At 46.8% G+C, this 142,773-nt stretch overlaps 3 protein-coding genes across 6 annotated transcripts; 2 read left to right on the top strand and 1 right to left on the bottom strand.

Annotated features, from left to right (window-relative positions):
• The first annotated feature begins 38,274 nt into the window (after positions 1–38,274).
• On the top strand, positions 38,275–66,173 carry uevld (UEV and lactate/malate dehyrogenase domains). 3 transcript variants are annotated; one of them, XR_007249016.2, is made up of 12 exons: positions 38,275–38,432; positions 38,565–38,649; positions 43,853–43,918; positions 46,266–46,429; positions 47,765–47,900; positions 51,199–51,317; positions 54,549–54,654; positions 55,248–55,418; positions 55,812–55,982; positions 57,125–57,218; positions 63,411–63,637; positions 65,255–65,364. XR_007249016.2 is itself a non-coding variant. In XM_048545826.2 (12 exons), the coding sequence occupies exons 1-12, from the start codon at positions 38,391–38,393 to the stop codon at positions 65,417–65,419; spliced, it is 1,443 nt and encodes a 480-aa protein (XP_048401783.1). In that variant the 5' UTR covers positions 38,275–38,390; the 3' UTR covers positions 65,420–66,173. The 3 variants fall into 3 exon arrangements, 2 of the variants coding, with proteins under 2 accessions (XP_048401783.1, XP_048401784.1); XM_048545826.2 differs by having other exon boundaries at positions 63,411–63,534; positions 65,255–66,173; XM_048545827.2 differs by lacking the exon at positions 43,853–43,918 and having other exon boundaries at positions 63,411–63,534; positions 65,255–66,173.
• A 1,887-nt stretch (positions 66,174–68,060) lies between these two features.
• tsg101a (tumor susceptibility 101a) lies at positions 68,061–130,496 on the top strand. 2 transcript variants are annotated; one of them, XM_059651991.1, is made up of 10 exons: positions 68,061–68,202; positions 94,113–94,197; positions 97,694–97,759; positions 99,302–99,465; positions 100,912–101,038; positions 111,615–111,678; positions 117,305–117,408; positions 121,373–121,575; positions 122,197–122,436; positions 127,348–130,496. In XM_059651991.1, exons 1-10 carry the CDS (start codon positions 68,161–68,163, stop codon positions 127,381–127,383), a joined length of 1,131 nt encoding a protein of 376 aa, XP_059507974.1. In that variant the 5' UTR covers positions 68,061–68,160; the 3' UTR covers positions 127,384–130,496. The 2 variants fall into 2 exon arrangements, with proteins under 2 accessions (XP_059507974.1, XP_048401785.1); XM_048545828.2 differs by lacking the exon at positions 127,348–130,496 and adding an exon at positions 125,453–125,740 and having other exon boundaries at positions 68,062–68,202.
• Positions 126,234–138,912, bottom strand: LOC125459408 (L-lactate dehydrogenase A chain). The gene is made up of 8 exons (XM_048545829.1): positions 138,791–138,912; positions 132,829–132,965; positions 131,059–131,176; positions 130,353–130,526; positions 128,377–128,550; positions 127,154–127,271; positions 126,796–126,919; positions 126,234–126,639 (listed from the first exon to the last, which is right to left on the bottom strand). The coding sequence occupies exons 2-8, from the start codon at positions 132,955–132,957 to the stop codon at positions 126,475–126,477; spliced, it is 1,002 nt and encodes a 333-aa protein (XP_048401786.1). The 5' UTR covers positions 132,958–132,965; positions 138,791–138,912; the 3' UTR covers positions 126,234–126,474.
• Between the last annotated feature and the right edge of the window lie 3,861 nt (positions 138,913–142,773).

The following is a 142,773-nucleotide window of genomic DNA, read 5'->3' as shown; positions in this document are numbered from 1 at the left end:
TCACCATTTCATTTAGGAAAAGTATGACGATGATACGAGCTTCTCCCAACATCAAGGTAGTCCTGATCATGTTTGATGCCCAATTCTGCCTCACATCTTGCCATAGCCCATCTTGCTCAGATGTCTGTAAGATTCTACCCAATGTGACTTAGTACCATAAGAAATGTAGGTGACAATAATTGGATTGTGTCACCAAATATCTTGGTGCTTCTCATCTTCCTTTCCCTGATACTCAGCAATTCTGAAAACAACTGACCTCATCCTTTGCAGTTATTCGTTATGAAATGGCTGGAATGGGATCTCCAGTTATCTCTCACTCTGTGGTGTTCTGTGGTATTTTCCCTGGATGAGGGAAAGATAAAACCTGAGAACTGAAAGTTAATGACACTTGTTGAACCAATGATGTTCATATGGTAATGGTGAGTATCTGTGAGAGAAATGAAATTGCATAACCATGATTGTGAAAAGCAGTGATAGGGCATTGGTGGATAGATAGATGGGGATATGAAGAACTTGATAGAGAGAGAAGGATGACTGCATCTGCAAGTTCAATGAGCAGGAGAAGTGATGTGAAGACATAGACTTGAAAAGGCAGAGTGAGGGGTTTGTGTGTTATACATGCGACATGTATGTAATTCTGTCACTGTTCCCACCTTGCCTGACTTGCTTAATGATTAAAACACTTAGTGTGCTGCATCCAGGATCATGGCACTGGGCTCTAGCTTATTGTCCTCGTGGGCAATCTTTCTGCTGCAAGTTTCCTTCTCTTATTGTTGAGGAATACCTGTTCCCTTCAGCTTTTTATAGCCCTTCAGAGCACATCAAAGGAAGCTGCCTTTGTCCATCGTGAATGCATTTTAAACCCCATCTATCCTTCCTAATTCCAACGGTTTTGAATTGCATCCTTGGATTGGTCATTTAAGTTATTGAATTTTTTCTTATCATACTTACTGCAACTTTTTGGATGGTATATCCTTAATAAAACGGCTATGATGTGGCTGCAGTGAAAAACTATTGACTAGAAGCACTGAACATAATTCTGGATTTCCCACAAGCTATAAGACCCTGTCCCTTACAGCATGTTTCTCAATTGTTATTGGTTTGTTGCTCATGCCCTTGAGAAAAGGAAAGCTGTTTGGACTCTGTGTGAGTCCAATCTCACTCCAATTGGTTGACACCTAGCTCACATTAGAAGTGGCCCAGCAAGGCACTCAGGCCCTCCTTCATTGATTACTTGAGCAGTGGAAACCTAAACTGCATAACTCAGCAAAGGATGGAAGTAACAGTTACCTGGGATACTGTAGCACATTAATTTCTGCAAGCACCATTTCAAAAAAAATTCAGTTATGAGCATCTTACAATATTCAGGGACAGGCTTTATTTCAGCCTCGCTAGCAATATGCACAGCCTAAGAATTAATTCCATAGGGTGAATTGTTGTGTGTTTGAAATTTAGTATTCTTGCAATTACCTTGATGACAGGTCTTGGCAACATATCTCCCTTTCGCAATATTTCAAGTGCTGTACTACCAAGAGACTGTTTTTAAGAATTAAGTCAATATCAAAAAGAAATGTTTGAAATCCAGTTTGATCCAGCTTTTTAAAAAATGCAAATTTCTCATTATAGTGAGAAATTAGATTGTTTCATGTGGTAAACATTACCAGTACATCTAAGATAGGAGTATTTCATTTTCTGTTGTGATCACCTATAATTAATTCTACTCTAATTTTATTTAACATACTGACATCGATTTATCTGACCATCTTTCAGTGCTCTTTTAAAGCAGGAGCAAGTGATACTGAAGCTACATGCATGATTTGGAAAATTGTGCTGTTCCAGGAAGATGAACATTTTGCTTCTATGAGGTGTCTGAATTGATATTTTAGGTAACTGATGTAGCATGTTGCTGTGTCATGAAACATTGGGCTTTGCACTTTTTGCCAAATTAGTTTTAACAGAGCATTCAGTCATCTCATGAATTTTCACAAGTTTTGCTTGTTCTTGGTTTAGAATGTTCTTACTGCCAAAAAATTATATGTAATATTGTCTTCCTGATGTTTGATAGCTGCATGGTGTCAAACCATCACTTGGAACCAGCAGTAAAGGCCTCGATATAGATGATGATGATGATGAATTGGCATCAGACAAAACCAGACCCTCCTTCACTGATTACAGGAGCAGTGGTGCGATTATTGGAGAACTAAATTGTCTAACTCAGCAAAGAATGGAAGTAACAGTTACCTGTGAAACTGTAGCACAGGTCAGGAACAAACTTCTTTCACTGTTAATGATAACATTTATAACATTAAATAGTTAAACTAACAAATGTTTTTAATTTGAGTGACGACACTGTTGAACCGAAAAGGCGTTGTTGGTAGTATTTTGTTCATACGCTTGCACAGCATTCTCTCGAGTACAATAATTTTGATGTTCACATCAATTAAAAGTGAATCTGTCAGAGAAATTGTACTGTAAAAGATGTTAAGTATCTTCATTTGAAAGTTAACAAAATTAGGCAAACTTGAAGTCAGTACCTTTACAGGAAATAAAACTGTTTCCTCTAGTCTTTACTGACATCTTAAATGCCAGCAAGATTTTCTGAATCAGTTGTTTTTAGAAACATAATAAATACATTCTTCTTTAATCTTCAGAAGAAATAGAGTCCTAGGAAGACTTCACAATGTTGATTATGGGTAAGATTTTCAGCTTCACCAGTTTGGTGCATGGCTTTAAGTGAATAAGTAAAAGCTTGCTGGTGGGCAAGTACAGAAGTGAGAAATCTTGCTCAGGTCTTTATATCTAATGATCAAAGGAAACTATTTTATTCATTACAATAGAACAATAGATTTAGAGTAATTTGTTTGACAACTATGGCCTCACAGAATTTCCAATACAGGAACATAAGTAACAGGAGCAGGATTAGACCACATGGCCCCTCAAACTTGCTCCATCTTTAATATGATCATGGCTGATCAACCTCAACCATACTTTCCCACGTTATCCCCAGATCCCTTGAGTCCCTTGGTATCCAAAAATCTATTTATGTTAGCCTTGAATGTACTCAATGATGGAGCACCACAGAGGTCTAGGGTAGAGAATTCTAAAAGATTCATAACTGTCTGAGTAAACAAATCTCTCTTAATCTTTGTCAAAATGATTGATCTCCTATATTGAGACCATGCCTCTATATTCTAGATTCCCACATTCAAAGAAACATGTTAGCATCTATGGACCCTTTGGAATCTTGCATGTTTCAATGAAATCACCTTTCTTTCCTCTAAATTCCAGGGTGTAGAAGCCCAATTTACCCAGCCTCATCACAAAGTAACCCTTTGAACACAGGAGCTAACTACTGAATTTTCCTTGCATTACCTCCAATACCATTTTTAAGATATGGAGAACAAACCTGTGCACAATGTACCTGTTGTTACCAAAGCTGTATACATTTGTAGCAAGCCTTTGGTATTGTTCCCATAAATATTTTATCTGCAATTGCAGGTCAGAGGCTAGGAATTCTGCAGCAAACATTCTGTCTCCTCAGAACATCTGTCCACCATCTACATGCATATCAAGAGCATGTTGGAATATTCTTTATTTACCTGGATGAGTGCAGCTCCAGCATCACTCCATGAATTTTGCACCATCAAGACAAAGCAGTTGGTTAAAGTATCATGGAACTTCTAACAACACTGAAGGAAGCTCAGCACTAACTTCACAAGGACAGTTATGGATAGGCAACAAAATGAACCCAGATAGGAACTGTTTTAGTACAAACAGATGACCAGACAAGTGGTGTTTTATCTTTCTCTGTTATGCATGTTTGGCTAAGCTCCAGGAATGACAAATAGATCAGCTAGGGGTTATGTTTGTATGAACTAAAGTGAAGTGTTTACTTTTCTTAACCATCTTTTTAAATAATTATTCTTTCTGCGATCAGTTTTGTCAATATCTGTATGTTTGTCTAGATCAGATAAAGAGGTGTCATGTGAGTAAAGCTACTTTTAGTGATTCTAATAGATCTCTCTGAATGAACCTTTTGAAGGGCTGTAGAGCAGTTTTTGTTCCAAGTAGAATTCTGAATGGGTGTTACTTTTACCATAATTTCAATGATTGCCATTGTTGTTATATTGCCTGTATGGCAGATTGGTTCTGTGCTTCCTGAGTAAATGGGCATGGAGCCCTTAAGGCATTGAGATGGGCAGGGGTAGAGAGAATGTGTGTGGGGGTGCAATAGGAACAAAATGCTTTTAATATAACCAGGATGAAGTCTGAAAGATCAAACGCAAGCTTTCTAACTTGCTCACCTTAGCGCTCACTCACCTTGCTACTGTCTAACATCTACTTTCAGGGACCGCCAATCTGACTGTCTCCCAAATCACCATGCTGCAGTCGTGATTGCTCATAACAAGACCCTTTAAACTAAGGCACATTTGTCCTGTCAAATCGAGCTGCCTGCCTCAATGGGAAAAGTCTGGACCTGTAACCGTATGCCTCAAAGGGGAGAAAATTACAATGCCGTCAGTATCTCTCGACATCTATGTCATCAAATCAGAACCTCCAAACAGCTGTTGATTATCCTGAGAGAGTAATTTAATTCAAATTTTAAAAACACCATACTTTGCCTACTTCTAAAATACCCTGTATTATCTGGTCAGCAGGCTCTGGGTGTTCGACATTTTAGCGATAGATTTTCACAGATACAACACATACAAATAAACTTAAAGCAGAAGTAAACTATTTGACTTCTCAAGCCTACTTTGCCATTCAATCAGATCATGACTTGATGTATTTGTGTTTCAATTTTTCATATACCTTTCTAGCCCTGATAGATTTTGATTGCATCACCTAACAGGAATCTGTCTCCTCCATAAATATTCAACATCCTGCCTCCATCTTTTTCTTAGGTAGAGAGTTCCAAAGTCACTCAACCCTGTGAGCAAAAAGAAATCATCTCTGCTTTAAGAAGGCAATTATATTGACACCACAGCCAAGTGCAGTACTCACAGCTTAAATTTTTGTATGTGCATTGAAGTTGCTTTGGTTTTAAATTTGGTATGGCTGTCAACAGAGTAGATCCCGGCTGTGAACGGGGTGAGGGACAGGAGTTGTAAGAGGGGGATTGTGAAGGGGGAGGACAGGGAGAAAGGGAAGTGAGAGGAGGAGGGGTCCTCCCTTTACACCCCCTCCCTCCATCCTCATTGTATCTTCACTGACCTCCCACTGTACTCACTCTTCCCCTCCCACCATCCTCATTCCCTCTATCATCTTCACATACAACCATTATCTTCACTCACCACTTCTGTCCTCACTTTCCTCGCCCATTTTTGTCATTCACCCACCATTCTCACTGCCACTCTCTCTCCCTCACTTCCCCTGCTGAACTCCATTTCAGTAGTGCATTGCTTTTCTGCGCATGTGCAGTTCCTTTATGTGTCACATCATCAGAATTTTGTGCATGCAAAGTTGCAAGCGATACCAAAGTATCAGCAAATGTTAGACTCACCTACAAGAGGAAATGTTGGTCAGAATATTGCCGGACACTGAACGATGCAAGCATGGGTGATAAAGTTGTCAGAATTGCATCAGATCGGCAATGAGGAGCTTCCTTCCATTGAGAGCAGGATGTCCTATTTTCCAACCAAATGTTGAGCAGCGACATGGGATTCTCACCAGTGAGCATGAGAAGCCTATTTGCATGTATTAACATTTTCATTGTAATATCATCTCCCCTCATTGTTACCATTCTCCCACTTGTTGGATATAACCTAGATGGCTATAGTTCCAAACATAAAAGTCAGAACAGTGACCTGGTGACTATAGTCACCACTTGCTCCTCCAACCTCTATTAGTCGCCAGCAAGAAATGCTCCATAAGCAGTGACCACAATGTGGTGCCCCTCTAGCAAAACTTCGAGTCCCCCTGTCAGCAAAGCAGGTTGCCAAGAACTTCCTGCGCTGCATGTCTGGGTCAACTAAAACAAACTGTGCAGGGCAATGACTGGATACATGGCTAGATTTTTTAAATGGTGTCAGCTCCAGGAATTTCTGAAGGTTCTGGCAGTGGCCAGTACTTCTGCCTGAAGTGAGTGGGAGAATATAACTAGTGGAGCATCATAAGGAATATGGTATTTAGGTAATGAAATGAATTTGGGAAGTGAGCATGAGAAAACTCACTAAGGCTTGTAGAGGGATACCGTGAATTCAACAGAATTGTCACTTAGCCAATTTCTGGTAAGATTCAGCCCAATATTTTATACTCACCTTGCCAAGACCATGAAAGCGCTTCTATACTCCAACCTATATGTATGATGCTTTCTTTAACTGACCACAGATGCTGAATTCTCCCCTCAGAATATTTCCTGTCAGTAGGAATATATTTATTCTGAAAAATCTCCTTAAATCTTACTGCTTTTTTGCTGACCAATCTCCTAGCCTGATATTATTACCATAGACAGAGTACAACAAAGGATTACCAAACTTGTTCCCAGGATGGCAGGATAGTCCTCTGAAGAAAGATTTGAGAAACTGGGCCTATATTTTCCAAAGGTTCGAAGAACGAGAGAATAAGAACAAGAACAAAGAGCCGTACAGCACAGGAACAGGCTCTTTGGCCCTCCAAGCCTGCACTGCCACATTTTGTCCTTCCACACTAAAACTGTCTTCACTCACAGGATCCGTATCCCTCTATTCCGTTCCGATTCATGTATTCGTTCAGGTGCTTCTTGAATGCTGCTGTTGTGTCTGCTTCTACTACCTCTTCTGACAACACATTACCACCCGTTATGTGAAAAACCTGCCTCACATGTCTCTTTTAACCTTCCCCCTTCACACCTTGAATCTGTATCTCCTAGTAATTAACCCCTCCACCCTGGGAGTGGGTTAACCCTTTCCTAGGCTACTGACTAGCTTTTTACGTATGTATAAAAAGTCTTGGAATTCTCCTTATTCCTGTTTACTGACAATTTTTCATGACTCCTTTTAGTCCTTCTAATGCCTCGCTTAAGTTATTTCCTACTTTCCTTATATACTTCCAAGGGCTTCTTCAGGTCCCTACTTCAACCTCATGCATTATAGTACTAGTCTTCCCCATTCTATTCCTACGTATGTCCTCATATTTCTGCAACAAGCCTTTCAGTTCATACCTGTTCCTGAGACAGATAGCTCACTATCTTATCCCATTCTCTAAGAACTTACTCATTATTTAACTTACTTTGAGGCACATAAAAATCAAATGATTTGAATTCTGATTCCTCAATCTGATCTGTTTCTCTGGTTCCCTGTCATAGTAGGGTTTCAATGTATTCACATGACACACCCGATAAAGCTTCTTTCTATCTGGCATCTTTACCAGATAATTCACCTGACGCAACTTCTTGTCAATCTGATAAGGACCACTATACCTTGATTTGAAGGGGTCTCCTACCATTGGTAACAGCACCAATACTTTATCCCCATGGGCAAACATCCAAATTTTAAATTTCTTACCTGCCTCTTGCTTCATTAGATGATGTTGATGCTTCAGATGTTGTCTATCTAATTCACCGACTGTTTAATCTTTCTCTCACCTCAGATACGTGATCCAGTTCTGAGATTTCTGACCTCAGACCTATCAACTTTTCCTTAATTAATTTTAAGGACCCTCTTACTTTGTGTCCAAGAATCGACTCACGTGGAATTAACTGAGTTGATTCATTTGGGGCATCTCTAATGACAAACAGTATAAATGGGATAACACAGTATGGAGCTGGAGGAACACAGCAGACCAAACGTCATCATATGAGCAGGGAAGTTAATGTTTTGGGTCGGGACCCTTCTCTAGAAATGGAGAAGGGGATGGGAGTTCTGAAATGAATAGAAAGGAGGGGTGGAGCTGGGTAAGGTAGGTGAGTTGCTGATCGGTGAGTGCAGGGAGGGAGTGGTGGTGATTGGAAAAGAAAAATATCTGCCTCTCCCATCCCACTGGCCAATTCCCAATTCAGAATGAATGCAAATACTTTGATCTCTTACTATTCAGACTGATTAGCTCCAGTATCTCTCAATGTTATAACTCCTTTGCCTTCTCCCCCTGTTCTTACTAAGTAATCCTTACCCACAGAGGTTAGATCTTTGTAGAGATTGGGCACCGTCTCACTATCCAGCCCGTCACTAGGCCGCACACAGTCCTGCAGCTCCTCAACTCCTTTTGGGATTTCCTTCACAACCTCAAACAATCCCACTGGTTTAGCGTCTTTTATCCCATCCTTCTTCCTAGTGCCTTTCTTAAGTCACTGGCACTTTGACTTTGTGTGTCCCATCTTATTACAGTTAAAACACCAGAGGCCTCTTGCCTCCTTTTCACACACTTGGGTTTCTTCTTTCTCCTGTGGTAATGTGTTCCCAATGTGGTCTACTTTTTGTTTTTCATTGAAGGATCTCCCTTTTTCCCAGTTTCTATTCCTCATGGAATGAAATTGCTATCAGAAGCTAAATTTTGATCATGGACTAATACATATTCATCCGCCATCTTCGCAGCTCTTCTTACTTTGGTAACTTTCTACTCTTCCATATGAGTTCTGATCATCTCTAGAAGTGAGTTTTTAAAGTCCTCCAGCAGAATAATCTCTCTATGATCCTCAAATGTGTTTTCTATCTGTAATGCTCTCACCCATGTTTCGAAGTTGCTAGTTTAATTCTTTCAAACTCAACATAACTCTGACCTGGGTCCTTCTGTATGTTTCTGAGCCTTTATGTATATGTTTCTGGTACTAATTCGTAGGCACTCAAAATAGCCTGTTTTATTTCTTCGTGTTGTTTTGACACCTCACCTGACCGCGCTGCTCTCTAGCCCTGCCTACCAACTTAGTCTGAATTAACAGTATCCACATATCCTCTGGCTAGTTCATCTGTTTAGCCAATTTCTCGAAGGAAATGAGAAAAGCTTCTACATATTTCTGATTGAATTTTGGTAATGTTGTGACATATTTGTATGTATTCCTACTAGGCTGTTGGCAACTGTGAGTTTGCTCGTCCTTGCTTCTATCTTGTACTTTTCCTTCTGTCAATTGAAGTCTTTTTGCTTCAAGTTCCAATTTCATCTTTTCCAACTCAAATATACTTTCCCTTTCTTCTGCTTGTAACCGTAATTTAAACTGTCGCCTTCCTTTCATTCTCCAACTTCAGTTGTTTCATTTGCAATCGAAGTTTTCCTAACTCCATTGCACTTGCCTGTTTCTCTGGTATACCTAAATACTTGACCAACTCTATCACAGTTTCAGTTTTCCTCTTGTCCCTGGTTAAACCCAATTCTAACGTATTTGCTAATTCTAAAAATATATCCTTCCTCTGTCTTTCTAAACTTTCTTGGCAAATTTGTGAAGCATCTTCAAATCCCAGAACCTTTTTAGCAATGTTAAGAGCACTTTCCCTGTAAGTTTCCAGTGCCTAAGAAATCAGAATACACTTCTCCCACACTAGTCATTGAGCCAAGCATTCATCTCTCTAATTTTATTAATTCTATGATAATGTGCATATGACTCAGGTAATAATCCAGAGGTTATTGTCTTTGAGGTCCAATATCTTAATTTAGCAATTTTCTTCTCATACACTATCAGAAAAGCCTCTCTCCTTGTTTTAAGTTGTTTGTACTGATGCGGACCTTGACAAATTTCCACCTCCTCACTTTGCAAGTTGCCCTCCAAACAAGAGCAGATATCTCGACCCTGGAACTGGGCAGCCAGCACTGGACTCACTCTTTATTGCAAAGAACAACATCAATCTTCTTCATTATATTGTCTCCTACTACTACCGCATTCCATTTTGCTTGCCCCGTTTGAATGGATTTTTGTAGCACAGTGCCACGTTGGTTAGTCCATCCATCCTGCATCTGTCACTCTCATCTAAACAGGTTGAGAAACCTCAAACCTATTCAACAGTTGCACAGGCTGAGACTTCTGCACTTGAGTTCTGTTACCCTACAGTGGAATGCCATAAAAAGTACAGCCAAAGGAAAAAATGTTTGGCTGACCCTGCTTCTGCCTACCTCATACTGTCTGTGGCCAGGTTCTACTGCAGTTTGCATTTCAGGTCTTCAAAATTAATATTAATATTGGATCTCATTCATAAGTACAAACATTCTAAATCAGACATTCGTAAATGAGGACCCCCAGTATTAACATCCACCAAACTAACAGCCCATCTCTAACAGCATTCCCGTTGTTGTCATGTAACCTCTGAAATTGGTGAACAGTAATATGTCATACAGATAATTTTACATAGTCCATTGTAAACATCTATTTAAAAAATGTTTTTTGATTTTACCATGGTCAGTGCAGAGTATTTCTTCTTGCAACTTTGCCGTATTCTTGAATAAAGTAGGTACTTTCAAAAAGGAAAAACAGATGGAAATAAAATTGGTACAGACTAGAATCCATGCAGTCTGTAGTACTCAAGTCTTAGAGTTAAAGATCTTGGTTTTCAGTGGTCTTGGACCCTTTGATTTATTATTCCACACAAAATTGAAAAGAAAACAATGAAGTTGACAATGAAGTATACCATTTAGAGATAATGGGAACTGCAGATGCTGGAGATTCCAAGATAATAAGATGTGAGGCTGGATGAACACAGCAGGCCAAGCAGCATCTCAGGAGCACAAAAGCTGACGTAGTATACCATTTACTTTGTTCTAACAGTAGACCTACTTCTCAGAAAAATAACAGATCATTTTTCTTCGTTCCACGATTTATGTCATTGTTTTTTCCCTTTTCAGACTTGTTACATCTCAATTGATGACCTCTTTGAAGCTTTTGACGTCTTTTCTGAATTTCCTTCTCTTGAGTATAAAATCTGGCTAGCACTAGGGATTCGCATTGCGATTACAATCATGATGGAAGATATATCATATCAGGTAATGATGTCCTTGTCACTTGTATTACAGAATAAATTTTCAGATCCTGCATCTTAGGCAAGGAACTTCTCTTAAAGGGAAAATGACAGCAATGGAACATTGATATTAGTATTAGTTCTCCAACCTGGCAGTCTTACGTGTATGACAGCCCACACAAAGTGCAGGATTACTAAATTGACTTTTATGAAAACTAAATTTCTGCTACGGTGGCTCAGTGGTTAACCAGGGACCTGTGTTCAATTCCACACTCAGGCAACTGTCTGTGTAGAGTTTGCACATTCTCCCCGTGTCTGCGTGGGATTCCTCCAGGTGTTCCGGTTTCCTCCCACAGTCCAAAAATGTGCATGATAGATGGATTGGCCATACTAAATGGTCCATAGTGTTCAGGGAAGTTTAGGTCAGGTGGGTTAGACGTGGGCAAATGCAGGGGTAGGGGGCTAGGTGGGATGCTCTTCGGAGGGGCGAATGGCCTGTTTCCACACTGTCATGATTCCGTGAAATTAGCTCTCCTGTTCTCATATGAATCAAGACCAAGACAGTAAACTTGGTTGAACAAGAAAAGGAATACGTCTATCTATAATGTTTCAAAGAAATTTATAAATGATTGAATTATACATATCAATTTTATGCACAGCAAGATCATAAGTATGTATGAGGTGAATAGGTAATCTATTTCTCTTTTGTTTGGGGGAAATTGCTGTCTAGGACATAAAAGGAACTTGCTACTCAATTTGAATCAACAAAATAAGATTACCTCAACTTTCCAATCAAAGGATAATGTGTCTACAAAACGTACAATCATGCAAAACTACAAACACAACTACAAAACATGCAATCAGTTTAACTTAAGTGCTCAAGTCGTGGAGATGAAATTGAACCCATGACCCACTGGCTTAAAGAATAATGTGCTATCAACTGAACCAAGCTGAAGTAAAGTATGATATGGAAATTTTCTAAAGTATTTGCAGTATTAGTCATTAGCTGTTTCAAAAGGAAAAGAAGAATGAAATTCACTTCTAACACATCTGGCATTCTAGAAGTCCAGAATTTTAAGCGTGAGAAATTACTTTACAATTTTACCACAGACTACAGGTCCATTACAAACAATTATAAATAGCATGCAAACTTCCAATCTGCCAGCCTAATCAGAAGCTGTTGGCTCTGAATCCTCAACAGGAGAAGTGGGTAGTGCCGAGGCAGGTCAATATCTCAAAATGGAGGTGTGCCCAAACAGTGGATATTTGAAATCTAAAATTTAAAGGGTTGAAGGTGTAAACACTGCAGAGCAAAGGTGAAACCTCTTTGGAGAGATTGTTGGAGCATCAGGGCAGCATTTTGTGCTTATAACTTCTTAATTGGGCCCTGGAGCCTTCTTAATTAACTTTGGAAATTTTCTACTGCCAATCTACATTGCAGCCAGCCTCCTGTACGCCTCTGGGCTACTTCCCCAGCAGCATGTTCAACAGGAAGCTATCATGATGCAATTCCCTGATAACAAAGTGTGGAGCTGGATGAACACAGCAGGCACACTTTGTTATCTTGGATTCTCCAGCATCTGCAGTTCCCATTATCAATGATACAATTCCCTGCTGTTTTCCTTCTACTTCTATACTCATCAACTGGGAACCAGTAAAGATTAACCCAAGACATCATTTACAAGAAACAGTTTCATTAAGAAATGAACAAGTTCTCATCAACTAACAAGACTCAAAATTATTAGTGATCAATAATGGGAATATTGTAGACTGGTGGAATACCTGCATTTGAAGGTCTATTCTTGCTGGAAATTATTGCAATGTTACTACACAACATAATAGCTCAAACCCTTTACAACAGCAGTCTAAATATTCAGGAGGATTGCAAAGAATAGGTCAATGCTTTCTGCCAGGAGAATCTTTACAACTGAACATACAAAATAGGAGCAGACATAGGTATTACAGCCCCTTAAATGGCTCTGCCATTCACTAGGACTATGGCTGATCTGTTGTGTTCCACAGTCTACCTGTCTATCTGTCCTTGAAAACCTTTGATTCCCTTGCCCAACAAAAGTCTATGTGCCTTAAAATATTCAATGACCCCATTTTCAATACTTTCTGAGGCAGAGTCCCAAAGTAGCACAACCTTCTGAGAGAAAAATATTCTCCTAATTTCTGTGCTAAGAGGGTGACTGCTAATTTTAAAACAATGCCTCCTAAATCTGGTCTTATCCATTAGAGGAAATATTGTTTCAACATCCACTTTATCAAGACCATTCAGCACTTCCACTTAATTAAATCACCACTTATTATTCTAAACTCAAATGGAAACCAGCTCAGGCTGTCAAATCTATCCTCATAAAACAACTTACTCACTTTAAAGTATCAATCAGTTCAGTCTCCTCTTGAAACATCTCATTAGCAACTTCTTTTCAGATTCTAGGATGAAGTCCATCTCGATCTGGAGTCTTGTAAGCCTCCAGCTCCACCAGTTTGCTTAGTAATTCTTCCATAATGATTGGAATCTCATTAAGTTCCTCTCTCGCTTCCACCTCCTGACTTACAGCTTTTACCATGGATATCTTGTTTATTAATTTCATCCACTATTTCATTATTGTCTATGATTACTGTCCATTATTACTGTATAAAGTTTGCTGTGTGTAACTCATGTCCTGAGTTGAATCCAAGACTGACTGCATGTACCAGAATTGGTGGCAGATTGTCCCAGTCACTCACCTATCCAAGGAGGTAATGGTGCTAAAAAGTGCAAAATAAACATTATGGGCATCCATAAGCAAGTAAAGGAATTAATGGTAAAAATTGTAAAATCTCATGATAATTATACTTTAAATAATGCATGACAAGTAAGCGCCAACGATACAGGATCCTATTTTGCCCATTATGTTAGAAAAATTGATTTTTTTCTTTGTGCCTGCAGCCACAGGTTTTAGATAATGTTGTTAATACTAACCTACAGAATTACTTCCTGTTGCATTCTTTTACAAACTGTCTCCTGAGAATTTTTCCCTCTTTAGTTTTTGTTAATTTGTATTTAAAAGTTATTTGCTGTTAGTATTAGGGAGAGAAGTCTTGATATTTACTCCCCTTTGTGTGAAAAGTGCTGCCTGATTTCTCACTTAAATAGCCTAGTCTCATTTTAAGATTGTGCTCCCTCATTCTGCATTCCCTAATTACGAATCTTCTATATTGCATAAGTAGAAAACATGTGCCATTTAATAACAAAACCATCAAACAATTTAGAGGGAAGGTTGAAGTATAACTTTTTTCACCTGGAACATGTTGAGGTCTGGTACAGGCAAAACCCCTAATTGTACTTTTTAAAAAAATTGGATATACATTTGAGATGTCATAATGTACAGGGCAACAGACCAAGAGATAAAACGTGGGGTTAAACTTTTTCTGCTGGCATGAGCTAAATGCTTTCCTTCTGTGCTATAAATCTTCCTATGTTTCAATATTTATTTTGCCATTTACCTATTGACAGCTTGAAATTCTCCACTGTTGGTTATTCTTTAAATGTAAGATGCTTTCATTTGAAAAGTGATCAAAACTGTACAAAATTATTAATGCATTTTTTCCTGAAACCAGTGGTTAATTTTTTTCTAGGGCTGGTCATATAATAGCATCTGTGCTTATCTGGCTCGGTCTTACGTGGTGGATATAGAAAAGAACAACAGATTTGATCTTTATGATGGGACAGTAGAGGATGCATTTCTTGTTTATGGAAGTGCTGAGGATGTACAGTCGCAGAGACAATATGATGCTCCCTGTTATATTTCAAAAACTACACACCAGGTATGAAATCCAACTTCAAATAGTTGATAAATGAGTTCTAAAAATACCAGTGCTTATATAATATATTTGGAAGTGCGTAAGAAGAATTAATTTTAGTGCTTCACTATCATATATGAATCACTGAGTGACAAGGAGTAGCACAATCTGGACACTTCAGATCATTCCAACTTTGTAACAATTACTATTACTGACTAAGACACTTTGGCTGCAAAATTCAGCCTCATAGTATCTATTGTTTAGCTGCCATTTATGGCTCTGCATTGTTGTCCACACTGAATGCAGACTCAAGTGTGACTCACTTAATAAGTTCAAGGTACAGGCAGTACATGTGTTTGTCGTTATTATACAAAGTATACAAGGAGTTTCCTTGTGGCACAGTGATAGGGTCCATACACGTGGAGTGGGAGCCTGGGTTCAAGTCTCCAGAGTTGTGTGATAATATCTTTGAACAGGTTGATTAGGAAAAATAGGCTAATAAAGAAAATTTACAAAGTACATAAGGGAGGCCTGTTATGGTGCAGTGGTAATATCCATACCTCTGGGCCAGAAGACACAGGTTCATGTCCCATTGGCTTCAGAGACCTATCATAACATCTCTGACCAGATTGATTACAAAGTATACAAGATCATGGTATCAGTCAGTGCATCAAATTGATTTGACAATAGTGCTAATTGTTTCAATCTCAAAAATTCATTTACTGCCCTTTCTTGAACATATACCTAAGTGTATGTTCGATGGTAGATGTAACCCATCAATGCTATTTAAAGGGATACTAATGCAGTCTCAGGTTAGTTATTAATTAAGTTCTGCTATCTCTCTCTGTTTCTGTAGTGGTGTTTGGTGGTTTCCAGTGTTGTTTTAAGTTGAGGAAATCAACTAGGAGTGACACCATAAGTGGACAAGGGCTTGATTAGAACATAGAAAAGTACAGCACAGTACAGGCCCTTCGGCCCACGATGTTGTGCCGTGTCCTAATCTAAAACTAAAATAACCTAACCTACATTCCCCTCAATTCACTGCTGTCCATGTGCACGTCCAGCAGTTGCTTAAATGTCACTAATGACTCTGCTTCCACGACTACCACTGGCAAAGTATTCCATGCGCTCACAACTCTCTGGGTGAAGAACTTCCCTCTGACGTCTCCTCTATACCTGCCTCCTAACACCTTAAAACTATGACCCCTTGTGGCAGTCAATCCTACCCTGAGGAAAAGTCTCTGGCTATTGACTCTATCCATGCCTCTCATTACCTAGTACACCTCGATCAGGTCACCTCTCTTCCTCCTTCTCTCCAGAGAGAAAAGTCCGAGCTCAGTCAACCTCTCCTCATAAGACAAGCCCTCCAGTCCAGGCAGCATCCTGGTAAACCTCCTTTGCACCCTCTCCAAAGCCTCCACATCTTTCCTATAATAGGGCGACCAGAACTGGACACAATATTCCAAGTGTGGTCTCACCAGGGCTTTGTAGAGCTGCAGCAAAACCTCGCTGCTCTTAAACTCAATCCCTCTGTTAATGAAAGCCAAAACACCATATGCTTTCTTAACAACCTTATCCACTTTGGTGGCAACTTTGAGGGAGCTATGCACTTGAACACCAAGATCCCGCTGTTCCCCCACACTGCCGAGAATCCTGCCTTTAATCCTATATTCAGCATTTAAGTTCGACCTTCCAAAATGCATCAGTTCGCATTTATCCAGGTTGAACTCCATCTGCCATTTCTCAGCCCAGCTCTGCATACTGTAAATGTCTCGCTGAAGCCTGCAATAGCTCTCGATACTATCAACAGCACCTCCAACCTTTGTGTCTTCAGCAAACATACTAAACCACCCCTCAACCTCCTCAGCCAAGTCATTTCTAAAAACTACAAAGAGCAGAGGCCCAAGAACAGAGCCCTGCGGGACACCACTCAGCACTGACCTCCAGTCAGAATACTTACCATCTACAACCACTCTGCCTCCTGTCAGCCAACCAATTCTGAATCCAGACAGCCAAATCTCCCTGTATCCCATACCTCCTGACTTTATGAATGAGCCTGCCATGGGGAACCTTATCAAATGCCTTGCTGAAGTCCATGTACACCACATCCACTGCTCGACCCTCGTCAACCTGTCTCGTGACCTCCTCAAAGAACTCAGTAAGATTTGTGAGGCATGACCTGCCCCTCACAAAGCCATGCTGACTCCCTTTAATCACGCTATGCTTTTCCAAATAGTCATAAATCCTATCCCTCAGAATTCTTTCCAAAACCTTGCTGACCACAGACGTAAGACTGACTGGTCTGTAATTTCCAGAGAATTCCCTATTCCCTTTCTTGAAAAGAGGAACAGCTGTTGCCTCCCTCCAATCTTCCAGTATGACTCCCATGGAGAGTGAGGAAGCAAAGATCTTCGCCAGCAGCTTAGCAACCTCCCTTCTCACTTCCCGGTGCAACCTAGGATAAATCTGGTCTGGCCCTGGGGACTTATCAATCTTAATGTTTGCCAAAATTTCCAGCACATCAACTTCCTCAATCTTGATCTGTTCCAGCCTGTTTTCCTGCTCCTCAAAGTTCTCATTCACAACAAGGTCCCTTTCCTTAGTGAAAGCCAAAGCAAAAAACTCATTTAGGGCTTCCCCTGTCTGCTCAGACTCCACGCACAAGTTCCCTACGCTATCCCTGATCGGCCCTACCTTCTCCATGATCATTCTCTTATTCTTCACGTATGAGTAAAATGCCTTCGGGTTCTCCCTAATCCTTCCTGCCAAGCCTTGCTCGTGCCCCCTCCTGGCCCTCCTCAGTCCACTTTTGAGCTCCTTCTGAGCAAGCCTGTAATCCTCTAAAGCTGTGCTAGACCCTTGCTTCCTCCGCCTTACTAAGCTGTCTTTTTCCTTTTGACGAGAAGCACCTCTGTTCCCGTCATCCAAGCCTCCTTAATCTTAACCCTTCTTACCTGTCTCAGAGGAACAAATTTATGCATCACTCGCAACAACTGCTCCTTAAACAGTCTCCACATGTCTGTTGTGCCCTTTCTGTGGAACAATTGCTCCCAATCTGTACTTCCCAACTCCTGCCTGATAGCGTCATAGTTTCCTTTTCCCCAGTTAAATATCTTCCCCTGGTAACTGCTCCTTCCCTTTTCCATGGCTATGGTAAATGTGACGCTGTTGTGGTCACTGTCACCAAAGTGTTCTCCCATCGCGAGATCTGACACCTGTCCTGGCTCATTGCCGAGCACCAAATCCAAAATGGCCTCTCCCCTCGTCGGCCTGTCCACATACTGAGTAAGGAAACCCTCCTGAACACACCTGACAAAAACAGCTCCATCCAAACCATCTGCACAAAGGAGGTTCCAATCAATATTGGGACAGGTGAAGTCACCCATAACAACAACCCTGCTACGTTTGCACTTTTCAACAATCTGCTGGCCTATGAGTTCTTTGATCTCCCTACTGCTATTTGGGGGTCTGTAGAAAACCTCCAATGAGGTGACTGCTCCCTCTCTGTTCCTAACTTCCACCTATACTGACTCAGTCGACAAACCTTCCTCTGCAACCTTCACTTCTTTTGCTGTGATGCACTCTCTGATTAGCAACGCTACACCTCCTCTTTTTCCCCCCTCCCTGTTCTTTTTAAATGTTCTAAACACTGGAACATTTAGCGACCATTCCTGCCCCGTGAAACCCACATCTCCGTTATGGCCACAACATCATAGTCCCAAGTACTGATCCATGCTCTAAGTTCATCACTCTTATTTCTGACACTCCTTGCATTAAAGCAGGCACATTTTAAGCGATCCCTTCGTTCCATCACATGAAAAACCTTCCCGGTAGATTCACTGCATCCTGCCACTGCCTCATCTACTACTACGCCCCCACCCCCTTCAGATGTGTAGCTCTGGTTCCCACCCCCCTGCCAAACTAGTTTAAACCCTCCCTGATTCTGGCCCAAGAGGTTTAAAAAAATAATATTTTGAATCAAACATACTGGTTGGACTAGAGCTATTTGAAATAAACAAGATGAGTAGGAGTAGTGATAATGGGAACTGCAGATGCTGGAGAATCCAAGATAATAAAATGTGAGGCTGGATGAACACAGCAGGCCCAGCAGCATTTCAGGAGCACAAAAGCTGACGTTTCGGGCCTAGACCCTTCATCAGAGAGGGGGATGGGGTGAGGGTTCTGGAATAAATAGGGAGAGAGGGGGAGGCGGACCGAAGATGGAGAGAAAACAAGATAGGTAGAGAGGAGAGTATAGGTGAGGAGGTAGGGAGGTGATAGGTCAGTCCAGGGAAGATGGACAGGTCAAGGACGCGGGATGAGGTGGTAGGTCGGAAATGGAGGTGCAGCTTGCGGTGGGAGGAGGGGATGGGTGAGACGAAGAACAGGTTAGGGAAGCAGAGACAGGCTGGGCTGGTTTTGGGATGCAGTGGTGGGAGGGGACGAGCTGGGCTGGTTTTGTGATGCAGTGGGGGGAGGAGGGGAAGAACTGGGCTGGTTTTGGGATGCAGTGGGGGAAGGGGAGATTTTGAAGCTTGTGAAGTCCACATTGATGCCATTGGGCTGCAGGGTTCCCAAGCGGAATATGAGTTGCTGTTCCTGCAACCTTCGGGAGGCATCATTGTGGCACTGCAGGAGGCCCATGATGGACATGTCGTCTGAGGAATGAGAGGGGGAGTTGAAATGGTTCGCAACTGGGAGATGCAGTTGTTTGTTGCGAACCGAGCAGAGTTGTTCTGCAAAGTGGTCCCCAAGCCTCCGCTTGGTTTCCCCAATGTAGAGGAAGCCACACTGGGTGCAATGGATACAATATACCACATTGGCAGATGTGCAGGTGAACATCTGCTTGATGTGGAAGGTCATCTTGGGGCCTGGGATGGGGGTGAGGGAGGAGGTGTGAGGGCAAGTGTAGCACTTCTTGCGGTTGCAGGGGAAGGTTGTAGGTGTTGGAGGGGAGTGTGGAGTGGACAAGGGAGTCGCGGAGAGAGTGGTCTCTCCGGAAAGCAGACAAGGGTGGGGATGGAAAAATAGCTTGGGTGGTGAGGTCGGATTGTAGATGGTGGAAGTGTCGGAGGATGATACATTGTATCTGGAGGTTGGTGGGGTGGTATGTGAGAACGAGGGGGATCCTCTGGGGGCGGTTGTGGCGGGGGCGGGGTGTGAGGGATGTGTTGCGGGAAATGCGGGAGACGTGGTCAAGGCCGTTCTCGACCACTGCGGGGGGAAAGTTGCGGTCCTTGAAGAACATGGACATCTGGGATGTGCGGGAGTGGAATGCCTCATTGTGGGTGCAGATGCGGCGGAGGCGGAGGAATTGGGAATAGGGGATGGAATTTTTGCAGGAGGGTGGGTGGGAGGTGGTGTATTCTAGGTAGCTGTGGGAGTCAGTGGGCTTGAAATGGACATCAGAAATGCTGTTGATTAGAACTGATACGCAGAACTGAGCCAGTCTACAGTATCAGAAAGAATGACTCACGGACCCTGGTATCTAATTTAAAACAAGTTCTTGCCATAAACAGAAATGTCAGAATACCAGATGTCATCTTGAGCATCTGTGACATCTGTCAGAAAAAAATGCACTTGGTCTTCATTAGCATCCATTTCCTGCACAGGGGAGTATGTTATTCTGATTTATTTTTACTGTTTGTCCCACAGCTTGGATGGTTTTGTTCTGTTACAGACAAATTACTCTTTATGTGACAGATTTGGCACACTGTTGTGCAGTTGTTGGGCAGTTTTCCTGCCGTTGAGGATATTTCTGGCCCCAGTATGAGCCCTTTTTCCATTGCTTTTGATTTCTAATTGGCCTCTGTGGCTTGCACTTTAACAAACTGGACAGTCTTAGCATGTGCTCTTAGGTAAGACCTCTGTCTCCCTAGACTAAGGATTTGTTCTGTTTATGAGTTTCAACAAGTTGAACAACCTTAGGCAATGTGAGGTCTTCTCTGGACTGTAAGAAATCAGTTGACCTACTACTACAGACCCATTTCTCATGAATATTCTTATGAATATTCAAGCAAATTAATCTTCTTCAATAATTCCATTGCTCTTTCTTGGAATGCACTTACCAGCTCCCTGGACACATTGCCATGAGGCAGCAGCATGGAAAGTGAGCTGATCTCATTCAGTGACTTCCTTCCCATCACACTATCAGTCTGCCAATGGCCCAGTAGTGTACAAATGAGTATGTGGTGCAGGATATCAGAACTCATTAAATAATTTTGTGAAACTCTCATGCATCTCAGTGGACCTCACATTCTTGGAGGTGATCTTGCACAGTGTTTTGTCAGCTGAAGTGGGGACAGGCTGCAGACTTTTCTGCTCCTGGCTTTTGTCCTGTTGTTGCCTGAGGCCATGACAGCACAGGCATACTGGGGTTCTTCAGCACAGGTGCAGTATGCATATCTACCATATTTTCTCCTGAGGCATTAGTATCACTATCAGGGGTACAGAGATCAACCATCCATGTCAGGATCCTGAGAGAAATCCCATATATATCAGGCAGCTGATTCTGTCCCCTATCAGGGCACACTAGTCCTTCTGTGTTCACTTGAGATGTTCAAGGGCTTGGTCTGAATCCAGGCATCTGTGTCATCTTTCACCCAGCCAAATTCATGGAGGGCTGAAGGCACACAAGTCCACATGCATTCCTGGCATTGGCTCGGTAGTTTGGAAGATGTAGCTCTCTGAAGAGGATCACCACCTTCTTGGATCAGAATTCCACACAGGTACTGGACACATAGCAGCACATGTGGCCTGGATGCACAATTGGATCATTCTCACATGGAATTCGATCAGATGTTCACATACCTTACAATACAGCAGTAACATCACAACCAATCCGCAAGAAACACATTTTCAGCCCAAAGCTGAGTATTGGTGTGGCGTCCACAGTTCTCTGTGTATGAATGACTTCAGGCACCATCGTCTCCATCAGCTGCTTTAGTAAAGATTATGATCCTATTACTATTTGCATGTAATTACACAACAATATGAGAGTATTTGTACTGGTGGAGGATGTGGCAAATAATGTGATATAGCATCCTCTGAGGTTTCCTCCTTCTCCTTACAAGTGGAAGGTTGTCCTATTGGCTCTGTAGCTAACTGCTCTTGTCCATAAGCTGCAAAAGAGAAAAGAGTGATGAAGGGCACATCCTTCTGATTACTCATTATCTGGACCTGTACATAACCAGTGCTAGACTATACTTAGTGCTCATTAGGGGATCGATGCTGCCTATCCAAAGGGCCACTCACTTTCTCAGACACCACATCTGTCTCATTGTAAGCAGTTGCCTGCTCACCATCCAGAACTTATTAACTCTAAAGCCTTTTCTTCCATTGACATGAGAATAAATGACCCCACCTCCAATTCTTGATCTTTTTCTCTGATTGTGTGTTCTATCCCGCAAGCACATAAATTATCTTTGTTCCTCAACCATCAAAGATACACACGCTGCATGTGTTAACAGTAGTCAATTTGACAACCTTAGGAACATCGAGCTCCCACCTCTTAACCTGCCCCATGAAGCTACCCTGCCTGCTCTGTGTTGCAACTTCATTGTTACTAGGAAAATAAGTTATTGTCTAAGAGTTGCAGAAACTTGTGAAAACTAGTGAACAGATACATGAAAGCAACCTTCTGTAACTCATTCAACAAACCCACCTGTCCACCTGTGGACAACCATATGAATGAATCACCAGCAGTAAAATTTTTTTTGTAACCACTTCGGTTATGTTGGATCACTGTTCCCTGTATTCAATCTCAAAATATGTCTGGTCAAAGTTGAAAGAAGCGCAAATTATTTTTTTCTATTTGTAGAGTATATAATTCAGTTTAGAATTTTTGTGAAGAGGTCTTCTTTAGCAGTGACTAACACATTTTGTTCTCTGCAATATTTTAGGTGTTGGGATTAGCTAATATAAATAAAATACTGATTGTTGGTCCAAATATAAAACAACTAGAAGAGTGCAATGGTGGACCATGCCTTCGGCATCCACCGTCCCGGAAATCTGGTAAGCAACTGATTCAGTGCTTGTCAACCAAGTTATATCTGTCTGCCAGTTGATCTAAATCCTAATATCTTTTCTAAGAAAACTTTAATCATTCCAGATGATTATTCCTCTCTGCAGTTGAGAATAACAAGACAGTTAAGTCTGGATTTTGATCCAAAGATAGGATAAGCTTTGAACCTATCCATATCTCCGAACTATGACTTTTTGCATCTGTATGCATGGATACTTAATTCCTTTCCCTCCATTGCTCTTTATTTCTATAAAGACTTCAATATTTAGAAAATATTCTAATACATCTTCCATAGATCCACAGTAGATGACTTTACAGTTTCATATGTCAACTGTCTGTCATAGTACTGTCCAGTTATTTGGACTGCTTAGTCCCTTTTTAACTCTTTGTTCACATCCACACATATTTATCTTTAACACTAGGTCATTTGCAAACTTGAATAAACAAATCTGTATTTCTGTATCTAAGTCATTAGTGGATATGTGACAAGCTAATGCCCCAGTACAAATGTACAGATGAAGAATATCAGTTTTTACAGCTAGCCAAACAGAGTGAATTACCTTTATCCCTAACTGCCAGCCAAGTACAAACTATTTTGCATGCTATTTCCAATGGTCATATCATCAGAAAATGATTAGACAAAGAAGAGGCATTGGATGTGATCTTTTTGGACTTCCAAAAGTCCAAGGAGGCTGCTGAATAGGATAAGAGCCCATGGTGTTAGGGGCAAGGTACTAGCTTGGATAGAGGTTTGGCTGTCTGGCAGAAGGCAGAAAGAATGGATAAAAGGGTCTTTTTCGGTCAGTAGTGGAGTTCTGCAGGAGTCAGTGTTTGGACCATTCACATTATACATTAACAATCTGGACAAAGTAACTGAGGGCATTGTTGCTAAGTTTTCAGATAACACAATGATAAGTGGAGGGAAGGTAGTGATGAGCAAGTGGGAAGGCTGCAAAAGGACTTAGCCAGGTTCGGAGAGTAGGCAAGTAAGTGGCAGTTGGAACACAGTGTGAGAAAGTATATAGTTATGCACTTTGGTAGGAAGAATAAAGATGTAGACTATTTTATAAATGAGGAAAGGCTTTGGAAATCTGAAGCACAAAGGGGCTTGGGAGTCCTTGTTCAGGGATGGTAGGAACTGCAGATGCTAGAGAATCTGAGATAACAAGGTGTAGAGCTGGATGAACACAGCAGGCCAAGCAGATCACAGGAGCAGGAAAGCTGACGTTTGTCAAGAAGGGTCTATACTCTCCACTTGCCTGGATGAGGCAAGGATGAGTTACAACAATATTGAAGAAGCTTGACACCATTGCCAACAGAGCAGCTGGCATAATTGGCACCACATCCAGAAACATTCACACCATCACGACGAATACATAATAGCAACAGCATGTATGGTCTACAAGATATGTTGCAGTAATTCACTAAGGCTCCTTGGATAGCATTTTTCAAACCCACAACTACTACCATCTAAAAGGACGAGGACCTGTGAGTTCCCTCTGAGATATTAGCTATTCTTGTGTGGAAATATAATGCTGTTCCTTCAGTGGATGGAATTCCCTCCCTAACAGCATTGTGTCTGTACCAAAAGGACTGCAGGATTCAAGAATGCAGCTCACAGGCTTCTCAAAGGGCTTTAGGGAAGGGCAATAAATGCTGACCCAGGCAGCGAAGGCCACATCCTGTGAATGAATGGAAGATACTATTAGGATAAAGAAGGCAATTTGATCAGCTAACCATCAACCACCTTAAATATTCTCTGTCTCCATCACCTACACAGAGTGTCTGCAGTGTGTGCCATATGACAGATATATTGTAGCAATACAGTAAGCCTCCTTTGACAGTTTCCAAACCTGCAACTTCTATTACCTAGAAGTACAATGGTAGCAGGTGAGTGACAAACACCACCTACAAGTTCCTTTGCAACAACACTATCTACCCTAAATGTACTTGCTGGTTGAAAAAAATAGCTCAGTGCCATCTTCTCAAGGGTAATTAGAGATGGGCAACAAATGCTACTAGCCTTACCAGCAACAGCCACTTCCCATGAAGGATCAGTATCATTCTTATGCTTTATATTAACCTTACTATTTTCATCTTGCAGGCAAAGATCAAGTTATAGGAGCAATTCTAGCTGAAACCAGCTAAATGGTCCGGTTAATAAACGAGAGACCATGAAGGCAGTAGAGTGCTGAACCTTTATAGTGAGCAAGGATCAGTCATTTTGGAACTGTTTGCGTATGAGTGCATACACCTTTGAACAGTTGGCCTGTTGCCCTGGTGTTCTGCAGCATCTTTTGCCTGATCTTCATTTTCTTCTATCTCCTTATCAGTGGAAGAGCCAATATCTTCATTGTTCAGTTACTGTCCGTTATGGAGTGGTAGGCTGATTAGAGCACAGCACACCTCAATTCAATGAAAATATTTATTTGAACATATTGTATACTTCCACCAAATCTATCTAGGCATCTGAGCCATATGTTCAATGGGCTGTCGGGCCTGCTTGATGGTCACTTGAGTCGTGCTGTGACAGATGTATTTTTACTCTGCATGAGTGCTAGTGTTCCTCACAGGTGTCAATAGCCCCATTTTCAATAGAAACCAAAAGAACTGCGGATGCTGTAAATCAGGAACAAAAACAGAAGTTGCTGGAAAAGCTGAGCAGGTGTGGCAGCATCAGTGGAGAAAAATCAGAGTTAACATTTCAGGTCCAGTGACCCTTCTTCAGTTCCACAATATTAACTCTGATTTTTTCTTCACAGATGCTGCCAGACCTGCTGAGCTTTTCCAGCAACTTCTGTTTTTGTCCCCATTTTCAATAGGTCTTCCAATTCCTCAACTTCACCTCAATATATTCCCAATAATCTCTCTTGATGTTAATCAGTGTATTCCTCTGAACTTTCTCTATTTTGATCACTGTTACTGGACAACTAGACAAATTGATGAGAGGCTTCCAGAAATATGCTTAACTGTTAATTTCATACATATGAGTGGGTAGTTAGTCTTAACACCTTGAAGTGTGAAACTAACTCTAGTGGCTTACAAACACCTACAAATGTTGTACAAATAATTAAAACACAAATAGTACAGTATCTACGGTTCTTCCACTGTTATTTTTAGATTAGGCTGCACTTAATGTGCCCTCCTACACTTTTCATTCACCCAGGGTTGATATCTTGGCTTGATGGCAATGATAGAGTGGGGAACATGCCAGGCCACGTTTTTGGAGATTGCGTTTAAGTTCAATTTGGCTGCTGCTGATGGCCCTCAGTGCTTCACAGGTGGCCAGCTTTGAGTTGCTGGGGGCAGAGATAATGGGAACTGCAGATGCTGGAGAATCCAAGACAACAAAGTGTGAGATAATAAAATGTGAGGCTGGATGAACACAGCAGGCCCAGCAGCATCTCAGGAGCACAAAAGCTGATGTTTCGGGCCTAGACCCTTCATCAGAGAGGGGGATGGGGTGAGGGTTCTGGAATAAATAGGGAGAGAGGGGGAGGCGGACCGAAGATGGAGAGAAAACAAGATAGGTGGAGAGGAGAGTATAGGTGGGGACGTAGGGAGGGGTTAGGTCAGTCCAGGGAAGACGGACAGGTCAAGGAGGTGGGATGAGGTTGGTAGGTAGGAGATGGAGGTGCGGCTTGGGGCGGGAGGAAGGGATGGGCGAGAGGAAGAACAGGTTAGGGAAGCAGAGACAGGTTGGACTGGTTTTGGGATGCAGTGGGTGGAGGGGAAGAGCTGGGCTGGTTGTGTGGTGCAGTGGGGGGAGGGGACGAACTGGACTGGTTTTGGGATGCGGTGGGGGAAGGGGAGATTTTGAAGCTGGTGAAGTCCACATTGATGCCATTGGGCTGCAGGGTTCCCAAGCGGAATATGAGTTGCTGTTCCTGCAACCTTCGGGTGGCATCATTGTGGCACTGCAGGAGGCCCATGATGGACATGTCATCTAAAGAATGGGAGGGGGAGTGGAAATGGTTCGCGACAGGGAGGTGCAGTTGTTTATTGCGAACCGAGCGGAGGTGTTCTGCAAAGCGGTCCCCAAGCCTCCGCTTGGTTTCCCCAATGTAGAGGAAGCCACACCGGGTACAGTGGATGCAGTATACCACATTGGCAGATGTGCAGGTGAACCTCTGCTTAATTTGGAAAGTCATCTTGGGGCCTGGGATAGGGGTGAGGGAGAAGGTGTGGGGGCAAGTGTAGCATTTCCTGCGGTTGCAGGGGAAGGTGCCGTGTGTGGTGGGGTTGGAGGGCAGTGTGGAGCGAACAAGGGAGTCACGGAGTGAGTGGTCTCTCCGGAAAGCAGACAGGGGTGGGGATGGAAAAATGTCTTGGGCGGTGGGGTCGGATTGTAGATGGCGGAAGTGTTGGAGGATGATGCGTCGTATCCGGAGGTTGGTGGGGTGGTGTGTGAGAACGAGGGGGATCCTCTTTGGGTGGTTGTGGCGGGGACAGGGTGTGAGGGATGTGTTGCGGGAAATGCGGGAGACGTGGTCAAGGGCGTTCTCGACCACTGTGGGGGGAAACTTGCGGTCCTTGAAGAACTCGGACATCTGGGATGTGCAGGAGTAGAATGCCTCATCATGGGAGCAGATGCGGCGGAGGTGGAGGAATTGGGAATAGGGGATGGAATTTTTGCAGGAGGGTGGGTGGGAGGAGGTGTATTCTAGGTAGCTGTGGGAGTCGGTGGGCTTGAAATGGACATCAGTTACAAGCTGGTTGCCTGAGATGGAGACTGAGAGGTCCAGGAAGGTGAGGGATGTGCTGGAGATGGCCCAGGTGAACTGAAGGTTGGGGTGGAAGGTGTTGGTGAAGTGGATGAACTGTTCGAGCTCCTCTGGGGAGCAAGAGGCGGCGCCGATACAGTCATCAATGTAACGGAGGAAGAGGTGGGGTTTGGGGCCTGTGTAGGTGCAGAAGAGGGACTGTTCCACGTAACCTACAAAGAGGCAGGCATAGCTGGGGCCCATGCGGGTGCCCATGGCCACCCCCTTAGTCTGTAGGAAGTGGGAGGAGTCAAAAGAGTTGTTGAGGGTGAGGACGAGTTCGGCTAGGCGGATGAGGGTGTCGGTGGAGGGAGACTGGTCGGGCCTGCAGGACAGGAAGAAGCGGAGGGCCTTGAGGCCATCTGCATGCCGAACACAGATGTATAGGGACTGGACGTCCATGGTGAAAATGAGGTGTTGGGGGCCAGGGAATTGGAAGTCCTGGAGGAGGTGGAGGGTGTGGGTGGTGTCACGGATGTAGGTAGGGAGTTCCTGGACCAAAGGGGAGAAAATGGAGTCGAGATAGGTGGAGATGAGTTTGGTGGGGCAGGAACAGGCTGAGACAATGGGTCGACCAGGGCAGGCAGGTTTGTGGATTTTGGGAAGGAGATAGAAACGGGCTGTGCGGGGTTGGGGAACAATGAGGTTGGAGTATTGAAGCTGGATGAACACAGCAGGCCAAGCAGCATCTCAGGAGCACAAAAGCTGACATTTCGGGCCTAGACCCTTCATCCCATTGCTGGATCTGTTTTAAGTTTATCCCACTTAGCATGGTGTCACACAACACAATGAAAGATATTCTTCATGTGAGGATGGAATTTCGTCTCCAGAAGTGCTGTGCGTTGATCTCTCTTACCGATACTGTAACAGATGGATGCATCTGTGGTGGGCTGATTGGTGAGGATGAGAACAAGTCTGTTTCTCCTTCTTGTTGGTTCTCCCGCCACCTGCCACAAACGCAGTCAAGTGGCTATGTCCTGTAGGACTCGATCACCTTAATCAGTAGTGCTGCTGCCAAACCTCAACATTCTTCACTCTTGCTCCCTTCAGTGAATCCTCCAAGTGCTGTTCAACATGGAGGAGAACTGATCATCAACTAGGGGGGGCTAGTGCATGGTAATCTGCGGAACGTTTCCTTTCCCATTACTAACCTGATACCATGAGAATTGATGGGATCTGGTGTTAATTTTGAGGACTCCTAGTACAGCTCCCTCCTGATAGTATCCCCGACTGTGCTACCATCTCTGCTGGGTATGTCCTGCTAGTGGTACAGGATGTCCCACATAGGATCATGTCGTTCTCTGGAACGTGTATAAGATGATTATGAAAATATCAGGTTGTTGCTCGACTTGTCTATGATACAGCTGTTCCCCATTTTTCCACTAAATATTAGTAAGGAAGACTTTGCAGATCACCAGGCCTTCACCGTTGTCATTTGTGCCTAAGTCAATGTCAAATGGTGTCTGTCCAGTTTCATTTCTTTGTTCCTTTCTTGCAGTTGATACAACTGGATGGCTTGCTGGGCCATTTCAGAGGGTAGTTAGGAATCAACCACATTGCTGTGAGTCTGGTTTTACATGTAGGCCAGACCAGGTAAGGATGGCAAATGGATCTTTTTCCAGCAAGCAACAGTGACCTTTCATTCCAGATTTTTATTGAACTTAAATACCACTACTGAACGTTACTACTCCCCAGAACAATACCAGTATAATGACAATACCACTAGACCGTCACATGTGCAGAACATATCCGGTGATGATGATGGCAGTGCAGGACATAACCAGAGCTGGTGTTGGAGGCATTTGGAACTTTACCGAAAAGTTTTATTCAATGTGTGTGACTTCATCAGTCTGGTGCTTCACTGGTCTGTTGGACTACACTACTATTTTTGGCACAAGTCTCTAGATATTAGTCTGGATGACTGTTGGTCTGAGTGAACTGGTTATGACTTTGTGATGTCTTGTGCTCAGATGATCCTTGCAGTTTTACTGGTCATCTGCTCCTTTATAGAAGTTAGGTTTGATGAGTGGTTTGCTCAGTTCCACCAGTTTCAGTGAGGACTTAGGAGTACAGCATATTCCTATGGGTTTGGAGTCTGATGTAGACCAAACCAGATGAGGACAGCAAAGTTATTCCCCAAAGCAAATTAGTGAATCAAAGATAATAAAATGTGAGGCTGGACGAACACAGCAGGCCAAGCAGCATCTCAGGAGCACAAAAGCTGACGTTTCGGGCCTAGACCCTTCATCAGAGATGGGTATGTCCCTCTCTGATGAAGGGTCTAGGCCCGAAACGTCAGCTTTTGTGCTCCTGAGATGCTGCTTGGCCTGCTGTGTTCGTCCAGCCTCACATTTTATTATCTTGGAATCTCCAGCATCTGCAGTTCCCATCATCTCTGAAATTAGTGAATCAGTTAGGTTTTGTCAACAAGATGGTGACAGAGAAGGGCTCCTGAGCCATGGCTTATCCACTCCACCACTTTTCTGTTGTTTCTATTTTTATTTCCTCTCTTCTTGTTCCTTTTCTTCCCCTTTCCTTTACTTATCTCTTGTCCTGAACTCGACGGCATTGGCAGCGGTAAGGGATCCTTGCATAGATCTCATGGCTGCAGTGATTGAACCCAACATTGGCTAGAGTGAGCCCAGTGTGGATGTTGTAGCAGCAATGGATGAGCCTTGAGGAGACTCAAGCAAGCCCTTACTTACTTCTCCAGGCAAGCACAGGACCTGGTATTGGAATCAGTAGCCGCTATATCCGTGGAGACAATTTCGGCCCAGCGGTGAAAGGTGGCATCTGAGGATCGATAACTGTTGTTGGTTAGTTCTGGTGCTGGCAGCAGTGAAGCGGTGGCAGAAGGGCAGAACAGTGACATCAAGGCAGGCCCCCTGGGCAGAGATGGAGGGGACAGCGCAGGCAGCAGCAAGGTGTTGGCAGAAGAGAATTAGCCCAGCTGCAAAAGATGGTACCTGAAGAGTGGCAACTTCATAGTCGGTTGGGTCCGGTATAGATGGTGGCAGGAGGGATGGCAGCACAGTTGATGATGAGCTGGCTCAGGACTGATGGATTCCCTTCATATATCTTCCTTGTTCTTTTGTTGTTCTTAAACTATTCAAAATGGCAGCAGTGGAAAACCTTTTCTCTATATTTTAATGTTTTTTCTCACTGTAAAATACACATGACAATAAAATCATTCATATTCATTATCACAATCCTATCTTCATGATCATCATTACTTTTTTAAAAATTCCTTAAGTTCCATTGTGAAATTTAGTGGAATGCTCCCATGTCCTGGAGCATTAAACCAGATTTCTGTATTTGTTGTCCAGCAATATTACCACTGTGTTAATGTTCTGATTATTCATCTGGATAATGCTGGTGTTTATTTGGATTATCATTAATGCGTCTTAATATTGAAAACTTAATCATTTAGTGGTACAGAAATGAATACTGCTGAAAAGAGAGGCATGTTGCTGAAGCTATTTGTCATGCACTCAACAAGACAAACACAGGAATGTCAAATTTCAGGTAATCATAATTTATACTGCAGGAAAAAGCGGTGCTGATTGGTTAGCAATTTGTCTCTGATTAGCCGAGGCGTTGCCATGGAGAGGGCATCTTTGTGAACAAACTTGAATACACAAACAGTTAATACCTGCAAATAATTTAAGATAATCAGTCAAGTTCTGAAGGAGAGTCATACTGGACTTGAAAGTTTATCTCTGTTCCTGTCTCTCTACAAATGCTTCCGGACATGCTGAGTTCCTCCAGCACTTTCTGTCTTGCGTCAAGCTTACAGCTTGGTTCATATACACTTACTAGAAGTGACATATAATCATATGAATGGACTTTTTCTCTGCAAAGAAAAGAAATACGTTTGAGCCTTAGTCCTTTATTGTGTCTCCTTCAGAGAGCCTATTGATTCCCATTGCTTATAAATTGACATTATCAATTGAAATTTGGTAGTTTCACATTTGCTGTGATTGGTGGAAGGTGAAAAAGTTTGGCAACATAAAATCAGAGAATTTTACAGTAAAAAGGCCATTCAGCCCATCATGTTGGTACCAGTTTCTGTAATAGCTACCCAGCTAGTCCCATTTTCCAGGCCTATCTTTAGGCCCCCCAAATTCATCACTTTCAAAGAAATATCTAGCTCTCTTTTGAAACATCCTATGGAATCCACCTTCACCACTCTCGGGCAGTGCATTCCAAATCCTAACAACACATTGAGTAAGGAGGTTTCTCCTCAACTAACTCTGAACTCTCTTGATGACAGTCTTGAATTTTGACCCTGAGTTACTGACTAACTAGTGGAAACAGAACATCATTCTTTACTCTGTCAAAATTCTTCATAATTTTGAATGTCTCAATTGGATCACCACTTAATCTTCTCTGTGCCAGGGAGAATAAGCCCAATTTCACTAATCTTTCTTTATATCGAAAACACTTCACGTCAGATATAATTCATATAAATCTCCTTTGCACTCTATCCAAGGCTTTGACATCCTTCCATAAATAAGCTACCCAGAATTGAACATATATCCCAAATGTGGACACATACAACTGTTCAGCAATATTTAAATTTTGAGTAATAACTTTCACATGTTTTGTTTTGAAGTGTTCTACTAACTACATATTTCTGTGTGGAAGCACGTTCTGAAGGAATTGATGGTAATTTAAATTTTCTTTTTTCTTTAATTGTGTTTCAGGGGCAAAGGGAAGTCGTTTAGAAGCCTACAGTGCCAGTCAAGTAGAACTCTACAACATGGTACAATTTCAAATGCAAATCTAAACTTTATTTGCAAAGTACAACTTAACTTTACTTCACATGTGTCTTGGCATTACAATCCACAATTTTCCTTCTATTAGTTTCAATGGAAAGGAAAATCATGGGTTGGTAATTTGAGACATGAAAATCTAGGTTCTCGGGCTCATTGTATGAACTTAACAGCAACTTTACGTTATGATTCATGCTGGACACACAGCCCTTAATATTAACTCCCAGCCGTGCAATATGAGGGAAAGAGTCAGAAAAATAAAGTCAGAGTCAGTGAAGTATATGGAATGCCTGACCTCAGAACAGATCTGGGTATCATACCTTGGGAAGGAGTACAATGTAGGTTTACAAGAATGATACCTGGACTTCAGGGATTATGTTATGAAGAAATATTTTATAAATTAGGCCTGCTTTCTGTAGAATTTATAAGATTAAGGGGTATCTGATCAAAGTCTTTAAGGCATTAATGGGAAAAGACAGGGTAGATAATGATAAACCATTCCTACTGGTTGGAAATTCTATAATTAGAGTGCATAGTCTAAGGTTATCCGGAGATATTAGGAACCTATTAAAGGGTAGTAGATGATACTAAACCAATTGTTAGTTTTAAATCTAAGACAGATAATTTTTCGTTAAGCAAAGATATTATGGGCCTTAGCAAGTATATGGAGTTAGGCCACAGATCAGCCATGATCTCGTTAAATGGCAGATCAAGCTGAAGGGGCTGAATGGCCTACTCTTTTCCTACGTTCTACATTCCAGTAGAAGGTTGGGTCTAAGACTCCTATTTTATATGTAATTAAGGACAACTACCTGGGCATGAAAACTGAACAAGGTGAAGTAAACTGGCACACTAGGCTAGGAGATAGATCTGGAGCAGAGAAGCAGTGACAGACATTTATTGAGATATTTTAGATTACGCAAAATAAGTACATTCCTAATATAAGAAAATTTTCAAGAGGACAACTCATCATTTATCATTACTTAAAGAAGCTAATGAATGCATCAAACTTAAGAGAAAAGTATTTACTTGCACAGAAGTGGGTGACAAGTCAGGTGACTGGTGTCAATAAAAAGTACAGCAGAAAATGATCAACAGGTTATTCATGAGAAAGAAATTGGAGTTTCAGTGTAAGCTTGGTAGAATTGTAAAAATGTATAGCTGGAGTGTATATTTATATATGTATTGTATATAAAAACAAGCAAAAGTAAATAATGTGAATATTGGTCCTCCATAGACTGAGAGTGGAAATTAATGCTGAATAATAAGGAAATGGTAGATGAGGTGAACAAATAAATGCTACAAAAACAAATTCCAGCAATAGCTGTAAATCCAGAGGTAAAGGGAGGACAGGAACTTGGTGAAATTACAATCACCAGGTAAGTGACACTGAGCATAGTCAGGCTAACAAGTCCCTATGTTCTGACGGACTTCATTCAAAGGTCTTAAAAGATGTAGCTAACGAGGTAGTTAGATACATTGGCATTAATTTTCCAAAATTCACTAGGTTCTGGAAAGTTTCCATCAGACTAAAGTAACAAAGTTAATACCTCTCAGAGAATTGTGCAAGTTTGTAATTCTTGGCAACAGGAGGTAGTGGAGGTGGGGCATTGAATATTTTAAAGCTGGAGATAGATTTTTTTTAAGACAATGAAATCAAAGGTTATTAGAAGTAGATTGGGAATGTAAAAATTGAAATACAAAAGGCCCTGATCTTATCGAACAGTGGAGCAGGATTGACATGCCAAAAGGCTTAGTTCTGCTCCTAATTCATATGCTCATGTGGACATCCAATCTACATCCATGCAGTCTTTGCAGCATCTAAGTTGCTGCCTTGACTCCTGAACTAGTATTAATCCAATTTCATAACCAAATCACCTGTACTGGATGAATTTATACCTGTAAGAAATCTTCTTTGACACAATGTTAGTGTTAAGGTACTCCATAATTATTTTTAATTTTTCAGTGTAGTCACTGTTATGAAAATAGTTACAAATTTACACAATCTCAAAACAATAAGTTAGTGAAGTGAAATTAAACAGAAAATGCCAGAAATATATAGCAGATCAGACACTATCAGTAGAGACAGAAAAACAAAGTTAATGTTTCAGGTTGATGACTTTCTTCAGATAACTGGTTGATCTGTTTTGCTGGTGTCAAATGATGTTGACTAAGGTCTAGGAGAATTCCGTGCTTGTCTGTTTATTTCTATGGGATCTGTAAAATCCATCCAAACAGTCAGATCAGGCCTTGATTTTACATCTCATCCAAAAGATGGCGACAAAGGACCACATGCCCCAGAATTTAAGTGTCAGTCCAGATTAAACAAATATGTTTAGGGACAAAAACAAAGTTGCTGGAAAAGCTGTGCAGGTCTGGCAGCATCTGTTAAGGAGAAAACTGAGTTAATGTTTGGGTCACCGGACCCGAAACATTAACTCTGTTTGCTCCTTCACAGATCCTGCCAGACCTGCTAAGCTTTTCCAGCAACTTTGTTTTTGTTCCTGATTTACACCACCCACAGTTCTTTTGATTTTTAAATATGTTTAGTATCCTGACCCAAAACATCAACCTTTTTGCTCCTCTGATGTTTGCCTGGTCTGCTGTGTTCCTCTAGCTCCACACAGTGTTGACTCTGACTCCAGCATCAGCAGTCCTTGCTATTTCCAGATGTTTAGGAGATATCCACTTTAATATCCTCCTCTTTGTTGCATTAGATAAACTAAAAGACTGGGTAACTATGTAACTGTATGCTGTAAATTTATCTTTCTAATTCCCAATAGGAAGGCAGTAACAAGCTGACCGGACAACCATCAATGTTGTTTCGCTCATTGACTCCATCTGCCCGAATGGAAGGGAGGCTTCAAGCTTCTACATCAATTGCTAATGTGAAGAAGTTGTTTTGACTGAAGAAAGACTTTTCCATTCTGATTCTGTATTATGAGTTCATGCTTATTGTCATTTTATTTCATTACTGTCTCATAAGGTGCATAAAAATGAATTTTGGAGGAACAAAACGTTTATAGTCTTAGTGGACAAATATTTAATTGTTTATGAAGACATGTCTCTCCATTTTATCTGTGTGGTGATTCAGTGTATGTCAGTGTGTTGAAAATATTTGTTTGAAGTATATGTACTTATGGTATATGTGTTAAGATTTATATTCAGTCATTGCATTGCTCATTACATTTTGTAAAAATGGAAAATAAAAATATTTTGTCTTTTATTTTCTTTACTTAGTTAGTGTCATGGGAACATCATCACTTCCAACTTTGCCTACAACTTGCATATCTATTGTCTCCCTGCTGCCATATTCTCACCCTTTCTTCATTGACCTGAATACCAGAAATTTTTGGAGTACCCTAACAACACTGCGAGAATAACTCACATCATAGATTGAAAGGGTTCCAGAAAGCAACTGACTTCCTCATTTCCAACGGCATTTAAAGATAAGCAATCAGTGCTACCATGAGCAGTGATGCCTACATCCATAGAAATTACGAAACAGCGTTTGTTATATCTTGCAGTGTTTCCAGGCCAGTTCGTAGGTAATGCATATAACTGACCTCCATCGGCTTCAGTGTCCCAGCTTTAATTCCCCAGTCTGTGCTGAGTTAGCTAATATTACTAGAAGAGAAAATTAAGAGTAAAACTGGCCTGGAAATTTTGTGTTTTTTTGCTTATTAATCCCTATTAGAAATGATATACCTCTGCATCTCAAGGGAAGCTAGCTCAGTTGCACATCGCCGAGGCTAGACACTAGCTCTCTGACACCTCCTCCTACTGCCCCCTTGATCATGATCCCACCACTGATCACCAAACCATCTCCCAAACCATCCACAACCTCATCGCTTCAGGTAACCTCCCACCCACAGCCTCTAACCTCATCATTCCCCAACCCCACACCGCCCACTTCTACCTCCTTCTCAAAATCCACAAACCTGACTGCCCTAGTCAACCCATTGTCTCTGCCTGCTCCTGCCCCACCGAACTTATCTCCACCTATCTCAATTCCATTTTCTCCCCCTTGGTCCAGGAACTCCCTACCTATGTCCATGGCACCACCTACGCTCTCCACGTCCTCCAAAACTTCCGATTTCCTGGTCCCCAACACCTCATTTTTACCATGGACATCGAGTCCCTATACACCTGCATTCCCCATGCAGATGGCCTAAAGGCCCTCCGCTTCTACCTGTCCCACAGGCCTGACCAGTCTTCCTCCAATGACACCCTCATCCGCTTAGCTGAATTCATCCTCGCCCTCAACAACTTCTCTTTCAATTCCTCCTACTTCCTGCAGACAAAGGGGGTGGCCATGGGTACCCGCATGGGCCCAAGCTATGCCTGCCTCTTTGTAGGAAACGTGGAACAATCCCTCTTCCAAAGCTACACTGGCCCTATCCCCCACCTCTTTCTCCGTTACATTGATGACTGTATCAGCGCTGCCTCGTGGAGCTCGAACAGTTCATCCACTTCACCGACACCTTCCACCCCAACCTTAATTCACCTGGGCCATCTCGGATGCCTCTCTCTCCTTCCTGGACCTCACTATCTCCATCTCTGGCATCCACCTAGGAACTAATATCCATTTCAAGCCTACTGAATCCCACAGCCACCTAGAATACACCTCCTCTCACCCACCTTCCTGCAAAAAGGCCATCACCTATTCCCAATTCCTTCACCTCTGCCGCATCTGCTCCTGAGATGAGGCATTCCACTCCTGGACATCCCAGATGTCCTCGCTTTTCAAGGACCGCAACTTACCCTCCACATTGGTCGAAAATGCCCTTGACTGTGTCTCTCGCATTTCCCTCAGTTCATCCCTCACACCCCATATCCGTAAGAACAACCAAAACAGAATTTCCTTCGTCCTCACGTACCACCCCACCAACCTCCGGATCCAATGCATCATCCTACGACACTTCCGCCGCCTGTAATCTGACCCCACCACCTAAGACATTTCTCTCTCCCCACCCTTATCTGCTTTCCGGTGGGACCACTTCTCCAGGACTCCCTTGTCCACTCCACACTCTCCTCCAGCCCCACCATCCTCAGCACTTCTCCCTGCAACCAGAGCAAGTGCTACACCTCCCCGCTCACCCCCATCCCAGGCCCTAAGAAGACCTTTCACATCAAACAGCTGTTCACCTGCACATCTGCTAATGTGATATACTGTATCAACTGTTCCCGTTGTGGCCTCGTCTACATTGGGGAAACCAAGCAAAGGCTTGGGGACTGCTTTGCGGAACACCTCTGCTCAGTTTGCAACAAACAACTGCACCTCCGAGTCGCGAATCATTTCAACTCTCCCTCTCACTCCTTGGATGACATGTCCATCCTGGGCCTCCTGCATTGCCACAATGATGCCACCCAAAAGCTGCACGAACAACATCTGATATTCCGCTTGGGAACCCTGCAGCCCAACCCTTTTTCGTCTAGGCCCGAAACGTCAGGCTTCCTGCTCCTCTGTCACTGCTCGGCCTGCCGTGTTCATCCAGCTCTACACCTTGTTGTCCCAGCTTGTCCCCGCCTCTCTAACCTGTTCTTCCTCCCACCTCAAGCTGCACCCCCATTTCTTACCTATTAACCCTATCCTGCCCCCTTGCCCTGTCTGTCCTTCCCGGACTGACCTATCTCCTCCCTACCTATACTCACCTCTACTGGCTCCATCCCCGCCTCTTTGACCGGGCTGTCTTCTCCACCTATCTTCTACTCTATCCATCTTCTATCTGCCTTCCCCCTCCCTATTTATTTCAGAACCCCCCTTCCCCTCCCCCATTTCTGAAGATGGATCCACACCCGAAACGTCAGCGTTCCTGCTCCTCTGACGCCGCTCGGCCCGCGGTGTTCATCCAGGTCTACACCTTGTTATCTCAGATTCTCCAGCATCTGCAGTTCCTACCATGTCTGTAACAATGTTATTGACATTTCACCTTATAACGTTCAGCTTGCTTTCTGTTGCCAGACCGTAAGAGGGCAGTGCTACTGACTCTCAGCCACACAGTTAAAGCACAGGCTCAAGCAAACCACTGTGTTTCACTCTGACCTCGATGGAACCACCCATCTCTACCAAGTCCCGCCTCACGCTAGATTCCAGTCTCCGCTCATATTATTTGTTCAGGAGTTGGCAGCGGAAGTAGTAATAGTGGGAGCGAAAAAGATTGAAATTCTCAGCCAAGAAATGGAGTTTAATGAGAAGGCGTTGATAAAACAGCTAGGCAAGGTGAGGTACTGAGGGGATAGGTGATAACTATTATGGGGAGAAGGAAAATAGGAGGTACCTAATATGGAGGATGGTGGATAATGGATAGATTAAATTTCAGCTTGACTGGATTCATCTTGTGTTTTTTTTCAGTATAAGTTTCGGGACCTAACTGTAGAGGAGCTGAAGAATGTGCATAAAAAATTTCCTGAACTTAAATCATCAATGGACGTATACAGTAAGTTTTTCAAATTAAATTCTTCAACAAAGAGGAATTGCATAACGACCTATAATGAAACAAGACAGTGATATGCTGGTGTGACGAATTTGAAGGATGTGATCAGTGTGATTGGGTGGTAATATCAGGAGGGCAGCCATACCCAACATTTGACTTGAAGCATTAGGTCAGAAAGCAACACACCAGTAGAAGCCTGGTGTGTTTATGACTAGCCAATACAATGGTTTTAACACCCTAAGGCACTTCACAGGAGTGTGACAAAAAATGACAACCTCACACATATTAATCAGCTGATTGTAAGCTTGGTCACAGTAAATTTTAAGTGTCTTAAAGAATGAACCCAATGTTGGGGGTGGGTGGGATTTCCAGAGGTTTGGGCACTGATGCTAATTGTACAGTAATTTAAACAGGGATAGTAAAGAGCTAGATTTTGTGAAGTACAGATGTAGTCATTAAACAAATGCCACCATAGACCTACTGGACCATAGGGTGTTCTCAATATAGAGGGACAACTGATGCTAGTTTAACTTGCGGGTTGCCACTACTCAGCAGAGGGAAGAGTTCGAGAAGGAGTGTTTTTCATGGTAGACCCAGCCAGTGTGCAAACTTGAACATGTTGTTGGTGTTACTCTGCACTGCAAACCAGCCATCTAGCTAACTGAGCCCTGTGTAGAGTCATAGAATCATACAGCACCAAAGAGGTCAGAAATAAAACAGAAATTGCTGCAAAAGCTCAGCAGGTCCGGCAGTATCTTAAGAGAGAAATCAAAGTTAACTTTTTGTGTCCAGTGACCCTTCCTCAATAGTTGTGAGGCAGGGTGACTGGATCCGAAACATTAATTCTGATCTCTCTGCACAGATGCTGCCAGAACTACTGAACTTTTACTGGAAATTTCTGTTTTTACTTCTGATTTCCAGCATCCACAGTTCTTTTGGTTTTTATTTAGCACAGAAGAGGTCCTTTGGCTTATCAAGTTTGCAACAATTTATCTGCACTGATTCTACTTTCCAGCAGTAGACCCATAGCTTTGAATTGCTATGACATTTCAAGTGCTCATCCACATACATATTTAAAATTTAAAAAAATTGTTTCTCATCTCTTAGTACCCTCTGAGGCTGCCTTCGAGGATTATGGGCTGAAGGAGATTACAGAGATCAGGAGCAGCAAAGTTATGAAGAAATTTGAAAGAAAGGATAAGAATTTTTAAAATCAGTGTGTTATTTGACTGGGATCTATTGTGGGTCAGCAATCACAGTTATGCTGGGGGAACAGGACATTTGAGCTAAAGCCGTGCCAAAGGTTTGAGCAACCTAAAGTTTACAGAAGATAGGATATAGGAGATCAACTAGGAGTGAATTGGAGTAGTCAAGTTACCAAAAACATGAATGAGGATTTCAGCCGCAAGTGAGTTCATTGATAGGCAAAGGTGGGTGATGTTGTGGAAGTGGAAATAGGCAGACTTAGTGAAAGCACAATTGAGGTTGGAAGCTCATCCTGCCCCCTTGACCTGTCTGTCTATATGTGACATTAAGTTTATGAACAAACCAAGTTGTCTGGGAAGATGGATGGAACCAATATTTGGGAAATGGAGTTTTGAGTAGGAACCTAAAGCAATAGCTTCAGCCTTTGCCTAATTGGAAGAAATTTTTGCATTTCCAATGGTAGATATTTGATAATTTAGCAATGTTGGAAGTGATGGTGAGGTGGAGCTGTGTGTCAACAGGATACATGTGAAAACTAATTCTGTACTTTCGTGTGGTCTTGCTGAAGCACAGAATGTGGATGAGAAGTAGGAGAATGAAATAGAAGAAAGTTTTATATTTTATGTCTGTGGTTCAGTTTATGCTGAGTTTGGTGGTAAGTGCTGAGGCCCGTGCCTCTAGGTAAGGAAAGAGAAAAACATTAGATTAGTTTCTTCTCCCCTGATCCCTGCTGGGGAAAATAAAACATGTATGTGGATGTCCAGTAAGAAGAAGGCTTGCATTCCACTTTGATGTTTTCTCAACTGTAGCTTGTGGCGGTTTAAACTAGTTTGGCAGTGGAATGATATATGAAGTAGAGGTACAGTATGGGGTGATGCACAGATGAATATAGAAGAATAATGAAGTCAGTCTAGAGAACAGTGTGAATGTATTCAGTTAAGGCAGAGGGAGCGTGGCAAAGTTGGATGGTATTTATTTTGATGCAAAAAGCTTTCTGAATAAGACATGTTAGTTGAGGTTGTTAATTAATGCATAGGGTTGTCATATCATTGCTGACACGGAGACATGGTTGAAGGAGAAACAGGACTGGTGGATCGATATTCCAAGTTATAAAATCTTTAGGTGAGATGTGGGGAAGAAGATGTAACAATAGACAATGTGTTGTACCTGCATAATGTGGAAGCTGGTGGACCCTATTGTGACTTGTAGTGACCATATCTGTGGCAAGCGTTGGTTGCTTAAGGAACTCTGAGCCAGAGGTGATGAACTGGAGACTGAGCTGTGAACGCTGCTACGCATCGGGGAGACGGAGGGTTACCTGGACCTGTGTTTCAAGAAGCAGTCACACACATTTCCTTACCTCGAATTCAGTCAATGGTCAGGGACAGGAGAGCGTGACTACAAGTGAGGCAGACAGAGAAAGCCAGGAGGTAGTTCTGAAGGAGCTTCAGCCCTTAAGCTTGTATAACAGGTTTGAGATTCTTGCTCCCTGTGTGGATTAGAGCAGGGCTGTAGGGAGAATGAGCAAACTGACCACTGCATCATGCTGGAGGGAGCCATTCAAGGTTGGCGTCGGGGTATTCTGCTGAAGGAATGTGAGCAACTCGGGGCTAAATTTAAAGACAGAACCAAAAAAGTGATAATCTCTGGATTAGTACCTGAGCCACAGGCTAATTGACACAGCATCACCAAGATTAAAGAGGTAAATTTGTGGCTCAAAGACTGATGTGGGAGAAACAGGTTCAAGTTCTTGAGATATTAGCACCAGCACTGGGGAAGGAGGGAACTGTTCTGATGGTCTCCATCTGAGTCATGTTGGGACCAGAGCCTTGGTGAAAGGCATAACTGAGAATAAAGCTTTAAATTAAATAGTAGGGGTATGGGTTCAGTTGCATGGAAAGTTATGGAAAAAGTCAAAGGCGGTGGGGAGGGCTCAGCAGAGGTTATTAAAATTCCCTGAAAAAGTTATCAGGCAGAGAGGGTGGAAGAGCTCAAGAATTCAAACCTGGGTCCCCAGGAATTACCCAGGTAGCAAGTTTTGAGAAGATTTATAGCTCAGGTTGAGTTTCAGGATGTGAGTTTGCTCACTGAGCTGGAAGGTTAGGTTTCAGATGTTTCGTCACCATTCTAGGTAACATCATCAGTGAGCCTCGGATGAAGCACTGGTGTTATGTTAAATAGAAAGTGGGACATAACACCAGCACTTCATCAGAGGCTCACTGATGATGTTACCTAGAATGGTGACGAAACGTCTGAAAACTAACCTTCCAGCTCAGCGAGCAAACTCACATCCAGAATTACCCAGGTCTCTGGATTAATAGTCTAGGAGAATAACACTGGGACATCACTTCCTCTTTGTATCAGTCTTCTTGGTGGAAGACAGCAGGAGCATAGCAGAAGGGAGTCGGGGGCAGAGGTGAGTGTAGCAGTACAAAGGAGAAGGTCGTGAGAACAGGAGATTGAAAATTCTAAAGGTGGAGAAGTCGCCTGAACCAGATGGACCACACCCCAGAGTTCTGAAGGAGATGACTGAGGAGATTTTGAAGGCGTTGATGGTGATCTTTCAGGAATCACTGAAGCCAGGGAGAGTCCCAGAGGACTGGAAAATACCTCATGTAACATCCCTTTATAAGAAGGGAGGGAGACAAAAGACAGGAAATTTATGGGTTGGTTACCTTGACTCTGGTTGTTGTTAAGATTCCAGAGTCCATTATTAGGGATAAGATTGAGGAGCACTTGAAGTGCTTGGTGAAATAGGGCTGAGTCAGCACAACTTTGTTTAGGGGAGGTCATGCCTGACACATCTGTTAGAATTTTTTGAGATAGAAACGAGGAAGTTAGACAAACAAGAGCCAGTGGTTGGGATCTATTTGCATTTCCAGAAGGCCTTTGACAATGTGCAGCACAGGAAGTTGCAAAATAAGATGAGCCCATGGCATTAGGAGTAAGAAACTGGCATGGCTAGAGAATTAGCTGATTGGAAAAGGCAGAGAATAAGGATAAAGTGGTCTTTTTCAGGTTGGCAACTAGTATCTAGTGGAATTCTGCAGGGGTCTATTTTGGGCCCACAGCTATTCACGTTGTACATTAACCATCTGGATGAAGGAACTGAAGCCATTGTTACCAAGTTTGCAGTGACAGAAAGATAAGTTGAAAGACAGGTAGAGTCAAGCAAGTGAGAAGGCTGCAGGAGGACTTGGATAGGCTGAGATAGTGATCAGAGAAGTGGCAGGTGGAATACAATGTGGGAAAGTGTGGGAAGAATAGGTAGGAACAATAGAGGCTTAGACTATTTTATAAATGGTGAAAGGCTTTGGAACTCTGAAGCACAAGGGACTGGAGTCCTACTTCAGGATTCTCTTAAGGTTAATGTGCAGGTTCATTTGGCAGTTAGGAAAGCAAATGTAATGTTGACATTCATTTAAAAGGCATAGAATACAAGAGTAGAGATGTACTACTGAATCTGTATAAGGCACTGGTCAGACTATGTTTGGAATATTGTCAGCCATTTTGCGCCCTGTATCTAAAGAAAGATGTGCTAGTGTGGTAGGGGATCCAGACGATGTTTACAGGAATTATCCTAAGGATGAAGAGCTTGTCATATGAGGTGCAGTTTGAGGACTCTGGGTTTGTGCTCAGTGGAGTTTAGAAGGATGAGGGGATACCTCATTGAAATTTATAGAATACTGAGACACCTGGATAGTGTGGGTGTAGAGAAGATGTTTCCACTAGTATGAGAGACTCAGACCAGAGGGCATGAGTGCAAAAATGACCCTTTAGAACTGAGATGAGGAGGGTTTTCTTCAGCGAGAAAGTGGTGAATCTGTGGAACTCATTTCCGCAGAATACTGTCTAGGCCAAGTCATTGAATCTCCTGAATATAGTTTGTGAATAGGTAGCCATAGATGTGCAAACAGCTCTTCAGTTAATGTTTTATACACTAATCCAGTCAGAATCCAGCAGCTGAATAGGACTAAAAAAGTTTTCTGTTTAACTACAGCTTTCAGCGATGGCTCCCAGAAAGATCTGCTGAACTTAATTGGCACCATTCCTGTTAGGTATCAAGGTAAACTTTTCTCCTCATGCTAGAGCTGAGAACTGTTCCTCTTAGATATCAAAGTAAGCCTCAGTGTGTCAGAGCAGGATAATTCTTTTCGCTATTAATGTAAGCCTTATCCTATCAGTTGAAGAATCCAGTGTTGTTACAAGATATGTAGTACTATATGCTGTAGAAAAGAATGCAGTTTAAACAGATATGCTTTAAGCCATTCATTTGCAATCATGTTTCACACCCTATTTCCTTTCATTATATTTCTGTGATCTTTGGGGCAAACCTGGATTGATACAGTATTCTACTGCTTAAAATGTTCCCTTCAAAGCCCAAATTTGGATTAAGACGATATTTACCATTAGCTGATTTTCCATATATAAGATTCAGAGTGAACATTTCACATTACTATCATAGTATTATTGAAGTCCTAATGCATTAACCATATTGGCAAGGTACTTTTAGAGTGAGTTGATGGTAGCGGTGTGTTAGAGACACTCCTGATCCCATGAACCATACCTAGAAAAAACTACATTCAGAAGAAAAACTCAAAGGGGAGAAACACATATGTACATGAAGAACAAATATTTAATGTCAGTATTGTGATATAGGATTGCAACCGTTTTATCACAAAGCCAAAGAATTGTTGTGTGATTTGGAATTGCACTAAAGCTTGAAATGGACCTTTGTCCTTTTCGTTTGTGCAATGTTGTCACAAAGATCCCTTTGGTTTACTCATGCCTTTTAAGGAAAGAAATCTGCTGTCCTTGGTCTAGTGTACAAGTGATTCCAGATACACAGTCACTTTTCAAATTTTTTTTTAATGTTTTGAAGTGCTGTTGTACACAAGTGAATGGTTTTTCCCCATCACCAAATCGCCCATGTTTTTTTCCCTCCATCTACTAACCACCACCAGTATATCACCCACCACAGTCACTCTTAATTGCTGCCTGAAATAACCCTGCAAGCTGCTAAGTGCAATTAGAAATGGGCAAAAAATTCTGACCTTGCCAGTGCATCCACCAACCAATTTTTCATGAGTCACAATCTGAGAGATGATTATGTAATGTATCGCATCTTTTCTGGAATTCTACTCAAGGATTCACTTCCTTAGTCAAGTTCACTACGAGAAATCTGTTCCCGGTCAGGACCTAAGAATATGGATTATGCCACATATTTTGTACAGGAATGCTGGTTGCTTGTGATGCTACCTTTGCTTTCTATAGACACAGAAACAGCTGAAATTTATTTGGATGGACTTTGCAGAATGGTTACAGCACAAAAGGAGGCCACTTTACCTAGGTGACAAGGTGGCTCAGTGGTTAGCAAGGTTGCCTCACAGCGCCAGGGACCCAGGTTCGATTGCACCCTCAGGCAACTGTCGGTGTGGAGTTTGCACATTCTTCCCATGTCTATGCGGGTTTCCTCTGGGTGCTCTGGTTTCTACCCACGGTCCAAAGATGTGCAGTCTAGGTGGATTGGCCATGCTAAATTGCCCTTAATGTTCAGGGATGTGTAGATTAGGTGGTTTATAAGGGAATGGGTCTGGGTAGGATGCTGAAGGTCGGTATGGACTTGTTGGGCTGAAGAGTCTGTTTCCACACTGTGTGTTTCCACACTAGGAATTCTATGATGACAAATTGTGCCTGGGCTATCTCTTTGAATGAGCAATTTACCTAGTGCCGTCCCCTAGCCTTCTCTGCATAGCAGTTCTAGTTCAGTTTCTGTACTTGTCCAAATGTCTTTTAAATGTTATAACTATACCTGCATCCACCACTTCTTCTGGCTGTTCATTCTACTCATGAACCACTCCATGTAAAAGATAAAGTTGCCCCTCATGTTCTTTTTAAAACTTTCTCCTCTCCCTTAAAACCTGTAGAGAAGGGAACTCAGCCAGGAGGATATCCAGATGGAAGATTTATATTCCTCACCTTCAGGGCCACGAAAGTGGCCAAACATTTATCTTTGGAAGTTGAATGAAATCTGACACATTTTTTTAAACACAATGTAGTTATTTGATTTTGACCTCAATTGGTAGAATTTTCTGTTGAGTTGCATGGTTCAGCTGCAACCTTTCTTCAGTGTGCTCTCAAAGTAGCATTACCTGTAAATTTTATACATCTAAATTGATTCTGTATTACCGTCAGATTCCATGTCTGCACTTATTACAGCTTCCTGTAATTGTAATGTATGTCTGTATTAGAAATGGCAGAATCTTATTTTATCGATTTTTAGTTTGGTTTCCATTTCACAGTTTTGTTTCGACTATTAATAAAATCCTTTGAACAAACATACCTTTGTAATCTGTGTGCATTTTGTGTTCTGAATTGACTTAAAATCTGTTTCTCTTTGTTTTGTCATCCAGGATCATCCTATAATATTCCTATTCGAATATGGATTCTTGACTCTCATCCTTTTGGCCCTCCTTTGTGCTTCCTGCAACCAACCTCAAACATGGTTATTCGTGAGGGCAAACATGTAGATTTGCAAGGGCGCATTTATTTACCATACCTGCAACACTGGAGTCATGTAAGAAACCTGAGACAGTGGCAACATTACAAAGAAGTAAAACTGGGAAACTTTGGCATGTGAACAGAATCCGGCAGGGGGTCTACTGGATGGGTATAGAGCACTAGCCTTCAGGCTGGCAATATAGTACTCAGTGTGGCTCACTGTGGAGAACAGTTGAGCACTCAGACACCCATGATGCAGGAGTACCTTTGGTTTGTGAGACATTCGGGTTGTGAGATAGGTACTGGACTGCAAGGGGCTAATGGCATTTAGTGTTGACTTATAGACTCTGGGAAATGTGTAAAGCTGCTGATCTGCAGGTGGTGATAGCAGTTGTACTTATGCAGTCGTTCTGTAGGCTTACCCTCAGAGGACAATCTACGCAGTGTCCTGTATTAGGCAACGTCCTGTTTGATGTTGTAGCTTCACAGTGAGAAAAACCTGAACCTAACTGTTCTGTCCAAGATGTTTCCCAATAAGGTAGAACATGAGATGATAAGTCATGCAACACCATCATAGCTCCCACCTACCAACATCAGACTGAAAGTTAACTGGTAGCCAACAGATTGGTTCTGGTGACCACGTGTCTATCAGTTGTTTCTACTGCATTAAATACAAGAAGAGACAGAAGTTAGATAACAAAGTGTGGAGCTGGATGAACACAGCAGGCCAAGCAGCATCTCAGAAGCACAAAAGCTGAGACAGAAGTTAGCCATCTTTTCTCTAAAAATATGAACATAGAACAGTACAGGCTCTTCGGCTCACGATGTTTTGCCGACCTGGTATCCTACTCTAAGATCAAACTATCCTGCATACCCTACATTTTACTATCACCCATGTGCCTGTCCGAGAGTCACTTAAATGTCCCTAATGTATCTGACTCCGCTATCACTGCCGGCAGCTCATTCCATGCACCCACCACTTTGTGTAAAGAACCTGTCTCTGATATCTCTCCTATACCTTCCTCCAGTCACCTTAAAATTACGCCCTCTCGTGATAGTCATTTCCGCCCTGGGAAAAAGTCTCTGGTTGTCCACTCTATCTATGCCTCTCATCATCTTGTACACCTCTGTCAAGCCATTTCTCATCCTTCTTTGCTCCATTGAGAAAATCCCTAGCTCCCTCAATCTTTCCTCATAAGACCTGCCCTCCAGTCCAGGCAGCATCCTGGTAAATCTCCTCTGCACCCTCTTCAAAGCTTCCTCATCCTTCCTATAATGAGGCGACCAGAACTAAACATGATATTCCAAGTATGGTCTAACCAGTGTTTTATAATGCTACAGCATAACCTCATGGCTCTTAAACTCAATTCCCATGCCAAATATGTTTTAATTGTTCTTTCTTTAACTCTAGCCAAAAACAGATGTAGTTGGTTTATTACATGAAATGATCACAAAGTTCGAGGAAGTGCCACCTTTATATGCGAAGCCTTCTATTGATGGCATATCCCTGGCAGAGCTCAATACCTACTTGGCTGATATTTCTTCAGGTTTGTGAAGTTTTGTTTACTCTGGCACAGAGGTATTTAGAACAAAAAGATATTACTATGTACATCATCTGCCCAGTCACAACGCTTATAATCTTCAGTCTTTTCTTTCAGAAATAAATCTATACAGCTTCCTTTTGAATTTATGGACAGTTTCATTCTGTTGTCTTCCAGGCAGTTTTTTTTAAAGTGTTCAGAGTGTCAAAGAGAGGTTTAGAAAAGACAGAGCAAAGAGTGGTGTTATCTAATAATTGAGGTTGTATTTTATGAAAGGACATTGATTAGTTGGTTGCCCAAGCAAACATAAAGAGACATTTAGTGACATGGGATATGGGCTAAGTTAGGAGATATCTTTCATGCTGTGAATAAATCAATTCCAAGTGAAGACTGGCTCTAGTTTCTGCTTTCACTTACAAGCACCAGCGATATAACAAGTAGAATTTCTTTCATTGTTTTAATGGTTAGAAGACAGCCAAAGAGAAGTGGCAAACTCTAAAAGGTGTCAGCCCAGTTGAAAATGAAGATCAATGTAAGATAGCTAATTTGTTTCCCCAGAAGTGTTCAGTAGCGAGGATATGAGCCAGGTGCCTTCCATAAACTGTATGGGTCCAAACACAGATCCATTCATGGGGTATTACTTGTCACTTCATCAATCCTTCTTCTTCCTATGCTTGAGACAGTTTCTTATCTATTCTTGTTATCTAACCTGAAATCTCACATCTTTAAACTTAATTTTACAGAGTAAAGGATGAAAGATTATTAGTTTTCTACACATCAAGATACACCACAAGGTTTACCTGCGTCCCTTTTGAGGATTACCCAAATGATAACCCGATAAGCAACAGTCAACATGAACCCCAGTATCCAATTCAAGTCCAAGTCAAGGGACTTTTTTGAGAAAGTGGCTTGCTAAATAGACTGAAAAGATATTGATGTGTTGCATCTTGATGTAGTGGAAAAATTGACAAAGTAAAGATTGTAAAACAAATAAAACTTAAAGCTGAGGCAATTCAGTAAACAAAAACAAGAACTCATTACTACCTGAATGGCTGTAAATTGAGAGAGGGGAGTGTGCAGCAGGACCTGGGTATCCTTGTGCACCAGTTGCTGAAGGTAAACATGCAGGTGCAGCAGGCGGTAAAGAAGGCAAATGGTATGGTGGCCTTCATTGTGAGACGTTTCAAGTACAGGAGCAGGGAAGTGTTGTTGCAGCTATACAAGGCTTGGTGAGGCCACACCGAGAATATTGTGATCCTTCTGGTCTTTTCTGAGGAAGGATGCTGTTGCTTTCAAGGGAGTGCAGCGAAGGTTTACAAGGCAGATTCTGGGGATGGTATATGAGGAGAGATTGGCTAGTTTAGGATTGTTTTCACTGGAGTTCAGATGAATGAGGGGGAATCTCTTGGGGCTTATAAAATTCAACAGGACTACACAGGGTAGATGTTCCTGATGATGGGTGTGCCCAGAACAGGGAGTCACAGGATGAGGATTCAGGGTAGACGATTTAAGATGGAGATGAGGAGCCAACAGATTGAATGTATTCGAGAGACAGCTAGATATAGCACTTGGAGCAAATGGGATCAGTGCTTACGGAGAGAAAGTAGGATTAGGCTATTGAGTTGGATTGTGTCATGATTGTGACAAATGGCCGAGCAGGCTAGAAGGGCTGAATGGCTTCCTCCTGCTCCTATCCTATCCTATGTTTCTATGCAAGTAAAAACTGGGACTGGTTAAGAAAATTAGCAGGTGACCTGTACTTGTTAGAAGAACTATGTGGGACTACCCCAGGAATTAATTTTTGGGCCTTTACTATTCCTAATTTATATTAATGGTTTGAATTTAGAAGCAAACTGGAGATGGTGTCAAACAATAGAAGCTTCAAGACGTTAAAGTAAGTGAGCAGATGAAATTTGCCTTGGACAAATGTGAAGTACTGGACAAAAGGAAAACAAGTGGCTAATATAATTATTCCCTGAACTACCGAGGGTTAATCAAATAAGATTTAGAGAATTATAATGCCCAGTATCTGCAAAACTGCAGTTTATAAAGCCAATAGAATGCTGAATTATAGACTACAAGTTGGGACAGTTCAAAACGCACCAAGTTTAGTTTCGACCACATGTCTTTGTGTCCATTTCTGACTAGCAACACATGTAAGTCCTGGATGTGGTTGAAGAGAAGAACGGAGACTGATCCCCAAAGACAGAAAACTGGGCACTGAGAAATATCTGGAGAAACTTTCATGGCTTGAATGCCTCTATGGTGTGCCTGAGGCAAGCATCTTGAGATTTACAGAGACTATTATTGAGGGGCAGATGGTGCTTTTTTTCTAGGAATGAAGAAGTTGAAGTTCATAAGGAGCTATGAATGGTGAAGGTGATCTAGTCAAAAAGTACTCCGTAAGGAATCCTGACTTTCAAATAAAAATAATACAATGGTGTATTTAAGAAAGTTTATGTTTATTATGAGGTTGTGTAGGGATATAGAACATAGAACATTACAGCACAGTACAGGCCCTTCGGCCGTCGATGTTGTGCCGACCTGTCATACCAATCTGAAGCCCATAAATGGTTTTGGATATGGTTTGGTAAAGTTAATGACATGGAGAGATGGTTCAATATTATTGAAGTCACCAAAGATAAGGAATTACTGAATAAAGAGGCTGAGTGAGGACTGCAAGAAGACAACCGGAGAGCTGAGGCCAAAGGTGATAAAGATCTGGAAAGTGGAGATTTTGCAGGCTGGATGATTGGTCAAAAGGAATATATGGGATCAATAAGCAGGGGTGGTAAAAAGATGGCACCAGCTCTACCGCAATTGGTCTGTTGTTCCTGAATTTCTTCCATCCTCTTTTTTAAATTCAGGAACGAAAATAACAATCCATGATATGAGCTTAGAACATAATACTGTGAAGAATCAGAACATCTCTAATAACTCCCAGACTTAAATAGACATGGGAGACAATTTTGTGCAGCAAGGCTCCAGACCACAAGTATGGAGACTGGACTTCTGTATCATAGCTTTGATTTACTAATGATCCCTAACCAACAGCGAAGCTCCAAGCTGGGCAACATGGCTCATCAGATCTACTTCAGTATCATCAGCTTTGACATGAGGAATAGTTACTTGGTTAAATTTTTGAAATGTTACTAGAAATTACAAAACTTCTATCTCAGCAGAATTAAGTATTTTCAACAAAGAGGGGATTAAATAGAGAAAATGAGCAAATGTTAAAATTGTCTTTTTAAAAAGCAGAAATGTGAAAATGAGACTGTGATATGGTTTTAATCATCATGTACAGGTCTGTCTGACATCAGTCGTCGATCAAAGTTGGAAGCTGGTGAGCAACGCTTTGGCAAAGTTACTGTGCTTGGTGATGGCGACTTGGGAATGGCATGTGCCATGAGCATTTTAGCAAAGGTAAAACGGTTAACCTAATATGTCCATGTCTGGACGTTGTTTACCCATGATTTAATTGAAGCTGTCTTGTTGTATAATATTAGCAGCAAAGAACCATTTATGGTCTTAAGGGAATATAAAACTGTTAGGAATGATTTTTGAAAAAAGCTATTAGGGCAAAGAGAAACAACAGAGGAGAGATAAAATAAATGGTAAAATATTATATTGACATATGAAAGAAAATGAGAATGGAAACAGGGCCTCTGAAGGCTAAATTCAAAGGCATTAATGAAGAAAGTTTGAATAATTATTATAACTACTTTACTTTGCTTCGGCATAAACCTGGAGGATTAAAATATGAAAATGACATGAGAAGAAAAAATCAAAAATGTTAAAAGGGCATGAAAGGTAGAAGGACGGTGGGGAGCAGGGAATTGATGAACTAACCAACTTACAAAAGATAACTTATCCTGATCCAGAAGGATTACAACTACTGCTAATAAAATAAGGTTAGAAAAGAAACAAATTGATAAGAAAAGTAGAATACTGCCAGAGGACTGATAGATTGCGAGTGTGAATCTTATGTTTAAAAAGGAGGATCAGACAAGGGGAAACTAATGGCCTTGTGGTATTATCGCTGTACCGTTAATACAGAGACCTGGATAACATTCTGGGAACCTGAGTTTGAATCCCGTCATGGCAGATGGTGGAAGTTGAATTCAGTGGAATATCTGAAGAATCTAATGATGACCATGAATCTATTGTCAATTGTCAGAATAACCTGCCCGGTTCACTAATGTCCTTATAGGAAGGAAACAGCCATCCTCACCTATTCTGGCCTACATGTGACTCCGGACCCGTAACAATGTGGCTGACTTTGAACAGCCCTCTGGGTAATTAGGGATGGACAATAAACGCTGCCGAGCCAGTGACACAAAATATAGTGGAATGGTCAACATGAATTTTAACAAGAAAGATCAATTTTAATAAATTATTTGAAGAAATAAGAGAAGATAGATACAGTGGAACAACTAAGATTTTCAAAAGGCCTTTTATCAGATACTGCATAATAAATTTGTAACTACACTCATACTACATTTATAATATACAACATGTATCAGATGCAAGCTGACCATAAAGCAGAAAACAGGGGGTGGAAGTTAAAGCTGGTTACTCAGTCTGTCAGAAGGTTGAAAGTGGTTTTCCATTAGGATTGGTTTTGGGACCATGATGATCAGCATTTATGTAAGCACTTCGGACTTTGGAATTGGAAGTACAATTTAAAACTATGCACACAACAGATGGAGTGAAGAGTAGTTTGTAGTTAATACAGAAGGAGAGTGTAACAAAATGCAGGAAGGTATTAATAGACTTGTAGCATAGCAATGTAACTTGGCAATTTTTGACCTTAATATTGATAAATGTAAAATGGTTATATTTTCTTAGTAAGAATAAGGATGCCGTATACTTCCCAGGAATTGAGTGTCTAAGTGTGATAGAGTTGCAGAGGGATTTGGAAGTATAGTTATTCAAATCAATTAGAGTAATTACAAACTGAGTCAAAATGGTTTCTGGATATTAACAATCCAAATTTGACACCAACCACTAAAAGAGACATCAAGACAGATGAGAAAAGTTTGGTAGAGAAGTAGATTTTCAGGAAAATTTTAAAGGATGGTACAAGTGCTTAAGGGTTTAAGTGGGCATTCCAGAGCATGGGACTTAGAGCTGAAAACATTACTGCATGTGGTGGAGTAATTAAAATCAAGTATGTGCAAAGTGCCAGTGTTGAAGGAGAGCAGACATTGAATGTTTGAAGGCGATTTTGGAGATGGGAATGCCAAGATATTTCAGTGTCTTAAAGGTAAGTTTAACTAAATTGGTTAGATTAACTGAGCAGTGTTTTTTCTATTTGCTGCATCCACCTTCCTCTTCACAGTTTATTAAAATCATGATCAACTCTAGTATCAATTCAAAACACAAAAACGACGAAGTGAGGTCTTGTCAATCACTTTTGACATCGACCTTAAAGTTCTTAAATAACCAGGATCATAGCTGAAATCAATGTGTAATTAGAATGAGTGACACTAGGGGAAGTCTGCTGACAGCAGGAGGAATAAGATCAAGCCTTAGCCCAACAAGCATAACCAAAACCAAGCCTCAACATCAGTTTGAAACATCTGTTGAGAAGGTAACCTGTTTAAAGACTGGAGGCAATACCATGAAAATAAAATGTGAGGCTGGATGAACACAGCAGGCCAAGCAGCATCTCAGGAGCACAAAAGCTAACGTTTCGGGCCTAGACCCTTCAAATCCCAGATTAAGTTAAATAAAGATCAGTAATTCCCATAAATGGCTGATTTTAGTACTGTCCAAACTGGCATCAATTTCAAAAATCTCACTGATGAAACATTGGTAAATGCTGTTCTTTGAACATTTTTGTCATACATGTCCTAATGCAGTTATAAAGCAGTGAAATGAAGTTACATACAAGTGTGAAATCATCCAGGATTTATGTTGCCCATGAACACCCCCGACATTACTTTTACAAACATACAAATTAGAATCAGAGTAAGTTCCTCAAGCCTGCTTTACCTTTCAGTAAAACCATGGCTGATCTGATTATTGTCAGAATCCCACCTTTCTCATCAACCCATAGCATTGTTAATAGTCAAGAATCTATCTTTCTTTGTCATTTAGCTTCATCAGATACTTGTTGTCTTTTGTTCCTTTCTCTCTCAATTTCCCATTAACTGTCTTTATATACTATTTTCGTCAACTACACCAAATGTTTGCAAATTACGCATTTTAACCCAATCTCTGGGTAAATGAATTTCTCCTGAATTACTTATTTCATTTATTGGTGATTATTTTATTCTTACAGCCGTTAATTTTGGATTTCCCCAGAATTGGGAGCTTTTGTACCTATCAAATCCCTTCATGATCTTGTCTCACTGAATTGTTACAATTATATTGTAACCTTGATTTCGAAGTGCATTAAGTAAACTTGGTTTCACCTTGAAAGACTGGTGGGTTAATATGATGGCTCTGAAGGCTGTAAAATGACAATCTCCACCAACATGGCAGCCAAATAGTTAGCTTAAACTCCGTATCTAAACATGAACTTGAAGAAGCGATGAAATGCTACGGGGTTATCAAACCCATTAGTTGTACTTAATGAGAAGAGGCAAGATTTTTAGAAAGAGAGAATATTAGATAAACAAAATAATGTGGATTTTTATTTGTCTCCAGGAAGTTGCAGAAAAATTGGCAGTCGTTTCAACCTCAGAAAATGCTATAAAGGGAGGATCACTGGACATGGAGGTTTTCGGTCTGCCTAGAGTTGAAATCAGCAATGGTTTGTGTAATCTGACTGGGCAAATACAGCACATAAACTTCAACTTTTTTTAAAAATTAGAAATAAACGCATTTGTTTCAAACATGGCTAACAACTAGAGATTTATCTCTACTTCAAAGAAAATTATGAAACAAGATCTCATGTATCTAACCCAACCTTCTCTGAACAAACAGGTTGGTAACGGCAATAGGAGAGGCCGAGGCGTCATGGCAATGTCATTGAACTAATAACCAGAGCCTAAGGCCTAGCTCACAATGCCCACATCCCATGAAAGATTAAAAGAACGCCAGTGAGCTTTGTGAACGTTTTCATTATTTTTGAGGGTTCATTTGCATCATGTAATGGAAAAGGAAGCCTAGGTGGGTCTGGCTGGAAATAACTGGCAACATTAATTGATGATCCTTGATTCTTATATTTGTGCCCTCAATAACAAAAACAATAGTGTCAATCTCCCTACCAGCCGAACTGCATGACTTAGAGCAAAGATTACATGGGTAATAGAGCAGAAAATCACTGCTTATTATCTGTCCGTTCGCAAACCTTTGAATAGGTAACCCTTCTCTGAAATGTCTGTATTTTCTCTTCTCTTCTAGATTTTTCAATTTCAGCAGGTTCTAATGTAGTAATTATTACAGCGAATACCTGGAGTGGTGAGGAGTCCTATCTGAAAGCGTTACAAAGCAACGTGGATCTGTTCAGGAAGATCATCCCCAATGCAGTGCGATACAGTCCCAACTGTGTACTCATCGTTGCTTCCCAGCCAGGTACACAGCCCATCAATTCAATAGATTATTTCCTGGGAAATAATGTAGGTTTATTATAGCAGGAATGTTCTTTACTCTAGGTATAGATTTCAAGAGTGCTAGTTATGTCGGAGATTGTTAGAGCAGGGTCACGAAAATTCAAAAGCCTTGAGTACTTTTCCTGGGTCTTGAAGAAGAAGTAAGATAAAGGATGAGATACAAGTTGCTTATTAGTTCCAAAGATTGGGGAACTTCACAGTATTAGGAGTACAAATCCAAAATGCCCAAGAGAACGGAACATTTTTCATATGGCTTGCTGTTTGCTGGTTACAGAGGATCCTAGTGACCACAGGATATTTTGCTATATTATCTTACTATGCCTCAGTGTGTAATGTTTGCTGTCTGGTCTGGTAGTTGACGTGATGACGCATGTAGGCTGGAAGCTAAGTGGGTTTTCTTCGCACCGCGTGATTGGGACTGGTTGTAACTTGAATACTCAACGATTCCAGTCTGTCCTGGGGAAACACTTGAAAGCATCCGTTGAGAAGGAGGCCTGGATCATTGGTGAACATGGAGAGAATGAAGGTACGGATGTTGCAAATCGACTAATTCTTACTGTACCTCTTGATCTCATGCAGCAAGTTGAAGTAAAATGCTACTTTGCTGGCTGCATCCCATCCCGGCACTGTTCTTTGCATTCTCTACACTGCAATGAATTGCTGTCACCAGCATGGAACAAAAGAACAAGTATGTTCTGATCAGAATCTCATGGAAAACTGATTCCTCCAAATATATAATCCAGAAAATTGCATGGTTGATGCTTTAATTAGTGCAGGTGAACCTACGAACTGATAGTGTATTTATTAATGGAGAAGGGGTGCTCAAACTGCTAATTACTTGTTCAGAATGTCTCAGAAGGTATGTGCCTAGTAGTACTTCATGAACAGGCACAGTAAATGTTGCTACAATCCATGTAGTTTTATGATTGTAAAATAAAATGTTACTGTTCCAAAGTAAGCCAAACTATGATTGCACCTTTGGGGCAGCTGTCAAAATATGAAAATTGGACTGTTTCCTTAGTTTTGACCTTGTCCAATCTCCTTTGAAAGCTGGATTAGAATTGACCCCCAGGTTGATTTTGCATATCTAGCTGAGCTTATAATGTCTCAAACAGAATGGCAGATGATCTTAACATTCATTCCATCAATCTTGACAGGTTATTCACACATCGTATGCTCAGTTAAATATCCAATGAATATTTGCTCAGATGTTCATTGAGAGTGTAGCTCCAGATGCTGCTGTTCTCTTCCTCTATCAAAGTGTTGAACTATCCATGTGAAAATTAAAAACTGCTCTGGTTTTTGTGCCAACTTGGGCATGTGTCCCATATTTCAATTGAATTTTTTTAATATAAAACAAAAATACTGCAACTGATGGGAATCAGAAACAAACTCAAATGCTGAAGAAATTCAGCAGGTCTTCTAGTATCTGTGAAATGCTGCCAGACCTGCTGAGCTTTTATTATACATTGGAATATTTGATTTGATGTTAGGATGCAAAATAATAGAATATTTGATCACAGATCCAGAAATAACCTAATCTTAAAGCTAATTGGGGAAGAGCAATGAGGATGGATAATAATTGCTAATGTACCCAGCGACTCCCACAACCTGTGAATGAAGTTTTAAACTGTGGTAATGCTTTGGATTTTTAAATTTGTTTTTCAGTGGCTGTGTGGCAAGGCCCTGAGGTAGGTGGTGGGAAAATTAGGAGCCCAGATATAATCACGGACCATGACAGCTGGAAGCAGTTGGCATACAGGTAGGAAAACTAAGTAGTCCAGAAGCTTTGTAGAAAGTCAAAATATTTCAGGGAAATATTTCAGTCTCCTGTAACTCCTACTCTCAATTTCATTTCCTCCTCTCACTCCTCCCTCAGCTGATGTATCAGTACTCCTCCATGTTGAACAACACTTGGAGGAAGCACTGCGGGTGGCTCTCTGGATGGGGGATTTCAATATCCACCACCAAGAGTGGCTCGGCAGCAGCACTACTGATCGAGGCAGTTGGGTCCTAAAGGACATAGCTGCTAGGTTGGATTGGCAGCAGGTGATAAGATAACCAACAAGAGTGAAAAACACATTTGACTGCACACTTGATGCATCTGTCATGACAATATCGGCAATAGTGACCACCTTACAATCCTTGTGGAGACAAATTGCTGGCTTCACATTGAGAATACCCTCCATCGTGCTGTGCTGAAAGGTGTAACTTTCAAAGTGATCTAGCAAATCAAAATTGGGCATCCATGAGGCATGTGGGCCATCAGCAGCAGCAGAATTGTACTCCAACACAATCTGCAACCTCATGGTCTGGCATATACCTCACTCAACCATTATCATTAAGCCAGGGGTCCAATGGAGAGTGCAGGAGGACATGCCAGGAACTGCTGCACCAGACATACCTAAACATGAGGTGTCTACCTGGTGAATCTACCAAATGGGGTTATGTGCTTGCCAAACAGCATAAGTAGCAAGTGATAGGCAGAGTTAAGCAATCCCACAGCCAGCAAATAGATAGAGGCTCTGCAGTCCTGCCACGTCCTGTCATAAACGGTGGTGGACAATTAAATAATTCAGTGGAGGAGGAAGCTCCACAAATATCCTTAATGATGGAAAAGCCCAGCAAATCAGCCCAGAGATAAGGATGAAGAATTCAGAACTTGATAACTTGATAACAAGAAATGGTTAGTTGCACTTCAGAGATAGTGGGAACTGCAGATGCTGGAGAATCCAAGATGACAAAGTGTGGAGCTGGATGAACACAGGCCAAGCAGCATCATAGGAGCACAAAAGCTGATGTTTCAGGCCTAGACTCTTTATCAGAAAAGGGGGATGGGGAGAGGATTCTGAAATAAATAGGGAGAGAGGGGGAGGAGGACTGAAGATGGATAGAGGAGAAGATAGGTGAAGAGGAGAGTATGGGTGGGGAGGTAGGGAGCAGATAGGTCAGTCCGGGGAGGACGGACAGGTCAAGGGGGCAGGATGAGGTTAGTAGGTAGGAAATGGAGGTGCGGCTTGAGGTGGGAGAGGGGGTAGGTGAGAGGAAGAACAGGTTAGGCAGGCTGGGACAAACTGGGCTGGTTTAGGGATGCAGTGGAGGGAGGGGAGATTTTGAAGCTGGTGAAATCCATATTGATACCATTAGGCTGCAGGATTCCCAAGCGGAATATAAGTTGTTGTTCCTGCAACCTACGGGTGGCATCATTATGGCACTGCAGGAGGCCCAGGTTGGACATGTCGTCTAAGGAATGGGAGGAGGAGTTAAAATGGTCCACGACTGGGAGGTGCAGTTGTTTAATGCGAACCAAGCATAGATGTTCTGCAAAGCGGTCCCCAAGCTTCCGCTTGATTTCCCCAGTGTAGAGCAAGCCACACCGTGTACAGTGGATGCTGTATGCCACATTGGCGGATGTGCAGGTGAACATCTGCTTTATGTGGAAAGTCATCTTGGGGCCTGGGATGGGGGTGAGGGGGGAGGCGTGGGGGGAGGAGTGGGGGCAGGTGTAGCACTTCCTGCTGTTGCAGGGGAAAGTGCTGGGTGTGGTGTGGTTGAGGGGGGACTGTGGAGCAGACAAGGCAGTCGCGGAGAGAGTTGTCTCTCTGGAAGGCAGACAAGGATGTGGTTGGAAAAATGTCTTTGGTGGTGGGGTCGGATTGTAGATGGCAGAAGTGTTGGAGGATAATGCGTTGTATCCGGAGGTTGGTGGGGTGGTACGTGAGGACTTGGGGGATTCTCTTTTGGCGGTTATTTTGGGGGTGGGGTGTGAGGGATGAGGTGCGGGAAATGCGGGAGACATGGTTGATGGCGTTCTCGATCACTGCGGGGGGGAAGTTGCGGTCCTTGAAGAATGAGGACATCTGGGATGTGCGGGAGTGGAATGCCTCATCCTGGGAGCAGATGCGGCGGAGGTGAAGGAATTGGGAATAGGGGATGGAATTTTTGCAGGAAGGTGGGTGGGAGGATGTGTATTCTAGGTAGCTGTGGGAGTCAGTGGGCTTGAAATGGACATCGGTTTGTAGGTGGTTGCCTGAGATGGAGACAGAAAGGTCCAGGGATGTGAGGGATGTGTTGGAGATGGTCCAGGTGAACTGAAGGTTGGGTTGGAAGGTGTTGGTGAAATGGATGAACTGTTCGAGCTCCTCTTGGGAGCATGAGGCGGCACCAATACAGCTATCAATGTAATAGAGGAAGAGATGGAGTTTAGGGCCAGTGTCGGTGCGGAAGAGGGACTGTTCCACATAACCTACAAAGAGGCAGGCATAGCTTGGGCCCATGCAGGTACCCACGGCCACCCCTTTTGTCTGTAGGAAGTGGGAGGAATTGAAGGTGAAGTGTTGAGGGTGAGGATGAGTTCAGCTAGGCGGATGAGGGTGTCGATGGAGGGGGACTGGTTGGCCCTGCGGGACAGGAAGAAGCGGAGGGCCTTTAGGCCATCTGCTTAGGGAAAGCAGGTGTATAGGGAATGGACGTCCATGGTGAAAATGAGGTGTTGGGGACCGGGGAATTGGAAGTTCTGGAGGAGCTGGAGGGTGTGGGTGGTGTCACGGACGTAGGTAGGGAGTTCCTGGACCAAGGGGGAGAAAATGGAGTCCAGAGAGGTGGAGATGAGTTCAGTGGGGCAGAGGCAGGCAAGACAATGGGTCGACCAAAGCAGTCAGGTTTGTGGATTTTGAGAAGGCGATAGAAGCGGGCGGTGCGGGTTTGGGGAATGATGAGGTGGAGAAGTTGCACTCGTTACTGCAAAAGCTATGGGCTTGAACATTGTGGCAATAGAACTGAAGACTGTGCACCACAACTTGCCGCTTTCCCAGCCAAACTTTTCCAGTACAGCCACAGCACTGGCATCTATTTGATACTACGGAAAATTGTCCAGGTATGTCCTGCACACACAAAGCAGGTTAAATCCAGCCCTGTCAATTAACACCCCGTTAGTCCACGCTTGATCATCAATAAAGTGATGGAAAGTGTCATCAACAGGGATATCAAGTAGCACCTGCTCACTGACCAGTTTGGGTTCTGCTAGGGTTACTCAGCTTCTGAATTCTTTACAACCTTGCTACAAACGTGGACCAAAGAGTTGAATTCCAGAGCTGAGGTGAGAGAGATAGCCCTTAACATCAAGGCTGCATTTGACAGAGCATTGGCATCAAGGAGCCTTAGCAAAACTGGAATCAGTGGGAAGCGGGGCAAACTCTCCACTGGTTAGAGTCACACTTCGCACTAGGAACTAGTCTGTGGTTGTTGGAGGTCAGTCATCTCAGCTCCAGGACATCTCTGCAGGAACTCCTCAGGATAGTGTTCTGAGACAAACCATCTTCAGCTACTTCACCAATGACCTTCCCTCTATCATAAGGGTGTTCACTAATGATTACATCATGTTCAGCACCATTTGTGATTCCTCAGATGCTGAAGCAGTCCATGTTCAAATGCAACAATATCCAGGCTTGGACTGACAAGTGGCCACACAAATGCCAGGCTATGACCATCACCAATAAGAGAAAATATATCCAATGCCCCATGATATTTTATGGTATTACCATCACCATCAGTGAACACACTGGGGTTACCACTGACCAGACATTCAGTAGAACTTGCCATTTAAATGAAGTGGCTACAAGAGCAAGTCACAGACTAGGAATACTGAGGGAGTAACTCACCTCCTGACTCCGTAAAGCCTGTCTACCGTCTGCAAGGCACAAGTCATTAGTGTGTTGGGATACTCCCTTGCATGAATGTAGCTGTCAACAACACTCAAGAAGCTTTGACACCATAATGGATAAAGTAGGCCTCTTGGCACCACAACCACTCCCTCCACCACTGATACTCAATAGCACCAGTATGTACCATCTACAAGATGCATTGCATTATTACCGAAGGCAGCACCTTTAAAATCCAGGACCGCTTAGTGAATGTCAAGTTCCAGTAATCTTGGACTCTAACACAGCCCATCCTGCTCTTCTGAGTACCTAAGTCCTGTGAGAAACGCCGAGGGATGGTAGCAGCTTCCCAACAAACTGGAGAGATTTTATCCCAGTCCATGCCCTGGAATCAGAGAGATTCTCATCAGGGAAGCATTCCTGGGAGGTGGAGGTGGGAAACAAGATTAATTGGGATTGGGTGTGACCAAGGGGTCCATCGACAGGAAGGGGAAAATCTCTGCAAATCCAGGTAACAGATTTTGGACAGTGTTCCTGAGAAAGGGGAATAAATACTGGGTTCCTGAGAAACCATCAGTTTAGAGCTGAGAGTAAATCCGAGCAAGATCCGGGTCTGTCAGGGTTAGGAGGTAGGGAGGTGTTCTTTTATAAAGAGACGCAAATCTACACTTGCAGGGGAACATTCAGGTGGTGGTGGTCTTATGGATCTGCTGCCAAACCCTTCTAAATGGAAGTGGTCATTGAGTCATAGAGCACAGAAACAGACCTTTTGATCCAACCAGTACATGCCGGCCATAATCCCAAAATAAACTTGTCACACCTGCCAATGCTTGGTCCATATCCCTCCAAACATTTCTTATTCATGCAAATCTACACTTTTACTGGGACATTCACTGAGAGACTCTATCCCTTCTTCAGTCCCCATCTCACTGATGGAAGTAAAAACTCAGCCTCTGAAGAGCTGTCCCTGGAGCATAATAATCCAGAAAGATGAGGGGAGTAGATAAGGTGAATGGTAGGTGACTTTCAAGACTTTTGGGGATTTCAAGACCTCCAGGGCAGGTGAGAGGAGAAAGATTTAAAAAAGACATGAGGGGCAATTTTTTAGCCAGAGATTGATTTTTGTATGGAATGAACTTCAGAGGAAGTGGTGGATGCAGGTACAGTTACAGCATGTAAAAGGTATCTAGATAGGTACATGAATAAGAAATGTTTGGAGGGATATGGGCAAGCATTGGCAGGTCTGACAAGTTTATTCTGGGTTAATAGCCGGCATGTACTGGTTGGGCCAAAAGGTCTGTTTCTGTGCTCTATGACTCAATGACCACTTCCATTTAGAAGGGCAAGGGCAGCAGATCCATAAGACCACCACCACCTGAATGTTCCCCTGCAAGACACTCAACACCCTGACTTAGAAATAAATTGCTGTTCCTTCAGTGTCACTGGGTTAAATCCTGTAATTCCCTCCCTGAGAGCATTGTGAGTCAACCTACAGCACATGGACTTCAGGGTTCAAAAAAGCAACTCACTACCACTTTCTCAAGGGCAGTTAGGGAAAAGCAATAAATGCTGGCTAGCCAGTGACACCCACATCCCACAAGAGAATGAAAACTTTTCATGGCATATTAGTTGCATTTGTAATGTATTTATTCTCTGTATGTCGATCTAGCTATTGAGAGTTGCAGTGGAAACAAAATGCCGCTGAGCCTAATCTGGATCTCATGGGAATTCCACTGATGAACTTCCAGTAGTTATCACTGGATCATGATTATGAGTAGGAGTCCAAGTAACCTTTCCCTCCATAAACTATGATAAATAAAAGGTGACAAAGTGTGACCCTCTCTGATGAAGGGTCTAGGCCCGAAACGTCAGCTTTTGTGCTCCTGAGACGCTGCTTGGCCTGCCGTGTTCATCCAGCTCCACACTTTGTTATCTTGGATTCTCCAGCATCGGCAGTTCCCATTATCATAAATAAAAGGTGCCTTTTGTGCCTCAGCACTTCACAGTCAATGCTGTGGATTCAAAGTGTAGTCACTGTTCTAATTGAGAAAACCAAAGCAAACTAGTGCTAGGACTGCAGCCCTGGTTGAATCAGATAGCTCAGCAAAAATTAACAGTTAATATTTGAACCTTCTAGTTTGAACAGTTCAGTTTCATCAGCAGAAATGTCCTATGCATTTTAGTGATATTCAGACTAATCTGGAAAAAGTCCTTTTTAACTGTTTGGAAGAAGTCTATCAGAAGCAACTTTCCTGTGTTTGTAGATTCAGATCCATTGTTATTCATTATTTCAGGGTTGTCAAAGGGTTAAAGGAGAAAGGTCAGAGGTCGTGGTCGGTTGGTCTGTCCGTAGCTGATTTAACTGAGACTATCCTGAGAAATCTGGGACGTCCACATTCTGTCTCCACCCTAATGAGGGTGAGTTTCCACTAATTTCCAGGTCCACAATGAAAAGACAAGACGTCTGGAGGACTGCAGCATTTCTTCAGTAGAAGTGGCCATGAATTGCTCTGACTTACTGGTATGATATATGTGAACATCCAAGAGGCCTAGGAGAGCAAACATGCATTGTGCAGTAGTAATACTCGAGCTGCTTGATGGACTGTTTTGGATATTGGCTGCAAATTTGATTAAGAAAAGAAAATAACGATTGAGTTTAATTTCATCTTTTTAACAGACTGATTATGCGAATGTTTTGTTATAGTTTAGATGCCCTCAAGCATCTTTTTCACCAATGAATTTAAAGCTATGAGTATTGACAAGGTGCACAACCAGTAAAGCCCAATCCTTGCCTCAGACTGGATCTGCAAAACGTCTGCTGAATCATAATGTTTAGAAATGTAAAGTATCAAATGCCAGGTGAAAAATAACCAAAACAGATAGAAAGGACTTGAAGTAATGATGGTTCACTGTTTTCAATAAGTAAACAACATGGAGAAATAATTAAAACTGTTTCAATGTGGGCAAATAAAACAAGGACAGTGGAGTCATAACAATACTAAGGCTTATGTTGCTCATCAAATCACATGAAATATCTATGCCCCAAATTTTGCTCACAGTTTTATTGTAAGGAGCATGTGAAAGGAATGAGCGATAAGGAATTATTATACCAGTTCCAGCTGTATAAACTAGAAATTTGTTTTGCAAGCAGGCTTGAGATGGAGGTCATCCAGTAATAGAGTTGAAGCCAGATCCTACAGATTCAAAGATATAAACTGAAATTAGTAAAAGAATACAAAAGTTGCAGTCACTTCTGGGAACTCACTGACCCCACTCTCCTAACAAAGATATGTTGGCCTTGTCAAAGAGTACAACACAGATTTGAATAAGTTTGGTGCTAAATGAGTTGAATAATGTGGACAGTTTACACCGATTTAGCTTGTATTCCCTTGAGCATGGATGATAATGGCGTGATGCTAGATAGGTACAATTAAACAGATTCCTCTGGATAAAGTCAGAACGAAGTGCTGCAACTTAAAACTAATGTAAGGCTGTTGAATGTTTATACCAGTAAGAACTTTATCACGGGTATATAGATTTCTAGCTGTTCCCTTAACAAGCCCAAGTAAAAAATTAAATTCATGTAGGATTAATAGACCTTTTGTTACCTAAGGTGTTAAATGTTATGGAACCAAGGCAGTTAGATTAAATCAAGATAGGTATATTGATCCATTTAATGGCCATATAGTCTGGAGGTGTTAAATTAGCCTATGTTTCATTATGAGAAAGTACATTTCACTTGATGTTTGGAATTTTGCACCATTATAAGGTGGTAAAGTCAAAGTTATTCAAGAAGCAGTCAGATCCTGGACTAATATATGAGAAAATCAATTGGATGAATAATCTCTCGTCTTTCACTATTCTAGGTTTCAATGTAAGCAAGTTTATCTCACAAAACAAACAGGTCACTGCTGCGACAGATAACGTTCTGTATTCTGTTTCTGTAACAGAAGTTGTTTGAAATCAGTATCTCCTCTAGACTAGTGAATGTTTTCAGGCTGACTTAATTGTAAAATGTGGTAGTCTTGAACAGGTGTATACGAACCCAAAAGAGAAAGATAGAGAAGAAACTATCATTGTTTAGCCTGGTCGTGCGCTGATTCTGAGAGAACTAACCCAGTTTATGTTTTTCCTACAGAACAGGTATGGAATCAGTGGTGAAGTATTCCTCAGTCTACCGTGCATGCTCACCATGGCTGGAGTAGAGAATGTAACCGCACCAGTGCTATCTCAGGATGAGGAAGCAAAGCTGCGGAGCAGTGCAGCAACCCTACAAAGCTTACTTGAGCAGCTAAAAATTTAAGCTGCTGATTGGAGCAAGTGTAAATGATAGATGGCAAAACTGAGGAACCTGCATCAACTTCCAGCATTTAACATTGCCCTGTTTTTATCCAGACGGTCTAAATCCTGTAACTGGCAGCTGCACACCTTTTGATTTACATGTAATCATGTTCTCTATATAACCACTGGTGTCTTCCACCTAGCTCAACATAAAGATATTAGCTTGGCTTTGTAGCAGCACTTCCTGTTCAGGTGCATGTTAAATTTAAAAAGGTCTGTTTTCCTGTAGAAGGAAGTTCTCCCAGCATTCTGTTCAATATTAATCTCTGCAGTGCTATCACACAACACAGAATAACTGGTAAATGCAAACCACTGCTCTTTGGGGGATCTTCACACCTGCAATATGTCCAGACCTGTGCAATTAGCAATTAATACAATCATTCACTTCTTTTATAATGAAAGTGAAATGCAAATGCATGAAAATTTCCAACCCTTAATCGTATGTGATGTAGGTCACTGGTTCTCAAAGTGTAGCAGAGTCCTCCAGTTGTTTCTCTACTGTTTCAAAATACAAGTTATTGATATGGAATGCCACTTTTAAGGCCATAGAAGAGAACAGAGCAGAACCAACCATGTCTCACATCCCGAACGCCATAATGTGAAAACAATAGAATAATTTTATAACCAAGATTTGATGTGATTTAATTATTTTTAAATATAATGTTTGAAATGTATTATCTTGCAAGATTATTATTTACAAAAAGAAAATATCTATACTTCTGTTTCTGTCATGAATTAGTTACATTTAGAAATGCATGTAAATTTACTACATTTAGTCAGAAAAATGGAGAAATATGTTCAGATTCCATAGGGTATGCAGTATAGTTATACACCAGGAAGATAATCGACTGATAGTTGAAGACTTCAAGCACATCATGGGAACCACCATCCACAAATCAGGAATTATTTCCTCAACAAGAGAGAAGATTTGAAGGTTCAGAAAACAGGTCATGCATGAAACTAATTGCATAGCAAATACAGTAACTTTAGTGATATCTATTATTATGGAAGTGAAACAGAGGTCTGTTTCCATGCTCTACAACTCTGACTCTATGACATCAAGATGGTGTAGAACTCTTACCCACAGTTTGTAAGCCCGACTTGCCTGAGGATAGATAGACTGGATTTGCAGTATTTACACATTTAGTTAAAAAACTAGTTTAACAGCAGAGATTGAACTTTTGGTTACTGCTAGTCAGGCAAAGTGAAAATAGATGAACCTGTTAAACCTGTCTGGTATCACCAGATGAAAATAGAAGAGGTCTTCTCAAAAACTTTAAAAATAGAAATGTTAAATTGAGACGACCTCATTGCTATTTTTGGTCCTGATTTACATCATCCGCAGTTCTCTCGGTTTTCAAGGAAAGGAACGTGCTGTTTCCAAGTCATGTTTTTGTGCAGAGAAGTGCCCCAAAATTTTTCTTGTGTCCAGTCACAGGATGTGGGCACTACAGGCATTTTAAAACACAGTCCACTTGTTTTCAAGCTAGCACTAAGTTGCTTCCTTTAACCTTTGAGGATGTGGATTGTAGATTCTCGCAACCTTGTTTTGACTTGCGAGGCAGTTTCAGAGATCACTTAGGAGATACGTAGATCTGGAGTCACCTACGGGTCAGAATAGCTGAAAACAGGTTTATTCCTCAAATAGACCTGTGAAGCAGAGGGGTTTTAATGACTATTTAATAATTTGACGGTCACCACTTCCTAATTGTATAAATTTCAGATTGACTTGGTTCACTGAATTTAAAATCGCCCGGCTTTGGTTGGATTTTGGATTTATGTCTATAGATTTTTGATTCACTAACCAGAGCACTACTGCCTTTGTCGGTATAATCCTGTACATCCCTCTGCAGCTTATGTTGCAATTTAAAGGTCAAGGGTAAACAGGGATAGGCAAATAGATACTGGGCATTCAACGACACCCAGGGCCGGTGAGTTTTTGAAACCTGAGAGAAGCACCCAGTATCGATACAGTGTGGAGCTGGAGAAACACATCAGGTCTGTTGAAGGGTCCCGACCCGAAACGTCGACTTTCGTGTCCCCCTAATGCTGCCTGAGCCACTGTATTCCTCCAGCTCCACACTGTACCGACTCCTGACTTCCAGCATCTGCAGTCCTTGCTATCTCCCCAAGTACGTGTCTCCGAAACTCGTAGCGGTGGTGGTACTCTCACGCCGTTAATTCGACCTTTCCCCGACCTGAAACGGTCCGCGGTTTAACCTGAACGTGAATAAATGTTTTTCAGGACCTAGTTGGAGGAGACTGGCTGAGACAGACACCCCTAAACTTCATTTTAGGTCCAAACTGAGTCACTCGGAAAGATGTAAATACGAAAAGGAATCGCTCAGTTTTGAATCCTCCAGCCAATAGGATGCGCACTGAGATAAATGGGAACTGCAGATGCTGGATAATAAAGTGTGGAGCTCGATGAGCATGATTTCTGACATGTTATAGAAGCTGGAAAGACACGGATGGAGAAGACGGACAGCACGTTACCATTTCTCACGTACACACGAGAGAACTGGGAATTAGCCCCGCCCACGACAGACGTCACAAATAACTCCGCCCACTGCCATGGCCCCGCCCACTGCCCGGTTGCCCGCGCTAGTTCGGTGATGAGCGCATGTTCAATGCGCTGACGATTGTTTCCGGTCCAGCTGGGCGGAAGGGGGAAGTTGAAGTCGATTAGAAGCAGAGTAAACAATGGCGGTAACTGAAGGGATGCTGAAGAAAATGGTATCAAAGGTAGGTAGAGAGAGACAGTTACAAGGAGGGGAAAGGGGCGAAGGGGGTGTCTGGAGGTCTGAAACCAAGCGGAGGGAAGGGCCTGCGGGTGCAGAGCCAGGGGGTTGGCCGGGGGGGGGAAAGGGGGTTGGCCGGGGGGGGGAAAGGGGGTTGGCCGGGGGGGGGAAAGGGGGTTGGCCGGGGGGGGGAAAGGGGGTTGGCCGGGGGGGGGAAGGGGGGGGGGAAGGGGTTGGCCGGGGGGGGGAAAGGGGGTTGGCCGGGGAGGGGAAGGGGGTTGGCCGGGGGGGGGAAGGGGGTTGGCCGGGGGGGGGAAGGGGGGGGGGAAGGGGTTGGCCGGGGGGGGGAAAGGGGGTTGGCCGGGGGGGGGAAGGGGGTTGGCCGGGGGGGGGAAGGGGGGGGGGAAGGGGTTGGCCGGGGGGGGGAAGGGGGTTGGCCGGGGGGGGGAAGGGGGGGGGGAAGGGGTTGGCCGGGGGGGGGAAGGGGGGGGGGAAGGAAGGGGGGGGAAAGGGGGGGGAGGAAGGGGGAGAAGGGGGGGGAAGGGAAAGGGGGGGAAGGGGGTTGGCCGGGGGGGGGAAGGGGGGGAAGGGGGTTGGCCGGGGGGGGGGGGGGGGAAGGGGGAAGGGGGTTGGCCGGGGGAAGGGGGAAGGGGGAAGGGGGAAGGGGGTTGGCCGGGGGAAGGGGGAAGGGGGAAGGGGGTTGGCCGGGGGGGGGGGAAGGGGGTTGGCCGGGGGGGGGGGAAGGGGGTTGGCCGGGGGGGGGGGAAGGGGGTTGGCGGGGGGGGGAAGGGGGGGGAAGGGGGGGAAGGGGGTTGGCGGGGGGGAAGGGGGGGAAGGGGGTTGGCCGGGGGGGGGGGAAGGGGGTTGGCCGGGGGGGGGGAAGGGGGGGGAAGGGGGTTGGCGGGGGGGGGGAGGGGGGGGGAAGGGGGGGGAAGGGGGTTGGCCGAGGGGGGGGAAGGGGGTTGGCCGGGGGGGGGGAAGGGGGAGGCGCGGGGCGCCGGGCGGGAGGGGATAGGGGGCTGCGCGGGAGGGGGAGAGGGCGCGCCGGGAGGGGGAGGAGGGGAAGAGGGCTGCGGGAGGAGGGGAAGGGGGCGGGTGGGAGGGGATAGTGGGGGCGGGTGGGAGGGGATAGGGGGTGCCGTACGGGGGGGAGGCGGGGAAAGGGGGCTGCGCGGGAGGGGAAAGGGGGCTGCGCGGGAGGGGAAAGGGGGCTGCGCGGGAGGGGAAAGGGGGCTGCGCGGGAGTAGGAGGGGGTGCAGGGCGGAGGGAGGGGAAATGGAGGTGGAGCTGGGTGGGGGGGGAGGGGAGGGAGGAGAAATGGAGGTGGAGCTGGGTGGGGAGGGAGGGGAAATGGAGGTGGAGCTTGGGGGGGAGGGGAAATGGAGGTGGAGCTGGGTGGGGGGGGGGAGGGGAAATGGAGGTGGAGCTGGGTGGGGGGGGAGGGAGGGGAAATGGAGGTGGAGCTGGGTGGGGGGGGAGGGAGGGGAAATGGAGGTGGAGCTTGGGGGGGGAGGGGAAATGGAGGTGGAGCTTGGGGGGGGAGGGGAAATGGAGGTGGAGCTGGGTGGGGGGGGAGGTGAAAGGGAGGTGGAGCTGGGTGGGGGGGGAGGTGAAAGGGAGGTGGAGCTGGGTGGGGGGGGAGGTGAAAGGGAGGTGGAGCTGGGTGGGGGGGGAGGTGGAGCTGGGTGGGGGGGGAGGTGAAAGGGAGGTGGAGCTGGGTGGGGGGGGAGGTGAAAGGGAGGTGGAGCTGGGTGGGGGGGGAGGGGAGGGAGGGGAAAGGGAGGTGGAGCTGGGTGGGGGGGGAGGGGAAAGGGAGGTGGAGCTGGGTGGGGGGGGAGGGGAAAGGGAGGTGGAGCTGGGTGGGGGGGAGGGGAAAGGGAGGTGGAGCTGGGTGGGGGGGGAGGGGAAATGGAGGTGGAGCTTGGGGGGGGGAGGGGAAAGGGAGGTGGAGCTGGGTGGGGGGGGAGGGGAAATGGAGGTGGAGCTGGGTGGGGGGGGAGGGGAAATGGAGGTGGAGCTGGGTGGGGGGGGAGGGGAAATGGAGGTGGAGCTGGGTGGGGGGGGAGGGGAAATGGAGGTGGAGCTGGGTGGGGGGGGAGGGGAAATGGAGGTGGAGCTGGGTGGGGGGGGAGGGGAAATGGAGGTGGAGCTGGGTGGGGGGGGAGGGGAAATGGAGGTGGAGGTGGAGCTGGGTGGGGGGGGAGGGGAAATGGAGGTGGAGGTGGAGCTGGGTGGGGGGGGAGGGGAGGTGGAGGTGGAGCTGGGTGGGGGGGGAGGGGAAATGGAGGTGGAGCTGGGTGGGGGGGGAGGGGAGGGAGGGGAAATGGAGCTGGGTGGGGGGGGAGGGGAGGGAGGGGAAATGGAGGTGGAGCTGGGTGGGGGGGGAGGGGAGGGAGGGGAAATGGAGGTGGAGCTGGGTGGGGAGGGGAGGGAGGGGAAATGGAGGTGGAGCTGGGTGGGGAGGGGAGGGAGGGGAAATGGAGGTGGAGCTGGGTGGGGAGGGGAGGGTGGGGAGGGTGGGGAAATGGAGGTGGAGCTGGGTGGGGAGGGGAGGGTGGGGAGGGGAGGGGAGGGTGGGGAAATGGAGGTGGAGCTGGGTGGGGAAATGGAGGTGGAGCTGGGTGGGGAGGGGAGGGGAGGGTGGGGAAATGGAGGTGGAGCTGGGTGGGGAAATGGAGGTGGAGCTGGGTGGGGAGGGGAGGGGAGGGTGGGGAAATGGAGGTGGAGCTGGGTGGGGAGGGGAGGGGAGGGTGGGGAAATGGAGGTGGAGCTGGGTGGGGAGGGGAGGGGAGGGTGGGGAAATGGAGGTGGAGCTGGGTGGGGAGGGGAGGGGAGGGTGGGGAAATGGAGGTGGAGCTGGGTGGGGAGGGGAGGGGAGGGTGGGGAAATGGAGGTGGAGCTGGGTGGGGAGGGGAGGGGAGGGTGGGGAAATGGAGGTGGAGCTGGGTGGGGAGGGGAGGGGAGGGTGGGGAAATGGAGGTGGAGCTGGGTGGGGAGGGGAGGGGAGGGTGGGGAAATGGAGGTGGAGCTGGGTGGGGAGGGGAGGGGAGGGTGGGGAAATGGAGGTGGAGCTGGGTGGGGAGGGGAGGGGAGGGTGGGGAAATGGAGGTGGAGCTGGGAGGGGAGGGGAGGGTGGGGAAATGGAGGTGGAGCTGGGTGGGGAGGGGAGGGTGGGGAAATGGAGGTGGAGCTGGGTGGGGAGGGGAGGGTGGGGAGGGGAGGGGAGGGTGGGGAAATGGAGGTGGAGCTGGGTGGGGAGGGGAGGGGAGGGTGGGGAAATGGAGGTGGAGCTGGGTGGGGAGGGGAGGGTGGGGAAATGGAGGTGGAGCTGGGTGGGGAGGGGAGGGGAGGGTGGGGAGGGGAGGGGAGGGTGGGGAAATGGAGGTGGAGCTGGGTGGGGAGGGGAGGGGAGGGTGGGGAGGGGAGGGGAGGGTGGGGGAAATGGAGGTGGAGCTGGGTGGGGAGGGGAGGGGAGGGTGGGGAAATGGAGGTGGAGCTGGGTGGGGAGGGTGGGGAAATGGAGGTGGAGCTGGGTGGGGAGGGTGGGGAAATGGAGGTGGAGCTGGGTGGGGAGGGTGGGGAAATGGAGGTGGAGCTGGGTGGGGAGGGTGGGGAAATGGAGGTGGAGCTGGGTGGGGAGGGGAGGGGAGGGTGGGGAAATGGAGGTGGAGCTGGGTGGGGGGGGGAGGGGAGGGAGGGGAAAGGGAGGTGGAGCTGGGGGAGGGGAGGGAGGGGAAAGGGAGGTGGAGCTGGGTGGGGGGGGAGGGGAAATGGAGGTGGAGGTGGAGCTGGGTGGGGGGGGAGGGGAGGTGGAGGTGGAGCTGGGTGGGGGGGGAGGGGAAATGGAGGTGGAGCTGGGTGGGGGGGGAGGGGAGGGAGGGGAAATGGAGCTGGGTGGGGGGGGAGGGGAGGGAGGGGAAATGGAGGTGGAGCTGGGTGGGGAGGGGAGGGAGGGGAAATGGAGGTGGAGCTGGGTGGGGAGGGGAGGGAGGGGAAATGGAGGTGGAGCTGGGTGGGGAGGGGAGGGTGGGGAGGGTGGGGAAATGGAGGTGGAGCTGGGTGGGGAGGGGAGGGTGGGGAGGGGAGGGGAGGGTGGGGAGGGGAGGGGAGGGTGGGGAAATGGAGGTGGAGCTGGGTGGGGAAATGGAGGTGGAGCTGGGTGGGGAGGGGAGGGGAGGGTGGGGAAATGGAGGTGGAGCTGGGTGGGGAAATGGAGGTGGAGCTGGGTGGGGAGGGGAGGGGAGGGTGGGGAAATGGAGGTGGAGCTGGGTGGGGAAATGGAGGTGGAGCTGGGTGGGGAGGGGAGGGGAGGGTGGGGAAATGGAGGTGGAGCTGGGTGGGGAGGGGAGGGGAGGGTGGGGAAATGGAGGTGGAGCTGGGTGGGGAGGGGAGGGGAGGGTGGGGAAATGGAGGTGGAGCTGGGTGGGGAGGGGAGGGGAGGGTGGGGAAATGGAGGTGGAGCTGGGTGGGGAGGGGAGGGGAGGGTGGGGAAATGGAGGTGGAGCTGGGTGGGGAGGGGAGGGGAGGGTGGGGAAATGGAGGTGGAGCTGGGTGGGGAGGGGAGGGTGGGGAAATGGAGGTGGAGCTGGGTGGGGAGGGGAGGGTGGGGAGGGGAGGGGAGGGTGGGGAAATGGAGGTGGAGCTGGGTGGGGAGGGGAGGGGAGGGTGGGGAAATGGAGGTGGAGCTGGGTGGGGAGGGGAGGGTGGGGAAATGGAGGTGGAGCTGGGTGGGGAGGGGAGGGGAGGGTGGGGAAATGGAGGTGGAGCTGGGTGGGGAGGGGAGGGGAGGGTGGGGAGGGGAGGGGAGGGTGGGGAAATGGAGGTGGAGCTGGGTGGGGAGGGGAGGGGAGGGTGGGGAAATGGAGGTGGAGCTGGGTGGGGAGGGTGGGGAAATGGAGGTGGAGCTGGGTGGGGAGGGTGGGGAAATGGAGGTGGAGCTGGGTGGGGAGGGTGGGGAAATGGAGGTGGAGCTGGGTGGGGAGGGGAGGGGAGGGTGGGGAAATGGAGGTGGAGCTGGGTGGGGGGGGGAGGGGAGGGAGGGGAAAGGGAGGTGGAGCTGGGGGAGGGGAGGGAGGGGAAAGGGAGGTGGAGCTGGGTGGGGGGGAGGGAGGGGAAAGGGAGTTGGAGCTGGGTGGGGGGGAGGGAGGGGAAAGGGAGGTGGAGCTGGGTGGGGGGGGAGGGGAAATGGAGGTGGAGCTGGGTGGGGGGGGAGGGGAGGGAGGGGAAATGGAGGTGGAGCTGGGTGGGGGGGGAGGGGAGGGAGGGGAAATGGAGGTGGAGCTGGGTGGGGGGGGAGGGGAAATGGAGGTGGAGCTGGGTGGGGGGGGAGGGGAAATGGAGGTGGAGCTGGGTGGGGAGGGGAGGGGAGGGAGGGGAAATGGAGGTGGAGCTGGGTGGGGAGGGGAGGGGAGGGTGGGGAAATGGAGGTGGAGCTGGGTGGGGAGGGGAGGGGAGGGTGGGGAAATGGAGGTGGAGCTGGGTGGGGAGGGGAGGGGAGGGTGGGGAAATGGAGGTGGAGCTGGGTGGGGAGGGGAGGGGAGGGAGGGGAGGTGGAGCTGGGTGGGGGGGGGAGGGGAGGGAGGGGAGGTGGAGCTGGGTGGGGGGGGGAGGGGAGGGAGGGGAAATGGAGGTGGAGCTGGGTGGGGAGGGGAGGGGAAATGGAGGTGGAGCTGGGTGGGGAGGGGAGGGGAAATGGAGGTGGAGCTGGGTGGGGGGGAGGGGAAATGGAGGTGGAGCTGGGTGGGGGGGGGGAGGGGAGGGAGGGGAGGTGGAGCTGGGTGGGGGGGGGGAGGGGAGGGAGGGGAGGTGGAGCTGGGTGGGGGGGGGGAGGGGAGGGAGGGGAGGTGGAGCTGGGTGGGGGGGGGGAGGGGAGGGAGGGGAGGTGGAGCTGGGTGGGGGGGGGAGGGGAGGGAGGGGAAATGGAGGTGGAGCTGGGTGGGGAGGGGAGGGGAAATGGAGGTGGAGCTGGGTGGGGAGGGGAGGGGAAATGCAGGTGGAGCTGGGTGGGGGGGGGAGGGGAGGGAGGGGAAATGGAGGTGGAGCTGGGTGGGGAGGGGAGGGGAGGGTGGGGAAATGGAGGTGGAGCTGGGTGGGGAGGGGAGGGAGGGGAAATGGAGGTGGAGCTGGGTGGGGAGGGGAGGGGAGGGAGGGGAAATGGAGGTGGAGCTGGGTGGGGGGGGGAGGGGAGGGAGGGGAGGTGGAGCTGGGTGGGGGGGGGAGGGGAGGGAGGGGAGGTGGAGCTGGGTGGGGGGGGAGGGGAGGGAGGGGAAATGGAGGTGGAGCTGGGTGGGGAGGGGAGGGGAAATGGAGGTGGACCTGGGTGGGGAGGGGAGGGGAAATGGAGGTGGAGCTGGGTGGGGGGGGAGGGGAAATCGAGGTGGAGCTGGGTGGGGGGGGGGAGGGGAGGGAGGGGAGGTGGAGCTGGGTGGGGGGAGGGAGGGGAGGTGGAGCTGGGTGGGGGGGGGGAGGGGAGGGAGGGGAGGTGGAGCTGGGTGGGGGGGGAGGGGAGGGAGGGGAAATGGAGGTGGAGCTGGGTGGGGAGGGGAGGGGAAATGGAGGTGGAGCTGGGTGGGGAGGGGAGGGGAAATGCAGGTGGAGCTGGGTGGGGGGGGGAGGGGAGGGAGGGGAAATGGAGGTGGAGCTGGGTGGGGGGGGAGGGGAGGGAGGGGAAATGGAGGTGGAGCTGGGTGGGGAGGGGAGGGGAGGGAGGGGAAATGGAGGTGGAGCTGGGTGGGGAGGGGAGGGGAAATGGAGGTGGAGCTGGGTGGGGGGGGGGAGGGGAGGGAGGGGACGTGGAGCTGGGTGGGGGGGGGAGGGGAGGGAGGGGAGGTGGAGCTGGGTGGGGGGGGGAGGGGAGGGAGGGGAAATGGAGGTGGAGCTGGGTGGGGAGGGGAGGGGAAATGGAGGTGGAGCTGGGTGGGGAGGGGAGGGGAAATGGAGGTGGAGCTGGGTGGGGAGGGGAGGGGAAATGGAGGTGGAGCTGGGTGGGGGGGGAGGGGAAATGGAGGTGGAGCTGGGTGGGGGGGGGGAGGGGAGGGAGGGGAGGTGGAGCTGGGTGGGGGGGGGAGGGGAGGGAGGGGAAATGGAGGTGGAGCTGGGTGGGGAGGGGAGGGGAAATGGAGGTGGAGCTGGGTGGGGAGGGGAGGGGAAATGCAGGTGGAGCTGGGTGGGGGGGGGAGGGGAGGGAGGGGAAATGGAGGTGGAGCTGGGTGGGGGGGGAGGGGAGGGAGGGGAAATGGAGGTGGAGCTGGGTGGGGAGGGGAGGGGAGGGAGGGGAAATGGAGGTGGAGCTGGGTGGGGAGGGGAGGGGAAATGGAGGTGGAGCTGGGTGGGGAGGGGAGGGAGGGGAGGTGGAGCTGGGTGGGGGGGGGAGGGGAGGGAGGGGAGGTGGAGCTGGGTGGGGGGGGAGGGGAGGGAGGGGAGGTGGAGCTGGGTGGGGGGGGGGAGGGGAGGGAGGGGAAATGGAGGTGGAGCTGGGTGGGGAGGGGAGGGGGAAATGGAGGTGGAGCTGGGTGGGGAGGGAGGGGGAAATGGAGGTGGAGCTGGGTGGGAGGGGAGGGGAAATGGAGGTGGAGCTGGGGGAGGGAGGGGAAATGGAGGTGGAGCTGGGTGGGGAGGGGGAGGGGAAATGGAGGTGGAGCTGGGTGGGGGGGGGAGGGGAAATGGAGGTGGAGCTGGGTGGGGGGGGGAGGGGAGGGAGGGGAAATGGAGGTGGAGCTGGGTGGGGGGGGGAGGGGAGGGAGGGGAAATGGAGGTGGAGCTGGGTGGGGGGGAGGGGAGGGAGGGGAAATGGAGGTGGAGCTGGGTGGGGGGGGAGGGGAGGGAGGGGAAATGGAGGTGGAGCTGGTGGGGGGGGAGGGGAGGGAGGGGAAATGGAGGTGGAGCTGGGTGGGGGGGAGGGGAGGGAGGGGAAATGGAGGTGGAGCTGGGTGGGGGGGAGGGGAGGGAGGGGAAATGGAGGTGGAGCTGGGTGGGGAGGGGAGGAGGGGAAATGGAGGTGGAGCTGGGTGGGGAGGGGAGGGAGGGGAAATGGAGGTGGAGCTGGGTGGGGGGGGAGGGTGGTGGGGGGGGGAGGGGAGGGTGGGGAAATGGAGGTGGAGCTGGGTGGGGGGGGGAGGGGAGGGAGGGGAAATGGAGGTGGAGCTGGGTGGGGGGGGAGGGGAGGGAGGGAAATGGAGGTGGAGCTGGGTGGGGAGGGGAGGGAGGGGAAATGGAGGTGGAGCTGGGTGGGAGGGGAGGGGAGGGGAAATGGAGGTGGAGCTGGGTGGGGGGGGAGGGGAGGGGAAATGGAGGTGGAGCTGGTGGGGGGGGGAGGGGAAATGGAGGTGGAGCTGGGTGGGGAGGGGAGGGGAAATGGAGGTGGAGCTGGGTGGGGAGGGAGGGGAAATGGAGGTGGAGCTGGGTGGGGGGGGGGAGGGGAAATGGAGGTGGAGCTGGGTGGGAGGGGAGGGGATGGAGGGGCTGGGGGGGGGGAGGGGAAATGGAGGTGGAGCTGGGTGGGGGGGGAGGGGAGGGAGGGGAAATGGAGGTGGAGCTGGGTGGGGGGGGAGGGGAGGGAGGGGAAATGGAGGTGGAGCTGGGTGGGGGGGGAGGGGAGGGAGGGGAAATGGAGGTGGAGCTGGGTGGGGAGGGGAGGGAGGGGAAATGGAGGTGGAGCTGGGTGGGGGGGAGGGAGGGAGGGGAAATGGAGGTGGAGCTGGGTGGGGGGGGAGGGGAGGGAGGGGAAATGAGGTGGAGCTGGGTGGGTGGGAGGGAGGGGAAATGGAGGTGGAGCTGGGTGGGGAGAGGGAGGGAGGGGAAATGGAGGTGGAGCTGGGTGGGAGGGAGGGGAAATGGAGGTGGAGCTGGGTGGGGAGGGGAGGGGAAATGGAGGTGGAGCTGGGTTGGGGAGGGAGGGGAAATGGAGGTGGAGCTGGGTGGGGGAGGGGAGGGGGAAATGGAGGTGGAGCTGGGTGGGGGGGGAGGGGAGGGAGGGGAAATGGAGGTGGAGCTGGGTGGGGGGGAGGGGAGGGAGGGGAAATGGAGGTGGAGCTGGGTGGGAGGGAGGGGAGGAGGGAAATGGAGGTGGAGCTGGGTGGGGGGAGGGGAGGGGGAAATGGAGGTGGAGCTGGGTGGGGAGGGGAGGGGAGGGAGTGGAAATGGAGGTGGAGCTGGTGGGAGGGAGGGGAGGGAGGGGAAATGGAGGTGGAGCTGGGTGGGGGGGGGAGGGGAGGGAGGGGAAATGGAGGTGGAGCTGGGTGGGGGGGGGAGGGGAGGGAGGGGAAATGGAGGTGGAGCTGGGGTGGGGGGGGGAGGGGAGGGAGGGGAAATGGAGGTGGAGCTGGGTGGGAGGGGAGGAGGGAAATGGAGCTGGGTGGGGAGGGGAGGGGAAATGGAGGTGGAGCTGGGTGGGGGGGGAGGGGAGGGAGGGGAAATGGAGGTGGAGCTGGGTGGGGGGGGAGGGGAGGGAGGGGAAATGGAGGTGGAGCTGGGTGGGGGGGGAGGGGAGGGAGGGGAAATGGAGGTGGAGCTGGGTGGGGAGGGGAGGGAGGGGAAATGGAGGTGGAGCTGGGTGGGGAGGGGAGGGAGGGGAAATGGAGGTGGAGCTGGGTGGGGGGGGGAGGGGAGGGAGGGGAAATGGAGTTGGAGCTGGGTGGGGAGGGGAGGGAGGGGAAATGGAGCTGGGTGGGGAGGGGAGGGGAAATGGAGGTGGAGCTGGGTGGGGGGGGAGGGGAGGGAGGGGAAATGGAGGTGGAGCTGGGTGGGAGGGGAGGGAGGGGAAATGGAGGTGGAGCTGGGTGGGAGGGGAGGGAGGGGAAATGGAGGTGGAGCTGGGTGGGGGGGGAGGGGAGGGAGGGGAAATGGAGGTGGAGCTGGGTGGGGGGGGGAGGGGAGGGAGGGGAAATGGAGGTGGAGCTGGGTGGGAGGGGAGGGAGGGGAAATGGAGGTGGAGCTGGGTGGGGAGGGAGGGGAAATGGAGGTGGAGCTGGGTGGGAGGGGAGGGGAAATGGAGGTGGAGCTGGGTGGGAGGGGAGGGGAAATGGAGGTGGAGCTGGGTGGGGAGGGGAGGGGAAATGGAGGTGGAGCTGGGTTGGGGAGGGAGGGGAAATGGAGGTGGAGCTGGGTTGGGGAGGGAGGGGAAATGGAGGTGGAGCTGGGTGGGGGAGGGAGGGGAAATGGAGGTGGAGCTGGGTGGGGGGGGAGGGGAGGGAGGGGAAATGGAGGTGGAGCTGGGTGGGGGGGGAGGGGAGGGAGGGGAAATGGAGGTGGAGCTGGGTGGGGAGGGGAGGGGAGGAGGGGAAATGGAGGTGGAGCTGGGTGGGGGGGAGGGGAGGGAGGGGAAATGGAGGTGGAGCTGGGTGGGGAGGGGAGGGGAGGGAGGGGAAATGGAGGTGGAGCTGGGTGGGGGAGGGGAGGGGAGGGAGGGGAAATGGAGGTGGAGCTGGGTGGGGGGGGGAGGGGAGGGAGGGGAAATGGAGGTGGAGCTGGGTGGGGAGGGGAGGGGAAATGGAGGAGGAGCTGGGTGGGGGGGGGAGGGGAGGGAGGGGAAATGGAGGTGGAGCTGGGTGGGGAGGGGAGGGAGGGGAAATGGAGCTGGGTGGGGAGGGGAGGGGAAATGGAGGTGGAGCTGGGTGGGGGGGGAGGGGAGGGAGGGGAAATGGAGGTGGAGCTGGGTGGGGGGGGAGGGGAGGGAGGGGAAATGGAGGTGGAGCTGGGTGGGGGGGGAGGGGAGGGAGGGGAAATGGAGGTGGAGCTGGGTGGGGAGGGGAGGGAGTGGAAATGGAGGTGGAGCTGGGTGGGGAGGGGAGGGAGGGGAAATGGAGGTGGAGCTGGGTGGGGAGGGGAGGGAGGGGAAATGGAGGTGGAGCTGGGTGGGGAGGGGAGGGGAAATGGAGGTGGACCTGGGTGGGGGAGGGGAGGGGAAATGGAGGTGGAGCTGGGTGGGGGGGAGGGGAAATCGAGGTGGAGCTGGGTGGGGGGGGGGAGGGGAGGGAGGGGAGGTGGAGCTGGGTGGGGGGAGGGAGGGGAGGTGGAGCTGGGTGGGGGGGGGGAGGGGAGGGAGGGGAGGTGGAGCTGGGTGGGGGGGGAGGGGAGGGAGGGGAAATGGAGGTGGAGCTGGGTGGGGAGGGGAGGGGAAATGGAGGTGGAGCTGGGTGGGGAGGGGAGGGGAAATGCAGGTGGAGCTGGGTGGGGGGGGGAGGGGAGGGAGGGGAAATGGAGGTGGAGCTGGGTGGGGGGGGAGGGGAGGGAGGGGAAATGGAGGTGGAGCTGGGTGGGGAGGGGAGGGGAGGGAGGGGAAATGGAGGTGGAGCTGGGTGGGGAGGGGAGGGGAAATGGAGGTGGAGCTGGGTGGGGGGGGGGAGGGGAGGGAGGGGACGTGGAGCTGGGTGGGGGGGGGAGGGGAGGGAGGGGAGGTGGAGCTGGGTGGGGGGGGGAGGGGAGGGAGGGGAAATGGAGGTGGAGCTGGGTGGGGAGGGGAGGGGAAATGGAGGTGGAGCTGGGTGGGGAGGGGAGGGGAAATGGAGGTGGAGCTGGGTGGGGAGGGGAGGGGAAATGGAGGTGGAGCTGGGTGGGGGGGGAGGGGAAATGGAGGTGGAGCTGGGTGGGGGGGGGGAGGGGAGGGAGGGGAGGTGGAGCTGGGTGGGGGGGGGAGGGGAGGGAGGGGAAATGGAGGTGGAGCTGGGTGGGGAGGGGAGGGGAAATGGAGGTGGAGCTGGGTGGGGAGGGGAGGGGAAATGCAGGTGGAGCTGGGTGGGGGGGGGAGGGAGGGAGGGGAAATGGAGGTGGAGCTGGGTGGGGGGGGAGGGGAGGGAGGGGAAATGGAGGTGGAGCTGGGTGGGGAGGGGAGGGGAGGGAGGGGAAATGGAGGTGGAGCTGGGTGGGGAGGGGAGGGGAAATGGAGGTGGAGCTGGGTGGGGAGGGGAGGGAGGGGAGGTGGAGCTGGGTGGGGGGGGGAGGGGAGGGAGGGGAGGTGGAGCTGGGTGGGGGGGGAGGGGAGGGAGGGGAGGTGGAGCTGGGTGGGGGGGGGAGGGGAGGGAGGGGAAATGAGGTGGAGCTGGGTGGGGAGGGGAGGGGAAATGGAGGTGGAGCTGGGTGGGGAGGGGAGGGGAAATGGAGGTGGAGCTGGGTGGGGAGGGGAGGGGAAATGGAGGTGGAGCTGGGTGGGGAGGGGAGGGGAAATGGAGGTGGAGCTGGGTGGGGAGGGGAGGGGAAATGGAGGTGGAGCTGGGTGGGGGGGGGAGGGGAAATGGAGGTGGAGCTGGGTGGGGGGGGGAGGGGAGGGAGGGGAAATGGAGGTGGAGCTGGGTGGGGGGGGGAGGGGAGGGAGGGGAAATGGAGGTGGAGCTGGTGGGGGGGAGGGGAGGGAGGGGAAATGGAGGTGGAGCTGGGTGGGGGGGAGGGGAGGGAGGGGAAATGGAGGTGGAGCTGGGTGGGGGGGGAGGGGAGGGAGGGGAAATGGAGGTGGAGCTGGGTGGGGGGGGAGGGGAGGGAGGGGAAATGGAGGTGGAGCTGGGTGGGGGGGGAGGGGAGGGAGGGGAAATGGAGGTGGAGCTGGGTGGGGAGGGGAGGGAGGGGAAATGGAGGTGGAGCTGGGTGGGGAGGGGAGGGAGGGGAAATGGAGGTGGAGCTGGGTGGGGGGGGAGGGGTGGGTGGGGGGGGGAGGGGAGGGTGGGGAAATGGAGGTGGAGCTGGGGTGGGGGGGAGGGGAGGGAGGGGAAATGGAGGTGGAGCTGGGTGGGGGGGGGAGGGAGGGAGGGGAAATGGAGGTGGAGCTGGGTGGGGAGGGGAGGGAGGGGAAATGGAGGTGGAGCTGGGTGGGGGAGGGGAGGGGAGGGGAAATGGAGGTGGAGCTGGGTGGGGGGGGAGGGGAGGGGAAATGGAGGTGGAGCTGGGTGGGGGGGGGGAGGGGAAATGGAGGTGGAGCTGGGTGGGGAGGGGAGGGGAAATGGAGGTGGAGCTGGTGGGGAGGGAGGGGAAATGGAGGTGGAGCTGGGTGGGGGGGGGAGGGGAAATGGAGGTGGAGCTGGGTGGGGAGGGGAGGGGAAATGGAGGTGGAGCTGGGTGGGGGGGGGAGGGGAAATGGAGGTGGAGCTGGGTGGGGGGGAGGGGAGGGAGGGGAAATGGAGGTGGGAGCTGGGTGGGGGGGAGGGGAGGGAGGGGAAATGGAGGTGGAGCTGGGTGGGGGGGAGGGGAGGGAGGGGAAATGGAGGTGGAGCTGGGTGGGAGGGGAGGGAGGGGAAATGGAGGTGGAGCTGGGTGGGGGGGAGGGGAGGGAGGGGAAATGGAGGTGGAGCTGGGTGGGGGGGGAGGGGAGGGAGGGGAAATGGAGGTGGAGCTGGGTGGGAGGGGAGGGAGGGGAAATGGAGGTGGAGCTGGGTGGGGGGGAGAGGGGAGGGAGGGGAAATGGAGGTGGAGCTGGGTGGGAGGGGAGGGGAAATGGAGGTGGAGCTGGGTGGGGAGGGGAGGGGAAATGGAGGTGGAGCTGGGTTGGGGAGGGAGGGGAAATGGAGGTGGAGCTGGGTGGGGGAGGGAGTGGAAATGGAGGTGGAGCTGGGTGGGGGGGGGAGGGGAGGGAGGGGAAATGGAGGTGGAGCTGGGTGGGGGGGAGGGGAGGGAGGGGAAATGGAGGTGGAGCTGGGTGGGGAGGGGAGGGGAGGGAGGGGAAATGGAGGTGGAGCTGGTGTGGGGGGGGAGGGGAGGGAGGGGAAATGGAGGTGGAGCTGGGTGGGGAGGGGAGGGGAGGGAGTGGAAATGGAGGTGGAGCTGGGTGGGGAGGGGAGGGGAGGGAGGGGAAATGGAGGTGGAGCTGGGTGGGGGGGGAGGGGAGGGAGGGGAAATGGAGGTGGAGCTGGGTGGGGAGGGGAGGGGAAATGGAGGAGGAGCTGGGTGGGGGGGGGAGGGGAGGGAGGGGAAATGGAGGTGGAGCTGGGTGGGGAGGGGAGGGAGGGGAAATGGAGCTGGGTGGGGAGGGGAGGGGGAAATGGAGGTGGAGCTGGGTGGGGGGGAGGGGAGGGAGGGGAAATGAGGTGAGCTGGGTGGGGGGGAGGGAGGGAGGGGAAATGGAGGTGGAGCTGGGTGGGGGGGGAGGGGAGGGAGGGGAAATGGAGGTGGAGCTGGGTGGGGAGGGGAGGGAGGGGAAATGGAGGTGGAGCTGGGTGGGGAGGGGAGGGAGGGGAAATGGAGGTGGAGCTGGGTGGGGGGGGGAGGGGAGGGAGGGGAAATGGAGTTGGAGCTGGGTGGGGAGGGGAGGGAGGGGAAATGGAGCTGGGTGGGGAGGGGAGGGGAAATGGAGGTGGAGCTGGGTGGGGGGGAGGGGAGGGAGGGGAAATGGAGGTGGAGCTGGGTGGGAGGGGAGGGAGGGGAAATGGAGGTGGAGCTGGGTGGGAGGGGAGGGAGGGGAAATGGAGGTGGAGCTGGGTGGGGGGGAGGGGAGGGAGGGAAATGGAGGTGGAGCTGGGTGGGGGGGGAGGGGAGGGAGGGGAAATGGAGGTGGAGCTGGGTGGGAGGGGAGGGAGGGGAAATGGAGGTGGAGCTGGGTGGGGAGGGAGGGGAAATGGAGGTGGAGCTGGGTGGGAGGGGAGGGGAAATGGAGGTGGAGCTGGGTGGGAGGGGAGGGGAAATGGAGGTGGAGCTGGGTGGGGAGGGGAGGGGAAATGGAGGTGGAGCTGGGTTGGGGAGGGAGGGGGAAATGGAGGTGGAGCTGGGTTGGGGGGAGGGAGGGAGGAAATGGAGGTGGAGCTGGGTGGGGGGAGGGAGGGGAAATGGAGGTGGAGCTGGGTGGGGGGGGAGGGGAGGGAGGGGAAATGGAGGTGGAGCTGGGTGGGGGGGGGAGGGGAGGGAGGGGAAATGGAGGTGGAGCTGGGTGGGGAGGGGAGGGGAGGAGGGGAAATGGAGGTGGAGCTGGGTGGGGGGGGAGGGGAGGGAGGGGAAATGGAGGTGGAGCTGGGTGGGGAGGGGAGGGGAGGGAGGGGAAATGGAGGTGGAGCTGGGTGGGGAGGGGAGGGGAGGAGGGGAAATGGAGGTGGAGCTGGGTGGGGGGGGAGGGGAGGGAGGGGAAATGGAGGTGGAGCTGGGTGGGGAGGGGAGGGGAAATGGAGGAGGAGCTGGGTGGGGGGGGAGGGGAGGGAGGGGAAATGGAGGTGGAGCTGGGTGGGGAGGGGAGGGAGGGGAAATGGAGCTGGGTGGGGAGGGGAGGGGGAAATGGAGGTGGAGCTGGGTGGGGGGGGGAGGGGAGGGAGGGGAAATGGAGGTGGAGCTGGGTGGGGGGGAGGGGAGGGAGGGGAAATGGAGGTGGAGCTGGGTGGGGGGGGAGGGGAGGGAGGGGAAATGGAGGTGGAGCTGGGTGGGGAGGGGAGGGAGTGGAAATGGAGGTGGAGCTGGGTGGGGAGGGGAGGGAGGGGAAATGGAGGTGGAGCTGGGTGGGGGGGGAGGGGAGGGAGGGGAAATGGAGGTGGAGCTGGGTGGGGAGGGGAGGGAGGGGAAATGGAGGTGGAGCTGGGTGGGGGGGGGAGGGGAGGGAGGGGAAATGGAGGTGGAGCTGGGTGGGGAGGCGAGGGAGGGGAAATGGAGGTGGAGCTGGGTGGGGGGGGGAGGGGAGGGGAAATGGAGGTGGAGCTGGGTGGGGAGGGGAGGGAGGGGAAATGGAGGTGGAGCGGGGAGGGGAGGGAGGGGAAATGGAGGTGGAGCTGGGTGGGGAGTGGAGGGAGGGGAAAAGGAGGTGGAGCGGGGAGGGGAGGGAGGGGAAATGGAGGTGGAGCTGGGTGGGGAGTGGAGGGAGGGGAAATGGAGGTGGAGCTGGGTGGGGGGGGGAGGGGAGGGGAAATGGAGGTGGAGCTGGGTGGGGAGGGGAGGGAGGGGAAATGGAGGTGGAGCTGGGTGGGGGGGGGGGAGGGGAGGGGAAATGGAGGTGGAGCTGGGTGGGGGGGGAGGGGAGGGGAAATGGAGGTGGAGCTGGGTGGGGAGGGGAGGGGAAATGGAGGTGGAGCTGGGTGGGGAGGGGAGGGGAAATGGAGGTGGAGCTGGGTGGGGAGGGGAGCGGAAATGGAGGTGGAGCTGGGTGGGGGAGGGAGGGGAAATGGAGGTGGAGCTGGGTGGGGGAGGGAGGGGAAATGGAGGTGGAGCTGGGTGGGGGGGGAGGGGAGGGAGGGGAAATGGAGGTGGAGCTGGGTGGGGGGGGAGGGGAGGGAGGGGAAATGGAGGTGGAGCTGGATGGGAGGGGAGGGGAGGGAGGGGAAATGGAGGTGGAGCTGGGTGGGAGGGGAGGGAGGGGAAATGGAGGTGGAGCTGGGTGGGGGGGGAGGGGAGGGAGGGGAAATGGAGGTGGAGCTGGGTGGGGGGGGAGGGGAGGGAGGGGAAATGGAGGTGGAGCTGGGTGGGAGGGGAGGGAGGGGAAATGGAGGTGGAGCTGGGTGGGGGGGGAGGGGAGGGAGGGGAAATGGAGGTGGAGCTGGGTGGGGGGGAGCGGAGGGAGGGGAAATGGAGGTGGAGCTGGGTGGGGGGGGAGCGGAGGGAGGGGAAATGGAGGTGGAGCTGGGGGGGGGGAGGGGAGGGGAGGGGAAATGGAGGTGGAGCTGGGTGGGAGGGGAGGGAGGGGAAATGGAGGTGGAGCTGGGTGGGGGGGGAGGGGAGGGAGGGGAAATGGAGGTGGAGCTGGGTGGGGGGGGAGGGGAGGGAGGGGAAATGGAGGTGGAGCTGGGTGGGAGGGGAGGGAGGGGGAAATGGAGGTGGAGCTGGGTGGGGGGGGAGGGGAGGGAGGGGAAATGGAGGTGGAGCTGGGTGGGGGGGGAGGGGAGGGAGGGGAAATGGAGGTGGAGCTGGGTGGGGAGGGGAGGGGAGGGAGGGGAAATGGAGGTGGAGCTGGGTGGGGGGGGGGAGGGGAGGGAGGGGAAATGGAGGTGGAGCTGGGTGGGGAGGGGAGGGGAGGGAGGGGAAATGGAGGTGGAGCTGGGTGGGGGGGGGAGGGGAGGGAGGGGAAATGGAGGTGGAGCTGGGTGGGGAGGGGAGGGGAAATGGAGGAGGAGCTGGGTGGGGGGGGGAGGGGAGGGAGGGGAAATGGAGGTGGAGCTGGGTGGGGAGGGGAGGGAGGGGAAATGGAGCTGGGTGGGGAGGGGAGGGGAAATGGAGGTGGAGCTGGGTGGGGGGGGGAGGGGAGGGAGGGGAAATGGAGGTGGAGCTGGGTGGGGAGGGGAGGGGAAATGGAGGAGGAGCTGGGTGGGGGGGGGGAGGGGAGGGAGGGGAAATGGAGGTGGAGCTGGGTGGGGAGGGGAGGGAGGGGAAATGGAGCTGGGTGGGGAGGGGAGGGGAAATGGAGGTGGAGCTGGGTGGGGGGGGAGGGGAGGGAGGGGAAATGGAGCTGGGTGGGGAGGGGAGGGGGAAATGGCGGTGGAGCTGGGTGGGGGGGGAGGGGAGGGAGGGGAAATGGAGGTGAAGCTGGGTGGGGGGGGAGGGGAGGGAGGGGAAATGGAGGTGGAGCTGGGTGGGGAGGGGAGGGAGGGGAAATGGAGGTGGAGCTGGGTGGGGGGGGGAGGGGAGGGAGGGGAAATGGAGGTGGAGCTGGGTGGGGAGGGGAGGGAGGGGAAATGGAGGTGGAGCTGGGTGGGGGGGGGAGGGGAGGGAGGGGAAATGGAGTTGGAGCTGGGTGGGGAGGGCAGGGAGGGGAAATGGAGCTGGGTGGGGAGGGGAGGGGAAATGGAGGTGGAGCTGGGTGGGGGGGGAGGGGAGGGAGGGGAAATGGAGGTGGAGCTGGGTGGGGGGGGAGGGGAGGGAGGGGAAATGGAGGTGGAGCTGGGTGGGGGGGGAGGGGAGGGAGGGGAAATGGAGGTGGAGCTGGGTGGGGGGGGAGGGGAGGGAGGGGAAATGGAGGTGGAGCTGGGTGGGGGAGGGGAGGGAGGGGAAATGGAGGTGGAGCTGGGTGGGGAGGGGAGGGAGGGGAAATGGAGGTGGAGCTGGGTGGGGGGGGGAGGGGAGGGAGGGGAAATGGAGGTGGAGCTGGGTGGGGAGGGGAGGGAGGGGAAATGGAGGTGGAGCTGGGTGGGGGGGGGAGGGGAGGGAGGGGAAATGGAGGTGGAGCTGGGTGGGGAGTGGAGGGAGGGGAAATGGAGGTGGAGCTGGGTGGGGGGGGGAGGGGAGGGGAAATGGAGGTGGAGCTGGGTGGGGAGGGGAGGGAGGGGAAATGGAGGTGGAGCTGGGTGGGGGGGGGAGGGGAGGGAGGGGAAATGGAGGTGGAGCTGGGTGGGGAGGGAGGGGAAATGGAGGTGGAGCTGGGTGGGGGTGGGAGGGGAGGGGAAATGGAGGTGGAGCTGGGTGGGGAGGGGAGGGGAAATGGAGGTGGAGCTGGGTGGGGAGGGGAGGGGAAATGGAGGTGGAGCTGGGTGGGGGGGGGGAGGGGAGGGTGGGGAAATGGAGGTGGAGCTGGGTGGGGGGGGGAGGGGTGGGAGGGGAAATGGAGGTGGAGCTTGGTCGGGGGGGGAGGGGAGGGAGGGGAAATGGAGGTGGAGCTGGGTGGGGAGGGGAGGGAGGGGAAATGGAGGTGGAGCTGGGTGGGGGGGGTTGGGGAGGGAGGGGAAATGGAGGTGGAGCTGGGTGGGGGGGGGAGGGGAGGGAGGGGAAATGGAGGTGGAGCTGGGTGGGGAGGGGAGGGAGGGGGAGGGAGGGAAAATGGAGGTGGAGCTGGGTGGGGGGGGGAGGGGAGGGGAAATGGAGGTGGAGCTGGGTGGGGAGGGGAGGGGAAATGGAGGTGGAGCTGGCTGGGGAGGGGAGGGGAAATGGAGGTGGAGCTGGGTGGGGGGGGGAGGGGAGGGAGGGGAAATGGAGGTGGAGCTGGGTGGGGAGGGGAGGGAGGGGAAATGGAGGTGGAGCTGGGTGGGGGGGGGAGGGGAGGGAGGGGAAATGGAGGTGGAGCTGGGTGGGGGGGGGAGGGGAGGGAGGGGAAATGGAGGTGGAGCTGGGTGGGCAGGGGAGGGAGGGGAAATGGAGGTGGAGCTGGGTGGGGGGGGGAGGGCAGGGGAAATGGAGGTGGAGCTGGGTGGGGAGGGGAGGGGAAATGGAGGTGGAGCTGGCTGGGGAGGGGAGGGGAAATGGAGGTGGAGCTGGGTGGGGGGGGGAGGGGAGGGAGGGGAAATGGAGGTGGAGCTGGGTGGGGGGGGGAGGGGAGGGGAAATGGAGGTGGAGCTGGGTGGGGGGGGGAGGGGAGGGGAAATGGAGGTGGAGCTGGGTGGGGAGGGGAGGGGAAATGGAGGTGGAGCTGGGTGGGGAGGGGAGGGGAAATGGAGGTGGAGCTGGGTGGGGAGGGGAGGGGAAATGGAGGTGGAGCTGGGTGGGGGGGGAGGGGAGGGAGGGGAAATGGAGGTGGAGCTGGGTGGGGGGGGAGGGGAGGGAGGGGAAATGGAGGTGGAGCTGGGTGGGGAGGGGAGGGAGGGGAAATGGAGGTGGAGCTGGGTGGGGGGGGGAGTGGAGGGGAAATGGAGGTGGAGCTGGGTGGGGAGGGGAGGGGAAATGGAGGTGGAGCTGGGTGGGGAGGGGAGGGGAAATGGAGGTGGAGCTGGCTGGGGAGGGGAGGGGAAATGGAGGTGGAGCTGGGTGGGGGGGGGAGGGGAGGGAGGGGAAATGGAGGTGGAGCTGGGTGGCGGGGGGAGGGGAGGGGAAATGGAGGTGGAGCTGGGTGGGGAGGGGAGGGGAAATGGAGGTGGAGCTGGGTGGGGAGGGGAGGGGAAATGGAGGTGGATCTGGGGGGGGGAGGGGAGGGAGGGGAAATGGAGGTGGAGCTGGGTGGGGGGGGAGGGGAGGGAGGGGAAATGGAGGTGGAGCTGGGTGGGGGGGGAGGGGAGGGAAGGGAAATGGAGGTGGAGCTGGGTCGAGGGGGGAGGGGAGGGAAGGGAAATGGAGGTGGAGCTGGGTGGGGGGGGAGGGGAGGGAGGGGAAATGGAGGTGGAGCTGGGTCGGGGGGGGAGGGGAGGGAAGGGAAATGGAGGTGGAGCTGGGTGGGGGGGGAGGGGAGGGAGGGGAAATGGAGGTGGAGCTGGGTGGGGAGGGAGGGGAAATGGAGGTGGAGCTGGGTGGGGGGGGAGGGGAGGGAGGGGAAATGGAGCTGGGTGGGGGGGGAGAGGGGAGGGAGGGGAAATGGAGCTGGGTGGGGCGGGGAGAGGGGAGGGAGGGGAAATGGAGCTGGGTTGGGGGGGGGGAGAGGGGAGGGAGGGGAAATGGAGCTGGGTGGGGGGGGGAGATGGAGCTGGGTGGCGGTGGGAGGTGGGGGGAGATGGAGCTGGGTGGCGGGGGGAGGTGGGAGGTGGGGGGAGATGGAGCTGGGTGGGGGGGGAGATGGGAGGGAGGGGAGATGGAGCTGGGTGGTGGGGGGAGATGGGAGGGAGGGGAGATGGAGCTGGGTCGGGGGGGGAGATGGGAGGGAGGGGAGATGGAGCTGGGTGGGGGGGGGGGAGATGGAGCTGGGTGGGGGGGGGAGATGGAGCTGGGTGGGGGGGGGAGATGGAGCTGGGTGGGGGGGGGAGATGGAGCTGGGTGGGGGGGTGGAGATGGAGCTGGGTGGTGGGGGAGATGGGAGGGAGGGGAGATGGAGCTGGGTTGGGGGGGGAGATGGGAGGGAGGGGAGATGGAGCTGGGTGGGGGGGGCAGATGGGAGGGAGGGGAGATGGAGCTGGGTGGGGGGGGGAGATGGAGCTGGGTGGGGGGGGCAGATGGGAGGGAGGGGAGATGGAGCTGGGTGGGGGGGGGGAGGGGAGGGAGGGGAAATGGAGCTGGGTGGGGGGGGAGAGGGGAGGGAGGGGAAATGGAGCTGGGTGGGGGGGGAGAGGGGAGGGAGGGGAAATGGAGCTGGGTGGGGCGGGGAGAGGGGAGGGAGGGGAAATGGAGCTGGGTGGGGCGGGGAGAGGGGAGGGAGGGGAAATGGAGCTGGGTTGGGGGGGGGAGAGGGGAGGGAGGGGAAATGGAGCTGGGTGGGGGGGGGAGAGGGGAGGGAGGGGAAATGGAGCTGGGTTGGCGGGGGAGAGGGGAGGGAGGGGAGATGGAGCTGGGTGGGGGGGGGAGATGGGAGGGAGGGGAGATGGAGCTGGGTGGGGGGGGGAGATGGGAGGGAGGGGAGATGGAGCTGGGTGGCGGTGGGAGGTGGGGGGAGATGGAGCTGGGTGGCGGGGGGAGGTGGGAGGTGGGGGGAGATGGAGCTGGGTGGGGGGGGAGATGGGAGGGAGGGGAGATGGAGCTGGGTGGTGGGGGGAGATGGGAGGGAGGGGAGATGGAGCTGGGTCGGGGGGGGAGATGGAGCTGGGTGGGGGGGTGGAGATGGAGCTGGGTGGTGGGGGAGATGGGAGGGAGGGGAGATGGAGCTGGGTTGGGGGGGGAGATGGGAGGGAGGGGAGATGGAGCTGGGTGGGGGGGGGGAGATGGAGCTGGGTGGGGGGGGGGGAGATGGAGCTGGGTGGGGGGGGGGAGATGGAGCTGGGGGGGGGGGAGATGGAGCTGGGTGGGGGGGGGGAGATGGAGCTGGGTGGGGGGGGGAGATGGGAGGGAGGGGAGATGGAGCTGGGTGGGGGGGGAGATGGAGCTGGGTAGGGGGGGAGATGGGAGGGAGGGGAGATGGAGCTGGGTGGGGGGGAGAGATGGAGCTGGGTGGGGGGGGGAGATGGGAGGGAGGGGAGATGGAGCTGGGTGGGGGGGGAGATGGAGCTGGGTGGGGGGGGGAGATGGGAGGGAGGGGAGATGGAGCTGGGTGGGGGGGGAGATGGAGCTGGGTGGGGGGGGGAGATGGGAGGGAGGGGAGATGGAGCTGGGTGGGGGGGGGAGATGGGAGGGAGGGGAGATGGAGCTGGGTGGGGGGGGAGATGGAGCTGGGTGGGGGGGGGAGATGGGAGGGAGGGGAGATGGAGCTGGGTGGGGGGGGGAGATGGAGCTGGGTGGGGGGGGGAGATGGAGCTGGGTGGGGGGGGGAGATGGAGCTGGGTGGGGGGGGGAGATGGGAGGGAGGGGAGAAGGAGCTGGGTGGGGGGGGGAGATGGAGCTGGGTGGGGGGGGAGATGGGAGGGAGGGGAGATGGAGCTGGGTGGGGGGGGGAGATGGGAGGGAGGGGAGATGGAGCTGGGTGGGGGGTGGAGATGGAGCTGGGTGGGGGGGGTAGATGGGAGGGAGGGGAGATGGAGCTGGGTGGGGGGGGGAGATGGAGCTGGGTGGGGGGGGGAGATGGGAGGGAGGGGAGATGGAGCTGGGTGGGGGGGGGAGATGGAGCTGGGTGGGGGGGGGAGATGGGAGGGAGGGGAGATGGAGCTGGGTGGGGGGGGGGAGATGGGAGGGAGGGGAGATGGAGCTGGGTGGGGGGGGGAGATGGAGCTGGGTGGGGGGGGAGATGGGAGGGAGGGGAGATGGGAGGGAGGGGAGAAGGAGCTGGGTGGGGGTGGAGATGGGAGGGAGGGGAGAAGGAGCAGGGTGGGGGGGGAGATGGGAGGGAGGGTCGATGGAGCTGGGTGGCGGGGGGAGATGGGAGGGAGGGGCGATGGAGCTGGGTGGCGGGGGGAGATGGGAGGGAGGGGCGATGGAGCTGGGTGGAGGGGGGAGATGGGAGGGAGGGGCGATGGAGCTGGGTGGAGGGGGGAGATGGGAGGGAGGGGCGATGGAGCTGGGTGGAGGGGGGAGATGGGAGGGACGGGAGATGGAGCTGGGTGGAGGGGGGAGATGGGAGGGACGGGAGATGGAGCTGGGTGGAGGGGGGAGATGGGAGGGACGGGAGATGGAGCTGGGTGGAGGGGGGAGATGGGAGGGACGGGAGATGGAGCTGGGTGGAGGGGGGAGATGGGAGGGACGGGAGATGGAGCTGGGTGGAGGGGGGAGATGGGAGGGACGGGACATGGAGCTGGGTGGAGGGGGGAGATGGGAGGGAGGGGAGATGGAGCTGGGTGGAGGGGGGAGATGGAGCTGGGTGGGGGGGGGGGGAGATGGGAGGGAGGGGAGATGGAGCTGGGTGGGGGGGGGAGCTGGGTGGGGGGGGGAGATGGAGCTGGGTGGGGGGGGGAGCTGGGTGGGGGGGGGAGCTGGGTGGGGGGGGGAGATGGAGCTGGGTGGGGGGGGGAGCTGGGTGGGGGGGGAGATTGAGCTGGGTGGGGGGGGGGAGCTGGGTGGGGGGGGGAGCTTGAGCTGGGTGGGGGGGGGAGCTGGGTGGGGGGGGGGAGCTTGAGCTGGGTGGGGGGGGAGCTGGGTGGGGGGGGGAGATTGAGCTGGGTGGGGGGGGAGCTGGGTGGGGGGGGGAGATGGGAGGGGAGGGGTGATGGAGCTGGGTGGGGGGGGGAGATGGGAGGGGAGGGGAGATGGAGCTGGGTGGGGGGGGGAGATGGGAGGGGGGGGAGATGGAGCTGGGTGGGGGGGGGAGATGGGAGGGGGGGGGAGATGGAGCTGGGTGGGGGGGGGAGATGGGAGGGGGGGGGAGATGGAGCTGGGTGGGGGGGGAGATGGGAGGGAGGGGAGATGGAGCTGGGTGGGGGGGGAGATGGGAGGGAGGGGAGATGGAGCTGGGTGGGGGGGGGAGATGGGAGGGAGGGGAGATGGAGCTGGGTGGGGGGGGGAGATGGGAGGGAGGGGAGATGGGAGGGAGGGGAGATGGAGCTGGGTGGGGGGGGAGATGGGAGGGAGGGGAGATGGAGCTGGGTCGGGGGGGGAGATGGGAGGGAGGGGAGATGGAGCTGGGTGTCGGGGGGAGATGGAGCTGGGTGTGGGGGGGAGCTGGGTGGGGGCGGAGATGGAGCTGGGTCGGGGGGGGAGATGGGAGGGAGGGGAGATGGAGCTGGGTGTCGGGGGGAGATGGAGCTGGGTGTGGGGGGGAGCTGGGTGGGGGGGGAGATGGAGCTGGGTCGGGGGGGGGAGATGGGAGGGAGGGGAGATGGAGCTGGGTGGGGGGGGGAGATGGGAGGGAGGGGAGATGGAGCTGGGTGGGGGCGGGGAAATGGGAGGGAGGGGAGATGGAGCTGGGTGGGGGCGGGGAAATGGGAGGGAGGGGAGATGGAGCTGGGTGGGGGGTGGGAAATGGGAGGGAGGGGAGATGGAGCTGGGTGGGGGGGGAAATGGGAGGGAGGGGAGATGGAGCTGGGTGGGGGGGGGGAAATGGGAGGGGAGATGGAGCTGGGTGGGGGGGGGGAAATGGGAGGGAGGGGTGATGGAGCTGGGTGGGGGGGGGAAATGGGAGGGAGGGGAGATGGAGCTGGGTGGGGGGGGGAAATGGGAGGGAGGGGAGATGGAGCTGGGTGGGGGGGGGAAATGGAGCTGGGTGGGGGGGGAATGGAGCTGGGTGGTGGGGGGGAATGGAAGGGAGGGGAAATGGAGCTGGGTGGGGGGGGGAATGGAGCTGGGTGGGGGGGGAATGGAGCTGGGTGGTGGGGGGGAATGGAAGGGAGGGGAAATGGAGCTGGGTGGGGGGGGGGAATGGAGCTGGGTGGGGGGGGAATGGAGCTGGGTTCGGGGGGGGAGCTCGGTGGTGGGGGGAGAGGGGACTGAGGGGAAGGAAATGGAGCTGGGTTGGGGGGGGAACTGGGTCGGGGGTGGAAATGGAGCTGGGTGGGGGGGGTGAATGGAAGGGAGGGGAAATGGAGCTGGGTGGGGGGGGGAGCTCGGTGTGGGGGGGAGAGGGGACTGAGGGGAAGGTAATGGAGCTGGGTTGGGGGGGAAACTGGGTCGGGCGGGGAAATGGTGCTGGGTCGTGGGGGGAGAGGGGAGGGAGGGGAAGGAAATGGAGCTGGGTGGTGGGGGGGGAAATGGAGCTGCGTGGGAGGGGAGGGGGCGAGTGTGGTGGGGAGGGAGGGGGCGAGTGTGGTGGGGAGGGAGGGGAAATGGAGCTGTGTGGGAGGTGGTGGAGGGAGGGGGCGAGGGTGGAGGGGGAGGGGGCAGAGGTTGGGGAGCGGAGAGGGTGGGGGAGAGGTGTGGGGGCGGCGGGGGAGCGGAGGGTGTGGTGGGGAGGAGGGGGTGCGCAGAGGGGCGGGGGAGGGGGGAGAGGGTGGGGGGAGAGGGGGCGAGGGTGGAGGGGGGAGAGGAGGCGGGGGCCGGGGAGCGGAGGGGGAGGAGGGGGGTGCGCAGAGGGGCGGGGGGAGCGGGAGCGTGGCGGCGGTGAAGGTGGCGCCGGTGCGGGGAGGGGAGAGGCCGAGCGGGGCGGAGGGGCCGCGGTGTCGGGGGAGGCGGCGTGGGGCGCAGGGGCCGGGGGCAGGGTTGGGGAGGAGGGGGCTGGAGGATGGTTGGGGAGGAGGAGGCAGGTGGTGGGGGCCGGAGGACAGTGGAGGAGGAGGGGTTTGCAGGGGGAGGGGCCTGCAGTGGGATGGGGAGGAGGGTGGTGGGGCTGGAGTGGAGTGGGAGGAGGGGGCGGGGGAGAGATGGGGCAGGGCTGCAGTGGAGAGATGGAGCGGGTTGGGGGGTTGCGGGGGAGAGATGGAGCCCGGGGCTGGGGTGGTGCGGTGGGAGGGGGAGTGGGCAAGGGGAGGGAGGGAGGGAGGGTGGAGTTGCCGGGGAAGGAGGCAAGCGATGGCAGAGGGAGGGAGGGAGGGTCAAGGTGCCCGAGGAGGGGGATGGGGGCAAAGGGAGGGTGGGTGAATGTGCCTGGCGAGGGTAGGGAGGGGGAGGGGGCGAGGGGAGGGAGTGGGAGGAGGTTCGGGGGCCAGAAGGGCAGGGGCACACAGGGTGCCTGGGGACGGAGCGTGAGGAGGATGTCGGAGGTGGGGGCAAGGTGGCGGAGGGAGAGGGGCATGGGGTGGGAGGTAGGTCGCGTTGGGAAGGGGAGGGAGGGAGCTGGTCAAAGGGCTAGAGGCGGGTGGGGTGGGGTGGTTTGATGGGATGGGCGGAGCGGAGGGGGAGTAAGGGTCGGTGGGGTGAGGAGGAGGAGGAGGGAGTAAGGGGCATGGATGGGGTGGAGGCAGTGTAACTCTAAGGAAACAACTTTGGATTAAACTTTTTATTCAATAGTATAAATACAGGGATCTGACAGTGAGGGAGATCCTGAATGTTACCTCTACCTACAAAGATCTTAAGCCTGCATTGGATGCATTTGGTGAGTGATATGTAAATTTATACAAATAAACAGTTCATACTTTTAATGAAAGCGAAAGAACTGTGGAATCTTAAATCAGGAACAAAAACCAAGTCCCCGGAAAAGCTCAGCCGCAGCATCTGTGAAGGATAAAAGAGTTAATGTTTCAGGTCTGGTGATCCTTCCTCACTGAGGTCATGGTTAATCTTCCGTCTGTTCCACAGACAGTAATCCGCGTGTGCACGGAAAAAACCATGTTTGGTAATATTATGTTCTTAAAATCTCTGTTTGTGTGGGGCAGATGAAGGCTACTGTCCTGGATCAGCAGCAAAAATCTTGTACTTGGATGCCAACCACTGTTTTGCACTGATGCCCCATTATCAAATAGCTAGTATGGGCTGACACATAAGCAAACTACCAGGAGGCAGCTAGTCCTGTAGAATTGTAGACCGAACAAGGTGTCAGCACCTTGCACCTTTAAGTGATGAAATGTGGAAATCAATAAAAGTTGATCACTACATAAAGTGGCAATGTTTTCTTCACTAACCTAGTCAGATGCTGTTATAAATTTGCTGCATTTTCAGGTGTACTGATTTCAAAGCCTTGGTTCATGATTAATCCTCCATCTGTTCCATAGGCACCATGGCAACAAGGGTGTATTGATAACTACATCAAGAATAGAAAGCTGGTGTTTGTATTGGTGACTGCAAAACTGCTAAGTGGCAGTAAAAATCACAAATGTCTTGTAATTTGCCATCTTTACCCAGTCAGGACTGTAAACAACTGTAGTCTGATTCTTAACTGCCCTTTGAAAAGACCCTGCAAGCCTTTGTATAAAAGATAATTAAGGACAAATGATAAATACTGGCCTTGTCACTGATACCCATATTCCATAAACAAGCATTACGTACCAGACCAGAGAGGTGCCAATTACTGAAAGCCCCTCCTGAATTAATCCTGCTTAAATCTAAACATTTCAGCACGAATTCAGGAGGGGCTTTCAGTAATTGGCACCTCTCTGGTCTGGTACGTAATGCTTGTTTATGGAATACGGGTATCAGTGACAAGGCCAGTATTTATCATTCGTCCTTAATTATCTTTTATACAGATTTAAGCAGCTGACCAAGGTAGACTGATCACATGCATGCTGCGTCCAGAGCTTTTGAGATTTGTTCTGCTTCCATTGCAGTTTCCTTTACTGGTCAGAGTAACATGGACCAAAGGGAAAATTCATGTTTCTGGGCATCAATCTAATTAAATCTGCATACAAACATGAATGAGGGGAAGAAGTAAACCGTTCAGACTTGCTACATCATTCAGTAAGATCGTAGCTGATAACCTCAAATCTGCATTCCCTGATTACCCCAATAAACTTTTACCCCCTAGTTTGACAAGAATCTCTCTACTTCTGCTTTAAAAAGGACTCAACTTCAAGGACTCTACTTCCAACCTTTTAGGAAAGGAGCTCAAAAGACTAATGATCTTTGGAGAAAGTATTCACCTAATCTACATTTTAAATTGGCAATGCTTGATTTTTAAACAGTGACTCCAGCTTTTAGATTCTAACATATGAAGAAACATCCTCTCAACAGCTACCCTTTCAAAACCCCTCAGGACCTTGCATGTTTAAATAAGTCACTCTACTTTCTAAATTTCTGATGCAAACGTAGCCTGTCCAACCTTTTCTCATAAGACAACTCCCTCCTCAAGGTGTTAGCCTAGTAAATATTCTCTGAACTGCCTCCAATGTATTTGCATGCTTCCTCAAATAAGGTGACCAGAAACTCTGTACAGCACTCCAGGTGCAGTCTCACCAGTAACCTGTATAATTTCTTTAATAATTGCTTCTAACATTTTCCCTATATTGGCCTGTAATCTTCCTCCCTTTTTGAACATAGGTGTTGCATTTGCTAACCATCTGGCCTTTCTGAAAAACTCTTATTAGTTCTTCCTTCATGTTCCACTTAGTGTGTGACTACTGTTAAGGAGCCTGTACATCATTCCTACAAATGACTGCTTGCCTTTATCATTTCTCATTTTTATCCAAACTGCTTTCATATTTGGTTTCCTGAACTTGTCATTCCCCATCTTTATTGCTTAATATTATTATTAGTTAATAGAGCCACTCCTACAACATTTCTCCCCTTTCTTAAGTATCCTGTGCCCTACAAAATTCAGTCCTCAATCTATATTACCCTTCAGCCATGCCTCTGTAGTTGCTACCAGGTTGTGCTTATTCATTTCTACTTGCACTCTCAGTTCATCTGTTTCATTTCGAATGCTTGAATTTGTCATTTTACTGTTATAAATTCTAGTCTTGTGTATTGGTTGATTCTTGGATTTGACCTCTATCCCTTCCTGACACAGTACGTTTATCATTTTCTGCATAAATATTTCTTTTTGGCCTTGACTTTACTCTTTGATTTATAATATCTTTTTGAAGTCAATCCCTTGCCCTCACTATTTAATGTTAAATCCTGTCTACTTTGCTAGTTATGCACTACACAAGGATGTCAGCCTGCAGTTCAGGTGGAGATCATCCTAATATTCAGATCTCACTTTCCCCACACTGGTGCCAGTTTCCAAGGAACCAGAATCCACTTCTCCCATACCAGTCTGAGCCATGAATTCCTATCTCTAATCTGATTTTCCTGAGCCAATTGCACATGGCTCAGCTTCTAATGCAAACCTCAATTAAGTGCTAAGCTCCTCAAACTGACTGTGCAGAACCACCTCCATGGGCCTGCATATGTTGTTGCTAACTGCATAGACTACAATGATTAGATCCTCCCGCTCCCATTGCAGCTCTAGCAGATGTTCCAAGTCTCTGCAGAGTAGCATCTGGAAATGTGCTCTTTGCTGAAGAGAACAATGTCAATCACCCTCACTGCATCTGCCTGTTTTCCCCTGTTTCATAGTGCTTTGGCCAGTTAACTGATCCATCTTGCAGCTCTCCTCTTATCCTGAAAGCTGAAAGAAACTCAGACCTTCTGGACGATTGCAAATGCTGAGGCTGCTGTTCTCCTGCCTTCTGGCTCAGAGCTCTGAACGTTCGGGTGCGTTTTCAGCTATTAGTTTTTGACCTTCACCTGGGCTTGTCAGAGACGCTCAATCACTTTGCAGGCTATCAGTGAGAAATGGAGTTATGGTACTTGTAGGTATCTCATTCCTCTTCTAAAATTACCATTTGATGTTAGTGAACCTATTGAACGTGGGTGACTGTTTGTTTGACTAGTTGTTGAGGTTACTTTGTGCCAACAGAGTAAGAAAATTTTCAGCTCTCTTACATAACCACTACCTCCTTACCAGTTACATTTCCACACTAGTCTAAGTGTGCTGAACCATTTGCAGAGTTTTCATTGCATCCTATGATGATATACCAAGATGCTGCACTAGGTGATGTGTTTAACCTACAAGGTGTTAGCGAAGCTCAACTCTTTCATAGATGTTCGTGGTTTTTCATTGGTCTTTCTCAACATGCCTAACCTGCAAATTTGTTTTCCTGATCTGATTTCAGTGTTTAACAATGGTTCATCTCAGGAGCTGATGAGTCTCACTGGGACTATCCCAGTCAGCTACAGAGGTAAGGACTGAAAGGTTGCAAAGAAAGTGCCAAAATGGGTGTAAGGAGGAGTTTGTAGGATCTTGCATTATGAGTCCTTATTGAAGAGATTGGTAGGATTGGCAGTGCAAAAAGTCTGCAAGGGTGGTGCATGTAAAATAAAAGAGGCAAACTTTGTCTAAGAGGTATTCTTAAGGGATGCTTTCGGAATGTCTGAAAAAAATGCAGCCAGAAGGCTAAGAGATTGGCTAACTGCAGCATGTCTAACAATTTAAATTAAAGTTCCTTTCAAAATATAATTTGACAGCACCAAGAAACCTTTAGGCTGTAACTTTATTACTGAATGGGAAAGATGCATGCATCCTGAAGGTGTGGTTTGGAGGTAAATGAAGGAGATAACTAAGGTCAGGATCTCGGTTTTCATTTACCGTGGGGTTTGTGTCACTGTTCTGACCCAGCAGAATGCCAGTTCTTGAAATTGGTAAGAAATTTGATTTAATTAAAGATAACAACGTGTAGAGCTCGATGAACAGAGCAGGCCAGGTAGCATCAGAGGACCAGGAAAGCTGACATTTCTGGTTGATACCCTTCTTCAGAAATGGGGGAGGGGAAGGGGGATTCTAAAATAAATAAGGAGGGGGAAGGTGGATAGAGGAGAAGATATGTGGAGAGGAGACAGCCTGGTCAAAGAGGCGGCATGGACCCAGTAAAGGTGAGCGTAGGGAGTCAGTCCAGGGAGGATGGACAGGTCAAGGGGGTGGGATGAGGCTGGTAGGTAGGAGAGGGGCTTGAGGTGGGAGGAAGGGCAGGTTAGGGAGGCAGGGACAAGCTGGGCTGGTTTTCGCGAACCATTTCAACTCCCCCCTCCTGCTCCTCAGATGACATGTCCTGCAGTGCCACAACGATGCCACCCGAAGGTTGCAGGAACAACACCTCATATTTCACTTGGGAACCCTGTATCAATGTGGACTTCACAAGCTTCAAAATCTCCCCTCCCCCAACCACATCCCAAAACCAGCCCAGTTTGTCTCTGCTTGCCTCACCTGCCCTCTCCTCCCACCTGCCCTCTCCTCCCATCTCAAGCCCCACTCCCATCTCCTACCTAACAGCCTCATACCGCCTCCTTTACCTATCTGTCCTCACTGGACTGTTCTACACCCCACTAACTCCACACCTACGCTCACCTTTACTGGCTCCACCCCCACCTCTTTGACCTGTCTGTCTCCTCTCCACTTATCTCCTCTTTTATCCATCTTCTGTCCACCTTCCCCTTCTCTCTCTCTTTATTTCAGAATCCCCTTCCCCTCCACCATTTGTGAAGAAGAGTCTCGACCTGAAACATCAGTTTTCCTGCTCCTCTGATGCTGTCTGGCCTGCTGTGTTCATCCACCTCTACACCTTGTTATCTCAAATTCTCCAGCATCTGTGGTTCCTACAATCGCTGACTTAATTTAATTGGTTTCTACTACAAAATGTCAGAGTATTTGAACTGATTGTTGGCTCTCCGCAAATTTGTTTGTTAAATTATTTCAGAACTGTGCTTTTGTTTCAATCTTTTTGCAGGCAATATGTACAACATCCCTGTGTGCCTCTGGTTACTGGACAGTTATCCTTACAACCCTCCTATCTGCTTTGTAAAACCCACTAGTACTATGATGATTAAAACAGGAAAGCACGTTGATGCTAATGGGAAGATCTATCTCCCATACCTGCATGAATGGAAGCATGTAAGTATTGTCCTGTTTTAGACACGACAGTGTTATGTTCTTTCTTGTTGCGTGCATACTTGGGAAGAGATGCATTCGGCAGCCAGTAGCCATATTCCTATATTCTTTGAGGTGGTGTGAGTATGTTGGTTAGTGGCAGGCTGGGCTCTGTCAGGAATGGGGTGCTGGGTACAGGTTGGGTAGGTTTCCCATATGGAGTAAGAAAGCAGATGCCAAGACCTCCTGACCCATTTATGACTCACTAAATCATGCCTCTAAACTGTTTTAGCTCTGCCATAGTCCAACTACATTTCAATGGATCCAAAGCATATGGAGGCCCCCTAAAGATGCTCAGGCTCTGAAGCTCAGCTTGTCAGTCTCCGAGATTAAGATAGTTTACAGAGCAGAAGTGGCTGGCCCTTACTTCTGGAAATAGAGGAACCCAGCCTGATGATTTGGCTGAAGCAGAACTGCATTTCAGCTGAGAGCGCCTGGCTCTGAGGATCAAGGAGAACACATCTCAGAAATGTTGCCTGATTCTCAATCGAGGAGCCAGTTAGCATTTTATTGGCAATCCCATAACATGTTTAAGGGCCAGTGTGGAAGCTATGCCTGTTCCAACCAGGGTTACCATAGTTTTTGTACTTGGTTTAAATGTATGGTTCTAATCTCCATGCTACAGAATGATACCTTGAATATTGTAGTATCCATTCCCAAATAACATCAGTTAACTTCTACTCTGTAGTGACTAATCATTTATGCTTTTATTCATTGTTTAAAAGCCACAAGACATTGATCATGATTACTTTCAACTCCTTTGAGTTGATAATTGTATTCCATTTTTCTTATGTATGTTCTGCATTGTTGATGAGCAGTTCTTATTTTTAGCACTCCTTTCACGTGTCACAATTCTATAAATGACCTAAATCCAGGGTGAAATTCTCTGTTCCTTTTACTAGAGAGTTGTGAACAGAGCCCAATGCATCACTCAAGCCAGCCAACCTTCCACCCATTGACTCCATCTATACTGCCTTTCCAAGGCAGCCATCATAATTAAAGACTCCTCCCACTCTGGTTATAATCTCTTACAGCCTCCTCAGCTAGGCAGAGGATATAAAAGCTTAGACATGCTTACCAACAGATTCAAGAACAGTTTCTTCCCTGCTATTAGACTTGTGAATGGACCTTTCAAATTTTAAATTTAGTGTTGATCTTGCTCTTTGTGCACCTTCTCTGCAGCCGGAACATTGCATTCCTCACTCTGTTCTATTACCCTTCTGCAGTTTGTATGGTATTGTCTGCCTGTACTGCACACAAAACAAAACCTTTCACTGTATCTAGTTACCTGTGACAGTAATAAATCAATTGATGTGGAAATACAGCTCACGCTATGCACCATTGTGGAAATGTGAAATATTTAAATGAAAACTTTTAATGTAACTCTTTCTGTGCACTTTCTTTTTGTAGCCACATTCTGACCTGTATGGGCTGATTCAGGTGATGATAGTCATGTTTGGGGAGGAGCCTCCAGTCTTTTCAAGACCAGCTGCAACTCCACAGTATCCACAATACCAAGCCACAGGACCTCCAACCAGTAAGTTGTTTTCTGAGAAAACTGTGATTAAACCCAGGAAATTTAAGTATTCATGCCTTCAACTCTATAAAAGTTAAGAATGTCTCTTGATAGCTTCACCTCATTTGTTTAATTCTACCGCCCCCATCAATTTGTTGTGAATTCAGTTATCTCTTAAAACCCTGCCAAAATCTTGCCTAGACAGTAATAATTGGACTATCTGACAGCAGAGACATTAGCAACTAAATGTAATTCATCTTTAGCTAGTTCTTCAACATGCCTTTTGCAATAGAGTCAGCAGGAATCATTAACAGGAGAAACCTTGGTCGATTGTTTTCCCTCTGTCTGAACATTGAAAGCAATAATGACTCAGTACTACATCAACAAGAGCAACAGCCTGAAAAGTGCCTTTAAACTTATAAAGTATTCCCCCAAGGCACTTTACAGGAAGCAGGTATTAAGATGGATGACACAAATCTCAAAAGAGGTGACCTTGAAAGAATATCCTAAATGAGGAGAGAGAGTAGCTTAGGGAGAAAATTTCAGAACTTGGACGCTAGGCAGTTGAAATTATTGCCATTAATGGCAGCATAATTAAAATCAGGATCTCAAGAGGTGAGAATTAAAGCAGTGCAGAAGTCTTGGGTAGTTGTGGGATTGGAGGATATTACAGACATCAGAAGGGTACAAGATCATAGAGGGATCTGAAAATAGGATGAAAATTTTTAGGTCAAGGCGGGTACTTAACCAGGAGTCAGGATAGGTCAGTGAGCAAAGGGGTAATGGGTGTATAGGATTTGGTGCAAGTAAGGAGATAAGCAAGAGTTTTGAATGATTTCGAATTTGTAGAGAGTAGAATGTGGAATCTGGCTAGGCGTACATTACAATACTGCTGTCCCTCATTTAGTCGCACTAATGTGTTCTTAAAAAGTGCATCCTGTGTGAAAATATTCCAGAAGAAAATCACTTTCCCATGAGAAACATGAAATGCAGATGGGTTATGCTTCTGACTTTTAATTCTCCCAACCCCTTGCCTTGAACAAACTAGCCCCAATGCTCTTAACACCTACTGACTGTCAACTTTTACCTATAAGTTGCTTCCCGTCTTTATATCGCCAACTCCTCTGACTCTCGACTTGCTTCCCCAACTTTGTTGACTCACTATTGTTCCCAACTCGCTTGTCTTCCAACTCTCTGCTTCCCTTTCAGGCCCTCCCTACTCATCAAGTCTCCTGCTCACCACCTCCTGCTCTGGCTCTTTATTTGCTGTGAGAGGTAGTGAGTAAAAGTGAATGAGAGGAGCTGAGAGTGGGAAGATTGCCATGCAGGATGGTGAAGAAAGGAAAAAGCAGTGTGTTTTCAAAACATATCTAAACTTATGTGATTGCACAAAAAGTGAAAATGGCACCATCACTTTTGGGAAGCATGCCCAATTTACTAACAATGCCAAAATCAAAAGGTCCTATTGCATGCTTTTAACCATGAGCACTTGTAAGTGAAGTCTCAATGTATGAATGAGGGTTTTGTCAGCAGAAATCAAGCAGTGTGCTAGATTTGGAAATAATCGTTCCTTGTAAGGGGAAGGACGTGTGATTGGAAGTCATCTGTGACAAAGTTGCAAACTGCCTGGTTCAGGCCCACAGGCAGTTATCAGGGAGAGGGACAGGTTGGGATTATTTATGGGATAGAGTTTGTAACTAGATTCAGGGACAACATCTTTGGTCTTCCCAATATTTAATTAGAGCAAATTTCTACTCATCCAGTATGATCATTTAACAACTGTGTAGGAATCCAGAGAGGGAGAACAATGCTGAAGACACCCATCTATATATCAAAACTGTTTCCAAATAATGTTGCTGAGGGGCAACATGTAAATCAGATATAGAAGGGATCCAAGATATTTCTTCAGAGTGCACAAACGTTAATGGTGCAGAAATATGAAGGAAAGCCATTCCATGTGATACTTTGGTTAGAGTTAGGATCAATCCTGGTTCAACAGACACTGTGGGATGGCATGCCAGGAGCAGCACCAGGCATACCTAAAAATGGGTCAGCTGGTGAAGCTACCAAACAGGACTACTTCCATAGAACAACAAGTGATAGAGCCAAGCGAATCCATAACTGAACAACCAGATCTAAGGTCTGCAGTCCTGCCACCTCCAGTTGTGAATAATGGTGGGCAATTAAACAGCTCACTTGATAAGGCAGCTCCACAGAAATTCCCATCTATGATGGAAGGGCCAAACACATCAGTGCAAAAGATGAGGCTGATGCATTCACGGCAATCTTCAGTCAGAAGTGCCCAGTGGATAATCCGTCTCTGCCTCCTCCAATGGTCCCCAGCATCACGGATGGTAATCTTCAGCAAATTCAATTCACTCCATGTGATATCAAGAAATGGTTAGAGGCACTGGATAATGCAAAGGTTGTGGGCGATAACAGTAGTACTGATAGTTAATGCTCCGGACATGCAGCTTTACAGCCAAGCTGTTCCTGTACAGGTACAACACTGGCATCTACTCAACAATGTGGAAAATTGCCCAGTTATGTCCTGTACATAAAAAGCAGGGCAAATCCAACCCAATCAATTACCATTCCGTCAGTCTACTCTCCATCAATAAAGTCATCAGCAGTGTTATCAAGCAGCACATGGTCAGCAGTAACCTGCTCACTGATGCCCAGTTTGGGTTCCACCAGTCACTCAGCCTTGTTTTAAAAATGGGCAAAAGAGCTGAATTCCAGAGGTAAAGTTACAATCCTTGGCATCAAGGCTGCATTAAGTAGAATGTGGCACCAAAGAGCCTAAGCTGGAATCAGTGGGATGGGGGCAAACTCTTTTTGTTAGTTGAAGTTAAATATGGCATATTGGAAGATGGTTGTGATTGGAAGTCAGTCATCTCAGCACCAGGACATCTCTGGGGGAGTTCCTGCGGCACAAGCATCTTCAGCTGCTTTATCGATGATCTCTCCATCATAATGTCAGAAGTGAGAATGTGCAATCAATAACAAACAATGTTCAGCACCATTTGCAAATACTGAAGTAGTCCATTTCCAAATGCAACAAAGTCTGGACAATATCCAGACTTGAGCTGACAAGAGGCTAGTAATATTTGTGCCCCCCAAATGCCAGGCACTGACCATCTCCAATAAGAGACAATTTAACCACCACCATCTTCTCAAAGCCAAGTAGCATGAGCAGTAAATGCTGGCCAACCAGCGACACCCATTGCTCACAAGTGAATTTAAAAACAATAGAACCAGGTGAGTACAGCCCCCACTCAGCTGATTGATTAACTGACTCTGGAGAGGTAGTGGAAATCGATAATTTGGTCAACTACGTTAAAAGCTGCAAACCAGTCAGGATGGCTGAGGGATAGTTTGCCTTTGTCATAATTACACAAATGGCATTCATGGCTTTGATAAGAATGGGTTTAGTGTAGGGCAGAAACCTGATTGAAGGGACTTAAACATGGTTTTATCCGACTTTATAGATATATTAAACCTAGCTCTCTCTCTTTTACTATCTCTATTTGAATGTCTCAGATTGCATGTATTGCCCTTTGAGCGTTTCAGTTTTATTACAAGTCTGTCATCTGATAAATGTGGCCAAGAATTCATGGTGTACCTTTTTATTATCAACTGACTGCATGGAGGCATTTCAGTGAAGTGTCGTGTCTGAATTAAAAGTAGAATTTCCTAGTATGTTCTTCAATATCCCATTTACATTGACTCTGCAAAATTTTCTGCTATGTACAGATAATCGTTGTGAAATTGCTAGTGATTATACCTTTACTTCTACGCAACTTTATGCTATGTTTCCTGTTGGTATGTTATGTTTGGACTTCTGTCATGTGTACGTTCTGAAAATATTTAAAAATCTGTTTGTGTTCTGGCCAGCGTAAGAAATAAGTGCCTCAATCTTGCTGTGTTATGACCCCATATGATGGTAATACTGGACTTTTGCCTCAGTGCTCAATCTATTTTTTCTGCATCTGTGTTGCCATGTTGCCACCAGCCAGCAGCACATTACTGCCGTAAAGCAGAGACCAAGAGGTGTAATTTATGGGTTTCTAGGGGTAAGAGAAGAGAAAGGAAAATCCTGTGTCTAAGCTCGAGTCAGCTCCCATCATGTCAGTTAGCTCTCAAATTGATCTAAACTTTATAGGTCAGGAGTGTAATTCTCACTAATTTGCTCATCACCTCAAAGAATTTCCAACAGATTTGTCACATATGACCGCCCCTTCATGAAGCTGTGCTGAGTCAGCAATTTAAACCCCACCCTTCCAAATACTCTGCAATGTCATCTTAATAATAGACTCTGAAATCTCACCCATGACCTAAATTTCATGACCTGTCTTCTGCCTCCCTTCCCTCTTAAACAAGGGTGTTAGATTAGCTGTTTTCTAGTCTTCTAGCAGCCTCTTTGAATTCAGTAATTCCTAAAAGATCATCACTAATGCCTCTACAATCTCCTCAGCTATCTGTTTCAGGACTCTGGTGTGTAGTCCATCTGGTCTTTGTGATTTATCGATCTTTAGACCTCTCACCTTCCTCAACATCCTTACAGATGATCAGTACATGCACCTCTGCCCCCAACTCTGTTGAAGTTCTGGTATACAACTGGTGTCTTCGACCATGAAGCCTGATGCAAAGTACCAGTTCAATTCCCCTGCCATTTCTTTGTTCTCCATTAAAATATCGCCAGCCTCAGTTTCCATTGGTTCGATGTCGTCTCTTGCCTATCTGTTCCCTTTCCTACAAAGTGACTACTGTTTGAGAATCTCTACACTACTCCTACCAATTTCTTCTTTCCCATGCTGTTTTTCTTTTACCTCTGCCCAAATGGACTATATCATCTCTGTCTTAACTGCCCTCATTTCATTCTCTTACTATAAGTGCTACTCCACCATCTTTTTCCATTCCTCTGGCCTTTCAGAAAAGGTCAAATGTCCCTGAGTGTTGAGTTCCCAGTTTTGATCCTGTTGTAACTGTTTCCAAAATGACTGAGATCCTAGCTATTAATGTTGAATTGTGACATTAGTTCATCTATTTCAAATATTTTGTGCATTTAAGATACAAATTCTATAAATTTGTCTATTATCAAATTTCCCCACAGTTTTCGATTCCTTGCTGCAATATGAAACATTCAAACATTTTGTCCCTTTCTGTCAATCTCTGCCGCAGAGGCCGAGCTTCTGCAGCCCTCTGTGGTGGAGAATTGCAAAGGTCCATAACCCTCTGAATGGAAAACCTTCTCATCTTGGATCTGTACGTCATCCCACTTCTGTTTACATGGTGCCCTCCTGGCTCTAAACTGTCCAGGCAGGTGAAAATATCTTACCTGCATCCACCCTGTCTATCCCTTTTAAGTATTATATAAATTCAATGAGATTGCCTGTCATTCTGCGAAGCCCGAGAGATTACAGACCCAGTTTGTCCAACCTTTTCTTATAGTACAGTCCGCCATCCCAGAGCAAGTCTGGTGAACCTTCGTTGCACTTCCTCTATGGCAAGAATATCTTGAATAAGGACACCAGCACTGTGCTCAAGGTACAAAAGGTTTGGTTGCCAAATTTGCTAATGATGTAAGGATCAGTCAGAAAGTAAGTTGTGAAGAAGACATAGAGGTTACAAAGGGATGTAAGTTGAGCGAGCAAAAAATCTGGCCTGTGGAGTATAATGAGGGGAAATGTGAAATTGAACAATTTCACAGTAAGAATAAAAATGAAGCGTGTTTATCAAAATGATCAGTTCACAAAGTTCTGAGTTGTTCAGGAATCTGGGTGACCTTGTACATGTTAAAGGTTAGTATGAAGGTAAAGCAAGTAGTTAAGAAAGCTAACAGATTTTTATCAGTTAATGTGAGGGAAATTGAACATACTAGTAGAAAGGTTATTCATCTTTTACATAGAACACTAATGAGACCACCTCTGGAGAACTATGTACTATATTGGTCTCCATATTTCCAGAAATATGTAAAAATGTTCGAAGCAGTTGAGCAAAGGTTTATTACTCTAATACCTGAATTCTAAAGGTTGTCATATGAAGAAGGGTGAACAGGCTAGGGAGATATCCACTTAAGTTTTTAGGAAATGACTGAATTGAAATGTACAAGATCCTGAGATGTGTTGACAATGTGAATGTGTATAGAATGTTCCCTGTTAAGGGAATCTAGAATTAGGGCTCTCTGCTTTAAAATAAGGGTCCCCACAAGACAATTGAACTTTTTTCTGTGAATTGAGAAACATTGGCATTCTCTTTGAAAGCCAGCGAAAGCAGAGTCTTCAGATATTTTCAGGTCGATAGAGTGTTGCTCAGCAAGGGATGAAAGGCTATTTGGGGGGATGGGGGTGGGGGTAGGTAGCTAAGTAAGTGAACTAATCTGATCAGCCATGTTCATTGTGAAAGCTACAGCAGGCTTATTGCTAATTTATATGTTCATTTATAGCATTCAGTCTGACTGCTAACTGCATTTTGTTTTCTTTGGGGACACTTCTCTTCTACCTGAAGATTGATGATTGACAATCCTGTTGTTCTGGAATTAGATTTGAAAAATACACTGAGGGCTGCAGCATTGTGGTCTAGTGATTATTTCAGCTGCAGTTGCAAATTACACTTGAGGTTCAGCTCTGAATGCGAGTATAGGTCATATTGTTACAGAGAGCAGTCCTCCATGATTTGAAATTTCTGCAATTGTATTTTTTCCCTTTGTTGACTGAGGATTCGTTCGGTGCCGCCTTTGAGGTGTGATAAGTTGAAGAGATGGAATAAAATTACTTTAAACTTTCTGTTTTTGCTTTGGGATTGGGTAGTGTACTCTTTTCATGGTGAGATCTACTCTGGTTAAAATTTGGTAGGATTTTGGGTGAAAGTGACTGTCTCAACTGCCTACTATTTTCTTCATTGAAGATTTAGATTGTCAAGATCATTCATATTCCAATTGCTTTGACCAACGTTATGTCTGTGTTCCAACCTGTCTAGGCAACATTTGTGACCCTCTGTTGTTTTACTGTGTTTTTGTTTACCATTTCTGTTTATAGGACATGCCTGCCACAAATTATATGTTTGCCAAAATATTGGCATGAAGGTCCAAGTTGCCTGACTTTGGGGATTGTTTGTTTGATCTCCAGGTGTGGGTGCATTGTTCAATTGATGACAGTATGGGTCTTGTGGACCTGCATCTGATTTCTGCAAGCCCTAGTAACATTCAAATGAGGTCATCCTGCACTCTGATTCTGCTGTCAGCTTCTTTGTTTGATGTCCCCATGGTGCTCTGCAGCTCTGTTTCCCATCTGGTTTACTAATAAGCTTTAGGGAAGGAAATCTGCCAGCCTACATGTGATTCTAGACTCAGCGGTGTTGTTGACTCCTAACTGCGCACTGAAATGGCCAAGTAAGCCACTCCGATCAAGTGTAGTTTGGGATGAATAACATATATTAGCCATAATAGCGATGCCCTGTTTTTCTGTTTGCCGTTTTTTGTAATATGATCAAGCTGTGCCATTATACATGTCTAAAGTAGGCACCTTTTAGGTATTTTTATTTTTAAGAGTAATGTATTGAAAGAATGAGATTAATTTTATAACAGGGCAGGAGTAACATCAGATAAAACAAGGATGAGTAAAGGCTGCTTGTTTCTTTACAACATGTTGTTTATAAAGAATGTATTTGAAAGTTGCATATCGCAGAGTAATAGATAATGAATTATCAGTAAGGATACATTCAGTTCATTGTATAGGCTATTGAAAAAAATTCGTTGGTTGTTTATTTTTATGACCTTTCTCAATATTTATCTTGACATTACAGCTAGGCTACAGTTCCATATCTAGACTCAATCTCTTAGGATTGAAATTTGGGAAGAGAAATTGCATGTTGACCTTTATTACAAAGGTACTGGACTGTAGAATAAGGGAGTCTTGTTATAATTATCTAGACTTTTGTTGAAACCTTGAGTTCTCTGCGTAGTTTTGGCCTTCACATTGAACAAAAGAACAAAAGGAATGTATGGCACCGGAACAGGCCCTTTGGCCCTCCAAACCTGTACTGGTTATCATGCCCTGCCTAAACTAAACTAAACAAATCTTCTGCCCTTATTCGGTCTGTATCCCTCCATTCCCTCCCTATTCATGTAACCACCAGATGCCTTTCAAATATTGCCAACGCCCCTGCATCCACCACCACCTCTGGCAGTGCATTCCAGACTTCTAACACTCTGTGTGGGAAAAATTGTCTTCACACATCTCCCTTAAAATTTTGCGCACACACCTTGAACCTGTGCCCTCTTGTAATTGAAGTGGGGAAAAAAGCCTCTAACTATCCACCTTATCTGTGCCTCTCACAATATTGTAGACCTCAATCAGGTCTCCTCTCAGCCACCAACTTTCCAGTGAAAGCAATCCTAGTCTTTTTAACCTTTCCTAATAGCCAATGCCCTTGAGACCTGGAACATCCTGGTGAACCTTCTGCACGCTCTCCAAAGCTTCCAAGTCCTTCTGGTAATGTGGCGACCAAAACTACATGTAATACTCTAAAAATGCGGTCTATCAAAGCTTTTATATAGCTGCAAGATGTTTTGCCAATTCTTGTACTCCATGCCCTAGCTGATGAAGGCAAGCATGCCATATGTCGTCTTGATCACTTTGGCCAGTTGTGTTGCCACTTTTAGGGAACTGTGGACCTGCATGCCTGGATCCGTCTGAATGTTAATGTTCCTAAGGGTTCTGCCATTAGCAGTACCATTCACGCCTAAATTTGATCATCCAAAATGCACCACCTTGCATTGTCTGGATTAAACTCCATCTGCCATTTGTGCCCAAGTTGCCAATCTATCTATATTCGGTTGTATCCTTTCACAATTGTCAGCACTATCAGCAACTCCATCAATCTTCGTGTCATCTGCAAACTTACTAATCAGACCACTCACATTTTCCTCCTGATAACTTATACATACTATAAACAACAAAGGACCTAAGACTGACCCTTGTGGAACAGCACTAATTACTGGTGTCTCTTCTGAAAAACGTTCTTCCACCACTACTGTCTGTCTTCTCTGACTAAGCTAGTTTTGTAACCATCTAGCCAACCTATCCCAAATTCCATGTGATTTTGGTTTTTGTTCGATCAAATGCCTTACTAAAGTACATATAAACTACATTCACAGCTCTTCCCTCATCAATTAACTTTGTCACCTCTTCGAAAAATTTGATCAGGTTGGTGAGACGTGACTTTCCCCATATGAAACCATGCTGTCTGTTGCTAACTAGTCCATTTTTTTTCCTCAAATGTATATCCTGTCGATCAGTACCTTCTTCAAAAGCATCTCCACCACAGATGTCGGACTGACCAGCCTATAATTTCCTAGATTATCCCTGCGTCCTTTCTTAAACAAGGGAACAACATTGCCTCGCCTGTGGTCAGGGAGGATGTGAAGATATCTGCTAATGCCCCAGCTATTTCTTCTCTTGCCTGTCACGTCAACCTGGGATCGATTCCCCATCTAGATCTGGGGACTTGTCTACCTTAATGCAATTCAGGATGCCCCAAAATACTTCCTTTAATATATTGACATTCTGTAAAGTATTCACACAGTTATCCCTGACCTCAACATCAGTCATTTCCTTCCCTTCGGTGAATACCGATACAAAGTACTTTTAAGGATCTCTTCGGCTTCCTGTGGCTCCACGCATAATTTCCCTCCTTTGCCCTTGAGCAGACATACTCTTACCCTTGCTACTGTCTCCTAATATATGCATGAAAAGCCTAGGGTCAGAGAGAATCCCTATGTGAAAGAAGGATATACCTGACTTGGAAGTGGAAAATAGAAAGTTCACTAGATTTATTCCTCAAATGACAGCACTGTCTGTTTTGATCCCAGCTGATATTATTACTGGACATCAGATTGGAATCTGTTACAGTTTTTAGTAGAAATGGGTGTTTGGTTCTTTAACAGTACTCAGAAATGTTTAAAGGCATTTAATTTGAGGATGAATAAGTTGCCTGTACTTCTAATAGCACAAGATAAATGTTTGTGATGCAGTGTGCTGTCAAGTAATATGATGCATGTCTGTAGCTCAGTATCCACAGAGAGAGCTACTTGCAGAAACCAAGCATTTTCCCCACAAGTGAGCATGAGTCAAAGTGTGCCTGAAGAAGTGTTGCCTTCTTATGAAGGCCGGTAATGAAGCATGTTAGTGAAGGAAAGTTGCAGAAGGGTATAGGAAAGAAAATAGAATTTCATGCTGCTCCAAAATAAACAAATTATTGCCCACTCGTTCTAATCAGATTTGCTAGAGGGCTGTGGGGAAAAGGCAGAGATATGGGATTAGCTGAGGAGCTCTTGCAGCGAACAGATACAGACATGAACTGAAAGGCTGTCTGTACTATAACCATTCTATGCTAGCAATTAGATGTGACAAATTATACAACAGGGTCAAAATTGATGTAATGGTGTGAACTGTATACACTGGATAAATGTCTAATGCACACCACATGCCAGTTTTATAAAATGACCATTGGAAAGACTTAAATATACAAACTGTAATGTGCTGTTTTTACATGACCATTAATATGTTCTGTTTATTTTTCCTTTTTGTTTCAGCTTCCTATATGCCTGGAATGCCAGCTGGAGTTGCACCATATCCATCTGGCCACACCAATGCTGGGTATGATTTTTACTTGCAAGAACTGTAACAGAGATTTGCATTCTAGAGCTATTCAGATATTTATTTGTACGCCATATTTGGTTGCATAATTTTGGCTGATACTCTTAAGCAGCATTCTCAGACTGTGACGTTGTTAGTTGGTAAGCTGAAGTCCATTCTACCTGTATGAGTGGATATGAAAGATTCATTACACTAATGGATCCAAGATAAAGCAGTTCAGTAGTCAATCCTTCAATGAAAGTCAGGTATAGCATACTTTCGCGATAACAAGACAGAGCTGGATGAACACAGCAGGCCAAGGAGAATCAGAGGAGCAGAAAAGCAGACGTTTTGGGTCAAGACCCTTCTTCAGAAAAGAGTCTCGACCTGAAACATCAGCTTTCCTGCTCTTCTGATGCTCCTTGGCCTGCTGTGTTCATCCAGCTCCACACCTTGTGATCACAGATTCTCCAGCATCGGCAATTCCTACTATCTCTGTAACAATTTTAATACCGTACTTTGGGCAAGATGTTTAATAAACTAGTGTAAAACAAAACCGTATTTGTGTCTCATAATTCAGCCTGTTTATATGGGCTCATCTTAACAGCATGAAGTGTTTTATCAGTGAAAACAAATTCACAATGTCCTCAGACCAACGCCAAGATGGAGATGCATGGTTGCTTCTTCTACTTAATATTTTTTGCATGTGGCATTGCTGGCTAGACCAGCAGTCAATGTTGAAATCTAATTGTTCTGGAGAAGGTGGTGCTGAGTTGCATGCTCGAACCATTCCATCAGCTGTAGGGACACCCTTAATGCTGTTGCAAAGGAAATTCTAGCAATGATGATATAGTTCTGAGTTAAAATCGTCAGTGACTTCAAGGGCAAATCTTGCAGATTCCGGTGTTTATATTCATCTGCTGACCCTACCCTTGAGGGGTAAGTTTGAAACGCTCTTCTGGAAGAGTCATGGTTTGATACTAGAGTGCATCTTGACAATGATCTACACTACTACTATGCAGGAATGGTGACTATTTTTCCTTTTAATTCACTCTTGGAACATGGGCATTGCTGGCTGGCCAGAATTTGATGCCTATCCCTAGAAAGGTCGGTAGTGGTGACCTGCAACCTTGTACTGCTGAAGTCCACATGCTGTAGGTTAACTCAATGCTCTTAGGAACGGAATTTCAGAATTTTGACCCAGTGACACTGAAGTAGTGGTGATATATCTCCTAATCAGGCTGATGAGCAGCTTGGAGGGGAACTTGCCTTTTGTGATATTCCCACATATCTGCTGCTCTTATCCTTTTAAATGGAAAAAGTGGTTGTGGGTTTGGAAGCGGCTGTCTCAGGATCCTTTACAAATTTCTGCTCTGCATCTTGTAGATAGTACACGTTGGTGATAGTACAGCATCGATGGTGAACAGAATAGATGCTTGTTAATGTGGTCCTAATCAGGCAGGCTACTTTGTCCTGAATGGTGTCCAGCTTCTTGAGTGCTATTCAAGCTGAACCCATCCAGACAAGTGTGGGGTATTCCATCATACTGTAGACTTGTGCTTCGTAGATGATGCATAGGCTTTGGGGAGTCAGGAGGTATGTTACCTGCTACACTATTCCTAGCCTCTGGTCTGCTGTTATAGCAACTGTTTATGTGGAGAATCTAATTGAGTTTTTGATCAATGGTAACCTCATGGATGTTGATAGTGTGGCATTCAGTGCTGGGAGTAGGCCCAGCACAAGCCTCTACTTACTTTTTCCAGGCAAACGTGGGACCTAGCATCTGAATTGGTGGCTGCTCCATCCATGAACGGACACCAAAACAACATTGAGGTGGACCCAGTGGTTAAAGAAGCAGCCTCTTGCAGAAGCAGAGGAGAATCAACCGAACAGTGAAAGATGACATCGGAAGTGTGGTGACTTCATTGGTCGGGTCTAGTGTCGATGGCGGTGCAGCTATCATTGAGCTGGCTCAGTATAGGTGGACTTTCTCAAAGCTAATCTCTTTATTTTATCTTATTCTTAACATTGTTCAAAATGGCTCTGGTTTATGGCAATACTGTAAAATACACGTGACAATAAAAAAAATTAATTCAAAAAAATCATTCATTGAATGCCGAGGTGCACTGGTTAGATTTGTTACTTACTGGAGATGTTAGTTGCCTCAAATTGTGTGGCCTGAACGTTACTTGCCACTTTTCAGCCCAAACTTGGATATTGTCCAGGTCTTGTATTTGAACATAGACTGCTTCAGTATCTGAAGAGTCATCAATGGTGCTGAACATTGTGCAATCATTTGTGAGCAGCCCCAATTCTGACCATATGAAGGAGAGAACATTGAATGATTGCAACTGAGTGATTGATCTACAACAACCACAGTCATCATCTTTTGTGCCAGTTATGAATCCAACCAATGGGGATTGCCACTGACTCCAGTTTTGCTAGTGCTCCTTGGTGCCATACTCAGTTGAATAATGCTTTGATATGAAGGTTAGTCTCACTCATTGCATCATTGAACTCAGCTCTTTTATCCATGTATGTACCAGGGCTCTCATGAGATCAGGAGTCGAGTGGCCCTGGCAGAATTTAAACTGTCAATATTTGTTTGCAAGTGCTGCTTGATAGCACTGTTGACGCCCCTTTACAATAGTTACTGATGATTGAGAGTAGACTGAGGCATTAATTGGCTGGGTCAGGTTTGTTTTACTACTTTGTGTACAAGACGCACCTAGGCAATTTTCACATTGTTGAGTATATATTTTAAGTATGCTGAAATAGCTTGGCTAGGGGTTCAGAATTCTGCAGCACAAATCTTTGGTATTATTGCCTGTTGGCTTTACAGTATCCAGTGTTCGTTGCCGTTTCTTGACATTACATGAAACAAATTGAAGTGATTGAAGACCGGCATCTGTGATGCGGAGGACCTCAGAGCCTGAAGTTAATCACCTATTTAGGAGTTGTAGGAGAAGGTGGCTGTAAATACCTCAGCTTTGTTTTTTTGTGTCTGTGTTCAGGACTTCCCTATTATTGAAGATGGGGATATTTGTGCTATGTCCCATCTTTTGTTAATTTTCTTGCTTTCACCAAAAATCTACATCTTGAAATGGTAGGACTGCAGAGCTTAGATCCAATTTGTTAGTGGTGAGATTTTTTAACACCACCTATTGTGTACTGCTTCTGCTGTTTAACATGGAAGTAGTCCGATTTGTGGCTTCACCATGTTGATACCTCATTTTTAGCTATGCCTGGTGCTGCTCTTGCATTCCTCCTTGAAGCACGGCTGATCTTTCAACTTGATGGTAATGGTACAGTGGGATATGTAAAGGACCATGAGATTACAGGGTTACATACAGTTCTGCTCCTGTTGATGGCCCACAGTGCCTGATGGGCACCCAGTTTCCAAGTTGCTAGATCAGTTTGAAGTCTGTCTCATTGAGCGCACAACATGTATGAAGGTGGAGCTTCAGCTCTACTCCACCTGTATGGCGATCAGTTCCTCCTGATACTATGGACAGACTTATCTGTGACAGGTTGCTTGGTAAAGACAAGGGTCAAATAGATTTTGTATCTCTTGTTTCCTTGAACCACTTGCTGTACGTCCGGCAGCTATGTCCTCGGGCAGCAAGTGAATCTGCTGAACCGCTTGGCAATGGATTTTGAAATTCCCAGTGCCCTTGCCACTCTCCGTGCATCCACCAAATCCATGTGCTGAAGAAGCTTTAACAAGACTCTAACGTTGACTACTGCAGGCTTTTGGCTAAGGGAGAATTAACAGATGTGTCAAAGTAAACTCGGCATGTGCAACTTCGGGGACCATGGGGTAATGCTGCTTCTATATAATTGCTGTTCTCCTTCAAGGTGCTGTTCTTTGGAGGTGCAGCATGATTAGCTGTCATGTGTCTTGGACATGATTTGCAGTGAATCTGTGGGACACTGGTTGCACAGGTGTGAATGTTTAAGCTGGAAGATGTCAGTCACATTGATTGTGTTGTTCTGAATAATATTAAGCTTCTTTTGTATTGTATTTCACTGTATTTTTCCTCACCATTTAGTATGTAAACCATGCCTAACCGGGCAAGTGGGGAATGCTGTATTGTAGCTTGGTGTCTTGTGTGTGAGACAAAGACTCTAAGGGATGTCAGGTGAGTTGCAGAATACCCATCAAGCTGCTGTTGTAGTCGAGCAATTTCTGTGACTGACCTAATTGAGTTTCTAATCAGGGTGAGCCTCCAGATGATGGGGATTTGGTAATATCGTAAGGTAGTACTTAGTCATTATTTTTTAAAACGGTTATTGCTTAACACTTGCATCATTTCACTGTTGTACACTACTGTAATTTTGTCAGAAGTTTGTTTGCTTTGATAGAACAGTAGTGTAAGGAAACATTGGAGCTATGTAAATCAGATTCTGAAATAGCTATGATTACAACTTAATAAGGCTTAGTTTCAGGCCCAAATAAAGCTGAAAATACTGAAGCCTGGCAGCATCTGTGGAGAAAGAAATAGTTACTGTTTCGGGTCGATACCCATGTTGATAGAACTGAAAAGATAAAAATGTGAGGTTTTGACAAGTGGAGAGGTGGCGAGGAGAAAGAGCATTCTCTTTTAGTCCATGATAGCCTGGCAGGAGGAGAATAAATTACTTCAAGGGATAACAGTGAAAGGCGAAAAGTGGTGGTAATGGGTCAAGCACATTTTTCAAAGTGCTTAAAAGCTAGTAAACATGTGAAAGTATTTTTGTTACCATTTTAAAAAGTGTTGGTAATTTTTGTTATTATATCAACTTTTGCACATTAAATCAATGAGTTTGTGCAATTGGAAATTATCAGTGGATCATTGGTGTCAACATATACTTTTTTACGTAATTGAAGAGCATGAGAGTCGGACCAGCAAGAGGTGTATTCAATTGAAGTAATGCAAGTGAATAGTGACACACTTTCCTTGAAGTAAAGAAGTTTAATTACATAGTTTCTGAAAGATACATTAGGATGCAATAAATTTCATTATATGTTGCTCATGGTTATGAAGGTCGTTGTTTCTGTTTCAGTGAGTTGTGCCCTGCTGACCCTTGCATGGGACTCTCCCAGAGGGCTCTTGTAGCATGATGGTAGTGTCCATGCCTCTGAGGTAGAAGGCCCTGGTTCAAATCTCACCTGCCCCAGAGATGTGTAATAACATCTCTGAACAGGTTGATTAGAGAATATCTTAACCAGGCTGTAAGTATTATGCCTGCAATTGAGCGTTGAGAAGAGGACACGTTTGTGGTTTGACTCAATTGCAGCTGCAAGGCATTGATGCTTTTTAATTTTGGTATGTAGTTACTTCAATTAAATTAATGTTTTGAGATGTGGGTGTTATTTGTGGTGATAGCCAGCTTATCAAATAAATTTGTTTTTAATGGCTGAAATCTGTGCATATTATTTACTGGTTTCCAAATACTCACGCTGATTGTGGTTGGAAGCTCCAATAAAAAAAACAGTCCATGTTTTTTATGTAGCTTGTTTCTAACAGAATCTTTGGGTTTTTTTTCTTGACAACCAGTGTCAGGCTGTTGCTCGTGTACTTCGCTGGTACTGTTTTGTTCTTCTGTCAATTTTATGTGTGCAGCAATAGCTTCATTCTTTCTTTTTCTCCTTCCCTTTTTCCAGTGGTTTTCCTGGATATCCATATCCGCATTCAACCTCATATCCGCCAACCACAGGCACGACACAACATCCTGCATATAACAGCCAGTCACCTGCTGCCACTGCTGGTAAGAACTAGGGAACCATTCATTTTCCATTTTAATTTCCTGAAAATAATTGTAATAACTAAGCAAAAAAAAAATCTTTTAGTTTTTGGCTCATGTTGGTTTAGTTCTTTTAAAGAGATGCACGCAGAAAGATTGGTTTAGTTCTGTTGATTATTGTGCAGAGGAAAGGGTCTGCAGCTGCATTCTGTCTGGGTAAGTACCAGAACTAAACTCAACCGAGACCATCATGTTGTTGGGTGTCAGTTTCTCTACCAACTTTCTTTCAGACGCGTTCATTAAGATTTCACTGGCGCAATATCTTTCGAGTATCTTAGCAAGTGGACATTTTTTTATTCGTGGGCCCAAACTGAGGCATCATAGCAAAACATGTTCCTGTGCACTGCCTGATGGCTTTGTACATGTTTTGCAATAAACATTACAGTGGTCAAGAGCAAGAACCCAATTTGACTCTACTTCATCGCCCTCTTCTCAGTGCAAAAGCACCAAGACTTTTTGTAGTATTTTAATCAGATGAAGTTATGAGTACAGACTAGGGATCAGGTCCACATACTAATTTATATGGTGCAGCATTTGACCATGAGACGATTGAAGGCGTTTCTTAATGTCACTGTGCTATATCAGGAACAGAAACCTTAGCTGACCTCTGGCATCTAACAGGTTCGCACGACAAGCCGCCTTAAGTTTAACAGGGAGGAATCTTCTAAATTTGCTGACTCTAAAAACACTTGAGACACTTCAGCCAGCCACCAGCAAAAGTTCTGGTTTGAAAAACCTGTTTTTCATTGGTGTACCTCCAAACTGAGATTTCTTTTGGGTATAAAACCCAGCATGTCTAAATTACTGTATTGCGTACATCTTTGTTAGTGTGAGTGACTTGTTAGTGTGAGTGACTTGTTAGTGTGAGTGACTTGTTAGTGTGAGTGACTTGTTAGTGTGAGTGACTTGTTAGTGTGAGTGACTTGTTAGTGTGAGTGACTTGTTAGTGTGAGTGACTTGTTAGTGTGAGTGACTTGTTAGTGTGAGTGACTTGTTAGTGTGAGTGACTTGTTCTAATAGAAAATTAAGGAAAGTTCTATGATCTTATGTTAAAAAATAACTTTATAAAAATTCTCTTATTCCAACTGGCCTTTTACACCCACCCCTCCACCCATCCTACCCCTAGTTCTGGGGTGATGGTATAATTTAATTTCAGATGCCTCTTAAATTCAAAAGCCAAATTGCCGATTGTTACAAATATCCAGCTGATTCTTTGGGAAAGGAAAAATTGCCATCCTTACCTGCTCTTGACTCTGTGTGATTTCAAACCCAATGTGGTTGACTCTTAACAGTCATCTGAAACAGTCTAGTCACAGTCATATTAAGTACTGAAAGGTCTCAAAAAAAATTAACATGGTTGACCACCAGCATCAAACCTCCAGTAACTAAAAACAGCACAGATAGCCCTGATGACCTTGCAGGGTCCTCCTGATCAACATCTGGGAGTTGATGCAAACACCTGGAGAGCTGTTCCAGACTAGTCAAGCCTTGCCGACGATGCCCACATCCCATGACCAATTTTTTATTTTATTGAAATAGCAACAGCCTAAACTATTCATACTGCTGGAATAATATCCTGCAGACCTTGTCCCAAACACACAATTTTCATCTCTGAAACATCCTGAGGCACACTGATATAAGTTCAGGAGGGGTATACCCTTGGAGTTCTCAATATTGAGTCTGGATCCCATGAAGTCTCATGGCATCAGGTCAAATGGGCAAGGAAACCATCTGCCATGTACTATATACTGCTCTCCCTCAGCTGATGAATCAGTACTCCTCCGTTTTGAACACCAATCAGAGGAAACAGTGATGGTGTCAAAGACACAGAACAAACACTGGGTGGGTGGTTTTGATGTCAATCACCAAAAGTGACACAGCACTATCACTGACCAAGCCAGAGATAATGGGAACTGCAGATGCTGGAGAATCCAAGACAACAAAATGTGAGGCTGGATGAACACAGCAGGCCAAGCAGCATCTCAGGAGCACAAAAGCTGACGTTTCGGGCCTAGACCCTTCATCAGAGAGGGGGATGGGGTGATGCCAAGCCAGTTGGGTCCTAACGGTCATAGCTGCTAGACTGGGTCCATGGCAACTGGTAAAACAATAAATGAGGGGAAAAAAACATACTTGACCACATCCTTGCCAGTCTGTCTATTGCACATGCATCATCCATGATAGGATAGGTGCAGCTATCCACCATGCTGATCTTGTGGAGATGAGTCCCATCTTCACAATAAGGATACTGTTTCTCATGTTATGTGACACTCACTCTGCTAAATAGGAGTGACTTTAATCAGATCTACCAGTATTGGGCATCTGAGATGCTGTGGGCCATCAGGTGCTGAATGGTACTCCTCAGTTTGCAACCACATGGCATATCCCTGTCTATCATTGCCATTAAGACCAAGGATCAACTTTGGTTCAATGAGGAGTGCAAGACAGCATGTCAGAAGCAGAACGAGGCATACTTAAAAATGAGCTGTAAACCTGACAAAGTTACAAAACAGGTCGACTCGCACTCTAAATAGCATTAGCAATGAGTGATAGGGCTAAGTGATCCCACAACCACTGGATCAAATCTAGACCTGCCACATGAATGATGGGGGACAATTAAACAATTCATTGGAGGAGGAAGCTCAACCAATATCCCAAGCATCGGTGACTGGGGAGTCCAACACTGCTACAAAAGATGAGGCTGATGCATTTGCAAAAATCTTCAGCTGCAAGTGCCAAGTGGATGATCTCCGCAGGTTTTGCATCATAGATGCCAGTCTTCAGCCAATTCAATTCACTCCATGTCATTAACATGAAACAGTTAGACGTACTGGATTTCTGGAAAGGCTATGGGCCCTGACAACATTTCAACAATAGTACTGAAGACATGCTGTAGAACTTGCTGCACCCCTAGCCAAGCTGTTCCAGTACAGCCAAACACTGGCACCTACCCAACAGTTTAGAAAATTGCCTAGGTATGTCAAATACACAAACCAGGACAACTCTAACCCTGTCAATTACCCAGTCTGTTAGTCTACTCTTGTTCATCAGTATAAATGGTATCAACAGTGCTATCTTTCAGCATTAGCCTGCCTACTGATGGCCAGTTTAGGTTCTTTCCATGGTCACTCAGCTCTAGACCTTATTGCAGCCTTGGTTCAAAAATGGACAAAAGACCTCAATTCCAGTGGTGAGGTGTGAATGACCACCCTTGATGTGCAAGGCTGTATTTGACAGAGTGACATTAAGGAGGCCTAGCCAAACTGGAGTCAGTGAAAATTGGGACCAGAGAGGAGCATCCCACTGGTTGCAGTCATATCTGGCACAAGGGAAAATTGGTCATGGTTATTAGACATTAATCATCTCAGTTTCAGGACCTTTCTGCAGGTATTCCTTAGGTTACTGTCCTCAGCTCAACCATCTCCGGCTGTTTCATCAATCACTTTCCCTCAGTTATACGATGAGAAATGGGAGTTTTATTTTATTAATTTTTAGTATTTTTATCCTGTATTTTGAACCTGGCCAATGAATTTTTTAACCACTTTTCCTGTGTATTGATATTTTTGCAACTTATGGTTTTCAATTTTTTTAAGTTCTTGCGTTGCACTATTTTTAACAGCAGGTGGTCTTTTAAAGTGGCTGCATTGGCTTTCACAGAAACCCAGCCTTAGTTTATAATTCTTTGCTGATTTCTCTGAAATATTTATTGAGAATGAAGGTAATTTGAAAAGAATAATAATCTTTATCTCTGCCCCTCTCTTGACTCTTGAAATGACCAGGGAAAAGGTGTCCAAATGATCATTTTGGAATCTGCTCCAAATCTCAAAAATTGAAGCATGCAATAATGTTTCTTTGTTTCAGACAGATAGTTCCCTGAATAATTTTCAGATGCCATAGTACTTGGACCGACATGTAGTTTGTGTTGCAGGTCCTGCCAGAGATGGCACCATCACTGAAGATATGATTCGTGCATCATTGATCTCTGCAGTTAGTGATAAACTGCGCTGGAGGATGAAAGAAGAAATGGACCGTGCTCAGGCTGAACTTGATGCTCTTAAACGAACAGAAGAAGACTTGAAAAAAGGCCATCAAAAGTTGGAGATGATGGTCAGTAACTTGGACCAAGAAATGGTAAGAGTCTAGAAGAGGATTACTACTTTGCCAAACCAGTAATTTATCATGATAGTTACAGGTCTCATCACTAACACAATAAAACAGTCCAGAAATGTCACCTCAAACATTGAACTTAGTTTAATATTTGGATTTTATCAGTGAATGTGTAGGATGAACCTTCTTTTGTATAGAGACGCCACATTGAAGTTGGATTTAGCAAGTACAATAAGTGACTGCAATATGACCTATAATTTAGCGCACCTAACAGTTATCAGCCAATTTGCGTACATGTTTGCTGATCCTGGCACCAGCAAAATACTTGGTTACAAACTGAAACAAATTTATTTCCCTTTCCATTCCTTTTTCCAGATTGGATCCCATAATGTGAAGCAGTGTAGTGACCCTTTTTTTGTTCTAAATACCTCGTTTCAAAAAGATTTTTTTCAGTTATTGGATTGATATGAACACTGTCCAAGTACAGTTCTGACTTAAATATATTTGAAATCTGTCCCATAAATTACCACATGGATTGAGTTATATTCCTGGATTTTATTATATTGACTCCACAATATTTTATAGGAATCTGATTGCTGTAGCTGTTTGAGATTTCATTGACTTGAAAACCTGTCATTTTCCTAGGCTGATGTAGAGAAGAATATTGAAGTACTAAGGAAAAAAGATGAAGAGCTGAGCATTGCGCTGGAGAAAATGGAAAACCAGTCTCAAAACAATGATATTGATGAGGTGGTTGTACCAACAGCTCCTCTCTACAAACAGATCCTTAATCTTTATGCAGAGGAGAATGCCATTGAGGACACCATTTTCTACTTGGGTGAAGCACTGAGACGTGATGTCATTGATCTGGAGGTCTTCTTGAAGGTAATTAAAAACCAAGCTGACATGGTGATTATTTATTTTCTCCAACTACTCTTGAATGGTCTCAGTACACCTGACAAGGTGTTTAACATGGTTGTGTCACACAAGAAAGATGTGCAGGGGAGTCCTGACAATAATTGTTAAAACAGTGTGGTTCAGTTTGTTCCTCAATAAATTTAGCTTGAATCTGAAACTACAAAGCAGATGCATATTGCCTGTCAAAACAATACCCTGTGTGAAATATGACATCAGTTTCTGCACGTACCCTGGCATCTCACTTTACCATCCTCTCTTTTGTCCCTTCCCCTTTCCAAATTGACAGATGACTTATTTGACACTACTGATCTACATTTAGCTCCTGGTTAGACAATGTTACACAATTGTTAAAAGTACTCCCATCCTTGTTTCCAAATCACTTCATAGCCTGTCACTCCCTATTACTGTAATCTCTTTTCATTCCTCAACACTCTGAATTACTGAACACCTCTAATTTTTGTCCCTATGAGCACCCACTTGGGGTCACCGCTGGTAACTGTGCCTTCATCTGCCAAAGTCTAAGTTTTATAATTCCATTCCAAAATAGCCTTGCCCCTCTTGCCGGTTCTTTGTAAACCATGCTTTGGAAATAGGTGTTTTTTTCAAAAAGAAACTTAGGGTTGCTATATACCTTGATTTTATTGAAGTTGTTATCAAGTTTACTTGGATATGTTTGTTTAAAATCAAGTGGAGCTGACAATGATTTTGGTTGAATTATCCCATTACAGGTAACATTTGGCCTATTGTGTTTGTCTGTCTGTCTGTCTGCCTGCATGGAACCATTGGTTGAATTATTCAACCTGTCCTACTGTTTGTTCTTTTCCCACAGCTTTGCAATTTTCTCTATTTAAATAATCACATTCTGTTTTGAATGCAAGTCACGTCACTCACTGATGAAGCAGCTGGCCGAATTCACCTTCTGGTCAATCATAGGCCCCCAGAATGTTGATGGTAGGGAGTTCAGAAATGGTGTTGCCTTTGAAATCAAGGAACAATGACTTGCTTCTCTCTTGTTCGAGGTGGTTGTTGTCTAGCAGTTATGCAGTGCACATGTTATTTGGTACTCATCAGCATCCTCTTCCTCCAACAAACATTTTGTACAGATCTTCCTGCATATGGATGGTACAGTGTTTTAGTATCTGAGTAGCTGCTGAAGGCACTAAACAGTATGAAATCATTAGGGAACATCCCCGACTTCTAATCTTGACAGAAAGAGAATCATTGAAGCTGCTAAAGATATCTTACCCGAGGACATTGCTGCAGAAGTGTGTCAAAGTAATGTCCTGGGTCTGACATGATTGACCTCCAATAGCTACAAATGTCAAATTACAACATCATGTGCGCCAGTTCTGACTCCAACCAACAGAGTTTCTCCTCCTGTCCTGATTCCAGCTTTGCCAGAGCTGCCTGATGCCCCACACAGTTAAATGCTGCCTTGATGTCAAGTGCTGTCTTTCACCTCAGTTTTCAACTTTACCCTTTCTCGGTCCAAGATTGAGGAGGTCAGGAACTGAAATACCCTTGTGGAACCTTTGCTGAGCATCACTGAGTAGGTTAATGCTGTGTAAGTGTTGTTTCATAGCACCGTCAACTATACTCTCCACCACTTCGCTGATGATTAGGGCAGTAACTAATTTGTCCTGCGTTTTGAATTCTGGAAATATCTGAGCAACTTTCCACTTTTCAGCAAAGATGCCAAATGTAGTGGAACAGTTTAGCCAGGTGCATGGATAATTCTGGAGCAGAAGTCTTTGTTTGGTACTACTGTTGTTGGTGTCCATACCCTTTGTGATATTATGTGAAAAGAACCAGATTGGCTGAAGGCTTTTCTAGTGATGGGGGACCTCAGAGGCCACAGTGGACAGTTAACTTGATACTCTGTTTAAGGATAGTTACAAATGCTTCAGTTTTGATTTTTGCACTGATGTGCTAGGCTCCCCCACCATTTGAGGGACTGCTTTGAAGCTGTGTTAGCGCAGCTGGCTGGTTTGATTGTAGAGCGATACCAACAGTGCAGGTTAAATTTCTGCATCGGTTGGAGTTACCATGAAGGGTCAACCGGTCAACCTCTCCCCCTGCTTGAAGCATAGTGACTATCCAATTAAACTACCCAGTGTCCCTCACTAATGAGTACAGCCTTATGGTCCTCTGGGATGATGGTGATTTTGCACCTCTAGTTAGTTGAACTGTCCTCCACCAATCAGTGGCAGAGCTTTGTGCTGGTTGTGGGATAGTGTTGATTTGCATGTTGCTGCTCCTGATTTAAGGGCCAGGTTGAAATTGGAGTTCTACCTGTCCATTTTTATGACCCAGAGCTCATCACGTTGTTCTAATTCTCTGCCTGCTCCTTCCCTCTCCTTGGTTTCCATCATTGTTCTACTGAAGTCCCATGTTATCTTATCTTGAGGAACAATACCTCATCTTTCAATTTGTCACTTTACAAATTTCCAGTCTCAATATTGAGTTTCTGTTGCAAATGTCAACCTCTGCTGCCATTTTCTGTTGGTGATGACTGATCTTTTTCATCCAAACAAATTATCTCAACAGATGTAATCTGTTCAATATTAATTCTACTCCCAAGGTTCAAATTAGGTTAATTGCCCTTTTTACAATGCAAGATATCTGGCAGTTTATAGTCTTAAGTTACACAGTCTAGCAAATTCATAGATCATGATATAACCAGTAGACTGCAATGGCAATATTTGATCCCAGGTCACCATATAAGGTGGTATTGGGCACATTAAAGATTCAGTGTATGTCCAGATGCCTTTGAAAGCTCTGCTTTGTTGCTCAAAGGTTAAAATCACTCATTTTAATTAAGTTCATCCTAATTACAATAGAATCTGAGGAACTCTCAAGCTTGACACAATCACTTGAGTTGTTGTTCTGGGAATTTAAAAAAACCTGCTTTTGAACCACAGTATTGTTTGTAAGCTTGCATTTTATTATCACTGCAAAAGTCATTTTTGTTCTCTCTCTGCAGCACGTAAGGCTGTTGTCTCGTAAACAGTTCCAGCTTCGAGCATTGATGCAGAAAGCAAGGAAGACAGCTGGCCTTAGTGACTTGTACTAAGCTATTCTTTTTGACTCAAGTCATGTCTAACCTTTTAGTCTGTCTATAATTAACCACCATGTTCATAGGAAAAAAATAAGTTATTGTGTATTCAACTGTAAATTATTTGCTTTTTTGTCAAGGGTCTTTATCTTCCTGTAATCTTGAGGACAAGCAATTTAGAAATTGGAATAAAGCAAAGCTTCTTTAAATTACAAACTTATTAACAGTGATTGCGGGGGTGGTGAATATTTCATTTGCAGTTTCAAATAAGATGACCAAAAAAATCTCTTCAGGTCTGGACAGTTGATCCTAATATGCTTGACTTTTTTACGGTGTTCTCATGTGACTCACTTTGTCCAGCTCGAAAGAACTTCCATGTGTCAGTCCATCTCTGGCTATGGCTTTTTCTTTGCCCTTGCACTATCCCTCTCAATCTTCTATATAGCATAGAGGCATGGGGGTGAGCTGAAATGTTTTCCAAATACGTTTTGAGAAAAGCAACATAATTTCAGGCCCTTGGTACTTCCAGTACCCACTTTCCTGGTTACTGAAACTTATCTTTAAGCTATGCATCCTTTGAACATAATCAAAGAAACCAGCATGGCTAATGTCAAAGCCCTCAATGTCACTTCTACATTCAACTTACACAAAGCCTTCCATAAACTCCAGTTTATAAAATTCTTGGTCATCATGACACTTAAACATGATGAAGAGTTGATCAAACTTTATTTTCTTTTAAAAATCACATGATTTTACTCAATACATAGCTGCCTCTTCTACACATGAGGAAGACAGTGGTCTGACTAGCAAACAGTCACTACACAAAGGGGGTTCTCTGCAAGTCTGGCAATTCATGGTCAGAAAGCAGTGATCACAGAAGACAGCAGGTAAGGGGCTTCATGCTGCAACATTGCTGTAGTTACTGCTGCAGAGGAAGGTTAGAAAGAAGTTCAGAACTTCAGGTCTTTCTGAATGTCCCACAGGGTTGCAGCACTCTTTTGCAGCTGTGCTTCTTCATCAGGTTTCAGCAACATCTTCACACTATTTGAAATTCCACGGTTATTCAGAACACAAGGAAGGCTCAGGAAAACTTCATTTTTAATACCATGTAAATCCTAGAGAAAAAACAGGATTATCAGTCAGTTAATGTCATTCTAACTTTCCTCTCCCTGCGTCATATGCCGTCTTAGGAAGTTAGACCAGATGATGAAAGCAGTTCAGTTCATAGTCATAAGTCTCTCAGCCTGTCAAATTCAAAACACACTCCTTACCTTAACCATTGTGGATACAGGGTGCACCTTATTCAGGTTTTTCATAATAGTCTCTGCCATGTCTGCCACAGACATCCCAATAGCCCAGGAAGTGTATCCTTTCAATTTTATCACTTCATAAGCACTGTGGGGAAAAAGCAATAAAAACAAGGGCTTCATTTTTATATGTGCATACAAAAACACAGTTCTCTTGTATTCCAAAGAAATCCACTTAAACATCAAGTATCCAGGTTTGTTATGAGTTTGTACTATGGAGTACAGTGCATTAAGTCACACTTACACTGAACCAAGTGAACTATTAAGTTTTGTTAACATTCCAGGTGATCACTACAAATTTGTCAGTCACTCCAGCTCTCACCTGTCCACTACATCCTTGTGCACCTTCTTCCAGTTCTCTGTGTCACAGTCAGTTCCTATCTGAGGATGGAGTTCCTTCAAGTTCACACCTGCAACATTCATACCACTCCACACAGGTACTATGATAAAACAAAGCATCAGGGTGAATATACTAACAGCACCAATGCATCATCTTGTTCTGTTGTTTTGTTATAGAATGGAACTCATTTGAGAGGATTCCTGAACAACTGAAAAGGACAAATGACCAAGCAGGCCTACTCCTTCCATCAGCTGTGTTACATTGAAGTCTTTTCAAGATGGTTCTCCATATAACAAGATATTACTATGTAGAAAGGACAGATGGATTGTTGGATAGCATACTTCATAAACCCCATCATCATCTCCTGAAGTTCATTTTCAGCAATGAAGCAAAATTACCCAATAACCCTTTTGATTTAGCCCAGATATTAATGTATTTTCAGGGAAAAAGCTTTCCAAGAAAATTGTAGGGTGGTCATTTGTGGGTGCCTGTTTTTCTCCCTCCTAAATTGCTACCAGACCAGCTTATTTTTAGCATTTGCTTGAGATTACATAGCAGCTGGTGGGAGAGGAGCACTAGGAGTTGTGATGGTTAGTTAACTTAACAGATGATCTGGTCTTTTTGGTTCATAGTTTACAGGGCTCTGCAAAATAAACTTCTGCTCCTTCCAAGTCCTAGGTAATTTAACAATGCAGTCTAAAACTGATCTTGATGCAAGCTGATCATTAGGTAATTACAAACGTTCTGAAGTAGACAGTATTTGTTTTAAACTGATAAATCAACTAAAGATTATCTGACACCAGATTTCTAATTTTATATCTTGGTTGTGAGATCCTAGTTTAAATTCCAGTTAAAACTACCATATTATATTACCTGAACCTTTCAATAACTACTGCAGTTGAAGAAAATTACAATGAATTACTGGGTAATTCTGTGGCATGGGACAGAGTAACCCCTTGTCCTGTGAGTATAGCAATCACAAAAGCACTGTTCACAAATTACGCTCAATACAGTGCAGGCAGCCAAACTGTTTGCTAGTATTATTCAAAGTGACTAACATCAAGCAGCAGATGTTTTTGGAAACAAACTAAACAAGTCAGTGATAGAGCTATTTGTTTCTATGCTAACCAGCCACAAGACATTTGACCTACTTCAATTTCTACTGTAACCTTAAGCACAAATTGCACTGTCTCCTGCAGACATACCACTCGAGTCTCCATGTTCACCAATGACCCAGGCATGACAGCTGGAGCTGTGGATTCCCAATCTCTCTCCCATGAGGTATCGAAACCGAGCTGAGTCAAGATTACAGCCACTGCCAATAACACGGTGCATAGGAAGGCCACTCAGTTTCCATGCCACATAGGTCAGAATGTCCACTATAGGGAAAAAAGAAATATGTAGAATAATCCTCAAAGATAACATCTTTCCCCAATCCCATCCCATCCCATCCCATCCCATCCCAAACTATTCAGAGAAACTTGTACTCAGTGTGGAGCCAAAAGAGCTTTCTGAAATTCTCTAGTAAATGCATAACTTTGATTGAAACAATGTTAGTAGATGACATTGGGATAAATTCACTCATTAGTTTTACCCAAGTTGTCTGAAGGAGACCCACTACAAGATATTATCACAATAAATGACTGAATAGTAGAGTAGCTCAAAAGGACATTGTTCTACTACTCCCATTTCTGATTGCCACTAATACCTTCCTGTTAATTCCAGCACTTAAACAGTTAACTAGCACAACTGTTCATGGGATTACTGAAAAGGCTCATTTGCCTTCATTTGGGGTTGATCCTTTTAATCTCTTTCTAACACATGACTAAACAAACTGAACCTGGAGTGGCTTTTGTTGTGGAGGTAGCTTTACCATGAACAGTTTGCAGTTTCCATACTGATGGTGCTCTTTAATGTGAATAGCTGGTTTGGCATATTCCATCAGGGAAGTTTTTTTTTGTCTTCTAGACCCCACCAACTCATTTTCACTTAACCTCTTCATACAGATTCTTCAGTGACAGTCCATTCTGCTTGAAAGTGAAAAGTAAATACCCACATGCAGACTGAGCTGCCCTCTCTACTTCCTCTCCAAACTACAGGCCAGCAGCTTGGCACCTCTGTGCTTTCTATACTGAGTTACTACGTTTTACAAGCTGAAGCTCAAGTGTAAGTAAAAGTGAAAGGCCAAAACTGCAAGAACAGAGGAAACAACAGCAACAAGTAGACCTGTAGGTGGAGTATATGCAAGGAAGTACCTGCAGACAAAATCTTGAATAAAGTGCACTGCAGACAAAAGTGAAACTCTTCAAACTAAGGCAGGATCCAAAATCATCAGATTCAATCTTAAAAGTAGCCAGGAGAAGGAAGATAGATGCTTGGGTTTTAATGAAGATAATAGGATTGCTTTATTTGTAAATAGTGACTTGCAAAATTGTGGACATGCAAGAATGTTTTAATACAAGAGAACAATTTGCAGCATACTTAATGGTAGTAAGGGTGTAGGGATGGTCAATCAGGCTTGGCTTGAGAAATGAGAACATGACTAATAGATGCCATTACCAAGGTTAAAGTTTTGAGTTACCAAACAAGGAAAAGTCATTGCAGAAGTACTGATGACATTGAAACATTGAGGAGTGAAACGAGGCAAAAAACTACCAGAGGCATGTTAAGGCAGAGTTGGGCTGTCATAAATATCCCAGTAAAGGAGAAGTAAAGACAGTGGTATGATATTGTGACAAAGTATGTCAATGATATGAAGCAAGTTAGGACTGAGTCAAGGATTTTAAATCCAAATGAAAGCAAGTATGGAATTAAGTGGCACTGACACTAACAAACTAGAGATTAAAGGTGGAATAGTGAGGATTACTGGGTCAAGGACAGCTCCTGCTAAAGCTGTTAAATTAATGCATTCTAGTTATTAACTTTAAGAAGTCAGTTTTATAAAAGGCATTTCACAGATCATTACAAGTAATTGATTTGTCCTCAAGATATGAAGGACATAACTTCAGAATAGAAATTGTACCAGAGCAAAGTAGAACTTAAACAATTATCCAATCACAAATAAGTGGAGAAAGTGCACTTTTTTCCTAACTGGGAGTTTAATCATATCAGGTCCATGCCTACCTATGCCCACGCCCAAAGTAAATCCCAGATGCATGTACCAAGTTACAAAAATACCCACCTGGATTGGATACAACCAGTATGATACAATCAGGGCTGTTCTTGACGATGTCAGGAATTATGTGTTTGAAAATATTCACATTACGCTGAACAAGATTCAAGCGGCTCTCCCCCTCCTGCTGCCGGGCACCAGCTGTGACCACAACCAGCTTGGATCCAGCAGACACACTGTAATCTGCCAAATTAATGACACAGCTACATCAACGTTTATTGGATTTACACACCTCATTGCTTACCTTGCTGGTATGTAACAATTGCACCACACTAACTCCCTGTTACACAATACTTGTACATGCATCAACATTCTGGCCCTAAGTCTTACGGCCATAAATGGAAGTTCCTGTTTCATCATAAGGAGGCTGGCAAACTACAAAGCCCTTACACAGAAACAGACCAGTCAACTGGTTTATACCAGAGTTTATGCTTCACATTTGTGTCCTTTACCATGCAATCACAGTTGTGAAGACATAGGAGGCAGCCACTCAGCCCTTTGTGTCTGCAACCAGCTCTTCAAATGAGCGTCATCAATCCTTCCTCTAAACCATCTCTCCGCCTTCCCACCCCTATACATTTGCGCCTGCACTGCTAGTTGTTAGCTGTATTTTCAAGCCATGCACAACTCAAAACTTAGTCACATGTTAATACATTATTTCAGTGTCCACTCAATAATTATGTCCTTTCAGTTTTACCGCTGAACCTGTACTCACCCTTGCCAGACACAATCTTGTGAGTGTGAAGGAAAAGGCTACCATGCTGTAAATCCATCATTTCACCCTTCAATTTGTCCTCCATTACATCCACTAGAGCCACCTCATCTGCTAGGTCCTAAACAAATAATATCAGTTACAACAACTTTGAAGGCAATTTATAATAACCTAAACTGTAAGGTTTAATATTTTTGAAACAAAATGGCAAATCAGATCTCAAGTAAGTGACTCCCAGCCATCTGGCACACTGGTAGAAAGCTAGGGGTTTGAGTTGTCTGCTGTGATTTAGGTGGTAACACCCATGTCTCAAACTCATAAGGTACTGAGTTTAAGTTTCATTGTGGAGACTGGAGCACAGAAGTCAAGGCTTACATTCTAGTTCAGTATTACACTGGTAGAGGTTCAATCTTGTGTGTGAGAATGTTATAGCAAGGTCCTGCCTGCTGTCAGACACAAAAATCCTTTACAGTTATTTCAAAGAAACTCAGGAGAGTTAGTAGTGGGATGCTGGTCAATATTTAACCATCAAATCAACACCAAAAAACAGATTATGCACCCATTACCACATTGATACTCTGGGAGCGGTGTCCAAATTGCCTATTTTATTTTCTATGTTATTACAGTGCTTGTGTTTCAAGAGTAACTGTTCCCAGTAAAGTACCTGGGGACACTGAGGTGTGAAAAATACTATACAAATGCAAAGGTGCAGTGTAAGCACTGCACCATGTCTTAGCTTCCCTAGAAATTAAGTGGGAAAAGTTAGCAAAAGTTGATGTTTCTGATAACTCTTGCCAAAACCATGCAGTTACACAACCTAGTATTTCTGCCTTCTGAAGACAACTGGGGTGAGGGAAGGGACTGGACTCCATCTGGTTAGTCAACATCATGAGGGTTGACCATGAAAAGGTCACATTTAGGGGAGATAAAAGTGCTCAAAACCATTTCAACCATATAGACAGAGTGGTTTAAAAAGGAATTTGACACACTTGCCTTCATTGCTCAATCCTTTCAGTACAGAAGTTGGAAAGTCATGTTGAGGTTGTACAGGATATTAGTGAGGCCTCTTCTGGAATACTGTATCCAGGTCTAGTCACCCAGTTAAAGAAAGGATATTATTAAACTGGAGAGTGTGTTCAGAAGAGATTTACCAGGATGTTACCAGGTATGGGAGGTTGGAGTTATAAAGGAAGGCTAGATAGGCTGTGATTTGTTTCACTGGAATGTTGGAGGTTGAGAAGCAACCTGAAAGAAGTTGATAAAATTATTAGGGGTATAAATGGAGTTAATGGTAGTTGTCTTTTTCCTAGCATGGGGGATTTCAAGACAAGGAAGCACATTATGAAGGCGAGAGGAGAGATTTTAAAAAATATAGGGGCAATTTTTTTTAATACAGAGGACGGTTCATGTGTGAAATGAACTTCCTGATGGAGTGATGGATGTGGGTACAATTTCAACATTTAAAAGACATATGAATAAGTACATGAATAGAAGAGATTTGAAGGGATATGGGCCAGGAGCAGATGGGTGGGATTGTGTTTGGCATGGACTGGTTGGATCAAAGGGTCCATTTATGTGCTGCATGACTCTGACTATGGTTGCGTGTGGTATCAATCCACGACACACAAGGTTATCCATCCTACGATGGTCTCAATGATAGAAACTCAATATTGCTTTCCAAGAGCAGTCCCTAAAGGGTAGTCTCAACTAAATCAGAAGAAAAACTTGCAACTGTATATGATCTATCACATTATCATCCAAACTCCATCTTACCTTTAATAAGATGCTTATAGCACATGCCATTCCAACTGCACCCACGCCAACTATTGTTATTTTGTTATTTGAATGACTGGGTTGTGATGTCGCCAACTGCGCGATCAGCTTCTCCTTGAGTGTTGCCATTTTTACTCCTAAGGAAAAAGTAATTCACATCAGGTCAACATACACTTTATACACATTCCGTGAAACACACCATTACATCAGCGAGGAGAACTGAAATATTGAAGTTGAATGATCTCTGCAATGTGTATAAATACATTATTTTCCTCAATTATATAACAAGTTACATAAAGAAATATATTTTGTAAGGAGCTGAAAACTTCAATTTAAAAAAGGTACATCCTCTGGTCCTTCTGTCCAGATTGGCTTGATGCAACTTCTCAGCCTATCTGAGTCACTTAATTAAATTTAGTCCATTTGATTTTCATATCCTGCAAACAGTTTCCCTTGAAACCTGCTTTTAGAAAAAGTACCAAGCTCAAATTGCACCTCATCTTCTCAGCATTCCCCACAACAATTTCAAATCCTTGCTGAAAGCTTTATGTCAAAAACTATTAGTCCCCAAAATAGAAAAAGACAGGGGTTCCAAAAACGACCTGGAAGTTTGCCAAGGGCCATTGTCCTTGAATCTCTATCAGGAGGGTTTTGATCGATTCTATAGGCATGAGGGGTCCGGCCACCTGTTCACTTCTTGAACAATATTTTCTTATCCTTCCCCACAGTAAATAACTCAGCTTCTCTGTACTTGTCTCTCAAACCAGATATTTTATTTATTCAGTCCACAGATGTATCTGATAACTCTTGCCAAAACCATGCAGTTACACAACCTAGTATTTCTGCCTTCTGAAGACAGCTGGGGTGAGGGAAGGGACTGGACTCCATCTGGTTAGTCAACATCATGAGGGTTGACCAAACTGGTTTGCATAGTCTAGTTGTGGCCGTACAAGTTTTTTTCCTATAGATGTCCCACCTCAGATTTGTTTCATTTCAAGCCTGTAATACACTCCAAAATCTGACTCATTTTCCTTGTTACTGCCACACAGTACTGCTCATTGCATTAGGCTTTCCATCAGCAACATCCAATCCCTCTCCAATGTAAACTGCAGTTTATGGCAACTTAATTCGTAATGATACTGCTCATTCCACTTACCTCGTCTCATTAAATTACATTTCTCCTTACTGAATATTATTTGCAGGCGTCTTCCCAACCTATTTAGATTAATTTTATTTTTGGCTTCTTGCTTCATATTCTGAAACTCCGGGCATTCATCTCATTCCACCCCCAAAGCTTAAACCTGTTACTATGGGTTTATCGTTTTATGCTCCTTGCAGCCACTCTGTACATGTTTACATGGCCAGTGTTACATGTTGTATATGGATTTGGTGAAATTAAGACTTTACAATTCATCGTTTGCAAGTGCCTGTGACTTCATGGGGGTAGACTGTATTTATTTGGGAGTGAGTTAATTTTCTTTCCTTGGCTCTTGTCCAGTTCTTTTCTGAATGATCTTAAATCTGTGCTCTTCAGTTACTGACCCTCCTGATCACAGAGGACATATGGTCAAGGTTACAGTATGGACAAATGCAGCTCGGAATACTACATTCCATATGCATGAATGATCTGTCAGGAAGACCACTTTCAGCCTCCTCAGTTATGCACTCAACTCCCACTGTGACACACCATTGTCCTATTTTCCTAATCCAACATAGCCAGCATACAACTACAGCTAAATTGCCCCGACAATATTTAGCCCAATTCATAGCAGTCCTCCTCCTCCTTCTCTACATGCTGTTTTTGCACACCATCAACTAGATGAAAATCAAGTTCCATATATAAGCCTATTTACAGTTGTATTTCTATCACCACGCTGAATTCAATAGTTTGCAATGCTGTACAATATCAATGCATAGATGCAAAGCTTTTTCCAGCCCAGTAGCCAGATTTTTTTTTCCCCAACTATGCTAAGCACTTCAAACTCCTTCTCTATTCCAACATTTCCACATCCCCAACCATAATGGCATTGCTCTTTCCATCTGCTCGTCAATACTCAATGAAATTTTGCTCCAATTTAGGTTTCAAATTTCTCAGATTGCTTAATTCCACCTCTGATCACTATTCCATCAGTTCCATACCGAACGATCATGCCTTGACCATTTCCAGGTACAACTTCCCTAACGCTACATTGATAAATGTTAATGTTTAAATTACATAATTCTACCAAAAGTAGCATTTATCCATCATCCATTTTGAATTGTGTCATCCTCCATTCAGCCTACCCTATTTATCCACTGTTGTTTGGTATCCAACAATCTCCCAATTACCATTTTTCAAGCACACCATCTTCCAACCCTGACCTGGTATCTGTTGTTTCTTCTCATTCCCTCCCTACATCGCAAATCATCCATCCAGCCAACTAAGCTAACCGACCACCTTGCAGTATATATAGAGACACATTGTGGCTGTTGAGAAACTCTGGAAACTTATTATTTATTTATATACATGGTGCAATAATTAACAATACCACTGTATTCAATGTCCATCTCCATTAAACTGTTACAAACACCATGTCACAAAAAAATGAATAATAACTTTCATAAGATTCTTTCATCATTGTCACTCAAAAATGGCTATGTGATAAACTATAGCAAGTGCAGATATTGACAATGCATGTGCAGCTCGAGGTCAGTTGTTCTTGCATGTCAGGGAAGGGAGGGAGCGTTGGGATAAAGGAGGAAGGAAATGTGGGGGAAAAAATATAAGTCAGCTAAACACTATCTAAACAAAGATCTGTTTCTGGAGGGTTGTGGTTAGGGAATGTACATAATTTGGTAATGTTTCAGTGGCCATTTGACATCAGTCCAATGAGAAAGGAAGATGAAATTTTAGTAGGTAATTACGCAAGACTGAAAAAAGCTTGGTCAATATAAAGGCCATTTCCAGATTATACTCAACTGTGTTTGCAAAAGGTGTCACCCAGTCTTCTGAAATAAGCAGTGAACCAGATATTCAGGAATAATCGATGATTTCATTTGAATGTCCCCACTATGCCATTCCTCCTGTTCCCAATGATCTTGCCAAAGACAGCAATACTTTAAGGTGAGCACACTAACTGCCACTTAAAGTCTAACCGATACAGTTCAAACAATCACCAACATTCTGCTATTGTCATTCACAAATAGAACAGGAAGCTGCAAAGAATACTCAGTGCATGGTGACTCATCAGCACTGCGTAATAAACCTTATGATATGTTTACATTGATATTATTACATCTGCATCACCATGGCAAATTATCACATATCTTAACTTTAAAGCGGTAAACTGCACATCAATACAATCTGTAATTTTATTTTTTGTTAGCAGCTGATTGGAGCACAAAATGCAGCCTTGTACCCTGCTGTAATTAACAGCTTCACTAAGCTAACTGGTGACAGTTTTAAAAATGAGTTATATACACAACCTGAAATAATAATTGTTTCTTGCTCCATAGTTGCTGCCAGATCCAATGAGTACTACCAGCACTTTGGAAACCGGCAGTAAGACAGCTTTTACAGCATTTTACTTTTATTTAAGCACAAGACAAGACTTGACCAAAAAAGGTGAAGTTTAATGTTACTGAACAGGGAAGCAAGTTTGATCACCCATTTTAAATGTTGTTGTTTCCCCTGCTTTTCTAGAATGCTCCATGCAGGGTGACCAATGAGAGTGAAAAAGAAAATGTTCTTAAAAACGTAGGACTAAGTTACCTTTGGACATTTATTGTGTATTTAATGTTTTTTAAATTAAATTGCATAAATATTTGAAGAAAAAGCCTACATAAAAAGGGATACAGGCAAAAGAAAAAAAGTGCTTATAGCATAGATAACTTCAACGGGCCAAGTGATTCCCTTCTGTGGTATAATTTTCTTGCTATTGTCAGAGTTACCAGTTATGTGGTGGCTTGGCCCTACCTGGCAATTCTAAACAAAGATCATGAATCAGCAGGCTTTATATTAGGAAAAAATATCAGAAACCTTTGACCTATCTAATTAGGATTCATACCAAAGTTTTACATATAATAATACTGTACGTTCAAACTATTACATTCAAAATTGGGCGCAGTGAGACAGCAGAAGTAGGAAGAATCCAAAGATTTGACATAATTAAAAATTTTCAATTGTCAGTAAATCACAGGGCATTCAAAAATATCTAAAAAGGAAAGACAGCAGTGCATCCATTCACAGATAGACCATTAAAGTAGTTAACTAACAATTCAATTTTTATTTCAAGCTTCTGTCTCAAAAACCCATTCAATAATCATTTCACATGGGGGTAACTTCCCATTAACCCCGAGTTTACAGAAATTTAAATTCACCATTATTACCTTGAAGAATTCCAAATTAACTGTTCCTGTGTTAACTGTTAACCTTGATTACCACAAGGCTAATGCCTCTGAAGCTAATAATGCAACAATCTAAATTCTTCAAATAAATAAACAAACATCTGATTTCCATCAGTTCAATTATCTTGAATTCCTTCTGAATATAAAGGATTAGCAGTGATGTTAGTCATGCTTAGCCTTACAAAAATTAATATTACAGCCACTCATGTTCAACATAGCCAGATCTCTCTGGTGCCCACTAGTTGTCTGAAGATGGTCAAAACAGCACAAAACCCTTTTCCTCGTTTCATTGTGTCTCCTGGGTTAATGCCATATGACTTCACACAGCTTTTGAAACAAATTTGAATATCAGAGGAGCAAATTACTGCAGAGGCTGGAATCGGCACCGCCAAAAGAAATATTGGCCGGGTATGGAAGGTTTCAGTTATTGAAAAAAGCCTGTATCGGCTGGGACTTCTTTTCACTGTAGCATAGGAGGTTGAAAGGCAACCTGATAGAAGTTTATAAAATTATGAGAGATGTAGGTAGAGTTAATGGTAGTTGTCTTTTCCCTAGGATACGGGAATTTCAAGCCCTGGGGGCACATTTTTACAGGTGAGAGGAGAGCGCTTTAAATAAAGACACGAAAACGACTCTTTTTTACCCCGAGGATGGTTGCCATGTGGATTGAACTTCCTGAGGAAGTGGTGGATGTGGGTACAATTACAATATTTAAAAGATATTTGAATAAGTACACGAACGGGAAAAGTTTGGATGTATATGGGCCAGGAGCAGGCAGATATGACTAAGTTTGGAATGATGTTCGGCTCTGATACATTGGTCTGAAGGGTCCGGTTCTATGCCCTGTGACTAAATTACGGCGGGTAAGGCAGCATCCGTGGAGAGCGCTCAGGCTAACGTTTCGTGTTTAGAGGACTCTTCATCAGAGCTCGAACATCGGAAATTACCACGAACTGCATGATTTAGAACTAGAGAGGTATCCAAACCCATGCAGGAAAGCCAGCTCGGCTGCATTTGCCGCAATATCTTACAATAGGCACGGCACAACAGAGGGGTAGCGCGAGCGTTCCCGCTGATGTTGCTCGGCGCCCCGGGCGATAGAAACACGCTACCATCGCCAGCCAGCAGCAAGGTCGCGGCGGGCACTCAACTGGATTTCCTTCTAAACCCTCACTCCCAACGCGACTTCCAAACTGTAGCCGAGAATATCACTGCTGTTTCGAATTACAGGAAAGGACATCCCTGGGAACGCCATCTCACCAAGAACAGTACTCGACACAATAATTACATCAATTTAGTGTTTTAAAAAGCTGTTCTGCTAATGGAAAAATACAACAGGGTAAGACTTAGAATGCCGCTAAAAGCGTGACACAATCACTTTAGCAGTAATGCAATATAATAAAATCTACAATACCAATTTATATTTAATTCTTTACATATAACTTTTAATTTTACGCAATTATAACGTATTGGATTAAATAGGGATGCAATATTTACTATGTCGCAAACGTACTGATTGATCAAATATCATGGCTCAGTGGCTGCAAATTTAAAGTTGCTCAATGCTACGACTTACCACTGTCACTACCGTCTCTGACCAAGATATGTAATAGGCCACACTCCTACCTAACGGCCTCTATTTATAGGCTGCGTCATAATGCGTCACGTACTTAACAGTGTTTAAAGCTACGAAGGCGGGGTCAGCCGTAGGGATGAGCATCAGGTTATGATTGACAAGATCCTGGATCGTGTCTGCACGCACGTACTGTGATGGTGGGAAGCAAAGTAGCCGCAGTGCGGTGTATCAAGAGAAGATTCTTGGGGGAGACATTTCAATGTCTACGCTATTGCGTAGAAATTGTTACAGGTTGTGACTTGTACTAAACGTTCAATCGAATTGTGAATAAAAGGTCTGGTGTCGCAACCAGTTCATAATTTCCTGTCTAATCCTCCCAGAGATACAACTTAATAAGCAGCAGAGAAACGAGTTCCTGATATAAAATTAATGAAGTTGCTACTTTTCGCAAGGCCTTATAGACATGTTCTGTGTATTTCGGATATATTTGGAAACAAATCAAGCTATCCGGGTTTTCATTTCACTTTGTCCCGGTGTGCCTAATCACTTACTCAACAGCAACCTACATTTATACCGTGCTTTTAACACAGCAACGTGCCTAAAGGCGCTTCACAGATGTGACGCACGTTGCATCCATGCGATGAAAGGGGTGAGGAAGGTAGTCAACCCAAAACACAGCGTGATTACCAGACCAGATCAGGAAAAGGTGGCAGATGTCCCGCCCTAAAGTGCAATTGTGAACCAGATGTGATTTTACAACATGGTTATCATTAGGCTAGTTTTTTTTATTGAGATAACAAGGTGTAGAGCTAGATGAATGTGGCAGGCCAGGCGGCATCAGAGGAGCAGGAAAGCTGACGTTTTGGGTCTGGACCCATCTTCAAAAACTCTATTTTCTTTATTGAATTCAGATTTCACTATCTGCCATATTGAGATTTAAACCTGTGTCTACAGAACATTAGTGATAATGGGAACTGCAGATGCTGGAGAATCCAAGATAACAAAGCATGCAGCTGGATGAACACAGCAGGCTGCTGCTTGGCCTGCTGTGTTCATCCAGCTACACACTTTGTTATCCACAGAACATTACCCTTCTGTTCTGGATGTCATCTAGTAACAATTGTACTCTGGGTACCATTTTCCCCTTATGACCCTTCATCCTTAACTCTATAGTTAGTTGAATTTTTGTTTACACACTGGTATTCGAGCCAATAGGGATGGCTGAAAGTTTGTAAAATTTGGCTCTGTGAGGAAAGTTTAATTTATTTTCAGACAAAGAAGTTCTGGTTGTACAGTCACGGAGATATACACCCTGGAAACAGACCCTTTGGTCCATCTTGCCCATGCCCAAGTAAATTAATCTCGTCATATTTGCAGTGATTGAGTCAGAGGTGTACAGCACAGAAATATACCCATCCATGCTGACCAGATTATCCTAAATAAATCTAGTCCTATTTGCCAGCATTTGGTCTATATCCCTCCAAATATGCCTTTAAAATACTGTAATTGTATCAGACCCAATACTTCCTCTGGCAGCTCATTCCATACAGACACCACCCTCTGCACGAAAATGTTGCCTCTTAGATCCCTTTAAAATTTTTCCACTCACCTTAAATCTATGCCCTCTGTTTGGGACTCCTCCACTCTGAAAAGTGTTAGAAGATTTGTTCCATGTAGAGTCAAGTTTAGAATTAATAGCTTAGAATTTATATTATGCAGGCTTAAGCTGGGATCAATTGAGTAAGTTGACAGTAAATGCTGTAAGAGGGCAACAAATGCAAATTTTCAGAAACTGAAATTTTGGAGTAGATAATGGGGTTGGTCATTGCCTCAACATCTATTGTAGCATTTCAAAAAAATTTTTTAGACTTATCATTGCCAGCAGAGCAGAAAATACAAAGCCACGTAGCCAGAAAGCAGTGGTTATAAGTATTCGTGCAGCAAACAGTATTGACACCAGACCCAGGACACAAAACATAACAAGCTGTGTGGCATATGTGATCAATCATGCCACCATAAAGATTTCCTGCATTCTAAGATGTGTGAAATACATAGGGCCAGCCTATGCAAAAAATCTCTCTCCAAAGATGCAGCCAGAGGTTACAACAAGGCACAACCAAACAAAAGGCTGGTATAGTAGTATGGTAACAACTGCGAGGAGCATGCCAGAGACTCATGTAAATGTAAGTTGACACAATAGACAATAGGTGCAGGAGTAGGCCATTCAGCCCTTCGAGCCAGTGCCACTATTCATTATGATCATGGCTGATCATCCAAAATCAGTATCTTGTTCCCCATAACCCTTGATTCCACTATCTTTAAGAGCTCTATACATCTCTTTCTTGAAATTTAAGAGCTCTATCCATCTCTTTCATGAATGATGTTCACAGCAAGATAGACCTGAGTTAAAACTCAGAGTTGAACAAGTTCCAACCAAACATGCAAAGGCTTTCAGTATTATGAATTGTAATGCATTGTGTGGACAAAGTCAACTTACTAGAAGCTTGTTGCCATAATCAAAATTATTTGCCCAAAGTAAAATGAGCCAACATACTCAAAATTAAACTAAATTACTTGCATGCAATAGGTTGTCATTCTCTGCCAACTCTTCAGGTGGCATAACCTCAAATATCTGGGCCATGGACACCAAAATTGCAAACAGTTTTCCAGATATGGTCTCTCCAGTGTACCAAATTGCCTTGATCCTTTGTAATTTGCCTACCAATACAACAGGTCGACAGCAGATGCCATCTGGCCCAAAGCTCATCCCTGGAACATCTGGATAACAAGCATACCTACATTAGGCTCCTACTTATTGACTACAGCTCTGCCTTCAACAGCATAATTCCAAAGAAACTCATCTCCAAACTCTAAAACCATAAGACACAGGAGCAGAAATTAGGCCATTTGGCCCATCAAGTCTGCTCCGCCATTCAATCATGGCTGATAAGTTACTCAACCCCAATCTCCTGCCTTCTCCCTATACCTTTGATCCCCTCGATAATCAAGAACCTATCTATCTCAGTATTAAATGTACTCAATGACCTGGTCTCCACAGCCTTCTGTGGCAGTGAATTCCATAGATTCACCACTCTCTGGCCAAGACGTTTCTCCTTATCTCCATTCTAAAAGGTCTTCCCTTTACTCTAAGGCTATGCCCTTGGGTCCTACACTCTCCTACCAATGGAAGCATCTTCCCAACATCCACTTTGTCCAGGCCAGAGATCTAGGTCTCAGCTCCCGCCTCTGCAACAGGATCCTTGAGTTCCTGACCCATAGGCCACAATCAGTAAGAATACGCATAATAACTCCATCACAATAATCCTCACCATTGGTGTCCCAGAAGGCTGCATACTCAGCCCCTTAGTCTACTCCTTACACACAGGACGGAATGGCCTAATTCCACCTCAACTCCATTGACAAGTTTGCTTCCAACACCACCACTGTAGGTTGGATCTCAAACAACAATGAGACAGCATACAGGAAAAAGATTGCTGAGTGACATGGTGCAAAGGCAACAATCTCTCCATCAACATCAGCAAAATGTAGGAGCTAGTCATTGACATCAGGAAGTGGCTAGAGGGCACACTCCTGTATGCATCAGTGATGCTGAGGTGGAGATAGTTGAGAGTGTCAAGTTCCTGGGAGTGATGTTCACCAACAATCTGTTCTGGTCCACCTACGCTGATGCAACAGTCAAAAAAGCACAACAATGTCTCTATTTCCTCAGAAGGCTAAGGAAGTTTGGCGTGTTCACAAGGACTCTTACCAATTTTAAAGATGCACATAGAAAGCATCCTATCTGGATGCGTCACAGCATGGCATGGCAACCGCTCTTCCCAAGACTGCAAGAAACTACAGTCATAAACCCCGCCCAGTTCATTTCTCACTGCCACGAGAGAGCAACCAACATGACTAAGTGCCCCTCCCACACGTTTCCATCAGGCAGAAGATATAAAAGTTTGAATACACATACAAGCAGA

Source organism: Stegostoma tigrinum, chromosome 17, assembly GCF_030684315.1.
Source record: "Stegostoma tigrinum isolate sSteTig4 chromosome 17, sSteTig4.hap1, whole genome shotgun sequence".
NCBI classification, from domain to species: Eukaryota; Metazoa; Chordata; class Chondrichthyes; order Orectolobiformes; family Stegostomatidae; genus Stegostoma; species Stegostoma tigrinum.
Note: the sequence above shows the minus strand (reverse complement) of the source record. Positions and strands in the feature narration are given on the sequence as shown.

What these genes read in the sequence shown, in the direction of transcription:
- uevld (XM_048545826.2), top strand. Translation starts at nt 38,391, where the DNA reads ATGGAGTTTAATGAGAAGGCGTTGATAAAACAGCTAGGCAAG. An exon ending in CTTGGCTGATATTTCTTCAG is followed by an intron (nt 47,901 to 51,198) that starts GTTTGTGAAGTT and finishes CATCATGTACAG; the next exon opens with GTCTGTCTGACATCAGTCGT. An exon ending in TGAACATGGAGAGAATGAAG is followed by an intron (nt 55,983 to 57,124) that starts GTACGGATGTTG and finishes TTTGTTTTTCAG; the next exon opens with TGGCTGTGTGGCAAGGCCCT.
- LOC125459408 (XM_048545829.1), bottom strand. Translation starts at nt 132,957, where the DNA reads ATGGCAACACTCAAGGAGAAGCTGATCGCGCAGTTGGCGACATCACAA. An exon ending in CAAGATTGTGTCTGGCAAGG is followed by an intron (nt 130,527 to 131,058) that starts GTGAGTACAGGT and finishes TTAATTTGGCAG; the next exon opens with ATTACAGTGTGTCTGCTGGA. An exon ending in CACAAGGATGTAGTGGACAG is followed by an intron (nt 126,920 to 127,153) that starts GTGAGAGCTGGA and finishes TTTTCCCCACAG; the next exon opens with TGCTTATGAAGTGATAAAAT.
- tsg101a (XM_048545828.2), top strand. Translation starts at nt 68,161, where the DNA reads ATGGCGGTAACTGAAGGGATGCTGAAGAAAATGGTATCAAAG. An exon ending in TGAAGAAAATGGTATCAAAG is followed by an intron (nt 68,203 to 94,112) that starts GTAGGTAGAGAG and finishes TTTATTCAATAG; the next exon opens with TATAAATACAGGGATCTGAC. An exon ending in GTCACCTGCTGCCACTGCTG is followed by an intron (nt 117,409 to 121,372) that starts GTAAGAACTAGG and finishes TTTGTGTTGCAG; the next exon opens with GTCCTGCCAGAGATGGCACC.